This window comes from Perna viridis, chromosome 13 (genome assembly GCF_037379345.1).
Source record: "Perna viridis isolate PV_CMFRI_1.1 ecotype Kerala chromosome 13, ASM3737934v1, whole genome shotgun sequence".
NCBI classification, from domain to species: Eukaryota; Metazoa; Mollusca; class Bivalvia; order Mytilida; family Mytilidae; genus Perna; species Perna viridis.
The window spans coordinates 17,751,493-17,895,671 of record NC_142457.1 but is presented as its reverse complement, the minus strand read 5'-3'; the positions used below and the strand labels follow the sequence as shown (position 1 = coordinate 17,895,671).

The following is a 144,179-nucleotide window of genomic DNA, read 5'->3' as shown; positions in this document are numbered from 1 at the left end:
TTCCTTGATTTCTTTCTAATAAAAGTCTACCCGTAATGTGAACATAAATTACAAATAGAAATCTCTTGAAACCTTGTCTGTCTCATAACCGGAACGGGACAAAATAGCAGACACTTTTTGTCCCGATGCAGGATCAATACACCGTATGCAGTATTCTAAACTTTTTTGCCGGAATTATTGGGATCGCCTTTCTTATCTTAAATTAAAGGTTGTTAAAATTAAAGGTACATACACGTGCTAAATTACATTATTTACACATAAAATAGCAATCTAATATGATTTTATCAACAGAAATAACATATTTTGATCTCTTTTTTTCAGAATGAACATTATCTAGTCTACTCGTGTAAACATTCATTTAAAAGCAAATGACCTTATGCGATTGATTCAATTGCAAATTAGGTATCTCCATTACAAGGAAATCGACTTTTGTACCGAACAGGTATTTCTAGAACCTCTAAGCTACCTATATCTTAATTTCTCCTACAGTATTTCGCTAATGTCTCGTAATGTCCGTCAGAAAAATAAACATGATCTGAAATGAGATGGTTATCCTTTTATAATCAATTTGAAGGCAACAAATGGTCAAATTGGAATTTCAGGAGGTAGACCCAGGGTTTGAGACATTAGTATTGTAATCAAGGGAACCAAGGCTCTAGCGATAATAAAAAAAATATAATTCAGGGACAAAGACCAGATATGGGAACCGACATACACAACACACAACAAAGAACATGAAGTAACTAAAATAATACACATAAAGTAACAAAAGCAAATGAGCAATTCCACTAAGAACTGGGAGTGTGGACAAGGTGAACCGGTAGGGTAAGCGTCCTCTGCTTTTCTAGAAACACCCGCCGCGTTGATCATAAAATGTCTTGTCTGTATCATATTCATTTTAACCAAAGCCTACGAAGCTTTCATTTGAAACGGAATGAAATCAGTCCAAGTTACTTTGGTGCTTATGTGAGATTGATGTTAAAATGCTGAATACAAACTTTCCAATGATTGTAAGAGTTATACTCCTTACCGTAGGTCAACCTCCTCCGTTTTTCAATTATCACTTACGTCTTCCTTCCCAATTCCATCATATCTCCACATGCCGATCCCGAAACAAGTCATAAGCAAATAAATCTATAATGAGGTCATTTATTGCTTCATACAAATGTTGTCAATCATCGTTAAAAGGTCTCCTACCTTTAAAACTAAGTAAAGCCCTTGAAAAGTGCAATTCTCAATATGACACTATTTACCATTACCGTCTCCTATTCTTCATTTTTTTGTGAAATACCCACGGAAAATACCATTGATTTTATTTTGTCTCATTATAATTGAAAAGCATCTTTTTTTTAGTTCCTTGAAATAAAATAACTATTGTTTCCAATGTAATTAATTATAACTTTAAGGAAAATAACTGTTTTTAAAAACCAATTTATTTTCAAACACAATGCATTTATAAAAAATTTGGTTTAATGAAATCAGATTCTTCTGAACTTGTAGCTTTTTAAGTACAAGATTAAAGGTACATATGATTAACTAAGAATGTCAAATTTTCTACTTCAAAAAGTATCTTTTTAGTTTTGTAAGGATCTAATGCCGTATTCAACCTTTAAATAAAATGAAATGGCTTATGTTGAATTTATGCCAGTCCCATCTGGATCCTGTACACTAATGCATTAAGAAAATAATTGCAGACTGAAATTGAAAACACTTCAAAAGACATCAGTAGGTTTCATGGAGCTAATTTACATAGTTTAACGGAACGTTGCGTAACATTTCCAGCTCTAAAATCAATCTACGGTTCAGAAACGTAAGTGCTAAATTGAATGGGTTTTCTAAGACATTTTGCTTTAGTATAAGCAAAATATAAATAAAATTTAACGATTATACTTTAAATGGAACAGTCGTCTAAACACAATATGCATAATATTACAAAAATACTATTGTAACCAAACAGTCCTTTAAATACCAGTCTATGTAAAATTTAAACACTGCCTATAGTAGAGATGATTCATTATATGGAAAACCCAGCGAACACGGGATGATTTTTGGTCTACACATACTACATATGTGTATGGCAGAATCCAGACAAATCGGACGATTCAAACTTTATTATATTCCAAATTATTATTTACAAAACTCTTGTCAAAACAAACTTAAGGTTTATTATATTTTTGTAATGACAGAGTTTGGAATAGCCTGGCAATTCTTCTTTGAAAGATACCTTAATTACTTTAGAACTGTTTTTGGTAAAGGAACCTACTAGATATGATCGTTTTACCATTATCTACTAGATATGATTGGTTGATTGAACATGTGATTATTAAAGTACACATTTGCTGTTTAGTGTGCTCGTGTTATATACTGTAAGAGTGTAAAGACAATTCTTGAATTTTGTAATTTGATCTGCCTTTGAGAGGAAACCATACATTAAAGAGGTCGACCTAGGGTATGGAGCATAATTCTTACAAATCATTGGAGCGTTTTGATTCAGCATTTGATATCAATCTCGTGTAAGCATTAAAGTAACCTGGAATTACCTCATTGATAAAAAAATAATTAAACCAAGAACAATTAATCTTGCAAACTACCAATGTTATACACAGTTATGTATATGTATTCTTATCTCAAAAGCCCATCATAGGAAGGATAAACTGAGAGCGTCTGTAAATCTTTCAGAGTATGAAATGAAAGAAATATAGTTAGTTGCAAGAATCACCTCTTGTCTGTTTTGTTTAAGAATCAGGTAATGGGTTGTACATCATTTGTATCAATTTGTCTTTTTTTCCATCAAGTATACAATTAATTCATCAAGAAAACTGCTGAAAAGCTACTGAAGTTATCCTTAAGCATCTCTGATGTAGATATTTTTGACGGCTTCAATTGGATGAAAGTGCAGAAAAAGTTAGCAAACCAATTTTCTAAAACAATCGTTTCAACTTAGTTTGACCGTTTCGTTTCTTAAACAGACGAACTTAACAAACACGTTAATGCAATTATGCATGTGATGAGGTGAAACTACTTGGATAATGCAACAAAATCTTACAATCTTTTTCGCCGTTTTTTTTTTTTTTTTTCTTAAAGCGCCACATATTTTACCGGTTTTCCCTTATTCGTAGATATAGAAATACAATATATATAATATAATGTATAAAGAAGGAAATACCACGACTGGTACGTTGTTTTTTTTTCTTCGATCGTCGATTGTTTCCAAGAATAAACTGTTGAGAGAAATTCCTATCACAGCAAAGCTAATGTAGATGGCATAATGAATGAAAATTTGAAATAAGAGAGAAACATGTATCAAATCTACATCGATCAGTGCAACTTGATCATGTCATATTATTATCATTGTTATAATATATCAGGAAGTTTATTTTTTATCCATCGTAATTATTCATTATCATTGATAATAAAATATGCCTAAACATAAAGCTCTCAAAATAAAAGTTACACATGAACAAAACAAATAGATCCCTTTAAAATCCTAGTCAATTAGTAAATGTTAAACAAATATGGTTAGTATTTATGGGGAAATCTGTCCATTCTATAGTATATGGGGGTTGGAAATTACGGGTTTGGCGATGATGAAGGGGAATAGGGGATTTTGAATAGTAATAATGGAGAAATATATTTAATCTTACTATTCTAAACAAGTTATATTTGATTCAATTAAAGACAATGGTTCGAATATTGGAAAATTTAAAAATACAAAATTGAAATAGATAATCGTACAATTTAGTAGAAACATGTATTAGAGAATTGCACATTGTTTATGGTGTAAACGGAAGGCTATTCAAATCAATAGCTGAGCTGATGCATAAGTCTACGAGACTAAAATCCTGTTAATTTGCGTTAGTCTCATGATTAATAGCGGACAAATCGACTTAATCTGATCTCAACTACAAAAACAATAAAGCATTAAACAGCCCTCGCTGACATTAAAAGAAAAGCCATGTTTCAATATGCCGGAAATAGTAAACGGTAAAGGAAGCAGGGAGTTTAGTGGCTATTAAACTTGTTTTAACTCACCTTTCATTTTGAAATGCATGTACTGAGTCACAATTATAGCAGGAGTTTCTGATTTCAGATTTTACCATAATATTGCCCTTTGTTTTACGGACTCTCCGTTTATACTATTTCTTTTGCCTATTTTATCAGTTTGATAATCTTGTTATTACCTTTCATTTTCCGTTTACTGTTCTAACAATAAATGTATGTATAATTACCACTGGTTACTATAGATACGCAATTAATTGCGATTCTTCTTATCAGAATACACTCAATTCGCATTACACTCCTATCGATTTCAAATGGATGAAACAAAAACCAAATAATACTAGAACTTCCATAGCTTAAAGGGTAAGAAGAAATAGTCAGTTCAAGTATTAAGTTCATGCAACATTAATTTTCCCATATGGCACGTTATCGAATTAATTTTATATTTTCATTCAACAGAAAGATGGGCCTTGAAAATATAGGCCGAGTTATCACGAGAACCACTTTAGCGGAAATCAAAAGAATGTTATCATGGTACGAAGACTATGGAGGGAAAACAGACTAACATAACGAAGAACATAAAATAACCAAAATAATACATACAAAGAAATAGGAATAAATTGGTAACTCAGGCACCACTATAAACTGGAAGTATGAATAAAGTGCAACGGCAGGGTAAACGTCATATTCCTTTCTTGAAACAGCCGCCGATCTGTGCATTAAAAGACTGAAAGATTGAAGGAAAAACTATATCACGTTGAACAAATCGGTTCTCATGGTGCAGATGGATACATCGCATAACGATCCACGAGTTCATGATGACGACCATGAAACTTTTGTATATAGTGATTACTTCAATGTTAAAGTAACTTAGCCCTTAATACTATTTATGTTCGATTTTGCTACTGGCACTCATAATACCATGCGCTCATCGAGACAGTCCACATTATATTTTCAGTTTTAAAATCGAATGTAATTTATGTTCTGTTTATCAGTAATCTAATAATTGCAATTTTGAAAATTTAAATGTAATTTCAGCAATATTCTTGTAGTGCAACTACAAACTGTTTGGCGTGAGACGTCATTGTTATTTAAAACTTTTAAGTTGACGTAACCACTACTCTAAATGATTTGACGGATATTTTTGAATATCTTGAATATGCGCAAGAGATAGATAAAATGTGTGTCAACAAAATCAAAGGAAAAAAGTTCAGGTTATCAAAAGGAGGTTCAAAAAATGTGTTTACAGACAGAAAAATAATTATTATTCATGACTGTACAATATTCAACACAGTTTTGTAAAGGAAATACATATTTTCATTTATGAGAACTTATTGAAATACACTGAAAATGAACATTTCAAGGGTAGATTACTCTTTCAAAGACCTTTCAGACTCTATCGAAAAATTTTCTTCGCAAGTCATATGATGCAGAGATCAATAAATGGTCTTGTCAAATTGAGAAGGCATCCTTCAGTGATATTTTATTGTCAGATCGGTGGTTTTTTGACATGCATGTTTCTGAATTTTCCTATTTTGGTTGATTCTTACAAACACTTACACTTAAAGGACATTTTATTTGTACGTTCATGTTTGTGGCAATGAAAGACAATTTTCAGAACTGCTGATGTTGTGTGTATATACTGACGAAAACAAATGATTTAAATGCAACTACTAATAGTTTATTAATTAATGTCAATTACATACATGTATCTTACAGTCGATTATTCTGCAGATCGTAAAAAAAAAACAAGAATCACTGAACATTATACTTCTTTAAATCATTTCAAATAAGTTTTATGTATTTTGTATTTAATTTCATGTTTCATTTATAGCGGTGGCGGATATAATATGTGGGACATGTAATAATTTTATTCAATTGAATGTCCCCCACAAGAAAAAAACAAGGATAAAAATAAACAGAATAAAACAACTAAAATGAATTACATAGAACAAACAAAAGCAAACTGGTTTGTTCTAAATTACATCAATATAATATTTATGTTAAAGTTCATACTCCGTTTTCATGATGATATTCAAAATGCTTCAAGACGTAAATATCTCTGATCTATTAAAGAATTATAGAATTTTTTTTTCACTATTACGATTATGCTGACGGTCACTAACTGAACATAATGTTTCAAAATAGTTCTGACTAAGAATGAAACTGCATTGTTAGATACAATCCGCAATTTTTGTTGCACGGATCGGTTCAGGTACTGTACCTTTGTGTTATATATCACTTATGTATTGAAATTTTGATTAAAACAAGTCCACAAATAAATTCAAACACCGTTTATGGTAGATCCTGACAAAAATATTTATTTTGTAAATGATGTTCATTCAGACAACATATATTTTATTTTCATGAACCATTTTTTTTCCATTTTATGTAAGAATATATGTTCATTGGAGAAAGCCATACGTTCATCTCCAACTAATATCAAGCAAATCAACTCGAACCAAAACGACAACTCTTGTTAAGTGCGTAGGTAATGTACAATTTGTATATTTTTATCTCTGAAGTACAACAGAATGATAATCTAAACCTTGTTATGTGGTCCGTAACAGTTTCTGAATAAAAATGTAATAGTGATTTTTTTTAGGATTTTGGTCTGGATGAATTACTTCCTGCCTGATTTTTATCTAGACTAGTACTTTATATCTGCAAAGGGTAATGAGGAAAACATGACTTGCAGCATGTTTAAATAACACGATAAATAAGACACAAAAAGAATTATCGTGATAAACATAGTAATTTCAATCATTTATTGGATTTGCTTATTTTTTTTTTCATTTTTTTAGAAAACACTGAACGTTTTAAATGGAAATGACACTCGTTTACGATTGAGTTAAAATAAACAAATTCAAAACAGACACATAAATTACAGCTTTAAAGACCTGACTTATTTATAACGGTAATGTCTTTTTTGTAATCATGTTTTCAACCTAGAGGAGTTAAGGTAAAATAATGGGTATTCTGTCTCCAATAAAGAAAAATCTGTGGTAAGATAAATCTGTAATCGGTCATTGGATTCTTTATTTACACAATAAATGTTGTAAACTGATCCTTTGTTGACATACATGTCAATTTTTCTCTGTTTGTTTCTATTGTTAGTCTGTTGTCAGTTTCCAGTTACTAGTGTGCAATCTGCTTGAAGGCTGTTTCAAAGATACTTTCTGTTGTTTTTGAAAGTTGTTAGTCTGTTATTAGTCCGTTGTCTGTTATAAGTCTGTGATGAGTATGGATGTATGTTTTCTGTTATTTGATGTTGATCTGTTTTACCATTTTCCTTCTTGTTAGCATGTTCAGATGCTGCAAATTTACAAAAGAAATTAAACAATATAATTTACCTCATAATTGATTGCTGTTTGTTTCTAGTCTTTTTTCCGTTACAATTCTGTCGTAAGTTTTGTTTAAAACGGTTGGTCTGTTTTACTATGATTTACAAACTTTCCAGAAAAAAATGATAAAGAAAAATCATTTCAAAGAAATATTTGGCTTGCTTTTCTTATTCTCCTGAATACCATAATTGTTTTACGGAAGAAGCCATTTAACTAAAATTATTTTATTCAAAGCAAAGAACATGCGATATTTAAAGAGTAATTAATTACAGCAATAGTTGTATTGCATGTACATGAATAGGAAGTGATTACATATGTAAATCGTTGTAGAACTTATTCATGCTATGTTTACATTTTACTAATTCGTACTTGTTCTATTTAAAAATCAATCTCCCATGCATATATTTTTTGTCAAATTTTTAGCTTTGAAACTTCTCCCATACTCGTTACTGTACGTTACCATTGTGTTTGGTTTAGGAAAAGAACACCGGGGATAGCTTTGCAGATTAAGACACAGTAGTGTTAATGTAATGCATTTATTTTTACTCCTAATAGCTGAGCCACTCAGCAAATTAAATGAGACATATTTGATCAAGAAACAGCGTCAAAATTTGCGTAGAAGATTGTGCGAACAAAAAAATAAAATCAATGGTTGACATGTTAAAAGAAGTATCGATTTCTATCGTATCATAACTAAGAAAAATAAAACCAAAAGAAAAATAACCCATAAAAAACAAAAGCCAATTCAAAACACAAACAGACTTTTTGTCATTCAAGCACATCCACAAGGACTGGAAAGCGTACTGTCTTTAAAAAATACCGTAGGCGTATTGCTAAAATTATTGCTATGAAATATTGAATACGAAAGAAATAAGACAAAATAAATGAGTATAGCCTCCGATTGTTGATTTTGACACACTATTTTGGTTTAAAAAAGATTAGGGCAGCAGATCAAAATACCGGTATCCATATAACTATATACTGTTGTACCACATTAATATATTGTGATTATAATTTGCTTAAAGTATGTCACAAAATTTCAATATTGTTAAAGTCAGCAAAGTATTTTTTTACTTCACCGCAGTGTCATCAGGTGTTTTGATGAAATCGTTGACTCAACTCTGCAGATTCAAAATTTATAAGTAGTCCTGCTCCAGATTTTATTTCATCGTTTTCTCTCTTATTTCGTTGCTACATATAATTGCATTTTTTTCATCTATATGTGTTTTTTTTGTTTCGTTATTAATTGTGTTTTTGTTTGTTCTATTGCAGCTATGAATACAAATGCATTAAAGGAGATTGACCTTGGGTAAGGGAAACAACTCTTGAAATCAGTTATATGTTTGTATCATATTCAATTTCACCAAAGTCTATCAAGCTTTCATTTGAAACAGACTGAAATCAATCCAAGTTACTTTGATGCTTACATGAGATAGATGTAAAATGATGAATACAAACGTTGTAATGATTTTTAAGAGGTATGTCCCTTAGCCTAAGTGTACCTCCTAAAAGGTAGATTACTTTGCATAATTGTTACTTTATAGTATTTTTAATGAATTTTGTTTCAACATTATGCAATGAACCCTGTCGTGCTATTTGTCTGGCAAATAATTACAATGCTCAACTATATTTATTTCGAGAAAGTACTGCTATGCCTTGAGAAAATACTTACTGACCATGCCCAGAAAATAGAAATAAAATGTATTTTGTACTATTCATAATTCATAATTAATCGTCATGACTAGTAAATAATCTTTGGCGACTAGGTTATTAATTTACCTCAACTGGTAATCCGTCTATTATAACGAACAATGTTTCACCTATGAACAACTGTTGTACCTAGTGTAGCACATTAAGTCACTTTTAGTTATACTGCGTATTTTCATACCTTCGGCATTATTTGTCGAGTCAAGGAGAGTTCAACAATTTATGATATCAATTGAACATATTTTCCAAAAAGACTTCATGCTGAATCTCATTAATTTCTTTTAAATATTTGTTCTTCAAATAGTAAAATTCGATGTTACATTATTTAAAGGCGAATCAATTTATTTCTAATTCTCTAAAGCTATAGGAGTCGTTTGTGAAGTGGAATGAATGAGGTATTACGTTAATATCACAATAGTGCGGGAGGATTATGGAATTACCAACAAGAAATACGACAATGCAAATCTTATATAGGTAATGCGATTTTCAGTATAATCTACACTTTTTCACGAGCGTGTAAACAAAAATCGATATCCAAAAACAAATATCAATATGTACAAGAAATGCAATTTACTTAAATTAAAACAAGTGAAAATACCAAGCCATTTTTAATTAGAAATTGGAAATTTTGAAGTGATGTATGGTGCAAATTTGAATTTCACAGCAGTAGAAAGATATACACGGTTTAAGATCTTTATAACAACATCATCATTATTCCATCGTTGTCTTAAATTATTTAATTAAATATTTTCATTAATGTTGTTAGCATTATCATATCATATACAAACCGTTCCCTTGTGTTATTCGGATAGTAAGTTATCATTCACAAAATGGGTTTTTAATTAAAATTATAATTTAGAGTCATTGAAAGTTCAACGCAGCAGGTGGATGATTGCCTATACCATGATACCATTGCATGTTAAATGCGATCGTATTTCAAAATTACATTTTGATGAAAGAACAAGAATAAACAAGAGAATCAAGAAAACACTCCAGGGACAAAACAAAAAAAACAGTGAAAACAGGAACACACAACAAAGAGCATAACATAACCAAAATAATACGTGCAGGAAAACAAAAACAAAAAGTAGGTGAAACATGATATGAAACATAGTGTAATTTGACTATTTGCACCATCAGAATCAAGGGAAACAAGCACGATTTTCCATATCATGATGGACATTGAAATACACTGAAAATGAACATTTCAAAGGTAGATAATCTGTAAAAAAACCTTATTTTTCAAAGATTCTTTTGAAAAATTTCCGAGCAAATCCAACGATACAGGGATCAAATGATGGTCTTTTCAATTAGAGAAAGCAACCTTGAGTGATATTTTATTGAAAGATCGGTGGGGTTTTGACATGCATGCTTTTGATTTTTCCTATTTTGCCTAATTCTTACAAACATTTATACTTCAAAGATTTTGAAATCCTTTAAAAACTGTGTTGTTCTTAAATTGACCAACGAACATCCTTAAGTCCAGTAACATTTTATTGTCAGATTGGTTCTTTTTTTTAAATTGACGAAATGTGCAAAACATATTTCATATCAGAAATATTATTTCTAAATGATGATAATAAAATAGAATAACAAGAACACATTTAAATAAAAACTAGAATGGTGGATTGAAAATTGCTATTGGTTTTAACACCGGGATAATAATTTGACCGTGAACAAAATGTTTTAAACGATTATTACATATTGCAAAATTTGAACGTTCTCCATGAATGAACTACCAATAATAAATGAAAGGTAACAGAATCAGAACTAAATGAACCAAGGGGAGATCATTTGCACATTATTATGATTATTATATGTTTAATCGTCAAATGTACATATCTACTACATACAAAACTTAATTATAAGCTTGGAATCTCATTTGCAACATTTGTGCTTGGATCACCAAATATTATGACCACTTAGAATATACATCTACATCTTGAAAAATGTTAACGTCCCAACTTCACACTAAGTATTCACACGACATACTCACTTTATGAACATGATTAACGTTAAAGATTCGCATGACAGTTACTACATTCGGAATGCACACATATTTAATAATATATTTATTGTAACAAGATCAATTTATACTTCAATCAACACTATTGTAAGTTCAAATGATTAAAACGTTCTTACCTTGTTACCTTGTTGACCTCCCCAAACTTACTTTAAACCTTTTCCTACAAACAACTCATAATTGACTCACTCGTATTACTAATACGTTTGTGTTAAACTATTCTAACTATATTAATACTGAAGTTGAGCTTGATTCAGTAATAAATGATAATGCATATATCATTTCGACAATTATGAGGCTCCTATTTCAGTGTTTATTTCAGGCTCTGTAAAAATCAGGCAGTGGATAAGACATGATATGAAAAACCCACCTTTTTGTAACATCAGAATCAACGAAAAAGACAAGAATTTCCAAATCATTTGTGGTAGAATTCAGTTATATTTTTTTATAATTTAAGTTTAAATTGGAAAGCACTGACAGTGAATATTTCAAGGCAGATAACTATGCAAAATACATCATTTTAAACAGTTCGTAGAATTCTGAACACATCCAGTGATGCAGAGAGCAACTAGTAGTCTTTGCAGAAAGAGGAATGGTCCTTGAGCGAAATAATATGGTCATATCGGTGGGTTTTTTATATTGATGTTTCTGAATTTTCCCATTTTGCCTGATTCTTGCAAAAAATTATACTTAAACAGCAATGCATATACGGATATAATATTCAATGGTAAGGATGATTCATGGTACAGATTAAGTAGCGGTCTTTGTAAGAATCATGCAAAATCTGATGTGATACATCCCAAAAAAGGCATTTGAAATCTACAGTGCATTCTACATAATTTGCATCTCCTAAGAAAAACTGAATGCTACTTTCTGTTTACTATTCAAACAAAATATCAAAACTAAAAATATGTAGGCTTTTTACCTATGAATCACATTTTGCATGTTTCGTAGTTGGGGTGCTACCTAACTATCTGAGCGACCGGTATTTATTTCTAGATTGATTTAATATCTATCAATCAATGTACATAAACCGTTATTCCAACAGCGAAACTTGTGAGGAATAGTATATTTTAACATCCAATCAGACCTTAAACTTCCAAATGCAAATTTCTATCGACTTATGGCGTGGTTTGAAAACAGTTGTTTAAAACCTTTCACAACTTTTTTTTTAGGACTTCTTATTTGTTTTTTTTATTTTTTTATGTACCAACATTATCCTATCACCAAAATATACGTATGTTTCTCATAAAATGGTTCAAATCTTTAGAGTTGCTTTTTTGCTGGTTAAGACAAATAAAGCCTTTCCTCCTTTGGTTTCAAAATAACAGCTGTGTACGGCAAAAAAAAAATCATTGAAGCGTTCGAGTATATCTATACAACAATAATATTTATACTTCGTAAGTCTTGTGCGATAGACTACTTAGTGTGTTTCGGGGTAGAATAAGAAATACAAGGTATTGTATGCAACATATATTCGCGTGTTCAAATCTGGTATGTGTAATTTGGAACTTAAAACAAAGTCTACTAATAGATTGTCTTGTATTTAAAATTTAAGGACGATGGACGAAAACAAACTTTTGTATTTACAAAGAAAAATTATGAACTATACAAATTATAATAATAAAAATAACAGAGATACTTATTTTATTATTAAAACATTTATTGTAAAAATCTAAAGTTTTGCAGACTTAATTGCATGCGTTTCTTCTTAAGTTCTGTTGTACCGAAGCCAGTTAAATTTATTTGAACACGTACACTCTTTAGACCACGATTCAAATATAAGTACTTATCAAATCAATTAGTATTGTTTTATTCAACATAAATATAACTACTGCCTTCATACATAGGAATAGCCTTTTTTTAAGGTTAAAACATTGTAGACATTGTCTGCATCATTATAGATTTAACCGATATTTACAGTACGAATAATCCAAATCTTTTGGTATTAGTTCAGGGTGCGTCATATAATTACATGTAAACAAAATTTTTTTTTTTTTTCGGAAGGTACTTTTAATACCATTGTGACTTAAAAACCCCTCTTTCACCTCTTATTAATGAATGAGGTGTGTACATTTTTTTTTAAATTGCCTTTTCACCTTTATTGTGTGACCTTTAATAACAAAGTAAGCCTAAAATTGAATAAATCTTAAGGTCTTCATTATCCTTTCTGAAAATCCAATTCATTTGCTTTAATCGCCCCTTTTGAAATATGGGTATTTACTTGATTAAAATGTTACTCTATTTGTCCTTTAATCAACCCAATAAAGACTTACAGAAAAATTGAACGATTTTAAGCGTAGACAAAATAACATAGACTATTTCTCATTTTGCCTTAATTTCCGTTTGATTTAAGTAAGTAGCTGTCTTTGTAAGAATCATGCAAAATCTGAAAAATGTGATACACCCCAAAAAATGCTACATATTTTTATTTTTGTAATTAAGTTGTTTTATGGGTCTATACTATGAAATGTGTAATTATTCATTAAAATCTGCCTGCTCTTAGGAGATAATCAACACTGAAAATCCTATAGATCCTATTGTATTTGAGTGTCATTTACAGAGTTATCTCCCTCATGTTCGAATTCTACAGTGCATTCTATATAATTTTATCTCCTATGAGCACGGGCTATATAAACATTTCTGTTTACTATAGCATTTTAACAAGATATCAAAAATAAAAATATGTAGGCTTTCCAACCAGGCATCACATTTTGCAGGATTCTTAAGCAGAGTGATACTTAAATCTAATCAGAACCCAAACCGCACAATATCGTCAAAAAAAGTAATAGTGTTGTATTATCAATGATTTGTTATTTGTGGCCTTCATAGATAAAGACAACACTGTACTGATTTCTGACAATTGTTTCCGGTTGCAATCAACATCTTGGTTTTTTTTTAATTATGTATGGCCATGGCCAAATTTGTAACAATGTGAATATGATACTTTCGTCATTTAATCGGAACTGCAAATATTTGTACATTTCGATGTGAAATTAGTAACTAAATATATATATATATATGGTACAGATGTGAAATTTGGTATATAACTGATGAAAATGAAATTACAAAAATGTTATCAATTCAACTGAAATTACCATTAAAAATGACGGTTACACTTATATGTACAAAAGAGTAGTTAACAACGAAACAAAAGAAAATGAGCAACTCCACTAAAAACTGGGAGCATATGCCAAGTGAACCGGAAGGGTAAGAAAAGTAACTGTTGAATACACTAACTGTGCGATTAAAAGATTTGTCAAGGCATAAACGTCAGTTATTTGCTCATTTTGAGGCAGGAAAAAATATCGAAACTAAAATTGAAAGCTTCGATTTATGCAAATAGTTTCATACTGTATATGTTTATTTAAAAAAAAATCAGTACTACTATGACTTTCTTCAAGCTCTCTTTAAACCACAGCCATGGTAAAAAAAAACATGGGAACTCCTTCTTAATCATTGCTTCTTACAGATTAAATCAAACAACATATTCTGTCTGAAAAAAGACATGATTTAATTTATTTTATACCGAGTTAATATATTTATGAATATTACATCTACAATGTAATAATCGACTTAAAAATCGACTTTTTTTCAACGAAGACGTTATTATCTAAATATTGTTCACGATGTTTGAAAATGTAATGCTGGCGAAATTTAATAAAAAAAATTAAAAGAATCCTAAGAAATTTATTTCTAACTGATTAAAGTCAAAATTTATATTTGTCCCTTCGTCAAAATCTCATTGAGTTTAGTATAATTTATATTGCGAACAGCGGGCCGATCAATTTTAATGGAGTAAAAAGCACGATGTTAGTTTATGGAAAATAAACTCTCTTGTCAAAATGGGACATAAACTATCAAATTAAATTATTTTTTTATATACTCCTCCAACACGAACAACGCAAATAAACACAAAATAAAGAAAAAAGAAATTTTTTGACTTTAATGACATAATTCATAGGCAGAATACGCATGTATTTATAAGATATTAAACTTTTTATTTTAAATACGGGTTCGCTAGCTTGAGTAAATAAAAGAAGTTCGTTTTATCGTCAACTTACTGCTCATCAAAGGCATTTCAAAATGTATGGGCAGTATTCAAATAGACCACCATTTGCGATATGGACTTAAATGATATTTGACTACTTTGTCCGACATCGTTATATTTTACATTTACTGAGTAGATCTATGTAACGTGTCACATGCTATTTTGTACACAAAGCTTGCTCGGCTTTTTCTTTTGATAACTGCTCGTTTGTGTCTAAGTCACTGCGGCGCTAAACGTTTTTACTTTTTGAATTTTTGCATAAATTGTAAATGTTATATTACTGTAATGATATATATCATTTTTAAAAACTATTTTATGCAAATTGTGAAATTACGGCTGTATTGATGATGTAACTTTAAAGACCATGTTTCATCTCTATCCTATTCAAATAGACACCGATGTATTTGATTCTTCGGTGTATAATTCTATATTTATAACCTTTACTAAGGTTTCTTGATGTTGGATAATTAGATTGTCTTTAATTTCATCTGATTCATTAAATAACTCTTCCACCAGAATGGCGACCTGATTTTAAGTTTATTTCTGTCATAAAAATATCCTCATCAAAATAATCACTTAACTCATATAGAGTACATATGTAGACAATAGTAAAACTGTAAAATTTGAAAAAGGCTAAATTAAATAATTGGAAAAGTTAACGGGATGTTTGTGCCGATAATGATTGATTTATTTCGAAATCGGTACAATTTCAGGCACAAAATATTACGTCAAAGAGACAAAAACCCACCAGGATGAAGAAATGTCAGCTAACACACACCAATGCCTCTTAAATGAACGAGAGGAAGCCCTCGAAGCATATTTTAAATGTTCAGTATGTTAAATGTGGTTCTGCAATTCTACGTTTACAAGGTAAGTGGGAAATTTATCCAATTCAAGAGCCGTGGTATATCTTCCAACGCAATTCATGTTTACGCAAATAACGTCTGGTGAATGATGATTTGTCTTCAGTTTGTTTGTATTACAAATAATAATGGATACTAGTGATTTGTCAATTAAAAACAAAGACTGGTGAGAGTAAGATCGAAAACTTCATTTGTAATTTAGTGAAAGAGTAATCAAGGGAACCAAGGTTATAGCGGTAATCAAAAGAATGTAATCCAGGGACAAAGACCAGACATGGAAAACAGATACACACAACAAAGAACACAAAGTAACTAAAATCATACATATAAAGTAACAAAAGTAAATGAGCAACTGGGACTCCACCAAAAACTTGGAGCATGGACCAAGCGTGAAAACGTTACAGGTACAGCCGATGAATAGAAGGAGAATACAAACCAAACATAAGTATAGGAAATATATATAACCCAATAAAAAATTATAGACAAGTAACATGAGAGAATAAAGCAAATACAATGTGTGTGTGTGTGTGTGTGTGTGTGTGTGTGTGTGTGTGTGTAACAGTGAGGAACACGTGCAAAAAAGATACAATAACTTTTTAAGTGTCATATTCTTTATTAAGTTAAATATTTTTCTCAGATTTTGAACTGACACTATTGTCTAAGTTTATGATAAGCCAGACATCCACACAATTATCATTGTCGGAAAACAACAGAAATATTACGATCTACAAAAAGTGTGATTCCTTCAACTTCTAATTTCAGACAACAAATGAGATTCAATTGGGTTTGCATATTTTACGACAAAAGGCAGATTGAAGACAACGCTATTTTGCTGAAGCATGTAAATTTTGTGTATAAGAAATTTAAAACATTTTTAGTCAATGAATGATTAAACAAAACGTGCACATGCTTATTTCAATACAGGGACGGACAGTTTCGAGCTTTACACAGTATTATAGGCGAGTACCTAAACAGGGATTTGGAGGTTTTTTATGCACCTAACTAAAGCATAGCTAAGAGAAGTATGTCATCATAAAATATTCAACGTAGAATTAATCTTAAATTATGAATGAGTAAGTAGTAAATTTTAACAAGAAAATGAGGAGTTTACTGACGAATACGACGAACTTTAATTTGTATAATTGTGTTTCATGATCACAATTTTGTGTTCTAAGTACCAAAAAGTTAATTTTTATTTAAGTGTTAAGTAAGTCTGTTGTTTTGTAATTTATGTATGCTTGTTCAATGTCGTTAACAGGTGAAATTGCTATAATGACGATAATAGATTTAGCACATTTATTTAAATATGTATTGGTAATGAGTCATTTAAATCTACTACCATACATAATTCGTATATGAAAAGCCCATTCAAATGGCGTATTTATCATTTTGAATATTCTACTGACATCTTCAAACGACATCTAGTAATTTAAAACGAAATATTACTAAGGAGCAACCTAATCTTGGATTTTTTTTTTTGGATTTTTTTTTTTTTTTTTTGGAAAAAATATGAATGAAAATTTTCCGGTCAATTATATTTACCGTGAATATTTGATGTTCAAAATTGCCTTACGAAGCATGTTAAAGTGTTCAGTTCCGTCGCCTTAGCGTTAAATTACAAGATTTGACCATCCCCATAAAGATAGTAATCACTCTTTAACAATTTCTTTGAAGTACGGTCTGTACATACCGGGTCAATACATCGATGGGACGAATCTCAAGACTGAAGATTTGGAAAGTACTTACATATCTAAATCCCATTAAATCTTGATTACTGTCACAGACAACAACGAAGTCGTAAACTAGGCGCTAAAATGGACATCGTAATCTGGCTGAATTGTGGTTTATGTGAATTTTACTGGGAACTAATAGACCAATAAATTATATAAAAGGATATATTAAATACCAATAGTGCGAACACAATTGCGATATCAACTCAGATGAGCACACAAATAGGATCTATAAATCCTGATGGTGATATCAAATCGCTCGGAAGGGAAATGAAAACGAAATATATTCTGTTAGTCACTAAATACCTTTGAAAGCATCTTTTTCCTACGCATCTTTTGTCATAGATTGACAGCATTAACGTATTTTTTTCTTAATAAGTGATGTTTGCTCTGGAATCGTTCACGGCAGGTCCAGCAATCAAATTCAAATTGTGAATACCTATCACATTTACCTACGAAATAAGAACCGTAGAATAGAAGGTTTCAATATTACAAATACTAACTGTAGTAAATTGTTATTACTATACAGATTCCAGTCTTTACATGTCCACTTTCGTTTCCCTGATTCCCCGTATAGTATCTTCTCCCTCCAGTAGAGTAAATGTTACATACATTACCTATGACAAATTCAGTTTCGTAAACAACAAATTCTAGTAGTATTTTCTATCAATGTTTGCAGTCATTTAAAGAAAATCACATTTTGAATGAAATCTCTATATCAGAAATCCTAAATACATATACCTCCTATGACATTGATTGAGCGGTTTTACGAATGCACGTACATGTTAGTAACGTTCACAGTTCCTTAAATAAACATAATCAAGGGTCAAACGTATGTTCTACTTATATTTATGTACTTTTTTAATTTGAAGCTGGTATACCATTGACAAAGAATAAATCAGCGCTTTTGGAAAAGAATTTACACTTCAACCAAAGTTATTCAAAATATTTACAATAACAAGCTAAAGTAATGTTCGATATATGGCTGGCGTTGACGCTTAATTGCAACTTTGCTACATTGAGTGATAAACCCCAATCATTTGCAATTTAGTATAGTTCACCGTAAACAACTTCGCAGATTTAAAATGAGTAGAGTTCATGCCTTATGATTCATTTCACATCCTGTTTAGCGGAGTCTATAATAATCCAGCGGTGTATTATGTAGTTATATATTTAATACATCAATGAAACAACCGAAAAGTCGACCAGTCATTTGTCAAATCTTATACAAATTTTGCCTGTTTCATAGACAGACAAGTAGTTAATATTTTGTGATGTTTCGAACTAATACGGAAAAGGTCGAACTTGGATTCAGCGCACAAAACCATCATTTGAAAGTTGATAGTTTAAAGCTTGCCTCTGTCAATAAACTGAAACTCCGACTGCTAATTTATAGTTAACTCGAATTGGAAATTAACCCTAAATAGACACATTAACAGCCTTTGAGAGGTATGAGAAGATTTGTGTTAATCAAGTATATATTAAGACAAGAGTTCATTGCTAGGCTACAGCTTAGAAGAGACAAATTGATATTACATATTTAATTCTGACAAACATAACCAGGTAGAAGGGTATTGAAGGATGTTTCTAGAAAAGCAGCGGACGCTTACCCTAACGGTGCACCTGGTCCATGCTCCCAGTTTTTAGTGGAGTCCGAGTTGTTCATTTGCTTTTGTTACTTTGTATGTATGATTTTTGTTACTTTATGTTCTTTGTTGTGTTTGTCTGTTTTCTATATCTGGTCTTTGTCCATGCTCCCAGTTTTTGGTGGAGTCCGAGTTGCTCGTTTGCTTTGTTGCTTTGTATATATTATTTTAGCTACTTTATGTTCTTTGTTGTGTATCTCTGTTTTCCATGTCTGGTCTTTGTCCCTGGATTTCATTCTTTTTATTACGGCTATAACCTTTGTTCCCTTGATTACTCAAACACAAACAACTCTTTGGAAGCGTTTTGTCTTTTCTCCTACTGCAGTTGTACTTCATATTTACGTATTTGGAATTTAAGACCGATGTACGGTTGTTGCAATTGTTGAGTGTTAGGCACAAGGAATTGCGTATAAAGTCAGGTGACACAGCATAGCGGATATTTTGTTTAGGATGCCGACTTTTTTAATTTTACTCTATGAAATGTAATAATTAATGTTTGCATTCTTTTTTTTTTAAGAATTACTTGAATGCAAATTATTTAAAAAAAAATATATATTTACTAAAAATTGTTGAGCTTTTATTTCTTTGATACCCGAAACCTCGGAAATATTGCCAAAATTATAATCTCGAAATAGTTTCCCGCTATACGGTGCATGGCGGTAAATGCATGCCCATAACCCCATTGTATTCATAGTTCATTACTTGAAAATATATAAGCTCCAAACAGCTTCTAACGCTCGTGGAATTCAGTCAAGACGCTGCAGCTAGCCCTCTCAGAAAATGAAAGAATCTTGTAAAGTCGGTAAAAGTTTGTATTTTTTACGCTACATATGATTTTAAGTCGCTGTCTTTGTAAGAATCATGCAAAATCTGAAAAATGTAATACATCCTTTTTATTTTTGTAATTAAGTTGTTTTATCGGTCTGTATTGTGAAATGTTTAAGTATTCATTCATATCTGCCTGCTATTAGGAGATAATCAACATTGAAAATCCAAAAGATTCTACTGTATTTGATTGTCATTTACAGAGTTATCTCCCTTAAATTTGAAATATACAGTGCATTTTATATAATGTTTATCTCCTATAAATATGGAATGTATGACAAACCACATGTTACTCTCTGTTTACTATGAAATTTTAAACAAAATATCAAGAATACAAATATGTAGGCTTTCCAACCATGAATCACATTTTGCATGATTCTTAGGTGGAGTCCTACTTAATTATGCAGGGGAATTTCGAAAGGGCTATCTGTAGCGGTTACATATAGTAAGCCCGGAACAGGGAAATATACAATTAAACTGTATATGCTGTATAAACTTTAAAAGTAATTTTGTACTTTTTGTACCCATTTCAGAGGCTTCTGTGGGTTTGACAAACCAGGAAAGTTGCTTCCAAACGAAAAGAGAATTTTCCATTCATTTGAATAATGGAGTGCATTAATCCACGAATTTAAGAATATATGAACTGACATTTTTCCCTAAACCAAGAAAATTAGTACTTTCATAGTATGCACACCAAAGACGTAAAAACGGGGCTCAATGGTCACAAATTAAAGCCACGTCCAAACTCACAAAAAATAATTCCAAAAGATGTCTGGTTTAGGCAAATTAATATTTAATCAGGATGTTTTATTTAGATGTTTATTGGAAACACGTTGATACAAATAAATGCACAATTTCATCGCTAGGTTAAGCATAAAAATGACTGTTTAGTCGTCGAACAATGTTATTTTTTTTGTTTATGCTGAAAAGTATTCGAGAGAGAAAAACGTAAGTGTAAACAAGGTCAAGTTAATATGTTATAATAACTGGCTAAATAAGCGAGTGTCATGAGCATTAACATTCTTGAATATCTCAGTTCATCCTTACTAGCAGCTTTAGATATTCATGTTTTTTAATTTAATGAGTCTTAAGGTAGTAGACCTGGGGTAAGTGGGGTAATCCAAATTGAAAGGAGTTTATTCACTAGAGCGTTTGAATGACTCTTGATATGAAAACTTCAAAGTGATACTAATGTTTAAGGAAAATAACTCCAAAAAAAAGGATACAACTTCTAGAACCATGATGCTAACCGTAGTAACTCTGCTCTTTTGCAGTATTGATTAAATGTTTCAAATAGGTATATTGAAAAATTTATTTTTCTAAGTTGGGAAAACGTTTGAAATGATTCCTTCTACTGCAAACCAAGATTGCCAGTTTTATATCTCCTTAACTTTTTAGAGTTAATAAATCTATTTTTCTATCATTCCTTATAAGACTTCAAGCTTCAATTTTCATTGTTGTTGCTTTTTTTCAGCATATGACTCTATCCAGCACTGAACTATGTTTAGCATATAAGTTTGTCCCTTCGTGCAGAAATATGAAAATTGCTGTTCCCGGCAATGCTCTTTCATCAATATAAATCATTATAATTTGATACTTAGTAACTTTATTCAATATCAACAACATTTTAGTTATCATGATTAATTTTGTTTTAAATATTTCAATGCCTTACCCTGCAATCATTAAAACATAAAACAAAACTACACGGTGACTTTTCTGAAATTTTGTTGATTGATTTGCATTATGAATAGTCCATATAATATCAGTTTTGTACGAAATTGTCTTATGAATTTTTTTGCAAAATAGAGGTTTTTATGTACGCTTATAGCTGAAAATTATCCCCTTCTTTTTGTTATGTTTTGTAAATTAAAATCCCAGTATCTCTTCTACAAAATAGATTGAATAAAATTTCATTTTAAATCTGATATATTATTCCTTTTAAAGTCAATTTGACCACATATTCAGTTATTCATTTGAATATATTGTCAAAATGACCCTGAAATACTAGGTATGGTTCAGTTTGGCCAATGATTCAGATTCCTAAACATAGTAATATTTTATTCTTCAAAATCTGCACGTTGAGATTTCTTAAAAGTTTGACAAATGATGCGCCACAGTAAGTGTAATATTATGTACAAATTTAATACGAATGAACACAAAACGAAAGCAACCTAAAGAAAGGCACATTAGGCTTTTGAACAGCCGAATAAGATGCATTTGTACTTCCAACTTTTCCCAAACTTTTTTTTTTAAAACATTGCATTCATTAAAGAAAAGAACGGAAAGAATTGAAGACGAGTATATAGTTTCAATGACAATAAAAAACAGTTAACTCGTTTCATTTCATAATCTTGCCTCAGAACTTCCTTTCCACGTGTGTCTCTACTAACTAAATCGTCACCGGTTTCGCTGATAAATATCGCTTCAAAAATTGTTTAAACTGCACACTCGCGTTACAATTCAGCTCACTTGATCGAAACCCTTATGACCACTTGCATCCCTCGTCGTGATGTCCTGATAGAACATAACAGTAACCGTCATTTTGCACGACATGTTTTACGCGTATGGAATCGTTTTCGGCCTACTTACACAATTTGTTTGTGTGTTTACAGTCCTTTCGAGCACAGATCTGTATTTCAATATCCCTCTTAAACCAATCATGAAAAGAACAGTAACCATAGCAAAGTGAAAATTCTATTCAACATTTATAACTGTATTGCCACATTGAATCAGCCGATTGAAAAACAAAAATCAGTCTATTTATATGTTCTGTAACTACATCTGCATACAAAATTAAATATGCCACCCCTTGTCTGATTTGTATATAGATCACATGTGTATTTTTTTTCGAACCATCTTATATTCTCTTTACGTCTGTATCCGTCGTTGTTGGTCGCAACCTTGCGTATTAGGTATTACTGTATTTAAAAAAAGCCTCAAGAATAATAGTAACTATTGTAAATTATAACAATGATAAGGTGCATTGATAAGGTGCATGGCAATACGATTATCAATCCGCCGATTTTTGAATTTGAAATTTATTTTGAAAATAACAACAAATAGTGGAGAAAACCTATATAATAGATAGGAAAATCGATTTGTTATCGTGAATAAGCAAAATATTATCACTCGTGCCAAGAACGCAGTAAGATTTAACTCGCGCGAACACTCGTTAAATCTATGTGTTCTTCGGCTCTCTCGATCATGTTTTGCTTATCCACATTTTTCAATTAATTATCCTATTATTATTCATTTAATAGCATACAACAAATGATTACTTGTTATTACATCTGTTTTAAACATGTTACTAGAAATACGTCTTTATAAAGGCAATCAATTTTGATTATTGACGTAAAGTTGTCGTAAAATAGCATACGACATACAGGGCTTATTCTGTATGTTCTGACAAATAATGAATTTATTCGTAAATGTAGTATCTTAATTGAAGTCTAAAATCCGCATGAACTATAACATTTGGCAAAGCAATAATGGCTAGATACGTATGGCAATTTTGTCGTACATAAATAAAGATACTTTTTTATCAACTGAGCTTTGAGTAATCAATGGAATCAAGATTCACCGGTGCACCTGGTCCATGCTCCCAGTTTTTAGTGGACTCCAAGTTGCTCAATTGCTTTTGTTATTTTTCATGTACTATTTTAGTTACTTTATGTTCTTTGTTGTGTTAGTCTGATTTCGTTTTTCTGGTCTTTGTCCCTGGATTACATTTTTTTGATTTCCGCAAGAATCTTGGTTCCCTCGATTATCCTAAACAAGACAATAAAGGGAAATTCGATGTCAGATAGCTCCGGGTACTCTGCGAGAATATGTATTGTGAAAATATTATGCTCGTGAAATCTTGTTTCACATAAATAATTACCATACTAAAATAGTTCGTAAATATGACTGCGGATGCATATAACAGTGTATAACTACACTTGTAAATGTAGTTATTCTGAGTCATTCATTTCAAAATCATCACGTTTATCGAAAATAACATAATAATAAAAATTAAACATGAATATATGCATTTTTATAAATGAATAAAGAAATAGAATCGTCTACAGTGCATAACATCTAAAGTTACGGTACTTGTATAAAAGTTAACTTCTCATTCTATTGTATATGGGGCTATAAATAGGGATCGATGATTTTGAAAAGTAAGAATGGGTCCATTATTTTTTTCTAGTATTATTGTATATTAAAAATATATAAAATATACTAACGATTAGCAATTAAAATATTAAAGGCTTTAAAGCTATAAGATAAAATTTTATGATGCAAAGAAATACAATAGGTATTCTACAAGTGATGACAATACATATATATGGGGAATGGGCAATTAGAGGTTGCTATATGGTGTAAACGGGAAGTTTGTACCATGTAAGACCAAGAACATTACAAAATTGTCAATTGATTTAAAATAAAGGTGCCGATTGTATGTCAATTCACTCTTCTCCGTTTTTATGGCTATACCTCGGCAAAGATTTAATCAATACCATCATCTGAAAAATAAAATAATTTGTTATTTATTTTCCGTTTTTTTGGACGCAGTCGGTATAGTTTTGCTTTTTTTCTGACTTTAAGAACGCTACTCTGTGGAAACGAAAGTTATCATATCGCAATTATATTTCCCGGTTGGCCAATAAATAAGTACATACATTGTAGTAGCGTTCGAAAATTCAAATTGCGCGCTTGAATGAAATATATAAACTTATAATTGTTATAATTGAACAGAACACAACTTTACTGCGTTGGCTATTTTTTACGGTAGTACTTATAAATAAAGTTACCATATCAATGTGAAGGGTATGTTATTAACAAGATTAATTACTGACTTCAAGCAAAGACTGCAAAAAATCATTTGCAACATCAAAGGATGTTTGAAGCGCCTTAATTAGGTAGCTCTCCAGCTAAGAATCATGCAAAAAAGTAAAGAATGGTCAGAAAGCCTACGTTTTTATTTTTTATGTTTTGTTTTAAAATGTTATAGTTAGCAACAATTAACATGTGCATGTGGCTTTACATAAAACCATTGTTCATAAGAGATAAAAATTATGTAGAAAGCACTGTAGAATTCAACAATTAAGGAAGAAACCCATATATATGACACTAAATTACAATAGAAACCATTGGGTTTTCAATGCGAATTAACTCCTCCTAAGGGCAGACAGATTTGCATGAATAACTATACATGTCATCATTAAGATCCATAAAGCACCATAATGACAAAAATAATAACGTATTTTTTTTTTTTGGGGGGGGGGAGGGGGTATATCACATTAAAAAAAATTGCCGAATTCTTACTGATATTTATTTTTTTCTTTCTGTCATCTTAGAAAATCATATAGACGTACGTACAAAAATTATTACTAATTAATTGATAATGTTTTTAATAATGTAAAAATGCAATTTTCAAATAAATTAAAAGAATATTTGATGAAAATATTTATATATTTAATCAACAAACATTAATTTTGAAAAAAATCAATATTTGGTATTATCATCCTTAACTATGTAAATTACAATTGAATAACAACAATATAAAAGCAGTGAAGAGAGGATTGTAATCACTGATAAATAAAGACTGAAAGAGTACGTGGTTAAGACATCATTTCACATTTTTTGGTATGAACTATACTTTTCGGTCTTTGTGTGTGTGTGTGTTTTTTTTTCTTTTTTTTTTCGTTGTGGATGTTAAACCAGTAGCTATTGCCATTTAATTTAGTGGGAGTCATTACACTTACCCCTTTTGTTTGTATGAGCATCGCTACAGCAATCAACTGTTTGTGTACAAAATTTATCGCAATAGCATCTACATCCTTTGTCGTCGAGAACAAAGCAGTAGTTTGATCCTGGGCACTTAGCGTTACCTTCTTCATCAAAACATTTTCCGTCGGAATCTAAAAACAATTAGGACTGGAACGTACATGAATATCATTTTTTTTTCAATGGCAGCCACTGAAACAGAGAAGCTTACGAACCAAAAGTTAATGCATTTTCTTTTATTACCAGATATGATTGAAATGTAATAATTACTTGGTTTGTCGTTTGTTTTAAATTGTTCGGTAAATTTAACGCAAATTAATACATCTCAACAGTGAAATATTTTGCCGGCGATATCAAACAGAAGCATGTATGGACAAATTTGAGAATTGTTGGTGAACTGAAGTTAAAAATTTCGTTTCCAGTCTCTCTCCATTTTTTTTCTTTCTTTCTTTTTTTTAATTTAGGACACATCTATTTATTGGTTTACATTGTCATATATTTTAGGCTTACAAATTAAAGTAGGTTTGTTTATGCCCTCAGTCTTTTGCAATTGCAGAAACCTACTAAAACGTCGGCTACCGATTATACAGTCTTTAACACCAATCGAACAAGTAACGCACAAACGCTATCGATTACTTGGATTTTGGAAACGTTTCGGCTTTGTTTGCATCCTCTTAAAACCACGTATATAGTTACATTTATTCTTTAATAAATCATTTAGTGATCTTTAATTATATACCAAATTATCGATAGCGAAAACAACTTACGTTCGCAAAAAGTTCTTTTATGAAACCTAGAACCTATAAACAAACAAAAAGATAATGCAAAGTAGTGTTCTTTAAAGCATGCGTAAATATAGTATTTAAAGAAAGACAGAACAACATAAGTTTGCAAAAGAAACAAAAATCAAACGGACCTCAATCTAGGATTACCAGATGACCTTTATGTAAAATGTAGATTCATTTTTAATAAAGGATTTAACAATGTTTTTATTTCAGAATGTATCCAAATGTAAAATCGGACCATTCACTCACAAAACAAATAAAAGTCCGAAGGATATTTATGTCAGGTTTGTGAATGAATGGTCCGAATTGAAGTTGCGAATGGCGGCATTTCAATATTCAAAGTATTTTTAGGGGCTGCTGATAACTATATTCTTTTAGAATTATTGTTTTGCTTATGTTTAGCTTCTGTTAAAACATCAAGCAAACGGTTTAGATTGAAAGTTTTAGAGATTACTGTTCGAGTAACGGAAAGTTATGGACGAGCAAACGGACGGACACACGGACGGCGGGGCTAATTGATAACTACATACTATAGTATCGATGCTATAAAAATTGAATTAGATTGTGAAACCCAATAAAAACAATTATTCATTATTTACTATAGTTACTATCACCTACCTCTCGGCGGGTGTTTCTACAAAAGCAGACAACGCTTACCCTACCGGTGCACCTGGTCCATGCTCCCAGTGTTTAGTGGAGTCCGAGTTGCTCGTTTGCTTTTGTTGCTTTGTATGTATGATTTTAGTTACTTTATTTTCTTTGTTGTGTATGTCTGTTTTCCAGGTCTGGTTTTCGTGCCTGGATTACATTCTTTTTTTGCTGCTGTAGCCTTGGTTCCCTTGATTACTCTTTCTATATTCATATTACCTTCTACGAGACAAACGGTTACCACTGTTAATGCAAAGAAAACTCCGAAAAGCATGATCCTAAAACAACACAAATATACGGATGTAAAACATTTAAAAACAGAACTGTGAACTTGTAAATAAAAAAAGCATTTGAATAGTTTGTGTCTTATTATGATGTTTTTCTCAGTCAGTGAATTATTCGAGACACTATAACCCAATTAAAATATTAAGTACCAGTCCATATAAAATTCAGACACTGCCAATGGTTAAGACTCATGGTGTAGGAAAACCCAACGAACAAATGATGCTTTTTCAGTCTATATATGCTATACTTTCACATAACGATAATCATTTCTGTATTCAGATCTGCGCTTTTTAGAAAATCATACATTTATCTACCCCTAAAATCAACGAAATGAAACCAAATCAAGAACGATTGCAAGTGCCAATTTCATGGACAATCTACATAATCGTGAAAGCGCAACTTCAACCAAATGAAAAACAAGGCTGGTTATGTGATAAGTAACTGTTCTTGAACAAAAATAAAACTGAATTCGATGGTTTTTGACATGCATGAATTCGTTTATCGTTATATAATTGAAATTTGACTCTTAATCGAAATAGCAATAATGATCAACAAGAGCAAAGATTCAAAAATTCAGAATCATCCTTTTTGTTGTCAACCATTCCTAATATAATACTTACCTTAGAGGTATATAGATATATACATAAATATAACCTAGCTTGCAACTCGTATTAATGTATTGAATGATTAAAAAAAATTGTTTGCTTTTATAAATTGTTAGGTTTAGATATTATCGTATTTTTTCAATTTTTATGTACTTTTCCCTAAATTATACTGGTTATAACTGTCCTGTAATTTAAAACCACTTATTTTAAGGTCTAATTATTTTTAATCGAAAGTAAAGTGCAAAATCGTGACGAATAACAAATGGAAAGAAAAACAAGGACATAATATGTTACAGGGTTAGTTTTTGTTTTGTTTTAATTTGTTTCTGTTTTTTGGGGTTTTTTTTTCTTTTATTATATTTTTTTTTGTTGTTGCTTTTTTTTTTATCTTTTCTTTTTCTTTTTTTTTTTTTTTTTTTTTTGCTTCTGATATAAATCAGAAGCGGTGGTTTAAAATTTCTCCAACAAAATACAACTCTATTATGCATCAATCCAAACAACACAAATATACGATTGTTGAACACTTAAAACACATGTGAACTATGGTAAAACAAAAAGAGAATTAAACTCATTTGTATCTTCTGTTTTTAACTAACTCACTAAATGGAATATATGAGAATCTGTCTAAACTGAAAAAAATGGGTTCGGCGTAGAATATATATATATATATATATATATATATATATATATGTATATGTATATGTAAAGGAGGTGAGGTAGACCTAGGTTAAGGGACATAACTCTTGAAGTCAGTGATATGTCTGTATCATATACAATTTTTCCAAAGTCTATCAAGCTATCATTTGAAACAGAATGGAATTAGTCACTTAGTTACTTAGATGTTTACATGAGATTGTTGTAAAATGCAGAATACAAACGTTCGGATGTTTTTGTAAGAGTTGTATCCGGACCCTTGATCTACCTCCTTAAAACTGATTGGTTAAGGGTGGCACCACTGTTCTTTCCTATTACGATTTTATTCAGACAAAAATGGACAAATATGGAAGAGCAATGATATTAGAATCATAACTCAGCTGTAGATAACAAAGGTTTTAAAAGTTGAAAAAGCCTTTGGTGATTGATATCACAGACTATAAAGGGCATCTGCGACCATTCACCAAATTATTTTATCAGAAAATTACTTTCGTCAAATGAAAATTGTGATAAGAAGTATATGTTGTGTACATGTACCTATCACATGTTTTCTAATGTCCTCATTTCTCTATTTGACTAAATTACCATTGCTGCTTTAACTGGATAATTGAACTTCAATAAAAGGCAAATTAGAATAATTGCAGTTTATATACGGTTAAAAATTGGTCACGACTACTGCATACAAAGGAAACGGCAAATAAACGAATTGAAAACCTCTAATTAGGGTCATATAGATTCATCTGTTAAATTACTTACAATTTAACGATCGGTGGTTTCATGGCAGCATATCTCCATTTTTCCAAAAGTACTGTGTTAAATACCTATATATTTCTAACCGGGAGCTGATTTTCTGTTTGTGTTTTCTATTATTTTTGTTTTTGTTTTTGTTTTGTCTTTTTTTACTCAGACTCTGCGTGTGGTACTATTGCAAACAAAGACAGTTTGATAGATAAAACGGAATTGTATAAAAACCAAACGGTTCTCGATCTACCTCTTGAAAAAAGGCAATAGTGGTATGATCAATGTTAAATTTAGGACAAAAGTCATGTCTCAGGCTTTTGTATTGCACTAGACTTCTAACAAATAGGCTTCTGGAACAGGGTTATGTTACTACCAGATTGAAGACATCACTGACAGAAGTTTCATGGTCGTCATCATGAACTCGATGATCGCTACGGAATATTCATATGCGCAATGAAAATTTATTTGTTCAACGTGTCATAGTTTTTCTTTCCTCTTTTGTCTACCACGGACTTGACTTTTTATGAACAACTCGGCGGGTATTTCTAGAAAAGCAGACAACACTTACCCTACCGGCGCAACTAGTCCATGCTCTCAGTTTTTAGTGGAATCCGAGTTGCTCATTTGCTTTTGTTAGTTTGTATGTATGACTTTAGTTACTTTATGTTCTTTGTTGTGTATGTCTGTTTTCCATGTCTGATCTTCGTCCCTGCATTTCATTCTTTTGATTACCGCTATAACCTCGGTTCCCTTGATTACTCTTAAAGTGTAGTGGGAAAGCCACAATGCCTTTTAGTAATGGAATATACTGGAAATCAATTACCGTAATTAATTGTAAGTTCTATAGACCTAGCCTAACCCACCATTTGCACTGGAAATGCCTCTACCAAGTGAGGACCATTTGTTTCCATATCTCCAGTTTTCGCCTCGATATATATAATTCGTAATATTTAATTTTCTTACTTCAGCTATTCCTTCTTACTACGCTTCCAGTAGCACTCCACCTAAAAATCATGTTACATGTGATTATTAAGAAACTTTAAGATATGTAGCACTTTTGGGATTGTATATCATATTACAGAATTGATATGGTTTAGACTGCTACTTAAGTGTAAGTGTTTGTAAGAATCAGGCAAAATTGGAAAAATCAGAAACATGCATATCAAAATATGTAATATCACTCAAGGATACTTTCTTTGTTTGAAAATACCATTATTTGATCTCTGAGTCACTGGCTTTTCGCAGAAATTATTCAATAGAATTTAGTTATCTGGCCTCGAAATGTTCATATTCATTACATTTCAATGAAATTGTTACTCAATGGTTCAGCATGATATAGACAATCTTATATGATTTCCTTTTTTTCATACCATGTTTTACTGACTGCCTGATTCCTACAGGAACTGACTGACACTTACGTTTTTGCCTATCAGTTTAGTAATTTTGTAATCACTACAGAAAGTCATCCTTCAACGCAAGTTTCCTATACAACTCTGTAAAATTATATTAAGAATTATTGCAATATATAATATAATTCATCTTCCCTAATTACTTTTTACATTCGTGTCTTATTTTATTTAGGTTATACAAGGTTTTCGATTAAATTATCCTATGATAAACTGATTCAATAATTTTCAATTTTGCCACTTTGCATTGGATTGTTCAATGGTGTACCTTATACAGTGCACAATGTATACAGACAAAAAGCTCACAGAAATTTTTTTTTCTCCCTGGTAAGAGAATTTCTTTTTTAAATGTTAAAAGCAGGGGACGTTTACCCTACCGATACTCCTGGTCCATGCTCCCAGTTTAACATGTTAACAAAAGTTAATTCTTGATAACGATAATAAGCGTAGTGCTTCAAAATGAGATGTGCACTAGTAAAAAGGACATGATGAAGAATATTCTCTGATCAAATTCTACAGATATTAGATAGATGACTTATATTTGTATGTTCATTTCTTTATTAATCGGACTATTTCCAAACCAGTAAACAATATTTAGTACAGCACCAAATGAACTATATTTCAATTTAATGAAATGTCATACTGTTGGAAATTGAAATGCAAAATCGTCATATGATTTATATATATTGGCCGGTTGTGAAAACGACTGAGAACTGCAAGTCCCATACAGCGTCTTACGTTCGAAAGTTACTTTAGACGCTGCAGCCACCCCTCTCAGAGAATACAAGAATCTTGCAAATTCGGGAAAAAGCGACACATTTTACATGACGTCATCCGATTGTCAAACGATTGTTTGATTAGAATAATGCCAGAGAATTTCGAAAGGCATGTCTGCAGCGGTTGGTAAGACAAGAATTGAACATCTGCCGATACGTGAAGTTTGTTAGGACTGTTGATAAAAGATTGATGTTATGAATGGATGACTGTAAATAGGAAGTGGGTAGATCCACATTGTAAGGAAAGAATGGAATTTGCATACTAAATTAACTGTAATATTATATGAAAAAGTGCTTGGTAGTAAACGAGAATTGTTATTATTAGTATAAACCTCGATAATTGGTTGTTACAGACAGTATTCAACTCACTACGCATTAATTGTGTTTGTAGGTGTTTTTTATGAATAGTTAGTATATTTCCTTTCGAATAACACATTTGCCTAACCATCTATATAATGGCTCTAAGTAAAATTTATTCAGTCGAATGTAGCAACAAGATAATGGACAAATAGATATATTCGTGTCTTATTCTATTTTGAATTCAACAAGGCTTTCAGACTTATTTCATTATACATGATGTTGATTGAATTGCCTTTCATTTTGTGGATGCGCACGTGGTTACTGCCTTTTACCTAACGATAAGCAAAACAGCATTTTTTATGTACTAGTCCATCTAATATTCAAGTTCTGCAAACAGTACAGTTGATTCTTTGTGCACATCAAAATCCACTTAATGATTGATGCGTATGTTGTTATTAACATACGCCTTATCTTGTGTCTGTATATCTACAGAAAACTCTACATTTATCTTCCCTAAAGTCAGCAAATTCCAAATTTCAAAAACCATTTATCAAAGTTATTTAGTTATTTAGTTTTTAATGCACGAATCACACCGTGACCGATTTGGTATGAGGGACTGCTACATAAATTATGTTATATCACATATCTACTTGAATAAAACAAAATTCCAGCTAATTCGCCTCTTTATGTACTCTTTTACATCTCTATTGTACTTTTGTATATGTGTTTGACTTTTGCATTTGGGAGTTAAAGGTGACCAACAAATTACAGAAAATTTCTTGTTCTATTAACCTATTTGATGCAGTTACCTTATCAGCTATATTATATTCAATTTATACAAATGCGTATACAAAACATATCCTGTAAGACAGTTAGGAGAAGCAATTTTTTGTAATAATAATATGTTTTAACAATTCTAAAAAAAACCCTAATTAATGTGCAGGTCACTGCAAATCATAAATATCAATATTTTCCCGACAGATGATGTTTAATTATGGCAAGGTAACAGATGGAGCTTACCACCTTTCATTGTAAAAATGTGATGGCAACAATGATATTCAAGGCTCAAGTGGGGGCATTTGTGTTCAGAACAAAGACCAAGGACCTGCTAACCGTCACTTGGTAATGTCACAAAAACTCTCTGGTAGTTATCTAAATCGACATTGGAGGATCCGCACTTTAGCTTTATCATATTTTTGTCAAAACCGTCAACGCAAGTGATGGATAGGAGAGGTTGGCTCCATTCTAATAATGAATTTCTCATTTGGTATAAGCAACCGCAATGTACTTCTGTGCTTAATTTTACTTTCAATGTAGCAAAGGATAAACAAAGAATTGGAGTTCTATCGACGGTATTTGCCTTATCAGCTTGTTATTCCCTTGTTTGAATATTTAAAAACCTTCCACAGGTTCTTCATACTCTCAGACCGAGACTTCATAAAAAGATTGAAAGATGTCTCGAAAGCTTTTACGGTTTTCGTCCATTTTGTAATTATTTTTATTACAAGGCAAATTGTTCAGTGACATCAGTCTATCTGCAATGTTTTGCCGCCGAAAACATTCACAACCTTGAATAATTCTAAATCATTAAGGTTATTTTCTGATGATAAGAAGCAACTGATCAAAGATTGTACTGCTGTTTGTTCTGAGTTCACCTCTTTGTAAATTTCCTGGACAGTTATTATTGATTCCAGATGATCATTGATTTGTTTCCTTGGTTTTTCTGTATCATCTGTGGTGCATTGTAACAGTGATATCTCAGCCTAGCTCAAGAACTTCGAGAGATTGCGGTTGTTCGAGCCATCAGAGTTCGAGCGAGTAAAGTTCGACCGTATACCCACAGTAAGTCAGTGATTATTGGACTATTTGATTCCGTTCACTATACCCATGTACCAAAAGTACCTTCCTTCAGTATAATAGTGCTATCAGTTACAGTGAGTAAATATTATATTGTCGACATACGAACAAAAAGGAGATTACGTATCTCAAAAACATAAATTAAAGAGATATACAAAAATAGAAGGAGGGGAGTTGTCCTTAGAAAATGACAGAAAGATACAATAAATTTTCTTTTATACTTACGCAAGAAGAAAAACTCTATTGACAAAAAATATACGTTTAAACTTAATGAATCTTTATGTTAACACAGGCCTAGGTAACATTAAATTAAATTTGAATATATATTAAAGAACTGTGTACTAGTATGTAAGTAATGTAGAATACAATTATTTTGAGATTACAGGATTATTTCATTATGGCACAATTTGATGGTAAAGGAAAACTATTGACCATGTTCCCAGTTTTCAGTGGAGTCCGAGTTGCTCATTTGCTTTTGTTACTTTGTATGTATGATTTTAGTTACTTTATATTCTTTGTTGTGTATGTCTGTTTTCCATGTCTGCGTAGTACCGGAAGCTCTGGTATAACGTATCAGTTGTGATATGAACATTCCATACGCAGGTGCTGAATGGATGTTGCCACAGATGAAAGGAAACTTGACAATTCTGAAGAAATTGTCGTCACGTGTGTCGTAAGGTATGGTTAATAGTTTTCCTTTACCATCGACGTGTGGGTCAATATGAGGCTGACTTCACAGGTTCTGTAGTTTCCATTATCTCAAGTTCTTTGGGGTAGATGTGATGTATCAAATTCCCGAAATTAGGATTGTTTAAAGATAATACGTCATCTATATAGCGGAAACCGAGATTAAAGGATCTAACTAAAGGATTTTCTTTCTTTCGGATCAGATCAGCTATAAAGTCATCCTCATAAGAGTGAAGGAATATGTCAGCAAGTAAAGGAGCACAATTTGTTCCCATTGGAATGCCGACCGTTTGTTGAAAATCACGTCCACCACACTAGACGAATATGTTGTCGATTAAAAATTCCATCATTTTGTAAACATCTTTCTCTATATATTTTGAAGATGATTTGGAATTATTTCAAATTATGATGAATCTCTACCAAGAATTATATATTTGTATCTAGGTGTACCATTTTTATTGGAAGAAAACAACGATATATAATGTTTTTAAGTCAGGATTTTAACTCAGTATAGGGAATAGAAGTATACAGTGTTGAAAAATCATAGGTTTAAATGCTATTATATTCTGATAGTAGTCTTGAACTGATTGTCGCCAAAAGATCTTTCAAATTTTTCAGGATCCACATTGAATTAATACAACTACGGGAGTAACAAGTGTTGTGGTAGGACTGCAGACCCTCTTTGACAGCTGTCAGTTTAGAAGTTAAAAGTTTTGAAAGTGGTTTGGAGGAACATTTTGCAGATCCAGCTATGAAACGTTATTTGTATGGATTCTTGTGGAATTTAGGAATCCAGTACATAGACGGTAAATCACAATCATCGTCCTTAGTAGAGTGACCAAAAGGAGGTTGGCACAGATTGTTCTATTGTGTACAGCTTGTGAATGTTTTTAACAATCAGTTTCTTTTATATTGGGGTAACCTGTACCGTTCTGTCGTCTGAACAAGCTTGTATGAGTTTAGTTATGCAACACTGGTTCATTACAAATGCCTATTATAGGAAAATGAAGAAAGTATGAAGTTCTGAAAATTCCTCCGTAGATCATTATTGCCACATTGAATTTTAGAAACAAGCTCCTGCAATTAGCCGATACATTGAATACATCGATAATTAAAACAATTGGACTTGAAAAAGTACAATATATTATTCGTGCTTATCTAAAACCTAAGATACTATACATTAATGTATCCATCTACGCCATAGTTTTCATTTCCTCTTTCGTCTACCCCGAACTTGAGTTTTTATGAGCAACACGGTGGGTGTTTCTAGAAAAGCAAAGGACGCTTCCTCTACCGGTGCACCTGGTCCATGCTTTTAGTGGAGTCCGAATTGCTCATTTGCTTTTGTTACTTTGTGTGTATGATTTTTAGTTTTTAGTTACTTCATATTATTTGTTGTCTCTTTTCCATGTCTGATCTTTGTCCCTGGATTACATTCTTTTGATTACCGCTATAACCTTGAATCCCTTTATTACTCTTAATATACAGCACCATACACAATTTTGTTTGGACAATAGAGGGAACTTCCAGAAAAAATTACAATAACGGGTGATATAGAAGAAAATAAGAAATTCTGAAAAATTCCCTTTCCACAAATTTATAAAAAAAAATTTAAACTCCAAAAGAAAATCTAACTGCTGGAATAGTTCATATATGTTAGATACATCAGTATCTTAAATATGAATGCATAATGTATAAGTTATACTTTGTTGGTATTCTTTAAATGAATTGTTTGTTTGATACTGAGTTTTCTGGGGTAAGGGTTAATGTAATATCTTAACTTTTTGTAAAATGCCTAAAACGAAACTTATTGTGTTTGTTTGTTTTGTTTTGTATTGTTTTGTTTTGTTTTGTTAAATGTTTGTATTTGTTTGTTTTTGTTTTTGTTTTGTGTTGTTTTTTTTTCCTGTTTTGTTATGTAACAAAATTCAATTTTTGATTACGTCTGACAATGAAAATCGACACAACGCAACTAAAGAAGTATAAATTGCATTAGTAATAAACATAAAATACCAAATAAACAGTTTTTCACTGAAGCATAAATAATTCGGGGGTTTTGATATTGACAGATATGTCAATTTAAGCAATTTTTCAGTGGGTAGGTAGATATATATTTTTTCATTTTACTCCCAAACCCTAAGTGTTACCACAATTTTTGTTTTGGTACCCTTTGGTTGCTGCTTGATGATCCCTGCATATGTCATTTTTTTCGTTTTGAATGAGGTTGAAGTTTGGAAAATAATAAAAAACGATAATAATGGATGTTTGCCTCAACGAGTTATCAAAAATGGTCACAAAAAAACAATGATTCAGTTTATTTTTTCGCGACAAAATGTTTCATAAATGGGACGTATTAGGGTAACTGATCATATTTTGGTTTATGAGTTAGGATAATAAATGTATTAATTAAATGCGCTTGTCTTCATAATTGACCTGTTGTATGTCATATATCAGTGATAATGGTCCTTGAAAGAATGAAAAAGTCCTCGGCATTGCTTCAACCCATTAAAATCTTCCTTTGGCGAATTATTTAGACACTGGACATACATGCATAATTGTTCCATTACAGAAAAACACATTAATTAATACTATAAAAGTTTATGTGTTTACGATTTTAAAACAAACAGTGTATTATGACACTTTAAATTTGAGCCAATTCAACACAACGTTTGACATGCTTAAACAACCACCGACTTGAATTCTATTGCTACTATGAACTTGATCACGACAATTCATTTCAGCATTCGTGTATGAAAGGGTTAAAATCAAGAACAACCGTATATTAGTCAAATGCAAATAATTAATAAAACAAAATTGAAAACAAAACAAAAACAAAACGAAAACTAAAAGAAGATAGAGCTAAATATCTAACTTTTAACCTTAAACAACATAGAGACCTAATGAAGAGTATTTTTTTAACTTTTAAGCAAGTCAAAACAATTTAAAAATGTTTATTGACAAACACAGCTGTACTTAAGAACTAATAACACTTATTTGATATCAAGGGACTTTATCTGACCTTCATGTCAACCAATTCTAGACAAAAGATTATTAAACTAGACGAAATGTGCCTTCGGCAAACTGGAAATTGGTCTTCATAAATTGTATCTTTGTTTTCATTCGTTTAAACATGACGAACCCTAGTGACAACAAGACTGTTCTTTCCGTCATACTCTAACCCCATAGAGTTTTGACTAGACGATTTATCGTAAATACTGTCTTGAAACAATATTACAGTGTACAATAATGTCAAAAATCAAACTTTAAACATAATTGCATGATTGAAAGAGTAATCAAGGGAACCAATTTTATAGCGGTAATCAAAAGAATGTAATCCAGGGACAAAGACCAGACATGAAAAAACATGCATACACAACAAAGAACATAACGTAACTAAAATCATACATCCAAAGTAACAAAAGTAAAGCAGCAACTCGGACTCAACTAAAAACTGGGAGCATGGACCAGGTGCACCGATAGGGTAAGCGTCCTCTGCTTTTCTAGAAACACATTTCTTAACATTTCTTAAGTGTCGCATACACACACGTGTCTGCTAAATAGACGTTAAACTTCATATTATTTTTTCAGATTTTTTTTCTGGTTCTGATACGGTATGCATATATGAACTCAATTCATTATAAAAACAAACAAGTCTCTCATCCTTAAAACAAAAAAAATGGTTATGAGTTATTATATTATTGGAATTTATGCTATTAAAATTTTAAAGAATTGATTACGGAACAATAAAGGGGTTGAAACATACACTCCAAACCGGACCAAAAAATGAAAGGTTTGTTTTACGGGTAAGGGGAGGGCGTGGCCACCTTAAATGTGTTCCTTAAATTGAAAACCGTTATGGATAAATAAAATCTGATAGAGAAATCCAGGCAGGAATTTCAATAAAGAACTAAATATTAAAACTTTCCATGTGTCTGTGGCTACCGCACACGATAAGTTAACTAGTGTGAGACATGTCTAAACCGAACCACTTTCGGACTAAAAGTTTGGGGCAAGTGTCATACTTTCGCTCAATGATCGATAAAAAAATTGAAATAACTAACGATTTTTTTAGTTGACATCGTTTTCAATCCGTAAAATTTGCAACTCCGCTTTCTTAAAATTCCTTAACGTATTTTCATAATAAAACTTGTTTCCTTCATTGTCGACTTCATCGTCTAGTAATAACTAATTTGCATAATTTCTTTCCGATTTTCTTGGAAAAATCCCATAGACCAATAAGAACAACTTCCAAGTCTGGTATTGGGTATTATTACCTTTCAGGCAGGTGTTATTTCAACTTATTTTAACCTATTTTAACTTCTATACTCACAACTGTCAAAGAGGGTCTGCAGTCCTACCACAACACTTGCGGATCCTGAAAAATTCGAAAGATCTTTTTGGAGACAATCAGTTCAAGACTATTATCTGAATATAATGGCATTAAAACCTATGATTTTTCAACACTGTATACTTCTAGTCCCAGTCTCAGTTAAACCCCGACTTAAAAACATTATACATCGTTGTTTTTTTCCAAATAAAATGATACACCTAGATACAAATATACAGATTCCTCATACTTTGTAAGAAATAATTCCAAATCATCTTACAAATATACGGTGAAAGATGTTTACAAAATGTTGGAATTTGTAATCGACAACATATTTGTCCAATGTGGTGGATGTGTTTTTCAACGAACGGTCGGCATTCCAATGGGAACAAATTGTGATCTTTTACTTGCGGACCTATTCCTTCACTCTTATGAGGCTGACTTTATAGCTGATCTGATCCAAAAGAAAGAATATCGTTTGGCTAGATCCTTTAATCTCAGTTTCCGCTATAAAGCTGACGTATTATCTTTAAACAATCATAATTTCGGAGATTTGATACATCGCATCTACCCCAAAAAACTTGAGATAAAGGATACTACAGAGACTGTGAAGTCAGTCTCATATCTTGACCAACACTTAGAAATCGATGGTAAAGAAAAACTATTGACCAAACGTTACGACAAACGTGATGACTTTCCATTCAAAATTGTCAACTTTCCTTTCATCTATGGCAACATATCTTCAGCACCTGCGTATGGAGTATTCATATCATATCAACTCATACGTTATGCCAGAGCTTGCCGAAACTACGCAAACTGTTTGTATCGCGCTACACCTCTAACAAATAGGCTTCTGGAACACGGTTATGTTTGAATACAAGATTGAAGTCATCACTACAGAAGTTTTATGGTTGTCATCATGAACTCGTGGATCGTTATGGTGTATTCATCTGCATCATGAAAACTGATTTATTTAACGGGTCATAGTTTTCCTTTCCTCGTTTGTCTACTCCGGACTTGACTTTTTATGAGCAACTCGGCGGGTTTTTCTAGAAAAGCAGAGAACGCTTACCCTACCGGTGCACCTGGTCCATGCTCCCAGTTTTTAGTGGAGTCCGAGTTGCTCATTTGCTTTTGTTACTTTATATGTATAATTTTAGTTACTTTACGTTCTTTGTTGTGTATGTCTGTATTCCATTTCTTTGTCCCTGGATTGCATTATTTTGATTACCGCTCTAACCTTGGTTCCTTTGATTACTCTTTTAAAGAATTACTCTTATGTCACAACCAGTACATAAATCTTCCTCTTTATTCAAATTAATAGAGTATGGACGGAGCGTTAGTTACGTCATATATAGGTAAAATGAAAGGCCAGAACCATGAATGGCTAGCTAAGTCATATTCTGACGGAAGTGATTCGACACGAAAGCAGACAATTGAAAACGTCTAAGTATACGATTTTTTATTTATTTATTTATTTAATAATAATTTGGATATTACTGGCTGTTTAGATATGTATTAAGCTTTCCCAGGCGAAAGCCTCACACGTTCTCCTCGCCGAATAAAACTTCGTCCAAAGCAAAATGGCGTTTTCCGTAAACAGAGATTTAACGGGCGTCCACGTGTGTTTTAAAGAAATAGTGAGCCCGTTCATCATAGTCATAGCTTAAAATCATATTATTCCATAAACTCCATTGCAGTTTTGTAATGAGTTTTACTCATGCTTTGTGAAAATTTGCCCATTCTGTATAGCAGAGCTATATAATCTAGCTGAGCGATACGTAATCAATCAAGAAGTGGATATAGATTTGCAGATGAGATAGACTTTGGATACGAATAAAAAGACTGATATTGACATTGAAGGGGGGAAGCAGGAAAACTGTTTTACTAACCTATATCTGCATGTGCTGTTAAGTACTTCTCCGTCTAAGAATAAGGCAAAATATATCTAAGGTGTGGCGCATAAAGAAAAAATAAACAAATATTTTACTGCATTATCCAAGTATTTATAACTCATAATCTCAAGAAATTACTGTCAAAGTTTGTGTTTTCAAGATATTGATAAGTCAAATTTAATTGAAATGCAATGTGAACAAATGGCGGGAAAAGATATAAGCAGTCAAAAAATATCTACATCACCAATGCTTGAGGCAAAATTCAAATAGCTTAATAATTGTTTTCTAAATATGAATATGTTTGTGGCTAAAAGAGACCAAATTGAGAATTATGTTGTGCCACCCATTGCCTGTTTCTTACACAGAATGGTCCCTAAATGTATAGGCAATAGAACTGATAATTGAATACCATTACTAATTGTTTATGTACATGTATAAACATATATCGAATATAGAGCCTGTTTGATTCATCCTTTGAGCTGTACCTTACGCACAATCTTTATGGTTTCGGTTAATTGATATAACGTAACACAATATTAACTTGTGCAATATTAATCAAAGTAATTGAGTCCTTAATGTCAGTATGTAAAGATATTTGTGTTTATCTTTTAAAATTGGTTATACAATACATATATATTCTCCTTTTCTTTCGTGCTGTCTTGATCTTGAAATTTGTGTGAAAAAGCTGCATGTAGTTTCAATAAATGTTATGATTAAAGTCGTTTCGTACTAATAAGTTCTATTAAAATCCATTATTCATACAGTTATCAGACGATTTATGAACTAATGAATATATAAAACATTGGGTTATGAGGAATCAATCATCTCATTAGACATATTTATTTGATATTATTGCAATATCATCGTGCAGCTTTCAAAATTCCCGATTGGTCATTAGTTCTGGATATGGATTTGTGTGATCATATCAATGTAGATGCCCTACGAAATCCTGCAAGATTATTTGATTTTGATACCAAATATGATACAATCTGTACATGATTAAATATATCCTGTCTTTTAATTTACCAATTACTTGCGTCTTATGAAATTTAGAAGCGTCTTATATATTTTGATTCTTCTAGGAGAAAAGCTGTATAGTCAGTGATCTTAGGCTTAAACTGATTTTACAATAACAGATTCAATCGCTGTTCTTTCTTGTGTTTCACAGAAAAGAAATGTACGAAATTGTTATACAACAAAAATTAAACTATCGCACATTTTCAGATAAATCGCAAAATATAAATGCAGAATCAAGCTATATTTAGAAGAAATGTGCCTTCACTGGTCTAGTTTTAACAACAGACACAACACCTAGATATTGTACATGATGTATAGTGTATAAACATCCGATTCATGATGTATTGTGCGACGGGCAATGAAAATGGAAAATTTTTGAAGTGGGGATATTGGAGTTTCGGGCACAATTAGTTATTGGACAGGAAATATGAGAAATAGGCAAAAATTGGACAAATATTGATGATAAAATATTTTTACTTTTTATTTACCTAAAATATTGTATGAGATAAATAATGATAATCAAGTAATTTCCTAATGTGAATACTTCGTATTTATAACTTATTGATTGAGCGATGTTTAATATAAATAGGGAATGAGACAAAGCGAAAGGGCGTGGCAAATAGGGCAATGGAGTGTACATGTAGCAAATGGGACAATAGGGAATAGCGGGGAATGGGAAATTTACCGAATAGATGAGCTGTAGATGACAGAAAGGTGATCAAATATATACGTGCATTTAATAAATTCGAAATCACGCTGCGGAAAGGATCTTAATAAAGCGGACATAGAGTTACAGAATTGGACGCAAAATCCTTAACAGTACCACGTGATGAAAGGGACAACCTGTCACCATATAGATGGCGTAATAAGCTTACCATAATAATCAATTTCATTTCACATTATATAGACGATACTTTACCTTTAAATAAATTTAATTTCCATAATAATTTACATTTGATTTACAAAACAGAACTTAAAGGAATAACTGTTAAATAAATACACCTCAACCTAACATCGATGATAGTACCGCTTGAACTATGACAAACGTTTTTTTTTTTTTCAAAATGTAATTCCTCCTTTCACAGAAGGCAAAAAACAATATGCAAATATTTATAACGGTACTGAAATGAATTTGCCGTCTTTTTTAATTGGGATAATAAAGAGATTACTAGAGAAAAGTCAGTTCATAACAGCCTCATTGTTAAACAGTTTCACTTTTGTCGCCTATAGAAACATTAGTACTGTTCTACTTACATTACACACTTCACAGTTGATCAATCACTGTCGTGCCTTGTATATGGACTTTCTTTGTATAATGAGTTGAAAAATCACAGGTTTTAATGCTATTGTATTCTGATAATAATCTTAAATTGAGGGTCTCCAGAAGATCTATCGTAATTTTCAGGATCCACATTATATAATTACCACTACAAGTGTCATGGTAGGGCTGGAGAACATCTTGGACTGTCTTTTACAACCAAAATGATATTTCAAAATTTCTCAAGCAAGGATTAGAAGCATTTCTTAACATTTTGTTTCAGGACTATCCTCGTTCGTCAAGTGAAGTGCAATTCTACACAACTTTAAAAAAACAGATAAAAGATATTTTATACATATGATAAAAGCATCTGAAACGCGACTTAACATAATTATGTATGTTTTAGTGCTACCATGCTTTCTGCTTGTAAATAATGAGATCATTTTCAAACTAGCATACCGTTTCTATTGGTAAGACAATGAATTCAACTTTTAGACTTAAAACTTAAATTCTTTGGGATTTCTATGTTCAAGTGGTTTTAAATTAATTTCAATCTTATCAGAAAGTATGTGAGCAACTTTATAATCATCTTTTCAGATACCGATTTCACTTCCGTTTTGAGACATTGAAAACAAAGGGAAACAACCAAGTAACAGATAAGTGATAGTTTATGTCATGTAGAATAGGATCGAGCTGTAAATTGTATAGAAAAATGATATAAGCGACACTTCCGTAAAGACATTTGTACCTAAATGAATTTATAATGCATACTGAAAAATCTGTTCTAAGTTCAATTTGTTCATGTTTCAAAGACAAAAGATGCTTGCTCTCTGTCTCTCACTTATGTTGTCTGCCCAATCGGAAATACTATTTTCATAACCGGATCGTACAAAATCCGTGCTCCAATTTCTGATTATAGAACTAGAGCTTACGGATTGTGCATATGTGACGAGAACGGCCGAGTAGTACTGATTACATGATTTAGGGGTGATTTCCTGAAAAAGTCTACTAGTATATATTATATATATAAATGTTGTAATTTCAAACCCCTTCGACCCAGCATTGTTTTGTTTACGTAATAAAATATGTTAAACTTCAATGTCACAGGGCAATGATATTGTGAGGACAATTTTTTTTACACGCAACTTTTACTGTAAAAAACGGCAAAATTACTGAACGACACGGTTTTAAAACAAATGAATTTGAATGTACATGTATAATATGCAACAGTGGGTCCAAAGCTGTTAAATGTTTGTCTCTGTAAGAATCAGGCTGTGGGTGAAACACGGTAAAAAACACCATTTTGAAAGTTTAATTTGACTATTTGGAACATCAGGGATCAAGGAAAAAAGACAAGATTTTCAATATCATTTTTTTGTACATTTTGAGGGCAGATAATTCTGTCAAAATCTTATTTTTCCATCATATTTTGAAATTTTCTAGACAAGTTCAGTAGTGTAAAGATCAAATAATGGTAATTTCAAATGGAGAAAGCATTATTGAGTGAAATTATATTATCAAATCTGTGGGGTTTTGACATGCATGTTTCTGGTTCTTTTCAATTTTGCCTGATTCTTATAAATACTAACATTTCACGTACATTTTTATATGTGATTAGTACTTTATGCAAAAACATGACAGAGATGCACTTACAATGTAACCCGTGGTTATAGGATCAGTAATTAGAAAATCGATTTCACAGAAACCTACAAGGAACCACTGAAAAATAAGTCTGACACTTCTCCCTACATAATCACAATTCGTGATGAAAAGCTATTTCTGTGCCCTTTTGAGTTTGATTGGTTTTAAACTTCGCCAACGTTCGTCGTAATGAAAGGTTTGAAACCAGAAATAAGTAGGCATTAGTAAATCCTAGAAAGCCATACATTTTCGGTATGCATACATGTATATACGGAAAATTCCAAGTAGTAAACAACAATATTTTGTTTTGATTTGCTTTGATGTAGAAGTGCGAATGGTGGAGAGGCAATTTGTAACATAAAACGGGCAATTGGCAGATTTAGAGTGGGTTAAAATAACGTTCACCTTCCCTACTCCTTTTTTTTTTCATGCAACTTTTCCCTTGCCACCAATAAATCTAAATAATGGAGCAATGACGGAACAAAATATATAAAAATATTTTGTGAATGAAATCCTGATTTCCCTCCACATTAATCCCAATAAAATGTCGAGAGTTAGCCCGCACGATAATTGATTATTACGTTTATAAATATTATTTCAATGCACAATTTTTAATCAATACACTGCAACATAAAAAGGGGAAGTCCTAAAGTTCAGATAACAATGTTGCTTTATTCTTAACGTTTTTCATTATTTAACCACTTCGTGCATTTCTTGTCGCAGAACATGTAAGTCATGATGTGCAAATAAAGAATCATTCATAAGACTTCAAAATTAATAATTTGTATCTTATCTTTATGAAAAAAGCCAGGAGCATGCACCACAGAATAGAACGAATTTGGGTTCGCATATAAAGAAGACCAAAAGTAACTTCAAGCAAATTGATATCTTTTATAGTTCTGTTCTTGGCTTGTGTAAATCATTCGTGTATGATCGTTATGGTACCCGCAAATACATACAGTAAGGCTTATTACCATTATCAAACACTCACGTTCAAAGAAAATATCATTTCCCTTAAGCTTGTGCGAAGGTTCCTTTGAATAAATTAATGAAAGTGAAAGTGAAAAATGATAATTAACAAAACAATGAATATACAATTTTCACTGCAAATTAATTAACGTTGGTTCTATGAATTACAAGTCAGTTGTCTGTTCGTCTTCGCCTTCACTCTTGTTGTTCTTTTTTCGCACAATCTTGTCTTTAACCTTATCAAGAAAACTCTTCCGTTTGAAAGTGTATCTGTTCAATTCTGACATTTTTAGCCATATTGAATTGTCTCTCTTGACGTCATATCCTGCTTTCAAGAGTTTGCGCACCAAAACTGAAGACGGATTTTTGCAGCATCTGATAGCAATGTACAAGGACGATTGACCTAGTTTGTCAATGTTATTTAATTCACATTTGTGTTTGATAAGATATGTACAGCATTCCACTCGGCCTTCCTGTAGGCCAATCATTAGAGCCGATTTCCCAGTACAGTCTTTTGCATTTAGATCTGCCCCTGAAATATATGGAAGAAAACAGTGATTCATATTTTACAAATCGCATAACGCATCAATTTGCAAAAAAAAATCCATGTCCTTTGTTCAGTTGTTTTTGGACAGCAATATTGTACTTCTTAAGCAAAAACTGCAAGGATAAAACACATTGAAGAAAACAGAAAATTGAAAGATATCGTACAGCAAAAGAAAATAAAAACTGAAAACAATACAGTCGAAAGTAAAGGAATTATAACTTTTGGGGTATTTTTGTATTTTACGTGTGTCAGTTATGAACTTTTCACAGGGTCAATAATTAAATATTAACCCTGAAGAGTGATGTCGTATAACGATGAAGGCCGAGTTTGGTATCATCATACAGTGTATTTAGGCCATTAGTTATGCACTGAACAAGTCTTATGTTGTTACATGTGTAGTGCACATGAATTCGTCACTATTGAGGATTCATAACTTTCAAAAATCCATTTATAACATAGAATGACAATAGAGTTCATGTATGACTGTATGTAAGTAGCACTCCAGATAAGAATCATGCAAAATGTGATTCATGGCGGGAAAACCTGAATATTTTATTTTTTGTTATTTTGTTCAAACTGTTTTAGTAAACAGAAATTAATATGTGGCCTTTTATATAACCCTTGCTCTTAGGAGATAAAAATCATATAAAATGTACTTTAGAATTCATAAATAAGGGAGACAATTTTGTAAATGACTCTAAAATACAATAGAAATTGTTAGATTTTTAATGTGGATTATCTCTTGAGAGCAGACAGATTGGAATGAATATTACTTAAAATTGATTAGAAAAGGGGAATGAAGATCTGTTGTTTCAATATCTAAAAAGAATTATGTGCATGAATTTTATTATTTATAGAAAGTAAAACCTTTTTTTTTCTATTTTAAGGAGAAAAAGATTTTAAAGTCTCTTAGTTGAACATTAGTAGCGATTTTTAGCACGCGTAAGTTTTGAAAATTAAATTAAGAAGTGTTCGAAGTTGTTAATCAAATGGAGACTAGCACATCATACATTGTAATTTAATTTTGGTGGGTGTAGATATGTGATAATTCAAGATATATATATCTGATATAAAGATGTTTTGTGCGTTGGTTGGTTAAAACAATTTTATTGTATTTGTCATATATTGTAAAAGAGTAATCAAGGGAACCAAGATTATAGCGGTAATCAAAAGAGCGCAATCCAGGGGCAAAGAACAGACATGGGAAACAGACATACACAACAAAGAACATAAAGTAACTAAAATCTTATATATAAAGTAACAAAAGTAAATGAGCAACTCGGACTCTACTAAAAACTGGGAGCATGGACCAGGTGCACCGGTAGGGTAAGCGTCTTCAGGTCAGTAATTAAAAAAAAACCGACACATGCATTAAGCAACTGATATTTTATGAACTGAGAAGCATCTGATAAGTTCATACTATGAAAAAAACCGTTAAAAATCAGTTTCAATTCACAAATTTGTAGGATGCAACTATTTGATTTTCTGGGATGGGAAGCTATGGATTATTGTGGAAAAACATATTTTCGTTTTTTTTAAAGAAAAAAATTAAATTGTCCTTAAAAAAGTTGGTTTAACTTTGAATTGTATGTAACGCCAACTTAAGGAACTTGCTTACCAAAGCGTTCCAGTCTATACGTTTACAAACTCATTCTCAGAGTTAAGGCAGACATAAGCACTCTATTTGACCCTTAGTTCAGTTCAAGTTTTATACCACACATTGATGAAAAATGGAGGTTTATAAGTACCTGCGTCGTGGAGAACTTTCACAATATCAATATCATCGTACAATACAGCTCTCATCAACGGGGTTTGACCAAGAATATTTTTAGCATCAATTTCTGCCCCTGAAAATAAAAAAAATATTTACAATGTCTATCTTATGCGATATGAACAAAGCAGGTCACATTAACTTCCGATTTTCTATTTTTTGGCAATAAAACTATTAAATATTATTTTACTTCAAGTAACTTTGCTGAATTTAGATTGGTTCAATCTAAGGGTAATATAAGTCTATTCAATCAACTACCTCAGAGGGTTTTTTGTTTTTTGTTTGTTTTTTGTTTTTTTGTTTTTGTTTGTTTTTGTTTGTTTTTTTGTTTGTTTATTTTAATTTTTGGGGTTTTTTTTTTTTTGTTCTTTTGTTGTTTTTTTTTGTTGTTTTTGTTTAAATTTGTTTGTTTGTTTTGTGTGTGTGTGTCTATTATCCTCTCGTGGAGTGCTCAACTTGTTCCGGTAAATTTTAGGTACCAGTTTAATCTTAGCCAGTTATGCGTTTGAAGTAGCCGATACGACATCGACCAATTGATGTTATTCAACAGTGAGCAAGTGAGCAGTCATTTATTGTAGTAATGATGCCAAATTTACTATGAATCTGTACCCAAACGTTTCTAATTGTATAGTCAAATTAAAAAAAAATAATTCAGGTTGGACCAGGAAAAGAAAGTGTCCAAATGAGAGTTTATGTCATTATTGATATTTTCAAGTGCATAAACTGAATTCTTGATTTTGTTTTGTTCTTTTTGATTCCGCCCTTAAAATACTTACAGTAACAGTCAGATTAAAAAACTATTAACAAAAACAAACTAAAAAAAATAATATATCATCATATTGACATTGCTGTTTGTGAGCAGGAAAAAAGTCCAACACTGGTACTTTGAATAAAGGTCACAAAATAGGGTGTGATCATTTACATATATAAAACAATATGAATGAAGAAAACAAAGACGAAAGATGAACATGCACAACTGATTGTTGGTGTTTCATATGAAAAAAATAAATATGATAAAATATATAGTATAAGACAGTTTTGCTACCCATTGAAATTACCTTTGTCACCCTCGGCTACCCATAGGGATGACATATATCTAAGAGGGTAACACAGCAGTTTATTACCACGAGAAAACTGTTGTTATTCGTACATTCTATGGTATTAGTTACAAGTGTTTTAGTGACCTGTAATACGCTTTACATTGTACGGTGCCCGTAAAATTCATATCGGGAAAGGGTTCTCCGGACGCTATATTTGTAAACAAAGGGAACGGAACTTTCGTGGTAAAAAAAATGTGATATCGCTAATACTGGTAACTACCGGTATTAGATGTATATGACACATTTAAATTTAAAACTAGAATAAGCAATGCAATGCAGTGACTATAATAAGACTTTCAATTTTCAAAAGTGCTAACTTCTTACAAAAACTTCCGTTCGGGAGTCAAGGTAATAACTTGACTTAGCATGGCAAACAAACAAATTATCCTCACTTCCAGCTGTACAAGAGTTGAATTCATGGCGAATTTGCATAATATTGAGAAACAACAAGCAAGACACAAATAGCAGTGGCGGGTGCAGGGTTGGGGCGCATCATCCCCCCCTTAGTGTGTTTAACCATGAAAAACACTCAGAAAGAAGTATAATTCTTTGTAATCCAGCAAATTAGTTATTTAGTATGATTTCTTGATCCTCACCGATGATCCTGTCAAGAAATGTTTTTGGGGCTCCCCTTACCTAAAGCTCTGGATCCGCCACTGAATAGACTAATTCTCAAAGAACACTTAAGCTGAACGTTGATATCGCTGACTGTTTCCAACCATTAAGCATTTGTGATTTTAAACAAGAACGAAGCACAATGGTACAATGTACAATTCAGCACGTGCAAAAACAATTAAGACGATTTAGTGTATGTATTTATAACAAAAGCCACTAAATCACACAAGTATACAGCTCATTTACCAAAGTTTTCCTTCAAATAGATTGTCGACACTTATCATTTAAAGTGACATTTCTGAATGGTGTGAAAAACATTCTAAGTTTTTGCCATAGTTAGCATTTTTGTTTCTTTTGTAAAAACCAGTGCAGCGCATTTTGAGTTAAATGACACAATTTAGCCTTAAGGTTACTGTTCCCTGATTTGATGAAACAATGCTTGTTACATGATGTAGGCATCTAGCATTGTAAAAGTGATGGGCAGTGATTTTTTGTTGAATGGAATATTTTTTTCCCTCAAGCTAAAAAATTTACGGCGTACGAATTTGGGTTTATTTATTTGAAATTTTATGGATATTAAATCTTTTTTTCTGATTTTTTTTTTTTTGTCTTTCTTTTTTTTTTCTTTTTTTTTGTATTTCTTTTTTTCTTTCTAAACAATACAATACTCCATATTTGCTAATATTATTGTTGCTGCGTGACAGATCCACACATAAGCAGCACCCGGTCATTACTACATGTGGGTCATAATTATGTCTCTTTTCGTATGCGATTTGATTTTTGTGGGGGCTAGGTTCAAATTTGAAATAAAAAGGCAGGACATTGATGTGCAGTTAAAAACATACAGTATGAACAATATGGAAAAACAAAAAAGGCAGGATGAAATTGGGAGAAAAAAAATGAGTATCTGGTTTTAAAAAAATATCCAGAACAGACCAGAGTAAAAAAATCCACAATGGTTGTTACCTCGTTATGTTTAAAGTGACTGGTTATCTTCATAAATGCAGACAGATTTTCAACTATCTGTTCTTAAACGTCCCAATTCTGACTACCAGATTTACATTGTAATTCTAGGTTAAGTTCCTAACTGATACCATATAAATAGTCAAGTTCGTTTCCCGAAAATGTGTCAAATAGAATCGATTAATTACCAATTGGAAATTAATTGCACTTTTGTGACAATATCCAACGACAGGACTGTTCCAATAGCTGTCTAATTAAAACAACATGTTTTATTATGTCAGTCAACATGGCTTGTCAATTTCAATACGTAGCTTTCAGTGTTAATACTAAATCGTCTTGACGTTCCAATTTCCGGTTCGACGCAATTTTGAAAGGATTGTTGCCATTTATCTACCTAATGCGGTATCTGTCCACCATTGCTTCTCTTATTTTGCCAGTGTTAATGGTTTTGTGTCGGAAAAGCTATTTAGTCTTCAAACAAAGCCTTAAATCTGAGTCTGCATCGTGTTTGTATGCAACTAAGACACATGGTAATTATCTAAGATGCGTTTAATAAATTGTTATCGCGAATTGAATTTGGATAGCCAGATTTATGCGCGGAATCCAGTGGACAAGACAACATTATTGAGCAAAGACATGACGTCAAATACAGTTCCTTATATTTATGAAACAAATGCATGTTATAATTTCCCTCGGTATCAGTTTTGAAAAAAAAAACATATGGTGTAACGGATGATTAAAAAGGAGCGATATATTACCAAGGAGTGTATATTAGAAAGTCCCTTATGTTAATAGGGTATGTAAGTCTCGTTCTGGTTTCATTGTCTTTACCGGAATTTACGACGTAGAACGTATTGAAAACCGAGGACCGATCTACATTTTATTGTTTACTCCCGGGTACTCGAAACGCGGTATAACAATGCAAAATCTTCTATTTTATGTTTTTCGTAATACTTTTATCATGTAGAAATAGAAATTTATTATTTTTATCGGTATTTTTTATACTAAAAGATGTTTTGCCCTCAACACTTAACTCAACGCTCTCTAAATGACAAGTCTCTGTGCCTTTTAATGGTAGACGAGGACCCAATCTCGTGAAATCACGGGGTCACATGACGAGACTTACATATCCTATTATACAGACATGTACAGACTCAGATATTTTATCAAAAGACAACCGTTTAGTACTACTATATTAAGAACACTACAAAACACGGGAGACTTCGTTCTAACTAAGTATCTTTTGTTGTTTCCCACTGTTTAAGTATAGTTGTTGCTTGTTTTTATTTCGAAATCAAATCTCTCTACTTGCTCTTTATTAGGCACCAATCATTTTTATCCTGACTAAGAGGATGTGATGTGTAAGAATTTTTTTTTCGAGGTAGCGCAGAAGTTTTTTGTTTACATTCTGCAGCAACCGAAAACAATATTTTTATTTGAAAGTCTGTCTTGTTAACTGATAGGAAAAAAAATAGAATCCTTATTTATTTGTGAATGGAAAAATATTTTTTTCCCAAAATTGAAACATTTTTTTTTCAAAAGGATACAACCCACCCAAACTTGTATTCCACAGACCCCTCTTTCGTATACCATATTGTATACCCATTGGGAACCACTACATTAATACGCGGAATGCATAAATCACATTGTTTTCTCAATTTTAAATTAAGAATGTCACATTTACACCCTTAGGCAGTCATTTTTCCTATTTGATCGATAGTTACATGCATTTCGTTTAGTTCAAAATTTCATATCTGCACCATTTGATAGTCATTTTTCTCATTTGGGTCGATATGTTGTTCAATCTACAATTTTCTCTTTGACCTTGTAAAAAATATACGAAACTAACTGCTTAAGAATAACTAACTGACAATGCAAAACATTTGTTAATATTAGATTTCCTTTTAATACCTTGTTTTTTTTTACAGAATTCTTCAATCTATTGGTTGACAGCAACTCCCGCTAATGTCTTCCTTATCATCGAAAGCTGTCAATTTAATTGTTACTAAAACATGTTCATGTCAATAAATTACCTGACAACGAAGTCATACAGTTGTCAAAAACATAGTTTTTTGTTCGGTGATTATATTGTATGAATAACAATGACTTTCAGCTGCAGTTTTTCTAATCATAGTAGCAGATCAAGATTTTGAAAGGGGTGTATGTAGGCAATTATTTGCTCATTTATTCCCCAAATTTAACACGAATTTAACCCCAAAATAATCAATAAAAGGGGGTCCGTGATTCAGAAAGTAAACGTCACTGGTATTCAAATTGAACGACCTAACATTCACGATAACGTATTGTATTTAAATATTGTCCCATGTACAAATCAGGCATGCAGATGTTATATGGTTGAATTATCCCACCAATTCGTGTTCCAATGTATTGATAAAGTCAGGAAGAACAGGATTTTTTCTCTTTCAAAATTGGATGACTCAGTCTGAGACTATAATTATGTTCAAAATTCCAAAACAATTCAACTAAATTATGAACTGATCAAAGAGTTAGTTTCCTTTATTTCAAATGTTGTAGGTTTTTATGTAATTTACATAATTCTTACCAATAAAATAAATTACAAAACACATTAAGTGTTTAATAAACATGAGTTTGTAATCTTAAGTCGATGAAAAATATCTGAAAATTAAGAGTAATCAAAATAACCAAGATTCTAGAGGAAATCAAAAGAATGTAATCCAGGGACAAAGACCAGACATGGAAAACAGACAAACACCACACAGAAGATAAAATAACCAAAATAATACATACAAAATAACAAAAGTAAATGAGCAACTCGGACTCCACTAAAAACCTAAATACTGAGAGCATGGACCATGTGCACCGGTAGGAAAGGCGTCCTCTGCTTTTCTAGAAACACACACCGAGTGTCACAAACTGCCTTGTTCTTCCATATACGCCTTCTCGTGTGAATATACATGTACATATATCATAAAACCAACATAAATATTATCGAAGCAAAAATGTCAGCAATCATTGGCAAGAACAAGTTTCATTTAGCATGCTGAATAAAATCAAATCAAAATACTGAAATAATGAGTCAACCAAAGACCTGCATTTTTATTTTACCACCAAACACTTATATGCATGTCTATAGTTAAGCATATAAATGCATATTGGTGTATACATTGTGTGTTTTGAACGGAATTTTGTCTCCTATGTATAATATCTCTCATTTATCCTGTCACGTTGCTAACACAGCAACTATTTAATATTTGTATTGCACAAAATCAGGACCAATCAATGGTGCAGGCACACCATCTCGATGGTTTCGTAGTTTTGTGTTTGTCATAGGTGAAGGGGTCGTAAATTAAGCTCCGATCCCTGGCAAAGTGATACCAAAGACAAGACAGTTGGGAGCAGTTGCTTCTCCGTCAAGGGCACGGCATATTGAGATATGCATGTAGTGTAAATCTGAATAATTGATCCAAATGGGATGACATGCTTACAAAATATACAAATGTATCTGCGAGGCGTTGCTCCTGTGACTGTCACTTGTGATATATACATGTAAATCTACATATACAATGCATCATATTAAGTAGCTGTCTTTGTAAGAATCATGCAAATCTGAAAAATGCGATATTCCCCCAAAAAAGGCTACATATTTTTATTTTTGTAATTAAGTTGTTTTATGTGTCTATACTATGGAATGTGTAAATATTCATTCAAATCTGCCTGCTCTTAGGAGATAATCCTCTTTGAAAATCCAGTAGATTCCATTGTATTTGAGTGCCATTGACAGAGTTATCTCCCTTAATGTTTAAATCTACAGTGCATTCTATATAATTTTTATCTCCGAAGAGCACGGGTTATATGAAAAACCACATGTTAATTTCTGTTTACTATGACATTTCAAACAAAATATCAAAAATAAAAATATGTAGGCTTTTTTACCCATGAATCACATTTTGCATGATCCTTAGCTGGAGGGCTACTTAAAAGTACGACTCAGTTTGTCGGACAGATGAACAATATAGTAAGATTGTTTGAATGATCAAGCAGTATGAAATATCTGCCATAGGATGGATTGTTTATTAAAGTATCACCATCAATATCAGTATAAAAATACATATATTATAATGTATTCTTACAAGACCTTTGACCCCGCACAGCCGTAAAACCAAAATCAACCAATCAGAAAAAAATGTAAGCGTTAAAAAAAGAAACTGATACAAATAATCATAATTAATTGCATAAAATACAAAAAAAAATGTATTTTAAGTGAACAATGAGTTTAAGGAAAAACCAATAATTGTAAAAAAAAAATGTTTATTATCCTACCTGAAAGCAAAAGGTGGATTCATAATTGCACACATGTACATGACCTTCAAATCATATTCCCAGTGTATATAGGTCAGTAAATGATACTCTAAATAGAGTAAATAGAATTCAATATTTGTGAGTATTAAGTGTACATGTAAGAGAAATCAAGGGAACCAAGGTTATAGCGGTAATCAAAAGAATGTAATTCAGGGACAAAGACTAGACATGGAAAACAGATATACTCAACAAAGAACATAAAGTAACTAAACTCAGACATACAAAGTAACAAAAACAAATGAGCAACTCGGACTCCACTAAATACTGGGAGCATGGACGAAGTGCAACGGTAGGGTAAGCGTCCTCTGCTTTTCTAGAAACACCCGCCGAGTTGCTCATCAAAAGTCAAGTCCGGGGTAGACAAAACTATGACCCATTGAATTAATCAGTTTTCATGGTGCAGATGGATACACCATAAAGATCCACGAGTTCATGATGGCGACCATAAAACTTCTGTACTGATGACTTCAATCTTGTAGCAACATAACCATGTTCCAGAAGCCTATTTGTTAGAGTTCTAGCGCGATACACAAAGTCTGCGTAGTTTCGACAAGCTCTGGCATACGTATGAGTTGTGATATGAACACTCCATACGCAGTAGTCTGTTTAAAAATCAGGTAGTGGATGAAACATGGTATGAAAAAAAAAGAATTTTGAAGGTCAATATTGACTAAGGCAGCAACCATTTGATTTTCTTTGGGGGTTGGATGGCGGTAGGGGCGCTATGGATTGTTTTGGAAAAAAAGGTTTGTTTATGGTAAATGCGGAAAAAAAAAATAAGTTGCCTTGTCATTGGAGAGAGAAAAAAAACATTTGTTTTTTTTAAAAATAACAATTAACAAATAAATTGTTGCTTTATTTAAAATATGAAAAAAATGTAGTGCGATGACAAAAACAATTGTTTTCAATAGATGGTGGAAGAAATTATTTGTTCTTGGTCCTTGAAACAATTACAAGTTATTTTTGCAAAAGGTAAAAAAAATTGACCCAGAAAAAAGTCAATAGACAAGATTTTCCATATTATTTTGGATAACTGAGTTATAATTTCATTGAAATGCACTGAAAATGAATATTTCAAGGTAGATAATTATGTCAAAAACCTCATTTTTCTGACATTCTATTGAAAAAAAATTCTGAGAAAATCAAATGATGCAGGTGCTAGAGATCAAATAATGGTCTTTTCAAATAACGGAAGCAACCTTGTGTGAAACTATTTTGTACGATCGTTGGGTTTTTGATATGCAAATTTCTGATTTTACCCATTTTGCCTGATTCTTACAAATTTTAAAACTTGCACTTAAAAACAGAAATACTGACCATAATCAAGTAGCAACTCCACTATGTCAGCGTTGAGTTTCTCGACTGCCGCATGCAATGGCGTGAGGTTATAATTGTCAGTCAAATTGATATTGGAACCAATTTCAAGAAGACGCTTCGCCTCGTGTTGATCGCCATCCTTTACGGCTAGAAATAGTGGTGTCCTTCCTTTTGCATCCCTCTTGTTTAACAGATCTTCTGGATTTGTTGGGACGGACGACACCGTTACTGAACGTTTACGGGGACGAAGTAACGGTGAAGTTGAAGTAAGACTCCATGACGACGGGGAGTGTGTAAGACCCGATTCGGATGCCGAGGAAATCCTCCGATTTAGTTCCGTTTTAGTTCCTGTTTTATTCTGCATCTCAGTCATGTTTAAAATAATTTACTATGTCCTCTAGTATCTTATTTTTCTGCTCTGTTCTGTTCTGCTGTTTTTATTTTAACCAGATAAAGAACTATACTCAATGATAGATCACAATTCTGAAATTAGAAATACAGATCCCTGTTATTTTTTTTCGAATGATAGTGTGACTGTTGCTTTATCCACAATATTTCACACAATAGTCACTACCTTGCTATCAATGAATGAATTTCATTTATAACAGCCTCCAGTGCTTCACTGCACACTGTAAATGCATCCGATCACACATAAACAAATCATACTGAAAAGATGTACCTGTAAACTATCAAGACACAATTCCAGATTAAGTTACAGGTTCACGGTACTAAATATAGTCGTTGAATAAAACCAGAATATTCTAGTCAATTCATGGAATAATGTACACGGTAAAAGACTGCATGCAACTGTCGTGTATTTTCATAAGTCCGTACAATTATTTGTCAAAGGTGAACAATACACTTGTCTATGTAACACTATATATATTTGCCAAATATTTCTTTCAGTCATATGTTTTATGTCCATATCGCTCCAAGGCACGTATCCAATATTTTTTTTTTCGTCTACCTGTCGTTATATCTACATTGTGTGGATATACGTTTTTAATTAATTAATTTGTTGTTTGTCTTCCAAATACGTCAATTAATAAAGATAGTGGATAAACAACATAAAAAAGGGAAAAAATGATGTCACCGACTTGGAAAAAAATGGTAAACAACCCCTTTTTTAATGTACTTTTTCCGGATTTTACTAGCTTATTTTGAAAAATGTACATTGTACATGTTTGTGTACAAGGAGAGCAATTAATAAATGAACGATCATTTGTCTTTAATATACAGACAGATGAATGTCATTTAAAATATTGTCTTTGATTTATTTTTATTTGATTTTTGGTTTATTTATTGTTATTTATTGTTATTTATTTTATTTTACATTTGTAACAAAATTACACTTACACCGAAAGCTTTATGATAAAGCAAGTATATGTATGTTGTCAGTTTAAACTTTACAAAATTAATGTGGATTTATGTAATGTTTGGTTACATCCGTACCTACATGTAGCTTGGCCTGACAAAGCTAATTTTTCATTTAAGCATATTGCCATTAACATACCTTGCAATAAAAATGACACGATAATTTGTAAAGTTTTGCGTATGGTGTCCGGCAAGGTTGTCCATTTTATGATGATTAATTTTATTTCAGCTCGTGTCGAGATTACATTTACATGTGCAATCTCGAATAAGTTCACACACATTAAATATAGGAAGAGACAGGTATTCCCAATTGAAATTAGAAAATAGATTGTGTAATTACACGTAATGCAACAGGGGAATTGAAGACGAAAAACATTTGTAGCCAGATGTCCACTTTTGAAATATTCATAGAACTCCTCACTTCTATATAATTATATGAAAATAATGATTTAAATTTTAATAAAAATGCAGAAATTATATTGCAATGGATAATTCCATCACAAGTTTTATCATTACAATTGTTATAAAACTAATTAATCATAGTCTTTATTTGAAGAAAAAAAATATTGGAGTTACCCTCCCCCTTTTATACCTTATTGTGTATTACATTGTCTAGTCATTGTAATTCATCGATTATTAAGTTCAAGCACAAAACAAAGCCGTCGTTGCTATTTTTAGACCACAGGGACAAGTCACCACTTTCTACATATATCTCAAAAACTATAAAAGATGCAGACTTTATTGAACAATTAACAGGACCGTCCGTCTATACAGGCTAGAAACCACTAATTCCACTTCCCATAGGCTTCTATGCTAATTTCACAATATTAAATGGCTTTTCTTGACTTTACCTTAATTTTAACCTGCAGAGGACTATATACCAGCATGATTCTACATATATCAGCTCACAATCCTCAGTACCCGTGCAGGTCCGGGTGTTAAAAGAATAGGCCTGCAGCAGCGCTAGGCTTGTCGTAAAAGGCGACTAAATAGTGATCAGAACCATAGCCGGGGGCTAGGACGCTCTGCCCACAGAGCAACTGGGATGTGTGCCCCAGGTGGTGGGATGGGGTACCCCTGGCGTGTTACATGCTGGGGTTGTCAGGCAATAATACGGAAAACCTGACCGCAAACCATAGTGGTGCACCATGTTGGGAAAGATGCCACGTTCCTCGCACGTTAAAGAACCCTACTGTGGTATTCTCCCGGAGTAGGTACCATAGGACTCCGCCGCAGGAGGCTAAATTGCCCGACCCTACCCACCTCTCACTATTTCCAGTGGCAATCAAAATTTGTCGACCCTATTGTCCTTGTGTCCCATCCATTTTTCATTTCATCATTATCTCATGTTTATTTTATCATCAATTTCATGTTCATCGTCTGAATATAGCTGAAATATTGCTGCTCGGACATTAAACCCCAACAAACCAACCACAATCCTCAGAATGGCTTGTGAGGTTAGCAGACTTGCAGTGCAGTACTGGTCACCGGAAGTGAAGGGTCTATAAATAGCATGGGAAATCCCCTTTTCACAAGATAGAGGTATATTTAGAAATGATTATGGAGATTAGGGTTCACATCACAAGAAGCAAAATGCACCTATAAAATGTACAGAAATGTTTTTCCTTTCAGAAACTGTTTATTTTTTTTTTAAATAAGATGAGAACTTTTTTCACAGCACTATGAGGAACAGGGGTAATTTCTGCGTAGGGCTATTTTTGGTTACGTTCCAAATGCTCATTGGTTGAATTGGTGGTCTGTAACCTACAGCTGAAGAATTCTACAAGAGTCTAAATTGGGTCCAAGTTGTTGAGACACTATGGATTTCTTATTAGCTACATGTACAATAATTAATCGTTATAACAAGACCTACGAAGTTCGCCATTGGTCCAAGTTGTACGACGCCGCCTTGTTAGAGCTACTGCCCTTCAAAAAGCGAAAAATTAGGTTTGTTGCAGTTTTAAGCCAGAATTCTGAAAACTATAATAGACATAAAAAAGTTTCAATTAATTAAATGATTCTTATAAAGCCTACTTAAGGTTTCTATATTGGGTCAAAGTTGTCAGATAACCCCTTATCACAGTTATTGCCATACAAAGGCGAAAATTAACCAGGTGAAGGATTCAGGCTCATATGAATCTTTTGTTAGGATATGTTATTTCTTATTTTCAAGCAAAAACTGAAACATTTTTAGTGTCAGTCCCTGTAAGAAACAGGCAGTAGGTGAAATATGGTACATGCATGAAAAAACAAATCATTTCGATTGTGTAATTTGACTACTTGCATCATCAGAATCAAGGATAACAGACACGATTTTCAATGTCATGCTAGACCATTGAGTTACAATTTTATTGAAATGCACTGAAAATGAACATTTCAAGGGCAGATGACTCTGTCAAAAACCTAATCTTTTTAAGATTCTATTGAAAATTTTTTGACCAAATCCAATGATGCAGGGATCAAATAATGGTCTTTTCAAATAGAGAATGCATCCATGACTGATATTTTATTGTCAGATCGATGGGGTTTTGACATGCATGTTTCTGATTTTTCCTATTTTTCCTGATTTTTACAAACATATACATGTACACTTAAAGTTATTATGGGTTGGATTCTTGCAGATCTCCGGTTTCGGAAAAGCATTGACTCGTATAGACATCATCTGAGTCTGTACAAATTACAAAAAAACGCGCCATCATTTTGCTCTGTATTTGACTTATTTGACTGAAAGCATTTTTTTTTCTAAATACATGTAAGTAGAAAACAAAATATAATATCAAAGTCAACAAGCAAACCGAATATATATATTTCCAGATCAATTAGTATTCGTGAAGACAATTAGTTGATCAGTCTTTTATACTTTTTCATAAGGAAATAATGAATACGAACAATACAGAGATACATTGTATATATACTGAATAGTACATGTCAAAATCTGTATCACGTGCTGTATCAACCCGAGACTCCTCTATCACCCCAAGGGCCATCAGCCAGCGGGGTGATATACATGTAGGTCAAGGGTTGATACAGCATGTGATAAAAGATTTGAACATGTCATATTCATTATATCGTATATTTTAACCATACTTCATATATAGTCTTTGAAGGGGTGCAATATAAGGTATGCGATATACATGTAGGTCTAGAGGTGTGATATAGGGTATGCGATATAGGTCTAGAGGTGCGATATAGGTCAAGAGGTGTAATATAGGGTATGCGATATAGGTCTAGAGGTGCGATATAGGTCAAGAGGTGTGATATAGGGTATGCGATATAGGTCTAGTGGTATGTTAAAGGGTACGCGATATAGGTAGATGATATATAGGGTTTAAACGAAAACTTATAGTGCATATACAAAAAGTTATATTTTAATCTAAATATATGATAAATATATAATGTTTAAATACGTATTACCAAACAATTCTCAATTTGTATAAGGAAAAAAAAATAAGTTGTATAATTTCTGAAAAAAAGTACCCAAGAAAATGGTACCAATCTGTATAAACGTCGAACATTGCAAAATCCAAAGTAAGTCAAAGGCGATTTAATGTGCAGGAAACACCACCGAACAACCGATGTTTTTCGGCTTACATGTACATGTGTCATATATCTTTACGTAGTAAAAGTACTTTCCATATACAAATCTACAATTTTAAGAAAACCATATATTCATCTTTCAATTAAATTAATCAGGCAAAGAACTGTAACTCCAGCAGAGTCTCTTTTCCATTCACAATCTAAAAAATGCAACCAACAACTGACAAATTGGGACTGGTTGTGGTCTGTAACAATCATTGCTTCTGAATAAGTTATAAAGTCGAATTTGGTAATGATTTTGACATGAATCGTCTCTGCCTGACTGTTATAAAAAGCAATTCTTACGTGGGAAACCGACTCTTTACGTAAGGCAGTAAAGTTTGTATGAAATTAGTCAAATAGGAAAACAAAGCAAGTTCAAATTTTAATATCTCCATTTTCACTTCCTCTTAGCTTGACAAAACACAGTCTGGTTGTGACATAAAACCACTGAAAGTGGTAAGACCATGACCAACCAATCCGTGTCCGTTATAGTTTGCCACTATGACATAGACTTGATCACCTTGATTCAGGTGAGAAGTCACACTTCCGGTCGCAGTTTCCCAGTTCGAGTCAGCATGGCCGTAGACACGAAGAATGTTGGCACCATTTTTCTTAACGTAAATGTCAGTTGTTCCAGTGATACCAACTGTTGCGTCAAAGACGTAAATACCAGAATAAGGCGCGACAAAGATTCCAGTACTGCCTTTGAACCCGTTTCCCTCGTTGGTGACTACTTGGTCAAATTTGAGCGTTTCGTGTAGAGTGATACCATATTGGTGATTTGACATTGCTGCCGTGAATGCTACACCCCGTTCATGGATACAGTCTGAAAGACATTTGGTACGGATTGTATTATGTAGTCTCTCTTTTTTTATAAAACAAAAGGGTTATAAGTAACTTGCACATAGAGGGAAGCAAGTGTAAATTACACAACGTGACAAAGTACTTTGAGTATATATGGATGTGCATATGTGCTTATGTGTTTCTTTCAACATAATGTATAATAACCAGACATGATTTTACGAGGTCTACAAACAAAGCGCCAATTGGAAAAATCGAAAATAAATAAACAATAAACAATAAAAAAAAAGATTCATAACGGTAAAATCCGGATTTGAAATAGCGGAATTCCGCTAAAAGGCGGAAACAATCATGACTGAATAATACATTGTACTGGAAGTGTAATTGAGAAAATCACAATTACATAAGACTATTTTTAAGTTCACAAACGATGTTGAAATGAAGCACTCTATGCGTATTTAGAACAGTATGACTAAGCATTTACTGGTTTACACTGAATATTTCGGTTAACCCATATCCTTTTTCAGCATAAAACTAATAAAGTTCAAGATCAAAAACATAGATTCAGAAGCTGAATCAAGTACGCTGTGGGTGATTGTACCTTTATGAAAGGTACACATAAGCAAATGATAAGGAATCTGAATGAAAATAACAAAGGAGGTGTTTTTATCAAAATTAAGAAATAAAATAACTGTGGAAAACAATTAAGAAAAGTCAAAATATAGTAGTACGGCGTATTAATGTATAGCATGTAGTGCTGTACAAGCCTTAGACCAAGACCTAGAATAATTATTTTTTCTCGTTTATTCCATCTGGAGAAGTTGTTTGTAATTGTTTTCATCCAAAAGCTTTCCCGAGACACTCTTTTACATTTTGACCAGTTTTTATTATGTTCTATGATCGTAACAACAATTTTGTGGAGATCCTCCTGGGTGTGTCCGGCAGATCTAAGATGGCGACTTAGAGGGAGGTGTGGTTTACATTGGTAGTCACTGCGATGACCATTCATGCCCCTGTTGAAAGGTTGTTCCGTTTGGCCAACGTACTGCATACCACATCGGCACGGGAGAAGGTATATGGAATTTTTGGTTTTGCAAGTCACGTCGCAAAAAATGGCAAATTCCTTTCCAGTGCAGTATCTTTTAAACGTTTTGGTGTGTAGTGTCTGGGTACAGGTCTTACATCTTTTATCTCCACATTGTCGACACTGGCCCGTTGAATTTGTTTGGGCTGAGATGAAATCTCTGCTCTTACTAGGGCATCTCTTAGACTCCTAGGTCTACTGAATGCCAGGACCGGCATGTTTTTGAATGTCTTCCCAATGCGAATGCAGTAGCTGCGAGAGTTTCCTAAAGGCTGGATGGTAAGTAAGCACAAAAGGAACCCTTTTGTTCTTTTTCTTAGGTTTGTACCGAAGGATATCATTAAACATATTTAGACGTTTATTCAATTTATTGTTATGTTTTGCATCGTTTTTACCGATTAACAATCCATCACCCCGTAAGAGTGATTGTTGACTTTTATTTAGACGATTAATATATAAAAGAATGTGCATACGCTATATATTGAAAAAAAATTGTGAATATAAATTTAATATAATTTGTATGTACAAACAAGGCAGTTGCGACATCCCATTACATACATGTACAGTGTAACTACATGTATTCATCATTTTATGACTATGACAAATGACAAAATCCTTCCTCAACTTTGGGGGGGGGTAAAAGTGAGGAAAGAAAATGCCATGTACGATACATGTACATTAACTTGTTAAGAAATAATACCTTCCAAATTATTCAGTCGATCGGTAAGTTTCTGGATTTGCGCATGTACATCGTCATCCGCCAGCATTCTTCTCAATAATCGCCCTGCGCAAAGGGGCAAAACAAGAACAAGAAACAATCCAAATTTCATCTCGCTACGATATTTACACAATTATTGTACTAATCATTCACGTACAATGTATATGTGATTTGAAATTACATGTAAATAAGATAAGAACAATCATGTACATGTGAACGAGGAGGACATCCTTGATTTTAAAGTCATGTTACCAGGAAACCCTTTTTAAACACCCATAAAAGCAACTGGAAGTATAATGGTGGATCAAGGATCAGGAGCATGGTGGTTGACCCCTTTTTTTGTTGGAAAAGTTGGTTAATTTGCCGTATTTTTTTTCAAAATTGAGTAATGTTATTGAAAGCCTGAATTAAGCCCCCCCCCCTCCCCCCCCCACCTCCTTAAGTTAAGATCGAGCTCATTAATCGGGTCAAATTTGGACTCTGGAACAATTATGAATTCATATACATGTTGTATAAGCATTCATAATGAATCGTTTTGCAAGTGTAATCTCAAATTTTGAAATAGTCAATGAATAAATTGAAGATATAGCGACCAACTCAAAAATACCTTGAAACAATAAAACTGGACGTACTGTAGTCTAGTTTTACACATGCTTTAAAGAATGATAAATTTTAAATCGCACAAATGACGTGTTTATTTATTTAATGACGCACAGGACGGACAAGTGTTAGAACTACTATCACCGAGTCTTGTATGATGAATTGACTCTAGGACGAATTCATATACTTAGTATATATAAAGGTCTGAAAAATTCCCAACGATGTTAGAATTGTCAAATTTGCATGCAAATTTTTGGTTGTTCCCTCCGCGGGACTCGAACTCGTACCGCTGTGACATCTATGGCAACGCCGTCTGCACAAGGTCCAGCGCCCTAGACCACTCGGCCAGCTAGGCTATAAAAATATACATCGTGTACTAAGTTACAGCCCTAGATTAATCCTACGAGGAGGAATGACCCGGCCAGCGAAAGCTATATTTTTATAGTTCGAGTCCCGCGGAGGGAACGACAAAAATTTGCTTCGCAAACTTGACAGTTCTAACATCGTTGGGAATTTTTCAGACCCTTCTTTAAGTTTACGTTATCTTCCCTGTATCAATTTGATCCGATGGAACAGTGTAGAGAATAGAGTCGTCACATTCTGAGACGTTGTGTAATATTGATTTGTTGTGACATGCATCATTAATTTGATCCTCTATCCTACATAATAACACCTAGATGAACTGTCCCGTACTACCATACATCGTGTACTAAGTTACAGCCCTAGATTAATCCTAATAAAGCTATATTTTTATCTGGCCGAGTGGTCTAGGGCGCTGGACTAAGTGCAGGCGGTGTTGCCATAGATAACACAGCGGTACGAGTTCGAGTCCCGCGGAGGGAACGACAAAAATTGCGAGAATCGGTATAAAAGGAATTCAGATTATGACATGTTAAATGAAAATATGATAAATTGCCACATTCATTATTTAGCAGATTATGATAGTTTTTTGTCGTTGTTTTTTTATATGAAAAAAGGGGGAGGCGTAAGCCTATTACGCCCTCACCTAGACTCGCCCCTTGACTAGTTAGATTCAGATCACTTGATTCTGATGCTTGGCATTACTGTTACATGTATGTACGTGTACATGTGAAAACAAAAATTTAATAGTCTAAGACAGGATTAAATTATTTCAAAGGTATACAGCTAAGATTTTTTTCTGTTATTTTGTCAAAGTACTGTGCTAATCAATTTCCTTGATTTCCTTTAAAGGCAAAAGTTTTTTTTTCGTTTTGTGACCTTTTTGAATTGTCAAATATCTTAATTCAATTCAGTTGACAGTTACGCCAACAAATCACGCCAAATCTAAAATGCATGTGTTTGATCAGGGATACATATATGTTCGTGTATTACTTATTTTTCCAGTATTGAAAGAACGACAACTCAAAATGTTTTCAAATTGTATTGATATCTGATACACTATTTTGCATTAACCAGGATACCAGAGTAATAATAATTCGTTCCTCACGTTACTCTCAAATATAATTGCGCGTTAGAGTCGCTAATGATATGACCAGTTCACACTTGTTAATAACAAAGATACATGTACCTGTAGTCTTTTTTTTCTTTTTTTATTCTTTCGTCATTTGCAAAATTTTCTTTGACATGCTCTCCCCTATTTATCTTTCAAGATATCATTCCCAAATTTGGACCATCGATAGAACTCATTAGGGACTTTTATAAGGTAACCATGTGAAGAATTTCATCATCCATTGTAGAAGTAATTGCCCTTTTATTGGCGTTTTTTTTCAACATGGTCCCCCGAACTCATTTTTCAGGATATCATAACCATATTTAGTGAACATGTAGATGTCATCACGTTCAGTTAGGAAATGACCCTGCTAAGGATTTCATTATCATCTTTAAGAGTTATGTCCCTTTAACACAATTTCTTTCAATCTCTCATATCTTGAAAACCATAATAGATAAAATAAATCTGGAAACGGTTTCATGTACATAAGCAGACGACCAAATTAATAAACATGAATTTGTATTTTGTTATCACACCATACGGGAGTTATTTCCCTTGAAATATCATACTAAAGTTTTAAAAATTTATATTTCAAGAACCGCAAGTTGTAGAGAAATGGGACCTTCATCAATGATCTTTGGGCCATGTGACCTTTCATTTACATCCAAGGTCAAAGGTCACAGAGTGCTAGTTTTTTCTATTCCAAAATTTAGATTGACACAGCCCAGTTTCGTCATCTCTCAAGATATCATTACCTAATTTGGACCATCGATAGATCTAATTTAGGATTTTTACAGATTAACCCCACGGAGAATTTCATTATCTGTTGTAGAATTCATCTCCCCTTTATTAGCGTTTAATCAACATGGTCAACACGGTCCCCCGAACTCATTTTTCAGGATATTATTATCATATTTGGTGAACATGTAGATGTCATCATGTTCAATTAGACAATGACCCTGCAAAGGATTTTATTATCATCTTTAAGAGTTATGTGTCCTCTACAAAAATTTCTTTTAATCGCTCATATCTTGAAAACCACAATAGAAGTAGAAGACGTATTGAATAAATATAAACATGTATTTTATTATTAAACCATACAGGAGTTATATCCCTTGAAATGTCATACTTCAGTTTTTCAAATTTATATTTCGAGAACCGGAAGTTTTAGAAACATGGGACCTTCTTCAATGATCTTTGGTCTATGTGACCTTTCATTTGCATCCAAGGTCAAAGGTCATAGAGTGTTAGAAATCCTTCTCACTGCAAACTACAGGCCTTGATATTAACAAAACGATAAGAGATAAGTGCATACATACAGCGTATGAAATGACCTCGATAAGCCTTACATGTTGAGACCAAGTTTACACCTGTCAGACGATCTGTTCAAAAGTTTTGAGAATTTTAATGTTTTGCACAATCCGGTTTGTGACCTTGACATAATTGTATGACCTTGTTAGTTTTATCAAGGTCAAGTAATTCTAAGATATATGGTGGTAGTTTCATATCTCTACGACTTCCGGTTCTAGAGTTTGTTATTGCATCATATTTAAATATTCATTGTGCTCAAAATGAGCTCTGCAATTGCCCAAATATGTTCTGTAAATTATCATACTGTTTTCTGATTTAAGATATCTTGTCTCGTTTTGGATCTATTGAAATTTTAGTTTTTCAGAGGGAAGGTATGTATTTTAAAATCCACAATAGACACACAAAATATCAGTACACAGAAAAAAAGATCTGCGCAAGTACTGTTTGACACAATACCGAAGACCAATATAAAAAGACACGATACAACAACAACTTAAAATTTTCGTATTTTCCAATAGTTTTATATATTTCACCTATAGCTATTTATAGATTTGATATTGCATCATTTTTTCAACTTCGTCAAAGGGGGTCATGTGATATATCATTTTGAAGATCTAAATGAGTATATTTACAAAATCAGAGTTTCAACCCCGATAAGTAGTACATGTTCGAAGAGTAGGGTCATTAAGCGCAAAAAAATTAAAGTTCTTAGAAGGTAATGTTGTTGCATATCAAATGAAGATCTTGAAGCGTACAACCGAAATATCGACGGTTTGTCCCCCCGAAATGAGATGGATGCGGTCAATGAGAGCAAAATTTAACTTTTTTTATATAGTTAGGTTTTCGCATATCAAATTAAAGGTCATAACGTGTACATTTCAAATATCAATTTTTTGATACAGAAAAAGTACCCATTTGGGGTTAATAAGTACAAAATGCTAAAGTTCAACTAAAGTAGGGGTTGTTGCATATCTAATGAAAGATCGTCAAGTTTCCATAACAAAAATAATGTTGAAAACATTGACAATTATATTTGATTAGGTTACCATCTGCAAAAAAAACAAGAAGGTAGCATGTCATGTATCAAACCAAATGTCTTTACGTGTAAATTACAAAAAGATAGTTTTCAATGGAAAGACTTTTCAATTGTTTAAAAAATGTTGCATTTTAACAGATCATATACCAGATGTACGTGGTTGTCTAGAAATAAGCTTTTTATCGGTCTAATAATTTAGTGATTTACAAAAAAGGCAATTCTCGGCATTATGCAAACCTGCATTGTACTACATATATGTACGTGTATCTACATGTTTCGTTCCACTCCTCTGATACAGTGAGCTTAGAAAATCTATCCCTGGCATCTACATGTAAGAAGGTGTCTTCCGTGTATTAAAGAGTAAAAAAAACACCACAAACTTTCAATTAGTACACCGACTACTACGAGTTACAGCTCAGTAATTTTAAAATAATTTTAAATACTGTCGAAAAGAAATATAATAAGCGAGCCAAGGTCGCTCTTAAATGTATATAAATTCGTCTAAAAATTTATCATTATTGACCAATTGAGAAAGTTAATATCGTCAAAGAAATATGCATCATCTCTATATACTGAAGCTTTGGAATGTGGTCAAAACACTTGCTACACACTTGCTTTCAAAGACCCAGATGTAATTTAATCGGATCTCCTCGGACATAAAAAAAAAACCTGCTTCCGGTTATTCTAAAGAAGGCATTCTTTGCCGGTCTCGGAACTGTTTGACCGATAAAATTACAAATATTTGGGATATCTTTGCCGGCTCCCACAGATGAAATTACCCTAAATCAAGTTCAGATAAAAATGGTGAACTAAAAGGAATCTATTTTATTTAAAAAGGAACCTATTAAATGCTTTGCTCACACATAAGGCAAATGCTTTCCTCATACATGTATTAATTTCATGCACCCCGATTCAAAGCGCAATCCGGCTGAACCATGAATCCACTGAAAGTCGTGAGGCCATGACCGACAAGACCCTGCTGACTGTAACTCGCAACAGCGGCGTAGACGTCATCGTTTTGGTTTAAATGTGTGGTTACACTTCCGGTCGCAGTCTCCCAATTTGATGACGAATGGCCGTATACACGTAAAAGAACGGCGCCATTTTTCAAGATATTTACATCTGTTGCTGAGTTTCCAGTGATTCCAATAGTGACGTCGAACACATACACACCTGCAAATGGTGCACGAAAAACGCCCGTTTTGGCATTAAACCCATTTCCTTCGTTGGTCACAAGTTTGTCGAATTTTAGTACTTCGTGAAGGGAAATATTTAGTTGATGGTTCAACATGGCTCCAGTAAACGCTACACCACGTTGTTGAATACAGTCTATACATAAAGAAATGCGTGTACTTTCAAAAGCTGCATTACTTACACACGTACAATCTGTACATGTACCAGAACACAAGTATAGGCTATAGATTTGTCGGTTCGTTTTTGCTTACTATCTTGTGATACATGTTATATGCAGAAGCAAAGACAGTTACTATGGTGCATGGATAGGATAAGTTTTTGTATATTTTGACGTTTTACATTTAGTTTTTTGTGTTTTTTCTTTTCTTTTTTTTCTTTTTTTCTTTTTTTCTTTTTTTTTTTTTTTTTTTTTTTTTTTTTTGCACATTTACTAGTTGTCTCCGTTGTAACTTTATATACATTTTACATAATGCTTTCATAATCTGATTTGCGATTCTGAAAGAACAGAAATAAAAATGGAGTGCAGTTATTCTGTATATACAAGTACAATTTATATGCAGTGACTGAATGGAGCCAACAGGAGGTCTTATTTTAATAATAATTTTAATCGTACAGAATGTATCTAAAACGGCAAAGGGAGGTAAATATCGGATTGATTCAATGCACTGCAAATAACTGACAACAAAAACATGCATGTTTATCTAATTACATACACATGTATGATCATAAATATATACATGGTTATATATAAACATTTAGAAAAATGAACTTTTCAACCACAGAACAATAGACACATGTATTTCAATGCACACGTACTTTCAAGGTTACCCAAACGCTCAGACAACTTCTGGATCTGCAGCGCCATGTCACTCTCAAGAAGCACCCTTCTCTGAGCTCCTGTTACGTAGTGTAGCACCACTATCACAAAAATGGAGAAAATGTTGGCATTCATCTTTGAAATCTAGCGTATAGTACACACAAAATCATGTGTCTATGTACATGGACAGTGTGTAACCATGTCTTATCTTGATATTTGTCTACTACATGTACATGTATGCATAAGACCATAGAAGTCGACGGCTTTAAGTTAATTATCAAATTCTTGTAGGAGAAGAGCAAACATTTTAACGTCGGGGGATTAAATTTGAATGAAGTATCAACAATCAACAGACATGTTGAAATAAAAAAAAATGAAAATTGTGGCTATAAACCATAGTATTAAATGGTTGTCCCATAACGTCAATACTTTAAGGTTAATCTAAGATCAGTACTTTAGAGTTCTAGAATGTACGAATTTGTTGTGTGTTTTTTCTAGGAAGTGTGGAAAGGGTGGATTGTTGAGAAGGCAATGAAACTCCAAGAATCAGTGACAGTCTGCTTAAACGTACAATTATGGGTATGGGGAAATAAGCAACAAAATGTAACCATAAATTTGTACATTATGACATTTACGTTTTACCTAAGTATCCTAATATTTTAATATTTATCAATTACCCAAATATTCATATGAACAGTGTCACATACTTTAAATAGATATAAATTTATTTCGTCAGTGTCCACAACTTTCCTAAATATACGACAAAATAAGACATACGTGTACAGGGATCAAGATAAGCCTCAGTTTTATCTCTTAGACTATTTACAAATGGTTAAAATCAATTTATCGAACTAATATTTTACCTAGTAAGCTACGTGTTTGCGCTGATCTGTGTTGAAATAAGTAAGCCGTACAAATAGAGGTTTGTTGGCAATAGCTATTAGGTTTAATTTGATACGACATGCTTTCAATTAGTCATACATGTACAATGAGATTATGACAGTGACACATGTATATACCTATTCCTAAGTACAACCAATCCGGATCATGATTGAACTGTCGTTTCAAGTTACCAATTTCATACGCAGAGGGTATATCCCCTTTTTCAAAGCCACCTATATCGCTACATTCATTACATAACCCGCTTCTTTTTATAATGAATCCAAACTAGTATGGTACAAATGAAATAGCTCCAGCGGATTAGTAATGAGAAGTGCCCAAGCCTTGTGAATTTGTTCACATCCTGTGTAGCTAGCGGAGGGCTACAATAAGTACCCATTAAACTGGTTAGACTGGTTCTCGATCGCAATATTCAGTATGTTACACATATACAGATATAGCGACCGGATCTAGTGAGAGTTTATTGCTAGTAGCAAATACCTGGAACGTAGACCTGGGAACCAGGATATGAACTGGTCTTCTGAGGAGATTTCTACTTCTAGTATTTAAACCGTATAATTGCCATATAAATAGAAACAATTCAAATTGTCACCGGTACAACATCAATCATCAAATTATGCCACTATGGCACTGACTACTTTTCTCCCGAGGGAGGTGGGGCTGGGCTTTGGTGTTGGCTCGGAATTTTTTGTACGTCGTAGAGACTTTTCATGGAGAAAAACTGAGAAGTTCTGATTGATATAACATGCCAGGGATTGCTATTTTTGCCTTTAGTTAATTTTAACCATTTTCTATAACCCCAAAGGTCAAATTACATGTATTCATTATAAGGTGATTAAATACAAATAGTTTGGCCAATAACCAAATCCGGTGTCTTCCTCGAATGCCAACATTCACTGAAAAATACATCCAATTCTCTCAATGGAATACCTCAAATTTCTGAAAGATGACTAAATACAATAAAGTATATTTAGTGGGTGGTGAAATGTACATGTAACTGATAATACATTTGTAACAAATACAAAATGTACGGTAATAATTAACTTTTGATCGGTTTAAATAGGCGTTCAATGGAGCTGGTGAAAACTTCAGAACGTTCTCGAGGCCAAGACAAATTTACATGTACATGCAACTGCCTTTCGGATTTTCCAATTGTGTATAAAATCGTTTTATATGATTTATTGAGCGGTGGATAGGGTCTGTGTACGTAACATTTCTTTTAAAGCTACATGTACATGTGTTAACTGTGCTGACTGGTACTATTTGTAATAGCGACTGGTTATAGTACCTGTACAAACCTAAGGGCACCCAGTTTCGCTTCTTGTATTTTGTAGAATATATCTTGTATTTAGTCCACGTTTACACCCACGGTACCAATCTATTGATCGGAGGCGATGATACTGGCAACCAATTGGAACTACTTTGCCAGAATTCTAGTCATACGTGAATCAAATTGTTAGATATCACTGGAAATAAAGATCTATAACTCTGTCAAGAATTATAGCGGGAAGCGAGGAGATAAGAAAAAGACAGTGATAACAAAATTCAACCAGTCTAATTGTAACTTTAGAATAGAATCGGAAAAATTTGCTTTTTGATTCATTCTGATTTATTTAGAATTTTGAAACTTCCTATTCCGAATTCTTAATATACTTTATAATATGTCCGGTTAAGACAAGTGTCCGATTTACGCAGGTGCAAATCACATTTAAATTGATATTAATGGATTTCAAAAAGTGTCTGGTTTAGACAGTTTCAGTTTCAGTTTCTTCAGGGTTCGGTTTACTTAGATTTCACTGTAGTAATACGTTCAATGTGTAGGTATTTATTAATTTCGAACGTCAGACGCTGTTTCGGAGCTTGAGAAAAATCTGTAAAAACCGAACTCATGTTGGACTTTGGTTCGGTTTCGACGATTGTTCGGTTAACCAATTCAAATTGATAAAATGGGATTTTAAAAAGAGTATTTAGTTTAAGCAGGTTTTGGGGAATAATAAGGATTCGGTTTACACAGATTGAACTGTTGTACTTATTTCACATGAAGTATAAGGTTAGGTCGGTCCAGTTGTACTCATGGCACATGTTTCAACATATCCTTACAGTAAAAAACTCTTTCTCTAAAAAATCTTATTTATGCATTTTTTTTCTAGTTAGGAAGACGCTTGATTTAAGAGGGTTTAAATTTCGTAAAACTTGAAAGATTATGAAAAATCCAATTAATATTTTGTCCAAAAAAATCGTTTTTCCTGTAGTTCGATTAAAAAAGGTTTCACTGTAATAATAACACAAGTTATCAAAGAGAAGATTTAAATATTTTGAATTTGAAGGGGAACTCATGAGTTCGGGTCGAGTTCTTAGAAAGATATAAAACAAGGGAATGTTTACATGTGTTTATAAATCTCCTTTTTTACTTTTAATGTAGATTTATTGAATTTACTTTTCTCTGCGGGATGTTATAATCAATTCAACGTTTAAGTTTTGATAGATAAAATGTGATATACTGTCTACTTGTACATGTACATGTACTAATAGATAAACTTTGCGCTTTTGTGTCTCTATTGAATTATTGCTAGTGATTTCATAGTATGGGGTAAGAAAAGATACTTTATTCAAAATAATTGATATACATGTACATGTACTAAATACATGTAGTAAGTATTTTCAAGAACTACAGTAACGGACGCGATTTTTGTTCAATTTGAGGTCTTCCATGCAGAGAATTGGGTGTACACGTATTTTGAGTGAATGTTAGGGTTTGTTTGTTTGTTTGTTGTTTCAGTTCATATTTGACCTCATATAAAATGGAGTGTTGTTAAGGCCTTATATAACTAATATCAAACTCCATCGCAGATTTTATGTTGGTCATTAATTTGTATTTTTGTCATTTTATTACTTTTTAGTTTGAATTCGAAGAATTGTCTTCGTTATGTTAGGGAGCAACCATTTGATTTTTATGTGGGGACACCATGATAAAATTTTCTATCCTGCCTCTTTAAGAGCCTGCCTTTTTATTTTGACATGAAAAAATAGGGTAATAATAGGTATGCCCGTTTATTATTTTTCTTACGGCCTATCTTGGCTTTTTAGTTCTTGAAAATGTCAATCCTGCAAATTTATTTCAAATACGATCTTAGCTCCCACCCACCCCCACCCCCGTTTCCCCCAACAAAATCATATTGGAGTATTTGTGTCTTTGATTTTTTTTTCAGTATAACTTTTTTTGTTGTTTTACTCTAGCCTGTCCTGGGTTTACACAGTCATTAATTCTGGATGTTTTTTATCCATACATAACCGTTTATTTTATATTTCAAATTTGATCCCTCATAAAAAGTTAAATGATTGCTCCCTCTGCACAAAATTATTTCCCATGATTTTTTTACTTGAATTGTGCAAATTATTTCGTCATTTGAAAATCGGCTGAGTTAAGCCTCACAAAAATTATATTAGAACTTTTCAAAAGAATTTATGATATTATGCGAATTTCGTGTGAAAAATTAAATTAATTTCACGTGAAGTTTACGTGAATTTTGTGTGACGATCGATTACCACGGATTTCACGTGAACATTATATCATGCATCTGTTCTACTTACATGTACATGTACATGAATTATACAAATGCTTGCCCGTAGCTAGTGTTTCAGATACATGTACATTGTAACCATGCACTGACCCAAATGCATCGGAAGTACATATATGAAGGTCAAAAGTAGTCTAGTCGAAGTATTTTTCTTCATTGTTGCAATACGTTAGCATTCACATTTACATGCACATGTACGATCAATTTTTTTAAACATGAAAACGGAAAATTCGGTAGAAAATCTTTGGTCATTTCTATTTTCGTGTGTGTGATTGGATTGTTTTCACGGACAGAAAATAAAATAGTAATCATAGAAAAATACAAAATGATAATGATATAACGAGAACAGGTATATGGTGTGTATGTCGAAGAGACAACAATCCAACAGGGATGAAAATGTTAGCCCAAGACCATCCGTTGGCCTTCAATGAACGACGAGGTAATCCTCATACCACAAGGCTGGCTGCAGCTGGCCCCAAAACAGCATTATACACAGGTATAGTGAAAGAGTTGCCCCTATATACTCAAGTAAAATGGAAAAAAAGTAAAGGTGAAAACGAAACAAGACATACAGAAGTCAGAAATCCCTGACTTGGGACAGGCGCAAAAAATGCGACTGGCTTAAAGTAATACACAACAGTTATTTTTTTTTAATACAGACAAACGTGATACCTACAATGTTAACTTGTGTACACAGTAGCACATGTACATGTATAAATCGATAAAAATCAACGCCTTTATGTTTGTTTTGAATGAACGCATGTCAATTGATTTCACAATATGCATTTTTTCCATGAAAATAGACTATTAGGCAGATTTTTCTAAAATGAAAAAAAAAAAAAACAGATCAGGAATTTATGAAAAAATAAAAAGAATAGGATATTTAATTGTTTACATGTTTATTTCGAAAACAAAAATCGGCGCTTTGAAGTACATTGTACACGTATATTTTCTAAAAATCAAAAAGGCAGAATAAAAAGTCATCTTAGCCCTCACATAATCCCCCATAGAAATTAAAATGTATTGCTTGAATAATACCTCACTTGGTAAATTACAGTTATGAGAACAAACGGCGATATATTTTTGACAATTACATCATCGTGGTTTACGTCAGACTGCCTCCTGCGGGCTAATCTGATATGAACCGCGAAAAACAAATGCCATACACAAGTATAACTAGAGGATTAGCTGATCTGTAATATAAGAGTTCAAGTTTAGGTGGGTATGGGTTCGTTGAATAAATTAACTGACCTTTACATGCATGTACGGATACAAACATGTACATGTACATGTATGATACCCGTATAAGTACAAAACAAGCAAACTCCCTTAACACCAATGTAGTATAATGTGTTTAAATTTCATTTTTCAGAATCAAGGATTTTAAGCTAGCTAAGAAACTTGCCCTTGTCAAGGACATATCCGACGACTCGAGGGTTCATCAACTCAACCGAGTAGGTTGCTTGGTTTTCTTCATTATTGTCGCTGTGACAGTCAGCACAAAACAATATGTCGGAAACCCGATACAGTGCTGGTGTCCTGCTCAATTCACAAAATATCAAGTTGCTTACGTCAACGCTTATTGTTGGGTGCGGAACACTTATAAAGTGGACTTCAATTCTACGATATCTTCCGAAAGGCAATTCCGAATGGAAAATGAAATACCTTACTACCAATGGACGCCATTAATTTTACTTCTTCAGGCATGCTTATTTTATGCCCCGAGGGCATTTTGGAAAGCAACAAGTGGATTTTCGGCCTTGAATATTAAGAAATTTCTCGTTATGGCTAACAAGGCAACAATGGAATCGGGAGAAAAGCGAGAAGAAGTAGTAAAAAATACGGCCAACTATTTTGAAAAATATCTAAAAATCCGAAACATTGAAACCACAAGATATCGCCGTATGCAACATACAAAAGAGAGGCTTTCATCTGCGGGGGCTCACAAGGGCAACTACTTAGTTGCAGTATACTTAATAACATCACTGCTGTACTTCGTTTCGTCCGTTAGCCAGATATTTATCGTGGACGTACTTCTTGGGGTGAATTTTACATCGCTTGGGCCGAACATACTTCAACGGGCTACAAAAGGTTTATCTTTACTAGACAGCGTACGTTTCCCTGTTGTAACCTTTTGCGATTTCGAAATTCGACAATTGATGAACATACAGACGTGGACAGCGCAGTGCTCCCTGCCCATCAATCTATACAGCGAAAAAGTTTTCATTATGAACTGGTTCTTGCTTGTTGTCATGTCTATTGTCAACGCCATCTACTTCCTGTACAACACCATTTCAACATGTCTTCCTTATCGTGCAGAGGCATACGTGCAAAAATTTCTATACATCGATAATGGTGTTCTCATTGGAAGAAACCAGAAGACTCCCGAACACATGGTAGATTCTGAAAAATATTTTGTGCACGACTATCTCCGTCGTGATGGAGTGTTTTTGCTATGGTTGCTTAGCAACAAAACAAACCAGGTTGTTGCCGGTGAAGTAATTGACGAAGTTTGGAAGAATTATCTTAAAACGTTATCAAAAGATGATTCTTCGGAAACTAATATCTTGTAGTAATTGAGTAGTATTAACACGGTTAGGAAGATGCTTAATTTTGTTATGGTTCTTTTTTGTAGCAATGAAAACGTTAAAAATCGATTCTTTAAGAGTGGAGTATTGACAAATACTAAACCATTTAACGTTCGTTCATACATGCAAACATGGACATGATTTTAGGCACAAAATAAACAAATTCAATTTTAGTGAATACAAAGGCCCTCTAAATTGAACGAACGAATTGCTATATGAATTGAAAAAATAGAAAAGTCATCTGTTAAACGAATGTGCAGCAAGTAAAGCACATTCAGAACAAATTTTAGTGAATAAACGAATATTGAACGAACCCAAATGTTCTATAAACACCTTTTTATTGTCACCCGCTTTTTTTAAAGCGGGGGAATATAGAATTCGACTTTCCGTCCGAAATTGGTCCCCGGGTTACAACTTGTCATAGACTTCCATCAAAGACTTACATAAAATGTATGAGATAAGAAAGACATATTTAGATTTTAAAGTCAGTAGGTCAAAGGTCCGGATCACAAGTGCATGTATTTAATGAAATATAATTTTTTTGGCCGAAAATTGGTTTCCATAGCATTAGTTATGAAGGCCTTCATAGACTTGCATCAAACTTATACATGTACATGTACATGTACATGCTCGTGCGGTAAGGAAGATACCTATTTAATTTAGGACAGTAGGTCACGTGATTTTTACTTGAATCGATCAAATAAAATTCGGATGAATAGAACTATCATGTGAACTCAAATGAAATTCATGTTAAATGACTTTTACGCGAAAATTAAGTTGATTTCATAACCAAATAAATAAACAAATCCAAAACAATTTCAGAAGAGTAGTATCAATCTGCCAGGACTTGCCATGAACTGTTCCCGGTAGAAACTCTTCAGCATGACGTCAAACAGAATTGTTCTATATAGAGCAGTTCCTGACAGACAGTGTCAAGACTCATGACGGATTATGACAGAGTTTATCCTATTCGGACAGTTTAGAACTGTTCTGCCACAGCAAACCCTGACATACTTGAAGAGAGGTTTGAAGTGATTGTCACTGTATACACATGGCTAAAGTTTGTTTGATCGAATGAAGATCAAGTGATTTCAAAAATAGGTAGGAATTATTATAATTTTCCCCCGTGATATTATACCTACATCTTCTTGTTACTAAGTTATATGACTTGTGCTTTTGTACATTTACGTGTTCATTTACATGTACATGTACATGTATTATGATATAAATATTAACCAAAAGAAAAAAAGATTCGTGTATTTATCTAATTGCATTTTAAGGAAATTGTACTTTCTATTTCCATTTAAAGGGGTGGCATGGTATAATGAAATTTGAAGAAAAAAAGATCCATATTTTTATAAAACAAAAAGACTGATCACGCATTATGAAAAAAAAATAAATGGACAGGATATCTTACTGTGTATATTTCTGAAACAAAAATCGGCGCTTTTTGCGGAAGGAAAAGGGCAGGTCGTATGTATATTGCACATGTTTATTTTCTTAAAATTAGAAGGCCAGGATAAAAGTCACAACATCCTTCATAAAAAATGCATGGCTTGAAATATACATGAGTTGATAAATTACAGTTACGAGAACAAATGGTGTTATGTATTTGATAATGACATCATCGGGATTTACATCGAACTCGCTCTGGCGGGCTAACCTGACATGAACCACTAAAAAGTCACCATCAAAGACAGAATGCCATACACATGTGTATAATCAGAGGAGGATTGGTTTACATGTATACATTGTCAAGTGTGTGCAAGTTCAAGTATGGGTGTATGGGTTCATTGGACAGATTTACTGACCTTAACATGCATGCACGAGGACTAACATGTATGATACCCGTACAAGTACAAAATAAGCCAAAATCCTAAAAACCATGCAATGAAATACAAATGATTTTGAATTTAATGTTTGGTGTTGTGTTTTTTTTCAGAATCAAAGATTTAAATCTCGCCAGGAAACTTGCCCTTGACTCCCGACTACCATGACCCCTGAACCCATGATAGGTTTACTTATACGAGAGTCTTTTTTCCAAGGATTAATGGTCCACTTGAGTAAAGCTAGAAGTTTTAAATAAAGCGTCAATAAACATACTTAAAAACTCCAGACCTAAGTCAATTCGTATTTCCATAAACAGACGAAGTATGTGAACACGGACTACATGTACATGTATGATAATTTATGTTTATTTTTTTAAATAATCAAAAGATAAAAATTACAATACTCCAGTTTATATATTAGCTGTACCTTTGTGGAAGCGACAATAATGAGATGGGAGAGGTAACATGAACCACAACTGTTGGCACATTTCCGGTAAATTTTGAGAAATAAAAACAATGTAAAAGAATGAATATGGTGAATACAGTTGTATTTCAAAGAGACAACAACCCCACAAGGAAGAAAAAATGTCAGCTCTAGGCCACCCATTGGTCTTCAATAAATGACGAGGAAACCCTCACACCACAAGGTAGGCTTTATCTGGCCCAAAGACTACATTATACATGTAAACACAGGTACAGCGAAAGAGATGCCCCTATTTACTCCAGCAACACAAAAGTAACTGAAAAATAAAACGAAACAGTACATATAGAGAGCAGAAAAATCTGACTTGTTCAGCATTTTTTAAAAGCAAAGGAGTAGGAATATTGGTTGTTACATTTTTTTTATTATGCATAAAATACAGGTAAGTATACAAAATGTACAAATTAAATCTCATTTAGGGCAAACTGGAAGGAACTGTTACTCCACAAAGGTAAAGGTAATGCAGTGCACATAGTAAAAGATAAATTAAAAATAGAAGATAGAAACATCCTGTTTGATAAATTAAATATTGACATATTTGTATGTCGGTATTTAAAGAGGGGCTTTTTGCATAGGGTTTATAAAGGTTGTAGTCATACGTGTGCGGATGAAAGTAGTTCTATCCACCAGGTGGCGCTAAAAAATTCAGTTTCATATCACTAGAAATAAAGAACATTTATAATTCTGTTAAGAATTTAGGCGCAAAGGGAGGGGCTGAGAAAAAAAAATAAGGTATAATATTAAACGAGTTCAACTATGATTTTAGAATCGAATCGGTCAAATTCCGGACAGATTTAAAAATCGATCCCCTCTGCAAAAAGAAGAACAAGATAGAATCATTTACATGTATCACTTCCCACCCTCTACAAAGAGATGCATGTATTTATTTCCTTTGTCTCCATATATAACAAGTATACACGATTACGTGTAATAAAAGGACCCCTCCCACTTCCACAATGTGCATGACTGTATGTGTAAGGAAGAGAAAGGGCCGATAACTCTGGATGAAGAGAGACCCTCATAATTAAGGTAGTAATTTTCTCTAATGGAAAGCGATTCGTAATTATCATAAAAATGTTATTTATTCAATGATGTTTATTTCTAAATTAACAGCTTGTGAAGATAAACACTATCAATCGTAACAAAACAAACAACGATGCGACCATTACACAAGATAGTCATGGAATTTCAGGGGCGTAGCTGCCTATACGCAAATACGCAGTTGCGTACCTTCGGAAAAAGTAACAAAAATAAAAACACACATTTTAAAGATGAAATAAAGGTTTTATGCAATGACAAATCCTTTTTAATACATAATGATACTCCAATATACACCACAAAGTAATTCGCGATATCAAAACCATTAACTTCGGAAATTTTGTACTTTTCCGTATACATACGGCTCTGAAAAACTGGCTCCAAAATCGTTAAAATTCAGGAGTTTCCCTCAGGGCTTTGCCTTGCCGGACTCAATGGGGGCCTTGAGTGACACCCCTCTCCCCCCCCCCAAGACCCCTCGCCGTAATTTTGCGTACAACTAAAACAGGCCTAGCTACGCCCCTGAATTTGTGTAAAGGTCTGGGTCAAGGGAGATAATGTTTGTTCTATACATGACTTGTACACTATTTAATATTATCTGCTTTGTATTTGTTATAACTTTTTATAAAGAATTCGCATAGTATAGACAGACTTGTTTGTTCATTTGTTAAATTTCAAATAAATGGTTAAGATGTTCATGTACTAGTATCAAATATGCAATTTAGGGTTATTGAAAACATACTTCTATATATTCGGACGGACGACCCCCGTACTTGAGGCAAGCAACCAACCAACCACGAGACCATCAAGGCATTTTACTAAAAATATTATGTGAAAAATCGAAAATTATTATTATATAGATTGAGGAAACACGAGTCTCACATGGGCCGTTTGATTGGAAATAAAAATATCATCTTCTTCTATTCAGAGGTCAATCTAACAACCCATCTATAATGCTACATTTGAGTATATCAATGAAAAAAAAACAATTATTGTCCATGTTTCTTGTAAATTAATACATAATGTACTCAATTTCAGATTCATAGCTTTTAAAATGAAAGAAGGGGCGGGATTTTTTTTTCTGGAATGATATATTAATTTTTCCCAGCCATACGTAATACTGAATTAGTGGAATAAAATGATCGACTAAGTATTTTATAGGAGGATGAAGTTTTCGTATCTTTTCCTAAATTACATCGAAAAATGGTGCAAGCAGTTAGAGTTATTCCGCTTTGATTGATCCCAATACTTTTAATATAAATATGTACTTTTCTACTTTAATTAACAATAAAACGTCTAAAATTAGGGGGGTCACTTTTTTATCATTATAATTATAAGGAAAATATAATTATTTTTTTCACTAGGGATATTTGACAAAAATACAAGCGTAGTAACATTTGTGCTATATTTTTAAAGGTTAATTTGATAAATTCTGGTTTTTACAGTAAGTTTACATTGTGAAATATCACCCGCTTATTGATAATATTGCATTATAAATTATTCGTAAAACAGAACGACGTCATTGATTCAGTAATTAATCAGATTTTGCCAAAATACCCTAAAAAATAAAGAAAAAATTACTGTTAGTTAGAAGCCCTTATTTGGAAATGTTTCGTTCTTACTGATACTTGAAGATTTCATCCGTGTAGGTATTTGCGCCATAGTGTGGTTGCTATTTCCGACGCCACAACTTCGTTCACTTTGTTTCCAATCAGCCAGAAAAGAAACACCCCGTCCCTCTTTAGATATGTGTGAATGAAATCGTTTCGTTTTTCCCAAGTATTGTCAGGATCGTTTATTTCACCCATCTCTTGAAAACTGTTCTTTTCAAGATATTTCTTTATACAATTTTCGCCTCGGTATGGTAAAATAGTGAAAACGAGGCTGTACAGGAAGTAGACAGCATTCACAGCCGTCATGATAAATAAAATTGTCCAATCCAGAAGAAAATATATCTCATTGAAGCGATTTACAGGCAGAGAGCATTGCACTGTCCATTTTTGGACGTTCGTTATTTGTCTAATATCAAAATCACAAAAAGTGACAGTTGGGAAACGCTGATTATCCGACAACGTTCCTCCATGTAGCATACGGGAAATGTAGTCAAATCCCATATTTATAAAATCCACATCTAAGAATAAATCGACAAGTAAAAATTGCCAAAAAGAAGAAGCAAGGTATAAAAAGGCAGTCAACAGAAATATAAACACTAGATAATTTCCCCGATGCAATCCAGCCATAACAAGTTTCTCCTTGACTCGACCAACTGTGCGATATCTACTCTGAACACAGTTCTGCAACCGGAAGTATTTTTCTAAGTATATAGCTATGTTCTCTATTGTTTCAGATCCTTTGTCTCCGGCGTTAAATGTAGCCTCTTCGGCCATGCGCAGAAGCTTCATTAAATTCAGGGATGAGTAGCTACCAAAAGCCTGCCAAAACACTCGAGGAAAGTAAAAGGCTATTGCTTGCATTAAAAAAATCAACTGTGCCCATGGATAATACTGAATCTCTCTGTCTGTTTCGAAATACCCTTTTGTAGGTAAACTCTCGTTGAGGTTCACGATATAAGTGTTCCGAACCCAGCAGTAGCTTTCGATATAGTCAACTTGGTCGTCGGTAAATTGAGCGGGGCACCAACACTGAATGACCGAAGACTTAATTATATTCCTGGAGAAACAATGTATTAAGATAATGACAAAAAAAGACACACATCCAAGTCTGTTTAATAGGAATATCTTCGGGTCATCAGAAATTCCCAGTTTGAATATCAGTTTATCATTTTCTGCATCGTACTTCAGTATTCTGAAAAAAAATCTAATAATTTAAAAAAAAAGAAACACACATTTTACTTTATACCGGGACGGGTGAAAATGAGGGAAGCGAACGGAGATGTCTAATTGGTGAGACTATGAAAAGGTTGGTTCCTTTTATGCATTCCAACTTCTATCGAATACTCAGCATTGGTTGAAATGCATACATTGTACATGTATTACTATGCAACTTAATACGGTAACACATTGTCTACGTTAAAATTTAGTTAACTCGTGAAAATGTATATAAAAATCATGATATCGTATTAACGTACATTATGAGTGTATCGTACTTTGTACATGTATATTACGAAATGAGTCATGGTTTTAACTTTTGTTTTAAAATAACGATTTCTTATGTACACACAGTTGTATATTCTCAAAAAAAAATATATTAAATATCTCCATAACCATAACAGTCATTTAACATTTATTTTATCGGACTTTGTATATTATGAAATGAGTCATGGTTTCCGTTTTGTTTTTTGTTTTTTTGTCAATTTTCCTAATTCCTCACAGAAAATTCACCATTCCCTATAGGAAAAATCCTATTCCCCATAGAACCCAATTGCAGTTTTCGTTGACACGTCATTTATATTATCAACTTGAATTACATGTATGTATTTTTAAGATATCAGTTTTTACTGATTTCCCATTCCCCCCAAATTCCAAGCCCAATAATGAAATCCCCATACGACATTTTCATTTCCGTATATCCCATATTCCAAAAAATGATAAGTGTACTCCATACTACAAGTACTGTATTGTACTTACCCGCCCATTCTAGACAAACACTCTGAAAGAAAAACAAAATCATATTTTTTCAGATGTTGTTTAAAATTTGTTGTAACGCCTCTCAAATACTAGACGTGTAGACCAAAGATTTAGAAGTCGAAATGTGTCTATACAAGTATGAAACGAAAACAAAATCTGAAATGCTCACATGATTATTATTTTTAATCTACATGTATATCAGATAATTGCATTTTCATATTTAAATTGCTATATTAAGACCTCATGCAACAAAATGTTCACTTCTTGAAAACGTATCTAAATATACACAAATGTAGAATCCCAGCAAAAAACATATTCATGTTGCTCGTCCTCGTATTTTAAATATTCTACAGAATTAATGCCATTGTGATAAATACACTTACAAGCAATCGTCCTTTCTGTGATGAATGGGGACGGTAATTTGTGTTGTACTTTAAAGATGTACATGTGAATAAAAAATGGTGTACTTAAGTTCTGACAATTTAAAAAATAAGATTGCTAATGATCAATGATGTTGCATCACCAGCATCATCATCCATTAATCAAGGAAAATGGATATTAAACATGAATGTACAATAAATCATTTCATTTCATTTCAGAAGAAACACGCTTTCTGATTGGTTTAAAAAAATGTTCATCATCTCATAGACCTAATTCTGTAATGTGACTGTGAGGTCATCAATATTTAAATGTTAAACTATCAGGAAGTCTGTATTTATATTTATTGATTTATTTATTATTATTGTTTTTAAAATTTTTTATTTATTTATTTATTTATTTATTATTATTATTTTTTTATTTTTTGGGGTTTTTTGGTTTATTTGATATCTTTAATGTCCGTGGTGCATACTCGAAAATATTCAGTGTGCACCACGTGATTGAGGTTATTTCTTCATAGACCGAAAAAAAATATACTAGTCATTCCTAAAATAAACGCTTATACTCTAGAGAATTATACAATAAAACTTTAATTACATAAAAACATATAATAATTAAGTATTAGTTTTTTTGTAAGAATCAGGCAAAATGGGAAAAATCAGAAACATATATGTCAAAATCCCACCGATCTGAAAATATAATTTCATTCAACTTGAAGGATGATTTCTCTTTCTGAAAAGGCCATGATAGTTTGATCCCTGCATCACTAGATTTGCTCAGAAATTCATCAATAAATGTTAGAAAATTGAGGTTTTTGACAGAGTTATCTCCCCTGAAATGATCGTTTTCAGTGCTTTTCAATGAAATTAAATCTTAGTTTAGCAAAATGATATGGAAAATCCTGTCCTTTTCCCTGATTTTGATAGCACAAAAAGTCAAAATTACTCTTTCAAAACCGCGGGATTTTTTCATACCATGTTTCAACCACTGCCAGATTCTTACAAAAACTGGCACTTTACAAATGAACTAACTGAAGTACTTTCGTTCTGATTGTTTTAAAAATAAGACCAATAATTCATATCGTACTGTGACACAAAAAATATTAAAATTTCTAGGTTACTTGTAGTAATTAGAAGAGGCTGTATTGGGATGTTGAATTAATACATTATAAAGAAAAACGTGGCCTACCTTTTGAATGAGTTAACTATATAGAGATATTTTAACGGAAAACCCGCCAAAATTTATATTTAACATTTTATCTTATCTGCGAATACTTGAAACAATCGATTGCCGGAAACCTAGCACATTTGTACCGGTGCATGCAAGAAGCGGGCACACAGCGATCTATATATCTTGAGAGATAATATACACCCGAAACATAATGCCTGCAACCTTTGTATTGCTAAAATACATAGTGTACATTCATCGTGAGTTGAAACGGTCTTGAAACTACATATGTAAGCGATGTTGCACGTAAGTAAAAAGCGTAGTGAAGAGGTTGACTGTTCTAGACTGATTTAGAGGAATGCCGAGAAATGTGATTGTTTTGTACATGTGTATGTTACGTACACACAAATACATACACATGTGTACGAACTAGTGCATTTCAATTCAACGCTTACCTTATTTGTTCAACTCCATGATGCCTGCTCCCCCTTTTTAATGGAATCTGGGTGGCCCATTTACTGTTGCTTCTTTATGCGTGCTATTTTGGGTTATTATATGTTCTTTATTGTATTTGTCTATTGTCTCGTTTAGTTGTTGACCTAGTATTATGATCTTCTTATCTTAATTACACTTCGAATCCTGGTTCTGTTTTAGTTAATTTGTGTACACCTTATATTTATAGTATATCTGCCAGCCTACCTTCCAAGAGAAGTGACGAGGGTTGGCCAAACAAAATGGCAAATAATGTCCTAGCACCCCCTTTTTCTGAGGAACCCCGATTGGCATCTTTCCTTTTCAAAGTGTCTGAATCTGCACACGAAGAGTCACTTTAAATATAAATGTTTTGTACATGTGTATGTTACGTACACACATATACATGCACATGTACGAACTAGTTCATTTCAATTCAACGCTTACCTTATTTGTTCAACTCCATGATGCCTGCTCCCACTTTTTAAGGGAGTCTGGGTGGCCCATTTACTGTTGCTTCCTTATGCGTGCTATTTTGGGTTATTTTATGTTCTTTATTGTATTTGTCTATTGTCTTGTTTAGTTGTTGACCTAGTATTATGATCTTCTTATCTTAATTACACTTCGAATCCTGGTTCTGTTTTAGTTAATTTGTGTACACCTTATATTTATAGTATATCTGCCTGCCTACCTTCCAAGAGAAGTGGCGAGGTTTGGCATCCCTCCATTTTATTGAAAAAAAATGTCGTTTCCAAACATTGACCAAACAAAATGGCAAATAATGTCCTAGCACCCCCTTTTTCTGAAGAACCCCGATTGGCATCTTTCCTTTTCAAGGTGTCTGAATCTGCACACGAAGAGTCACTTTAAATATAAATGTTTCCTAGGGTAAATATTTTTAAGCACACATGTGTCACGTTTGACTGCACATAGCAGCGCATTGCAACAGGTGTGTAATACGCACGTTTCACGCCAGACATGGGATCTGTTTTAAAATATTTATATTTTTTTTGTAAATTACAGACCACATCAAATAAAGTGGGTGCTCGATCGCTTCATTTATGAAACTGGTAAACATATTCGTACAATTTATACATGTATCTAGACAGAGAAGTATCCGAGGTTTTTCTTCAGTTCTAATACTATTTATGAATTGTCTTTTTTTAAGTTTCACGTGTTACATTTTGGTTCTAAATTTACATTGCAGTAATATATTATTATGTACATGTACATGAACAGATCTGTATACATAAATGATCGTTTACTGGATGTCTTAACATTGATAACATTGTAGCTGCCTGAACCTTGTACGGGTTTGTCTTGAAGGGTAAATAAATTATGTTTGATAAAATGATATTTATATCAAATCCATAACCTTTAAAAATATCTTAAACGGAATTATTTGGCCTTACAGTTACATGAAAGATGTATGTAATACAATGTATTTATAAGGCGCACGGGAAGGGGATCGGACTATAATTGTTTGCTCATATTTGCCAAAATTTTTCACGAACGTCATAAAATTCCCAACAAAAAGGGATTCAAATCGCAAACCCTCTGGGTACACCACAGTGAACGATCGTGTACATTTTGTACACTTTTCGTAGGATATAAGACCCGGCCTTCCAATTAATATTGTCGGGTCTATATTGTAAATTGTATTGATTGATTGATAATTGGGGTTTAACGCCCGAGCAGCAATATTTCAGCTATATTCAGGCGTGAACATGAAATGGATGATAAAATGAACATGAAATGATGATGAAATGAAAAAAGGGATGGGACACAGGGATAATGGGATCGATAAATTTTGACTGCCACTGGAAAAAGGGAGGGATAGGAAGGGTTGGGCAATTTAGCATCCTGTGGCGGAGGCCAAAGGTTCCTACTCCTTTCGAATACCACAGCAGGGTTCTTTAACGTGCAAGGAACGTGCCATCTTTCCCAACACGGTGCACCACTATGGTTTGCGGTCAGGTTTTCCGTTTTATAGCCTGACAACCCCAGCATGTAACACGCCAGGGGTAACCCATTCCACCACCTGGGGCACACATCCCAGTTGCTCTGTGGGCAGAGCGCCTAGCCTCGGTTAGGTTTCTGAGCACTATTTAGTCGCCTTTTACGACAAGCTTTGCGCTGCTGCAGGCCTATTCTTTTAACACCCGGACCTGCACGGGGCTTGTTCATTGTGGAAAGGGTTTGGGTAAATGAATAAAAGATCATATTAGTCCCTTAAAACTTAAGTTATCATGATAACAATTAAAGTTTCGTTTCGGCTATTTTTGATTCCGTAAATTAATGAAATTATCCAAAATGGCTACAGCATTCTTTTAAAACTGTACCTTATTTAAAACTTGATGTAATTTTTCAAAATTTATTTTTAAATTGCAGATACTCACTGTTTAAATAAAAGTTATTAGAAGCTTTTGTTTAGTATAACCAAGTGTGTCTAAGGCGATTTCAGTATTTGTTAGGATGCTACACTTCTGGTGGCACCAAGTTTGAAAAAAAGCTTAACCAGTCAACCTCTATCAATACTTTGTTAGTCCTACGTTTGCAATTAACGAAAAGTTTGCAATCATTAACACGTTAGTCCTGTTAAAAATTAATTGTATATCTGCATCATACAATGAATTTCACTAAAATTTTAGAAAATTAAGGTTTTCATATTCATCTACACTGTATCCTCCCCTTATGTGTTCATTTCACTGACATTACAGCTCATTGTACCCAACTTATATGGAAGTTCTTATCTTTACTCCTTCATTCTGATGATACAAATAGTGCCATTACACTGTCAAGGTGATGGGTTATGTCATATATCGAGAATGGTGAATACATGTATATCAACCCAACAGGATTTAAAAAAAGTCAGCTCAAGGCTACCCGTGGGTCTTCAATGAATGACGAGGAAACATTCACACCAGAGGACAGGCTGTAGATGGTCCCAAAACAAAGTTATACATAGGTACAGCGAAATACAAAATTATGTAGTTTCCCCCATAAACTCAAACACATACATGTAGAAGTGAACTTGAAAGTGAAAATAAAACAATACATTGTACATGAACAGAGGCCAGAAATTCGTAACTTGGTGCAGGCACAAGAAATGAGGCGGGGTTAAAGTATTTAAGGTTAATCAAAACCCACAACCTAAAAATCAGTTAAAACAAGTCTAAATCCCTTGTTAAAACAGAAATAAAGAAACTGATTATACGTTACACAATTGCACTAAGAAAGGACTACTAGCAGTTAACTGACATACCAACTCCAGACCAGTTTTAACCTACAAAAAGTTTTGCCCTCATCGTATGTAGTATCATTCCCAATTCTTTTCATGCGTAATTGAGAACTACAGTACATCATAAATTATACAATAAGGACAAAACCCGTGCAATGTCGATAACTGTTTTTTTTTAATTTAATACATTTGTAGTGTGTCAGTTTCTATTTAAAATCCCAAGAAGCGAATCAATATTAATACCATCTACCCCTAATAAACATTTCACGGATATTATAAAACTGTGAGCAATATTCACTGAATACATATGTATGTGGGTACATGCATACATATGCATATGTACCCACATTCTCCCATTTGATAACATGCACTTTTAGACCTTCAAATCGATTTGGATGGAACGTGTACAATGGGAATAATATATGGCTTTTTTTGCATGCTATAAATTTTCTGTAAAAATTTCATTCAACTCCAAATATACTCTTGTGGCTTTATAAGAGTTAACAGAAAGAATTTACAAAAATTAAAAAAGGCAAAACAAATACTATATTAATTGGTAGTTCTTGATAATTATTTGTTTGAATTGGAGGGTAAGTTAAGTCTACAAGTTAGTGAAAAGTAGATAAACTGCTGTTTAAAGATGACGCCCTTAAAGTGACGTTTTTTGTTCGCGGAATGTAGTCTGGTGAAGGTAACGGATAAGAGACATGTAGCCCTTTGCGAATTAAAGATAGAAGGAAAGACGGACATCCCTGTCACCGTATACCCCCTTTCAAAATAGGTTGGGGTATAACAAAAACAAAAACTAAAACAAAATCTAGTAGTTGTTTATGTCCATAGTATTCATTTTCATCAATGTTCATATTGCTTAATACACTAAGATGTACAATGTATGTTCTTGCAACATGCTATATTTAGAGTTTTTATCAGAAATTGGGCATGATATAGTTTTTACAGGTAGATACTCAATTCTGTATAAAGTCGAACAACTTGATAATAAAGACTTGTGATATCAATACATGTACAATGTCTTAGATAAAAGAAATTAATGTTTTATGAAACTTTAAGTTTGTGACTTTATAGGGGTTTACAGAAAGGATTTATAACAATTCAAAAAAGCCGAAACAAACACTATAATTGGTAGTTCTTTCCAATTATTTGTTTAGAATGGGAGGGTAAGTTGAGCCTACAATTTAGTAAAAAGTAGATTAAATGCGGTATGTAGATGACTTTATTAAATTGATATTTTTCTTGTGAAACGCATGTTGTACATGTTTTACTAAAAACACTGCAGGGTTTTCAATAATTTGCCGAATGTTTTTTTTTCATGATGCGCTGATTTTACGATTTTTTTTCAAAATGAACATGAAACACAGACAGCTTTAAGTAGCATGTATACTTTGTATACTTTACGGTACGTTGAGGCATACATGTATTTATTGAATACCATTTTCTGAAACTAAGCCAAGATTGTTAGCTTCTAAAAGCTTCCATCTGATTATTCTAGTAATCTTTCCTACGGATGTTAAAGTTTCTTTTGACATTGACAAGACCTTAAAACTAATGGTAAAATGAAGGCAGGGTATCGGGTAAAAATTCCATTTTTTGTTGTTTTTGTTTTGTTTTTGTTTTTTGTTTTTTTTTGTTTTTTGTTTTTTGTTTTTTGTTTTTGTTTTTGTTTTTTTTGTTTTGTTTTGATGAATTCTGACTACGAAATCGCCAATATTTATCGAAAGAACCCAAGAAGTATAAATTGTGATAATAGATAATTCTAAACAGAAAATATCACAAAAGCATTTATTTTACTGAAGCATAAATACTCTTGGGGTTTAGACATTGAAAAATATGTCAATTTAAGCGATTTTTCAGTGGTTTGGGGTACATTTTTTTTTTCATTTTACATCAGGACCCTAAGTGTTATCGCAGCATTTTTGGTACCATAGTACGTTAAGACATTGGGCTACACGATGATACCTTAATTTGTTTAGTTTGTTTACACATGCTGTCCAAGGAAGTCTTAGACTCTCAAACAATTGAGTCACAAAAATCTTGGCTTTTTGACCCAGTGGGATAAAATATAGGCTTATAAATGTACTTAAAAAAAATCCGAGAATATTCCTTGGCGACAAATTGTTTCGGTAATGGGAGGTATGAAGGTACCTAAAAATCGCCATAAAGTTGACAAGTGGGGAATGCACGGTGGAACCGCCCAGCCCATGGACTACGTGGGTTATTATGTTTTTCTTCAGCTTTCAGAAAGGATGAGTCGACTTGTTCCGACAATTATATCGACAAGTCAACATATGTATCAGGAAGTGTCATCAAAAGTATTTCAACGACGGCAGTAGTAAGAGGATAAGCCGACTTATGATTATAGGAACAAGTCGGCTTATCCTCTCACTACTGCCGTCGTTGAAATACTTTTGATTACAACCTGAAATACAACCTGATTTCACGACGACAGTAGTGAGAAACTATTGTATCTCGACACGTGTTAAGTCGACATAAAATATCGTTAAGTCGACTTTTCGAGATTTTTAAGTTGACTTGTCGTGATAGTCGAAATATTGACATAATTATCTTGACAGCTCAACTTGTCGATGACAGAAATAAGCCTCTGTATCTAAGATATCAAAATCGAAAAAGTCTTATTAACTTCATCAAGCCATTATCGTCTATCATTTCTTTAGCACTTCTCTCTCATTTTTAGAATACTGAAGTACGATCCTGGAGCACATAAACTGATTATCAAGATAGGAATATCTGATGACCCTAAGATATTTCTGCTAAACAGACTAGGATGTACGGTTTTCTTTGTTTATATTTTACTCGATAATGTGATACCATTTCCTGTTATTCAATGCTGGTGTCCAGCCCAATTTACCAGTGTTCAAGTCAAATACATAGAAAACTACTGTTGGATTCGGAACACATACATCGTGACCTTTAACGAAAGCCTTCCTACAACTGACCATTACGCAACAGATAGGGAGATTCCGTATTACCAATGGACGCAGTTAATTTTTCTTTTTCAAGCAGCGGCCTTTTATTTTCCTCGAATATTTTGGTTGGCGTTCAGTGGCTACTCATCCGTGAACTTAATGAAGCTCTTGCGCATGGTTGAAGAGGCTACTTTCTATGGCGGAGATGTGAGATCGGAAGCAATAGAGAAAACTGCTCTGTACTTGGAAAAATACTTCAGGTTGCAAAATTGCGTTCAAAGTAGATATAGTTCAGTTGGTCGTGTAAAAGAAGAATTGGAGAGTGTTGGTTTACATCGGGGAAATTATTTAGTATTTATATTTCTGTTTACCAGCTTGCTATACTTTGCTTCATCATGTGGGCAATTTTTATTGGTTGATTTATTCTTGGATGTTGATTTCATGAATATGGGATTTGATTACTTTCCCCGGATGATAAATGGAGGATCGATGTCGGATGACCAGCGTTTCCCGGCTGTTACTTTTTGTGACTTTGATATTAGACAAATGACAAATGTTCAATCCTGGACCGTTCAATGTTCTCTGCCCTTCAATCGCTTCAATGAAGTCTGTTTTCTTCTAGATTGGACAATTTTGTTTATCATGACTGTTGTAAACGCCATCTACTTTCTTTATAGTATCGTTTTCACTATTTTTCCTTACCGAGGCGAAAATTGTGTCGAAAAATACCTTGAATCTGCAAAGTTTCAGAATGTTCATGAAATTGGCAGTCCTGACAATACATCTGAAAAACGGAAAGATTTTATTCACACATACTTAAAACGAGACGGTGTTTTTATTTTTTGGCTGATTGGAAATAAGGTAAACGAAGTTATAGCATCGGAAATAGCAAACAGCCTCTATCAAAAATATCTGATTGGATAAACATATATATTACAAATGGTTTAACAGTCTCCTTTGTTCATTGGTTATTATGATCACGTGATGAAAAGAATATTCCATGTGGCTTTTTTTAAATATATTGACGCTATATATATATTTATAATTATGTAAATTGACGCTCTACTTCTAAATTTAGATCCGGATATAAACCGTTCTGTTCCTTCCGTAATTACTCTCAGCTAATCATGGCGGAAGCGTCACAGACGAAGCAGAATACCCAAATCCATATCCAAAATACATTATCTACATAATAAACTGAGGAGTTTCACTCAGCCAATACGTTTTATATGGTCCTGTTAAATTACACTGACCTCGGACTACGTCCTCGGTGAATATAATCTAAACAGGTTCATATATAACGTATTAACTTCGTTCAATGTCCTTAATTGATAAAAACGCGAGGTCATTCCGAATGGCTTATTTTTGCCTTGGTACAAACTGGTATACATATTTTAGACACTGCTTTTTGCATGAATATTTATCGGTTTATTCATCGAATGCCAACAACTTTTGATCTACGGACAATTTACAGGTAAAATGTTGTTGGCATTCGAGGAAAAGCTACAAGTAGTTATCACAACAAAGTGCATGCATATCTAAACAGTAATACTAATTAAACAGATAGGTAAATTACAGGTAGCTAAATCTAGTTTGTTACAAATTATATTTTGCTGTTACTAGAATGAAACTTTTTGAAGTACTGCACCTCAACGTTAAATTGTAAATAATCAGGAATTCCAGTACGTAAAATTTCTACAAAATGAACTCTTGGACTTAAATGGACTTTATTGTAATATTTCTATTGTCATGTGTGCTGCAATATCCTCCCATATTACTTGATAGAATTTCTTGAAACTTTGTATTTCGTGTTAAAAAAAAAACTATGTTTTATTTCATTCAGTTATTCAAGATATTTTTCTGGTCATGATATTAATACCCTTGTTTATCGGTGTTTATTATGTTCGCAACTCATCAGAGTTCTGGTTACCCTACTTCATTGATTTTCTTGAAACTTTGTAGTGTTGTAGAAGACACAATGTATTTTCATACTGTGCTCTTAATCATGCTCACCCAGTTTCCAGCTTATTGGAAATTATCAAATTTCCTTAATTATATCTTATTATCTTTAAAGTTTAATGAATTGGTCTATCGTAAATTTCATTTCAATAAAAATATTTATAATATCTTTTGTTTTAAATTATAATAATAGCATTTCAATATTTCTAACATATAATTTGCTAATTTTCCTTTCTATTCATAAAATATATGGGTCAATATGTTAATTTACAGATTCGAAAGTGTGTGTATTGTTACAAATGTACAAAATCATATAAATGGTGTGTGACTATGTGTAGAATACATGACTGTACATGTAATTTCATATAAAAAGAATATAAATAAAATTATAAATCAATATCGCACCAAATTAAGGTTTTTTATGTTGTTTGCTTTAACTAGAAGTCTATTATAAAAGTCAGAAAGGATGTGATTCATGTAAAAAAACACACCAAATTTTCTGTTAATGTGTTCAATTTAGAAGCAGTAATCAAGGGAACCAATGTTATAGCGGTAATCAGAAGAATGTGATCAAAGGGACAAAGACTAGACATGGAAAACCGACATACACAACAGAGAACATAAGGTAACTAAAACCATACGTACAAAGTAACAAAAGCAAATGAGCAACTCGGACTGCACTAACAACTGGGAGCATGAACCAGGTGCACCGGTACGGTAAACGTCCTCTGCTTTTCTAGAAACATCCGTCAAGTTGCTCGAGTCCGGGGTAGACAAACGAGGAAAGGAAAACTATGACACATTGAACAAATCAGTTTTCATGGCGCAGATAGATACACCGTAAATGAAACAGATAAATGTACAAAATATGTAACTAGTTTTAGTCTATCGTTTTATCGCTGCGCTTAAGGGATAAGAGTAATCAAGGGAACCAAGGTTATAGCGGTAATCAAAAGAATGTAATGCAGGGACAAAGACCAGACACGGAAAACAGACATACACAACAAAGAACATAAAGTAACTAAAATCATACATACAAAGTAACAAAAGTAAATGCGGAACTCGGACTCCACTAAAAACTGGGAGCATGGACAAGGTGCACCGGCAGGGCAAGCGTCCCTGCTTTTCTAGAAACATCCGCCGAGTTGCTCATAAAAAGTCAAGTCCGGGGTAGACAAACGAGGAAAGGTAAACTATGACCCGTTGAATAAATCAGTTTTCATGGTGCTGATGGATACATCATAACGATCCACGAGTTCATGACGACAACCATAAAACTTCTGTAGTGATGACTTCAATCTTGTAGCAACATAACCCTGTTCCAGAAGCGTATTTGTTAGAGTTCTAGCGCGATACAAAAAGTCTGCGTAGTTTCGGCAAGCTCCGGCATAACGTATGAGTTGTGATATGAATACTCCATACGCAGGAGCCGAAGGAATGTTGCCACTGATGAAAGGAAAGTTTACAATTCTGAATGAAAAGTCATCACGTTTGTCGTAAAGTTTGGTCAATAGTTTTCCCTTACCATCGATGTCTAATTGTAGGTCAAGATATGAGGCTGACTTCACAGTGTCTGTAGTATCCTTTATCTCAAGTTCTTTTGGGTAGATGCGATGTGTCAAATGCCCGAAATTAGGATTGTTTAAAGATAATACGTCATCTATATAGCGGAAACTGAGATTGAAGGATCTAGCCAAACGATAAAAAAATGATATATAATAGATTGTGTATTTTGCATGGGTCATAGTATTTCAGTTTCGTGATTTGAATGGGAGATTACTGCATGGATTTCTAAGAAAAGAATAGATATCACGTAAACAAATATAGCATATGTAGACAGAAAAAAGAGAAGTTCTTGGGTGTTTTCTCTGAGCCAAATCATGATGACCTCTCCCACCCCTCTCTTTCATTTTGGAAACGCCTGTAACAATTCAGGACATGCATTGCGGGGTTTCCAACTTTTTTATACTTTTTTGTACGACTGCAATTTTTGAAGCCGTATTGTAAGGATGTTGTCGTCATCGTTGTCGTCGTTGTCGTTGTCGTCGTTTTAAACTTTTTTGGTTTCCGTGCGATATGCGATAACTTTAGTTGTAAAGAACCAAATGTCATGAAATTTTGATACATCCATTTGTTACAAGCTGCTAAAGGAAGATTGCTATTGAAATTGGGGTCACTGGTCTCTGCCGTCACACAAAAAGGAGCATGAAATGGCTAAATTAGATGTTTATTTAAAATTGATATATTTCTCTGTTGATTTTAACGATTACTAAATTATTTCACCGCAAAAAATGCGGTTGTATCGTGCTGTCGTCGTCCGTATAGACATTTCATGCCCGTTCAATGACTTGAGTATTAATTTTTTAAGATATCACAAGATTTCAATCCATAGAAGTAAGTTTTGGATATGATTTTGCGCTTGTCTTTAAGGGATCGGGACAAAAAAGGGGCCAGAACCAGGCATCTTCACGACGTTTCGACAATAATTTAAATAAATGTTTATGGATCTATTAAGAAATTGGCACTTTAGGAAGAAGGGGGTCTAACAAGCGGCCTTAAACGCATTTGCATGATGTGCCGCGGATAATAACTTGATAAATTGTGAATGGACATTTAAAAATTTGTAGCACAAAGTGTCATTTTACGAAAGGAAGCATGGCATTGATTTTGGGGCTATGGCTCAATCGGTTTAGAAAAAAAAACAAACATTTTCACGACGTTTGAACAATAGAACTTGAAAAAAAAATGTTAATAGATATATTTTCTGGTTATACTTCAAGATAACCCCGTAATTTACCACAAAAGGATTGATTTTGTAGTTTTTTTAAAAGTAATATCTACAGTATATATGTATCTTTGTTATTACATGTACTAAGAAATTCAAAGTCAATAACCAGAAATGTAAAATGAACTAACAGTCACTGTGGGTAATATCTCTCAATGTGAATTGGAGTTATCCTTGTTCTTTGAATTGTCATTATCTGGCTCTCCTTACTTTTTTATTGTGGGAATGTCTATGAATACATGTGTTGTATACCACAATGGTTAGACTTGGATTAGTTTTGGGAGTAAAGACATGAACATTTCAGAAATTAGGGGTTAAAAAGGGGGCCTCAAAAATGCATTTTCCTGATGTCCAGACAATAACTTGACTATCAGTGAATGAATATTTTTGACGTAATACAATGTGCAATAAAACTGAAGGAATTCAGAATTAATTTTGGGGGTTAAGAACTTTGAAGGAAATAAGGGGGGACAAAAGGGGCCTAAAAAGCATTTTATTTATGTCCGTATAATAACTTGAATACTACATTTAGCTACAAGGTGCAATAAGACAATATATATATATATAATAAAATATTAGGATTTATTTTTTGTGTTGTGACTTGAGCCAAAGAAGAATATGGGGCCACTGAGGAACCAGAAACTAGTTTTTTTTTCTAATTTTTGGATAATAATAACTTGAGTGAAAGAAAACAGATCGCTTTGGAAATGTACCTCAAGGTACCATATGCCCACAGGAAGGTTGATTCTTGCAGGTTTTGACTGGAACCATAAGGTCCAAAAAGTGACAGCACTTTCGATTCTGGTCAAGTTGTCCCATCGTAATCAAAATTAAAAACTGTGCCATGTTTGAATGATGTGTCCTTACTTGCCCCCAACTTTCAGGGTTCGACCTCTGCGGTCGTACATGGCTGCGCCATGCGGAACATTTTATACCGCTGATATAACAATTTGTTGTACGGAATTTCCTTTCGCCTTTTGCCTAAATATTATCTGATAAGTAATTTTGTTTTTACCCTTCATACATGAAGGTTCATATACAATATAGTATCTCAGTTATATATTGGTCGATACTCAATTATGCATGCATTAAAATGCTTTATTGTTTACATTGTATGTTTTAAAATAACTAATATGAATCTAGCTATGCCTTTATGATTAACAATATCATTACACTAATTGGCTACTGTGAATTAGTCTAGTCATCATCGAAGAGAAACACAAACACAAATATGTACATATAAGGGAACTACCATTTGATTTTTATTGGGGTTTGGAGGGGGGGTAGATCAAATTTGAGATAACAAAGGAAGGATTTAAATTTTCAAGAAAAAAAGTCAGGACAGCCCATAAGAATTAAATAGAAAGGCAGGATTGATTATTGTCCTAATCTTTTTTTTTATATATTTTAAAAGAAAAGCGGGACCTATTCATTAAATGTTTTCTCAAAATAAAATGGCAGGATCGTAAATTAAAATATTTTAGCGACACAGTCGGCATAGTTTCGTTTTTTACCCTTTGACCTTAAAGACTTTCTTCCATGGAATAGCAAGTCACCTGATCAAAATTCTGTTTCCAGATTGGCCAAATACTGATAACTTAGTGTGGTTCGAAAAAGAAAAAAAAAAGAAAAATTGAAATTGCGTGCATTGCATTATTTCCTGATGAAAATTATAAGTAAAACGAACAAATTTTACTGCGTCGGCTATCTTTTTTGAAAGACAGTACTTGTTATCATAGCCCCCCTTTTCCCCCTAAAATCAAATGGTTGATCAAAATACGTGGTAGTTATACAGGTATCAGGATGGATTCAGTACATTGGGAACATGATATACATGATTGTACGTGTACGTGTACAAATACATATGATTGATACTGGGACAAAGACTGTAAAAAAAAAACAAACAAACAAACAAACAAACAAACGAACAAACAAGCATTTGTTCACTTTTTTTAGTGTCAGTGATTCGAGGTAAATGTATAAAAATATCAAAAGGGAGATAATTCACTCCCCCATCATTTGCTATAACTTTGAACTTGTTTTTTTTTTCCATCCTCTAACATTTTTAAGACACAGAAACTGACAATTCGTCTCAACAGACTATAAACTATAATGTATGTGCCCATAATGTCAGATCGGTGTGTATGTGTGTGTGTGTTTATATTTTTTTATTTTTTTATTCTTAAAGAGACAAATCCATATAAAATTCAGACACTGCCATAGGTAGGAGTTTTGGGGCCAGCTACAGCCTGCACTGTGGTGTGAAAGTTTCCGCGTCGTCCATTGAAGACCCTTGGATGGCCTTGAGCTGACATTTGTCATCCTAGTAGGGTTGTTGTGTCTTTGAAATAATCACCATATCCATTCTCGTTATAACCTACATGTATTATGAACGTTTTAATACAATACCATCAATTTTGAAATTCATGTAGTTAAAAGACTGAGGATAAAAAAATCACAAATTCAAAATGAAAACTTGTAAAATAATTTTAATTCAATCAAAGTCTTACCAAATAAATCGATATAAGGAAAATAAAATGTTAACTTGATAGTTGATATTTTAAACGTAATGTTGCAAAAAAAATCCCTTTGTAACGTTTTTTTTTTTTTTTTTTTAAATAAGGGTCAAGTCAAGAATATATTGATACATTCAATTTGAAATCGTTATATTGCGAAATTACCTTTTTAATTTTTTTTTAAATGATGTTACAGGACATTAAATACATAAATAACGGTAATAATGATTTGTTGTATTGCTTAATTCCCTTTTCAATATTACACGGATGGGTGGTCATTCCTATTGATCTATTTATTATATTGAACAGAACTAGTAAGTATAAAAGGAGATTTAAATGCGGTGATAGTTTATTTTGGTATAACTAAGGTACACATTTCAATATCTTTGGCTTTGTGTTACATGTAGCCAATACCCCTAAGATAGCAATGGCGAACGGTAAGAACACTTTTGTTGAGTGTTTTAAGATAGAAATGCTAAAAGTAAAGCTGATGGAAACCATTCAGTCAGTATTATATGTTAATAAATATGTAATTTCATATTGACCCTAATATAGGTTTGAGGTCTGTCATATTGGTCGAGACGGTCGTAATGGCCTCGAGGCATCGCCGAGGACCAATACGGCTGTCGAGGCCAATATAATCGACCAAAACCTATAACAAGGCCAATATGAAATTACATATTTATTGGCAATTTTATTAGCCAATTCAACTAGATGATTTGTAGAACAGTTGTTTTTATGTCTTAGCAAAAACCATGTAGGTTAATTTGCATTAATCAGTCTTAAGTATCCTTTTTGTATAAAATGGAAGACTTTTGTGTGTTTCTGCAGCTTATATTCCTGGTGATCAATATTCCTGAAATAACACAATTCTGAAAGCACTTTTTAGATAAACAAATGTGCAAATGAAGTTATATGCACTTTTGTTTTAGACATTACAATAGGCTTGCCAGGTGTAATAAATTATTGGTGTTCGTATCATAATTATGTTGGATTCCTTTTTTTTTTTTTTTTTGGTTTTCTATGTGCACATCCTTTGATTCTAGTTTATGTTACATGATGTATGTTTTCATATTTGGTCTGTTTAAGCTCCTTAGAGCTTGTGATTGTGTTCGATTAACATGCCAAATCAAAATAAAGTTTTCTTACCTTATTCTAACTTTCTTATTTGTTTGGTTAATTATATGCATGTTAAAGTACATACTCATAAATAATCCAGCAGGATAATGAAGTGAGAATATCTTATTCGAAATGGCGGTTTCAAACGACCGGAAGTTATGATGCCGTATTGGCCCTGATTTGATCCGTATTGACCCCGTATAGATGCTCGGTTTGAATTCATATCAAATGGTCAGTTTTTGACAAATTTTAACGTATTTTAGGTAGTTGGTTAATAATCACATGTACAAGTAGTACCGAATACATCCGTTACCATTGTGAACTGTTTTCATTACTGATGTAAGGTGAGGGTCAAGAGTTTGGAATCTCCTTTCTTTGGGAGAAATTTGGTTATTTTTGTACAAAATGAAACCGAAATGACCACATACTAGTGTTGATTAACCCGTTTTTGAATTTCTGGATCCGACCCTATTTAGTAACCATTCCACAAAGTCATGTAGGATAATTAATAAATAGGGTTAGAATTTTCAAACAAAAAAAAAACGAGTTTCTCTATTAACCACAAGGCGCATCACAATGTTATTCGAATTTTTGCCGAAAACAGAAAAAAAGAATTTTAAGTGAAGGATCACAAGATCGATCTGCTGGTCCAATTAACATTCATGTACATCACTTGTTGTATACCATTTTCTCCCATTCTAAGCCGGTATTTAAATATGCACAGACTTTTTAACCACCGTACGGTTATTGTATTTCTGCGAGAGTTTTCCCGCCATTTTACAGTTCCAAGTTTTCTGCAGATTTCATAGGAGAAACAGATTCTCTAATGCTCTTGGGAATTACAAGATTTCTCCACTCTCTATTAGATTTAGGTTAACCCACGAGCTGGGTTGAAATCTAAAATTTAACTATTTCCAATGTAGTAATCTAGTAATCCCCTCGAATCTATAAATAACCATTGTTGCCTACAAGTACATATTTTTTAAATGTATCTGTATCCTTGGGACTGTTCAATATTCATCGAAGTACTAGGCCGATGAAGTTTATATTTCCTCTTCAAAATATTTATCTACCCAACAGATCCATCACCGAAAAATCTACAGGCCAAGTTACAACTGTCAAAGCAGAAAAATCTATTTGTCCAACTGTATTCTTCATATGATTCTTTGAATATCTGAACTGTACCTAAAGTATATGGAAAAGCAGCTGTGTTAGGCTTCTTACCTTCAGATGTACTGTGGCCCTTTTCACAAAAACTCGTAAGAGTAAAATTAGTCGTATTTTGTGATGCCACAATACTTTTATTTACTATGACGTCATAACTTACGACTAATTATACACTTACGATTTTTTTTGTGAAAAGGACCACTGAACTTGAATAATTTTCTTTTCGTATAATTTTTGTTGATGTGGTTTCTTTTTTTTCAATTCAAAAGGATCATGCCCAGCCTTAAGAGGATATAAAAGAAAAAAATATGCGCTTAGTATACAATTGCACCGGCCAAGTGATTTGATAAAATATTGAACAGTCCAATATGTACGCATATCTACTACATGCATTCAGTCTATGGTTTTTACTGGAACATATCAAATGATGAATACATAGTACTAAAAGTATTGATATACATGTATGATGGTTTTAGGAGAATACGTGTTGTAAGAGGGTGTTGAAAGGGGGCGAGGGGGTCATTTGTTCATTTAAGTACAGCATATCGAATTTTGCAATATACATGTACATTTGTATATCATAATTATGATTGGAATGTTATTAATTAGATTTATGACAAATTTTACAAGAAATTCATCAAATTATCCAAAATAGGGAAGTACTAAATAAGATTGACTGTACACTGAGGACCACCAATGTTGATTTTTCGTTCTTCTTGTTCTTGTCATACACTTTCTCACTTCGATTTCTGCTTCTTCTACGAATCTGGTGTTCTCCTGTAGGCTATCCTCTGTTCGGTATAGCTTTTCCTGGATTGTTGTTGATAATGGCCATGATCTATTGTCTCAACTCCTGATGGTTCTCGCTTGTCTGTAAAAAGTGGGTTGTCTCCTGTTCTGCTTCACCACAGGAACACATTGGAGGTGATACAGCTTTCACCACTCTGTTTGGATGCTGATTTTGACACTTACCTTTTTAAACTGAAGGGGGCTGGGATCGAACGTTTGACAAGGATTTGTTTTCGCCGAAACGCAATTTGAACATCAACCGAAATCAATATTTTTATTTGATCTGCCCTGTTAAGAATATATTTAATGGAAGATTAAAAGCTACGGTGGTACATTTAGGACGAACAATATTTTAAATTTCCCGTAAATTAGTCGAGCGCACGACATAATACTAGTAAGTGGAAAATGTAAAATAGTATGTGTTCTAAATGTACCACCGTAAAAAAACACTTTTTTTCTCAAAATTTGAAACTTTTAAATTCCCCCCTAAAGATCCCCGCTAATAAAATGGTCGGTGCCTTATTTTGTTGCGTCTTATCTTCAGTATGAATATGACAGTCAGTGGTAACTGTTCTGTTGGGGTTTACAGAACAGCTTCAAGTGTAAGTATTTGTAAGAATCGGCCAAAACGGGAAAAATCTGAAACATGCATGTCAAAACCCCACTGATCTGACTGTACAGTTTCACTCAAGGATGTTTTTTCTATTTGAAAAGAACATCATTTGATCTCTGAATCACTTCATTTGCTCAGAATTTTTTCAATGGATTGGTAGAAAAATGGGGTGTTTTTGACAAATAACTAAGTGCACTTGTCATGCAAACTTAATCTACTTGTCAGATAGTTAAGTTTCCTTGTCAGGTAACTAAGTAAACTTTTCAGACAATTTAATTGACTTGTCAGAAGGCTAAATGACAACTGAATGGCATCAATTGTCCTACCACTCCGAATTCGTTTCTTTTATTCGGTATTTTTGTATGTACATGTACTTAAGTACAAGTGACAAGTAGTGGCATATACGTTTTAATGCTATCATAGAAATGCAAGAAATATTTCATTTTTTCAACATTGTCTGCCAAAATCATGAAACGTGTAATGAGTTTACATTGTATTAAAGAAACGAGCTTCTGTAATAAGCACCGGACTGATATACATTTAGGCTAGCAACTTCCGGTGTTAAAGTGTGATAAATAATCAATACAAGCAACAAATTTTGAAACAAATGCATGTGCTCTGAACCGGTTCAACTGTAATATATGTATATGCCACAAGTTCTGAAAAGCGTCTGACTTCCGAAACTCACTCAAGACACTCGCTGCAGACTTCCCACTTATGAAAATTCAAGAATCTGGCAAAATCAGGAAAAATAAATGATTTCCCACTACGTTTTCCGTTAGACTAGAATTATTTCTTAAGATTAAGAATGGTCTTTTTGTAGCGGTAAGTAAGGGAAGGAGACAGGGAGGTTGTGAGTGCTAGTATAAAAAAAAAATTCTGTCTGTATTGTCAACATTCTCACAACCAATTTAACATATTGTTGTTTTTTTTTTTTTTGTTTTTTTTTTTACTATCACTTTACTTTCAATTTTACTTTCGCTTTTAGATAAGAAGAAAGAAACGTTGTCGAAGTTTTGGTGTGTAGCATATTTGTATTGCACATATGCCGTTGTCTTTCTCATCATAGCTGTGATTTCTGTGGTATACCAAAGTGAAATTAGATCTTATGATGTCGTTACCGCAGTGGATTCTGGGAAATGGTATCAGCTATATATTGGCGCCTTTATTATTTTCGCTGTGGTAAGTGTGAAGAATTTGTACAATGAATCATTGCCTTTGTGTAAACAACTCGGTGGGTGTTTCTAGTAAAGCAGAGCGCGCTTCTCCTACTGGTTCATCTTGTCCTTGTCAAATGTTTTAAGTAGTCTCCGGGTTGCAAATTCACTTTTGTTTTGAACGTGTTATTTTCTTTATTACATATGTCATGTTTTCTTGCCTTGTCGTTATCCTTCATTTTTTTTAAAGCTGAAGTTAGTTATGATTTTTCGTGGATTTTGTTTTGTATTGAATACTAATTGGAAACTAAAAGTTTTAGAGCGTAGAAATCCAAACAAAATATACCAGCTTCCTTTGAAGGATACATATTAGTCAATCGGAACACCTCAGCCTTTCTAGTAAAACCGAAGAAAAATCTCGAAGTCACCAGTAGGAAGAATCTGTATGGAATTTTGACCGATCGGATTCTAAAATTATAGTTTCATTGGTTGAAATTTTTACCATTACTTTTTTCTCAAGCTACTCGCTTCGAGCTAAAAATTTTAACCGAGTTATTGTGCTATATTTCTAGTGATATCTAACCAAATTTTAAGCTCCACCTGGTGAATAGAACTAATTTTAGTCGAGTATAACTACAATTCCGGCAAATTTTTCAAGAAGCAATTCCTCGTTCTGCATCCGACGCTGTCTTGTTGTGGAGCTGAAAAAGCCGAGTAGTTAGGGACCGGTCAAAATTTATCGCCACATAAGACCGGTGCAACAAAAAATAGCCTAAATAAAAGTTGCAACCATATGGCAATCTGATTTTGGAAAAAAATGATGTCCTATTTGAACTTGGTAAGAAAAAAGTTAGTGTACTATCATGGTTTTCTTATAAATTTTGTATTTGAAAATATTATATAAACACATACAGTGTATTAAAGACCTTACAAATGAGGTATTGATATAAAACTATTTCTATTTTAATACATATACAGTGGCGGATCCAAGGGGGGCCCCCCTTGCAAAATTGCAATTTTTAAAAAGTGTTGAAAAATTGTTCAAGATACCCTCAGAATGCAGGATTTGAGGTTTAATATTTCAAAAATTTTTTGGGCAACCCCCTCTAGCAAATTCGGAACACTTCGTGATCGTCACCGGTGATCCTGACAAAAAAAGAAATTTTTGACCCCCCCCCTTTACCTAAAACTCTGGATCCACCATTTATATACATGTAGCTATTCCAGTTACAATGAATTATGTTAGATAGTCGTATTTTCTACCGCGTTTATATGTTGTAGACTTTTTTTTGTTACAATAGTTCGTTTTTTGAAAGTTAATAACAAAACAATTAGTTCAAAGTATTTGTTAAAAAAATGTCCTATGGATATTATGAGTAAAAAAAGTGGTGTCCCAAAAAAAGCATTAAATCATTAAATTAAAAAAAAATGTCTGTCCTACTGCTATTTGCACTTGTCCGATGTGGCGATAAATTTTGACCGGTCCCTAGTTCTGCTTTCTTGGATGTGAAAGTTTTAACCAAGCATAGGCACTGCTCATTGAAGTTCAAAAGAACAATATCAATTCTGAGCACGCGTTGAAACAGCATATTGACCCATACCTCTGCAACAAAAGAAAATAAGCCCCGAAACAGTGTCTGACGTTCGAATCTCACTTTAGACTCTGCAGTAGCCCTCTCAGAAAATGCAAGGATCTTGCAAAGTAAGGAAAGGGTGAATGAATTTACTAGAAATTATCCGATTGTCATACGACGTTTAATATGAAAAGTGTCCTAGAATTTCGAAAGGCCTATCTGCAGCTGTTAGTTAGAAACGGATGAGCATCCGCCTCTCCGTGGAAATTGGGCAAAAAAGATAACCTAGGGCAGATTCAGAGCTTTTATGAAAGGCAGGATCCACAACACAAGAGATCTTTATTTCATGAATAACTATTTATGGAATGGAAGCTGGAACCTATTCTCGCGAATTTACAGGATAGTATATGGCAAGACTTAGAACATGTAAAAATCCTTTATATAATTATCAGCTTGTCTTATTTATTTGTAGCTATGCATTACAAGCGTTAGTCACTGCTGTTGTTATGATGAGAATGAAAAGTCACAAGACCAGATAAACAAGAAGGTAAGATTACGCTATTTCCATAGTTCAGACGTTGATCTCTAAAAGATGTTACTAAAAGAGGTAAGTGGAAAACGGAACGACAACTATAATAATAGCCTTTTATCCTACATTCTCTACGTTTTCCGTTTCTGTATTTTGGCGACACCTGTTGATATATAAGATAAATAGCACACTTTATACTTAGAATGGGAGGAGTTCAACACAATGCTTCAAATCAAATCAAATTAGCTTTATTTTAAGTCGGCAAGTTCATAACAAACACACAACATAAGGTCTTAGGAGCTTTTAAAACCGAGAAAAGGTACATAAATAACTATACAGTGAATTTGAGTTAGAATTGGATTTCATAAAATTTGACTAAAAGCTGCAGAAACACAAAAAAAAAATCTTCCTTTTTACACAAAAAGGATATTTAAGACTGATTGTATGCAAATAAACCTACATGTTCTTGGAAAAAACACGTAAACAACTGTTCTACAAATTATCTGTTTGAGTTTGGTCAATAAAATTGTTAATAAATATGTAATTTCATGTTGGCCCTATTGGCTTTGACAGCCGTATTGGCCCTCGGAGATGTCTCGGGACCAGAACGACCGCCTCGACCAATATGACATACCTCAAACCTATAACAGGGCCAATATGAAATTACATATTTATCAACATGATATACAGGTGGAGCCTAATCATGTAATATATTTTTAAAGTTTCTATTGTCATTACTCTGAGACGTCTTACATGTAAAGAATGCATCTTGACCTTTGCCAAAAGAGCATCATACTCTTATGAGTCATATTCAAAATAGACATACAGCTGTACCGTAAAGCTCTTTTTTGTATTTTTCTATTTTCCTTGAATTAGTCAATAAACAAAAGTGTCAAGAAAATTTGACAATATGAATGTGTGAAAAATAGTTAATCTACATAATTTACATAGGTTTCTGCTGATTCTTTCTAAAATATTAAATTTTTGTACAGCTTTCATTGTCAATATGATTGTCAATATCTACACCTAACTAAATGTTTTACAATATCTTCACAATATATTAATATAACCAATATAGCTGAATATAGCTGAAATATTGAGCTCGGGCGTTAAATCCCAGTAATAAATTAATCAATCGCATCCCTTTTTTTCATATCATCATCATTTTTTCCTGTTCGTTCATCGTCTGAATATCGCTGAAAAATTGCTGCTCGGGCTTTAAATTCCACTCAATCAATCAGTCAATCAATCAATCCTTTGTCAATAAAGTTAAAAAAAAAGTAAAAATGCTTCTGTACCGTTCTAACTGCATTACTTCATTATACTCACACACTTTTATCTAGTTTTTGATCTGTTTTTTATGATTATTTCTTTTGTATTTAAATACTTAGCTATTAATACGGACCAAATATAGCTCGTTATAAACAGATGCTTGGGAAACATGTACACGTACATTGTAAGATGTTACATGTATGAGTTACACGCGTGATAAAAGAGTAATCAAGGGAACCAAGGTTGTAGCGGTAATAAAAGAAAATGTAACCAAGGGACTAAGACCAGACATGGAAAACAGACATACACAACAAAGAACATCAAGTAACTAAAATCAGACATACAAAGTAACAAAAGCAAATGAGCAACTCGGACTCCACTAAAAACTGGGACCATGGACCAGGTGCACCGGTAGGGTAAGCGTCCTCTGCTTTTCTAGAAACACCCGCCGAGTTGCTCACGGACATTGTTATATAAAGCTTGAAACAACTAACACACAATAAACGAGCATGCTTGATTTATACTTCGCAGGGTAAGACTTATGATAAAACACAATAATTTTGTTTGTGGAAGTATAATTATATTAGGCGTGCTCAAGACGAATTGTACTCGACATGATTGTTTTTTTTATTTTTCAGCTGCCTTGCTTGAGATGGGTATTGGTACTTTTCTTCTTTGGAATTGTAGCTGCCTCTATTTTCGCTTTCTCGTATGTAAACAAGTTTAACTCCCTTTCTCGCTGTCCAGATAACAGTACTGAAATAGAAATAAGGCGACAAAATGGCGATAAAGAAGTCGACAAATGTGTTACATATACCCAGTATTTAATCTCAGTATTTTTCGTAGTTAGTTTTGTTTTATTGCTTGTAACATTTGTAAGTGAAGCTTGTGATCGAATTCCCGGAAAGGATGAGTTAGGAAAAGAGTCGCCCAAGAAACCTGCTCCAAAAATCAATCCTGTAAAACAAAACGAAAACAAGAATTCAAGTAGTCCAAAACCAAAACCAGCAGAGAAGTCAAATGTGCCGAAGCAGGATAAAAAAATGAACACAAGAGCAATGTTAGATCCGGAAATTAGCAAAGATAGTCGAAAGAAGGAAGGAAAGCATAAAAAAGAAAAGAAAAAGAAAAACAAAGATGAAAATAAGGGCGCAGGTTTCAGCACACTGAATCCATTGAACACGGAGCTACAGCAAAACAATGTTTTACTTTTAACACAGAACGAGAAACTGAAGCAAGAAATTGAACTTCTTAATCTTAAGATCTCGCATTATCAAAATCAACCAAGCACAGGGATAACAACTATGTACCACGTGGAATCTGAAATGGACACCCGACCCCCTCTAACGATACCACTTCCTCCCACGTATAGACCCCTTTGTAATACACAGGAGTCTACCCTCCCACCGGTGGCTCCACCCCCACACAGTAAAAGTATGGATCAGAATGTTTAGAATTGGAGTTTTTATTTATGTTTTCTATATTTTTTTTTTGGGGGGGAGGGTTAATAAAAAAAATTATTGGTAAAAAAAAAGGATGGATAGGACATAACTGCGCACATTACATGTACAAAAATGTTCTTGTATAACATTAATAAGGAACAAAATGTAAACTTCTTTTTTTTATTTGCATAGCAACCATTGTGTCAGTACAATATATGTGCTAAAGACAATAAATTAAAAAGAAATAGATTTCTGAAGTCTTATTCTGGAGAAAATTATTTGTTCTCACCCGATTTTTTTCTATTGTTTTCTTTACGTTCTAATCAATTCATGAAGGGCGTGCTATGAATAAATCTAAATATACTGCTAACATATTATATTTTAAGTTTCTGTGTAAGAATCAGACAATGGTGGCACATCGTATTTCTCGATTTGGTCATTTTTCCTCAAATACATTCAATACATCTATAATACAACTGAAAAAAAATTATTTAAATTTATCCTGAAGCATCTGTGACATACATATTTTTTGACTGCTTATATAAGGAAAAAAAATGCGGGAAAATTTTCACGCCATTTTAATATTCCATAGTGTATTTCAACTAAATTTGACCTATCAATATCTTACAAAGGCAAATTTTACAAACACTTTGATCGTTATTTCCGGATGTTAGCGGGTATAAATTCTTGGTTAATGCAATAAAATCTTTGCTTTTTTTTCTTTCATGTGCCACACCTTATATAAATTTTGCCCGATTCTTAGACGGAAAAGTATTTAATTTTGGTTATTGCTGATTTGCGGAATCTGTCAAGTGGATATATTTGCGAGTATCAATTTTTGCGGTTTTAAAACATGCTAAGCCTTATATATGTTAAAAATAGAAATTCCGTTTTTCTGTCCATCGCGAATATAGCGAAAATCAATACACCCCGAAAATGTTAATTTACTTTTACAATAACTATACTGAGAACGAGCTTCTCAACTGAAAACAATATGCAAGCAGTTGAGTATGAATGTTTTGCTCCCATGTACTTGCCAAGTTTTTGTATTTCATATAAAACAAATCTTAAAAACTCAGGGTCTTCGAAATAACAGAAAATTGCGGCTAATTCTTGGTAAATTGACCACTAATCTTTATTTTGAAAGTGGGTTAACAAAGAGTTGACTTATCTGTTTGCATCTACCCCCCCCCCCCACACACACACACACCCCATAGGCCGGACGCACTCAAAATTAGGGGTTAACAAAGGGTATTGTTTTAACTGAATCAAAATAAAGAGAGATAATGTTTAAAAAAGAGTTATACATGTATGTATGCATATGTATGAGGAATGGTACGTCACGTGACAAGGTACAAATGTATCGCATGGATGAGATACTCCACATTCAGTCGTATACATGCATCCTCACAAGTCAAGGTTTCGGGTCTACCTGCGCTCCCTCAAACTCAAAACCCCCAAAAATATGAGAAAAAAGCAGGGTTATATTAAAACACAAGGTTATTGTTGTAAATGGTTAGTATTGAACTCATTGATTTATTTTTTTTTAAACTCACCATTCTGATAACGAAGGACATTTAATCAACACACAACAAAATGCGTGATATATCGTATTGTGAAGTGTGAAATATTCATGTTCGATCTCAGTTTAAATGGAGCACTTAGATGAATTAACACAAAACTACCCAACATGCTGCATAATTGAATTACAAACTACTACACTCCTTGAGACGTTTAGGTTTCCCGCACGCATGATACCGAAACGCACGCTAAACGGGGGTCATGCTACCCTTTTGTTAAAAGTGATTTATATCAGAAAATAACTTCCATGCAAGCGAACCTCTTTCACGGGTTGCAGTAATTCGGTTTTGTAATGTAAATTAAAGCATGGACTGTAAAATCATTGGTGACAGTTACACGCATAGACCTGTAATTAATTATAACTCCCTGTTACATGTACGGTTTTAATTCGCTAGTAAAATTATAAAAACCTTATATAAATTAAAAGAAAAAAAACTCATTCACTAGTAAGCAGATCCTTTCAGTAAATATAATTATATACAAGGACTTTTATAATAGCCTATCAAAATCCTTTGGTTGTTGTATTCAAAAAAGAAGTATTAAAATGATATAATTGGATTAATGTGGATAATTTCATGCAAACTTTTGGTGAAAATGAGGAAATATTATACTATGACACACCCCTTTTTTTCTAGACCCCCACCCCTTTTAGAACCCACTTTTAAAATCTCGGTTAAGTTTACGTACGACACTACACAGGCCAGGTGACGAATAGAATCGCCCTGAGGTAATTTTAAAAAAAATTAATTGTTTTATGGCTCAGACAGAACAGGTGACTCAACAGGTGACAGGATTTACCTGTCCAATATTGCAGTAGAAGATGTTCGTTCCCTTACAGTTCTGATCATCCGTGTGTATATAGTGTACAAAAGTGCGTTCCTGTTATATACAAGAAGCTTTTACAGATGAGATGATGACAAAGGTATACTAGTATATTCCAACATTACAGTAAAAATCCTTAATTGTATAATTTCAAAATCGCCTACATACATGTAGGGAAACTGAAGCTCTAAAGTCTGTCATACGTCTGGTTATAGCTACAATTTATATGATATGCATTAAACTGTATTGTACATACGTGTAATAAGATTCACCCATTCAACTTTTCGAAACACTGTACGGTAGAATCTGTCCAATATTGCAGTAGAAGATGTTCGTTCCCTTACAATTCTGATCATCCGTGTGTATATAGTGTACAAAAGTGCGTTCCTGTTATATACAAGAAGCTTTTACAGATGAGATGATGACAAATGTATACTAGTATATTCCAACATTACAGTAAAAATCCTTAATTGTATAATTTCAAAATCGCCTACATACATGTAGGGAAACTGAAGCTCTAAAGTCTGTCATACCTCTGGTTATAGCTACAATTTATATGATATGCATTAAACTGTATTGTACATACGTGTAATAAGATTCACCCATTCAACTTTTCGAAACACTGTACGGTAGAATCTGTCCAATATTGCAGTAGAAGATGTTCGTTCCCTTACAGTTCTGATCATCCGTGTGTATATAGTGTACAAAAGTGCGTTCCTGTTATATACAAGAAGCTTTTACAGATGAGATGATGACAAAGGTATACTAGTATATTCCAACATTACAGTAAAAATCCTTAATTGTATAATTTCAAAATCGCCTACATACATGTAGGGAAACTGAAGCTCTAAAGTCTGTCATACGTCTGGTTATAGCTACAATTTATATGATATGCATTAAACTGTATTGTACATACGTGTAATAAGATTCACCCATTCAACTTTTCGAAACACTGTACGGTAGAATCTGTCCAATATTGCAGTAGAAGATGTTCGTTCCCTTACAATTCTGATCATCCGTGTGTATATAGTGTACAAAAGTGCGTTCCTGTTATATACAAGAAGCTTTTACAGATGAGATGATGACAAATGTATACTAGTATATTCCAACATTACAGTAAAAATCCTTAATTGTATAATTTCAAAATCGCCTACATACATGTAGGGAAACTGAAGCTCTAAAGTCTGTCATACCTCTGGTTATAGCTACAATTTATATGATATGCATTAAACTGTATTGTACATACGTGTAATAAGATTCACCCATTCAACTTTTCGAAACACTGTACGGTAGAATCTGTCCAATATTGCAGTAGAAGATGTTCGTTCCCTTACAGTTCTGATCATCCGTGTGTATATAGTGTACAAAAGTGCGTTCCTGTTATATACAAGAAGCTTTTACAGATGAGATGATGACAAAGGTATACTAGTATATTCCAACAATACAGTAAAAATCCTTAATTGTATAATTTCAAAATCGCCTACATACATGTAGGGAAACTGAAGCTCTAAAGTCTGTCATACGTCTGGTTATAGCTACAATTTATATGATATGCATTAAACTGTATCGTACATACGTGTAATAAGATTCACCCATTCAACTTTTCGAAACACTGTACGGTAGAATCTGTCCAATATTGCAGTAGAAGATGTTCGTTCCCTTACAATTCTGATCATCCGTGTGTATATAGTGTACAAAAGTGCGTTCCTGTTATATACAAGAAGCTTTTACAGATGAGATGATGACAAATGTATACTAGTATATTCCAACATTACAGTAAAAATCCTTAATTGTATAATTTCAAAATCGCCTACATACATGTAGGGAAACTGAAGCTCTAAAGTCTGTCATACCTCTGGTTATAGCTACAATTTATATGATATGCATTAAACTGTATTGTACATACGTGTAATAAGATTCACCCATTCAACTTTTCGAAACACTGTACGGTAGAATCTGTCCAATATTGCAGTAGAAGATGTTCGTTCCCTTACAGTTCTGATCATCCGTGTGTATATAGTGTACAAAAGTGCGTTCCTGTTATATACAAGAAGCTTTTACAGATGAGATGATGACAAAGTAATACTAGTATATTCCAACATTACAGTAAAAATCCTTAATTGTATAATTTCAAAATCGCCTACATACATGTAGGGAAACTGAAGCTCTAAAGTCTGTCATACGTCTGGTTATAGCTACAATTTATATGATATGCATTAAACTGTATTGTACATACGTGTAATAAGATTCACCCATTCTACTTTTCGAAACACTATACGGTGGAATCTATATGTACAATCTATACCTGGTGTACACTGAACATACTATTTTGTACAGTTCATATTGGTTACCAAGTGTCTACACGTTGAAGTTCAATGAAAGTGTACATTGCGCGTTTTCGATTCAACGTTTGCGCCAACTGGATAAAAAACTAGTTTAATTGTCCCAACATATTTCCCCGTGGTTGAATTGCGCTTAAAAAGGCTGGCACTAATTGTATCAGTCTACCTGTAAAAGGCAGTGATATCAAATATTTCATAAAAAATATGAAAATAAAATAGAAGTTAGGAATATATATATCCAAAAAATGCCAAAAAGATGTAATCTACACCTAAATAGATTTACCTTGTATTGGATCTAGTATTGAAAAATCTTTTAAATGGACATTAACTCCGCCCGGATAACTTGCCGGTCCCAAGTCTGGATGTCCCTATCATATGTAAAATCAATTTCAATTCTTCCCATGCGCGGTTGAGCCACGGTGCTTCACACGTCATACAATAAGGACACAACCAATGTCATGCCAAAAACTGTTTTAAAATATAGGAGAGTTCTTCGTGATGTCATCACTTACCTGTGATTTGGATTTGGTTGGCAAAAAATCCCTTGATTGGCATGGGGCATCAAATTTATATCATCATAACGTTTTCGTTTTTTAAGGTAATTGAAAAATTCTTTTGGTTCTCTACACTGCCAATAAAACTCTTTTTATCCACGGAATTTTAAAATAAATATTCAGTAATTAGACTATGTGAGCATAAAAAATTTAAAATAATTTTTAATGATAATAAAGGTTTACATATAAATATCATTTCAAATTTATTTTTTAAGTAAAAGAGTAATAAATTTACACATAAAATATGAATTATTTTACCTAAATGAAACATTTTACAGAACCAAAATTGGATATAGAATAACAAAGTTATAAAGTTTTGAAAATTGGGATTCTAATCATGAATTTGCTAATTGTTTATTTCGTTGTTTATTTGCCAACCAATTTGACACTTAATGATATGAAAATTAGTGAATATGACATCACTAATGAAATTGGCGAACACTCCTATAGTGGTCCAATTTCTATTTAAAGACTCCATGAGCGAATCAATGAAATACCAAAAAAATGTCATCCTTAAAGATCTGACAAGAATATCATAACATTATATCCCTTACGAATAAGCCTATTCAACGGTTTAGTTTACTTATTGGACGAGTATCGAGATTTCCGTGCTATGTGTAGAATATTACCGTAAAACAAAGGGTGAGAAACAAACATGAATATTTTTCCATAACAAATGAATGGTTATTAACAAAGTTATCGAAGTGATAAACTCTATATAAGAGTCAAAATGAAAAGTCTGCATAAAATTTAAATGGTATCAAAGTACAACCGGAAAGTTTGCAACCATTGCAATGGTCATCGTCACTCGGTACAGGCATTTCCTTTGGACATTGAGAATTAAACCAGGTTTTATGGCGGCTGTCCTTGGTCCCCTTATAAATTGATTTTTTAATGTGACATTTGTGCATAAGAAATAATCAAGCAAATAGTTGCTTCACATATTTTCGATAAAAGTGAATAGAATATATCATTTTCATAATTTTCTTGGGAAAATTTAGGGTCCTATGTCAGTTCCTATTTTGTAAATATCTTGATCTGCCACACGAAACACGTGCGAAGCCATATTACGGGATGTATTTATTACCTAGATTATAAGTGCCCCCAGCTAAACCGACCACTTCCTGTATATTGTACTTAATTAACAGTAAATCGGAATATCGAGCTGTTAATACCTGTAGTAATTTCTCGTAATAAACGAAAATTTGAGTTTTACGTATAATTTTGACTGCAGATTATGATTTTTTAAATTCATTGTAAAGATCAATTCAAATCAATATCTGTATAAGTTAAGTAAGGCAATCATGCTTACCAGTACAATGTTACAACAAACAACAGTACATATCCCAGTATTCTAACACCTGAACAGAAGTTAATATACGTTACAAATGCAAATACACAATCATAATTAAAGTAATTAAGTTAAGACTGTAAATACATGGACCAGGAACCTACATAAATTACGCATCACCTTGAAATTTCCAGTGATTTTGAAATATATGCATGTACTATATTTTGAAAGAGGAGAGGCTTCTAAAATAATAAGGCTAGACATACTGGCGTCACAACTCGATACAAAATGAAATTCATCCTCGACACTTTTCATTGTGCACAAAGCACACTATCTATTTGACATCTCTATACCATAGTAACCCCCAGTTTCAACAAACAAGGAATGTGATGATTATCTTAGTTTACATCTAGTAAGGCATTTTTTTGTAATAAGTCCGTTTTGTTAAATATCTTTGCAGACTTGGTACAAATTCAACAACAAATTTGTACAAATAACACTTAGGAGAACCCTGAAAGGTTCCGTTTAGATCAAATGTTAAGTACCAGTCAACATAAAATTCAGACACTGCTAATGGAAAAGTGATTCATGTTGGATAAAAAGTAATTCACAGTGAAGAAAACCTACCAAACAAACGATGTTTCTGTGCAAATTTCATTTACAATCTACATTTTTGTACATACTTTTTCTCTATTTAGCGCAACAAACATATAAAAAACTAAGATTATGTGATCAGTAACTGTTTCTAAACAAGAAATAAAATTAAATTGGGTTGGTTTTTGACGTGCTGTCTGATTTTTAGAAAGCCTGATAAAAAAGTACTTACGATTAAAATACTAGGAGTGTGAAATGTGATGCACGATAGAACGTTTCCATGTGTTGTTACCTTTTGGTCCGTGGTCAAATCATAACTTGTCACATTACACCATAATTCGTTTCTTTCCCCTGTATTTCCAAACTCATTGAGAAACTCTTCGCATGAGAATAAGCACGCGAGAATAAGGATTTTCACTGCTTTCAAAATCTTGGATGCAATTAATATTTTAAACTCGTTCTTTCCAAAATAGAAACAGGTTAGTATCATTCATTCCCGAGTTTACTAAACGGAAATAAACGCGAGTTGAAGGATCACTCAGTCATAACCATTTTACTGCTACAAGTGGGGCTGCATTACTGGACAACAACAGCACGTTTCACTTCCAGATAACGTTTACTAAAACCATGTAAACATGATGGCTTTTTAAAGGGTATGGTCTGGATTAGACCCCCCCCTTTTTTGTTGGATTTTTTTTTTCAATATTTTGCCATTTTTTGGGCAAATGTGGCAGAGTCAAACTTTATAGTTTGCATATTTTAAGCAATGATTTTATTTATGTACTGCAATGGTAATTCTTCTACAATTGATGGAATAAATATCGAGTGAAAAATGTGACTAAAACAGTATAAGCAATGACCAGTTTTGAATGCTGGAATAATACATTTTGTATATGTTCCATAAGTTTATCTGTGCACGCAGTAAGACAAACTAGATAGAGGTAGGTACTGTCTCACATAAGGTACAGTACAAATGTGTTTTTTTTTTGTTAAAATGTAGATATGGATAGTTATGGGTACAAATGTAACATGTTTATGTTGTTAATCTTCTGTTTTAACAATTCAGAAAGGCTTTAAATTTGAAATTAACAATATAGATATGATCATTTGAAACCATAATAGATTCAGTGCTTTTAGACCCAAATGTAGTACAGAGTTTTGATTTTAGCATTTTAAATATAAAAATACTAGTTTAGTTTTTCAACCTGTCCATCACACACTGAAGATTGGATGCAAGTTTTCATTAGTGGGAATTGGGGTGTAAGATTTCTTGTGTTTGAAGAGAAATTGTGTTACGATTTGAAAATTGTATATATATGGCATATAAGTTGTACTGATTTCATTTTTTCTTCTCATAGAATTTCATCAGTGGACTTAGTACTGTCATATTTTAAAAAATTGGAAATTTTTTTTGGCACCACTTTTTGCTCTTATTTCTGAACATTGATTAAAAAAAATTGGTGACAGAATTTTGGAAGCCAGTGCAGCCCCTGTTTCAGTTACATGTTTATAACTCCATTTGACTGTCTATATACAGAATCTGAAAGTTATCTAATTTCGAATTAATGCATAATAAGTATAATTTTGTTTTGAAGGTGCTCTATGTTGCTCAAGAGAGATTAGAGGATGCATGAAAGGATTCTTAGTAATGACTCGTAAAAGGTGAGTGACATATAAAGAACTTAATTAAATTAAGAAAATTAAGTATTAAACCAACTATGTCTGAGGCAAGATAAACAAGCTCTAGCTAGATGTTAAGTTCTGGAAAAAATCACTATTACTTGCTATCAGGAGATATCTCTTTTTGTATACAGATGCTTTTGTTATATGATTAAGCCAAAAACAGATATCTTTATTGTGTGAATATTCAATTGCAAATAGAGTTTGTCAAGTCCTATTCTAAAATTATAGTTGAACTGGACCATTATTTTTTAAGCTCTTATCTTTGCACCACTAACATACCTTGTGTTTCAAAGGTAATCAAGGGAACCAATGTAATAGCGGCAACCAAAGGAATGTAAATCAGAGACAAAGAACAGACATGGAAAACAGACATACACAACAAAGAACATAAAGTAACTAAAATCATACACACAAAGTAACAAAAGCAAATGAGCAACTCAGATTACACTAAACTTGTTACATTTTTTGAAAGTTCAACGACAACTTTCTCCACAATCTCTTAATTAATTTTGATTAAACTTACCCCCAGCATGTTGGACTTAACATTGAGTGTTACTTATGTGCATTACAAGATAACTGCTTTAAGGATGCTTGCAATGAAAATTAATTCAACTAAATTCAAAGGTACCATATGTATTATCATGCAGATTTGTTTTTCACCATTTCAGGGACCAGCCACCTGCTTGCCTCTATGGTGAATGACTAATTCAGTATATGCAAACTTGATAGCTTATCATATCAGGTATACACTGTTCTCCAGAATTTTTGTACTCCTGCTTTTTGAGACGGGACATATTATGGCATACTGGTGTCCGTCCATCTGTTCTTCATACTTTGCACAATAAATTAAAAGTGCTGCCACGAACTTATATAGAAAGCACTTTATCTGTGTGTCTGTTTGTCTGCATTTATTTCAGCTGTTGATATTAGAAATGAACATATATCAAGTAAGAAAAAATAAGATCACTTTGATTACAAATAAAATGGTATTGTAAAATATTTTATATATTTTGTTTGCATAAAGATTTTTACTTGTTTTATTCTACAGAGACAAGAAATGAAGCATGTTTCATGGGTTGAAGCTGACCAAGAAGAAAAAGAAGTGCCAAAAAGCTGATTATGGACCTGAATTAGGACTTCCATTAGAATTTTTATAATTTATTTAAATACTAAGATAAAAGTACTGCTCATACAGCATTCTAAGTTTATATTCTTATACAGCATATTTATAGTCAGAGTGTCTTTGAATATTTTTTTCTATTTTGTTGTTTTACATTTGTGGTTGATAAGTGAATTTTCATAGTGATTTCATTTCAAAGCTATAAAAGATTAAAAACTTCAAAAACATCCCAAAACAATACAAAAAACCTCTCTCTTTTAGTCATTCAGCTTTTTTATTTATACTGCACAGAAGAAAAATGCACTAAGTGAATATGTAAGGCATACACTCTCTATGACTATCATTGTATTTTAACACAAGATATCCCATGGGAGAAAAAAAATCCCATGGGAGAAATTAAAATCCCATGGGAGAAAAAAAATCCCATGGGACACCAAAAAATCCCATGAATTTTAAATTGTAACTACAAATTTATTTTAGTAAATATTGTAAAACCAAATGCATTTTATTAAATCCCATGCAAATCTGCATCCAATGATTACTCACATGACATGGTAGGTTGAAGAAAAAGCGGCGCAAGATTTGCAATTCAGTGTTTTGCAAATTTAAATTGTCTTGTGTTTGAAGCGAAAACAATAAGCGGCAAATAATAGCGTGGAACAGGGAGTTTAGTCCCCGCCTGGAACCTATTTCTTTACATACATCATCGGGAAATCATGGTATTTCAGCTCTTCAATTGTGAGATAATAGGGAACATTTCAAAATATCCATAGAAACAAGATGGCGGATAAACAATACATTCAATGCAAAATTCTCGTAGGAAAAATATATTTTGAATTTTTTCAATCTCGGAGGTAAGAACGAAAAACAATTGTAAGGGAATCGTAGTACAGAACGACATGAATAAAATGGCAAGTTTTTGAAAGGAACCGTCGAGTAATTACAAAAATAAACGCAAAAAACCGCAAACAATCTGAGGTGACTTGGACTATAAACATCGAATGGTTCATCATGGGTCTAAGAATAAAGCAGTTGTAGTCAACTATCGACATTTTGAATATAATATAATGAATGATTGATTTTTTTTTCGGATAAATGCATAGCAATAAACAGGTTCGAGGTCAACTATTTTTAATCGGATCGTTGTTAATACAAACCAAATTAAATTCGAAGTAAAAGTTGTTTATTGGGTTTGTTTATTGGCATAAATAACAAAGAATCAAATTTGACTTATTAGAAATACCAATTAAATGGACCTAACTATTTGCATTTAAACCTAAGTGGGTTATGCCAATGGGACTATTTTACTGTGGTAGTGTAAAATAATTGCAGATGCTAACAGGTTTTACAAATCTAAAGACACTAGCGACTGGTATATCAATTCTGATTTTTGATCTAAATTGATAAAAATAATTTTTTAATACTTTAAGTTCAATTGAATTTCTAATATTTAAAACATTTTTAATATCAGAAAATCATTTTGTAAATACAAAAAAAAATGTGACTGATTTTGCAATATTGCAAAATGATTTGTTAATATTAGAAATTCATTTTTTTCATATTACAAATTCAATTTTTGATACTGCAAAATGTGTGATATGTTATAATATTAGTACATCAGAATTTGTTATATTAGAAAAAATATTTTTTTAAATTACAAAATGAATTTCTATAAGCAAAAAATATTTTTTTTAAATTACAAAATAAATTTCTATAAGCAAAAAATATTTTCTTTTTTTAAAAGAATGATTTTGAAATGTTTAAAAATTATAATTTCTAATACTACAAAATATTGCTTTTTGTCTACTTTGGCGTGCCATACAAATAACTAATATTAGAGTTCATGGACAAATGAAAAAAATTACAACGTTAACATACAATTAATATACAAATAAAAACAGCTTAATTTTATCATACAAAACTATTCCTCTCATGTGTTAAAAGTAACCAAACAAACCTAACGAAGGAAAAAAATCACACTCGATGGTTACTTCATGAATTAAATCAAAGTATCCATGTACTCAATCAATTTAAATCAATAGTTGCAAATTTTATATTATGCGTCTAAAAATATTAAATAGACTACTTGATTAGTTAGACTGTTACAGTGAACGACTGATTGCATAGAAATAAACAGGTACTGATAAGAGATTAGAGGTTTAATTAATTTTGATTGGATCGTTGTAAATACAAATGTACAATCCTAATTCATGAACTTATTAAATTCGAAGTAAAAGTTGTTTATTGGGTTTGTTTATTGGCATAAATAACAAAGAATTAAATTTGACTTATTAGAACTACCAATTAAATGGACCTAACTATTTGCATTTAAATCTAAATGGGTTATGCCAATGGGACTATTTTACTGTGGTAGTGTAAGATAATTGCAGATGCCATCAGGCTTTACATATATAAAGGCTCTGGCGACTGCTATGTCAATTCTGATCTTCGATCTAAATTGATGAAAACACAGTAATAAATATCCTAAAAAATAACCAGACTTTATTTAAGAGTAGTCATATTAATAGTCACCTAATCCAAGCTCTTACTAATTAAGAATCCTCTGTTCTTAATAAAACTTTGATCTCATTATTTAACTATTATTTTTTACCTGTATAACATGAGATTTTAAAAAGTAGTATAAATGGGACTGAACCGATACATGTACAAGGTATGACAACTGGCAAGTGCCCCCTATAGTTGCCCAACATTAAGTTCCCATCATCGAAAGTATCATCAATGTTATAGTTTTTGTGACTGTAGAGATTATCAAGTGAATTTGAAAAAAAGTTTGGGGCAAACCCGAAAATGGAAATGGATTGGTCATACTTTAAGGAAGAACAATAAAAACACTACAAAGCAAGCTTTAGATTGGAATCCCCAAGGGCAAAGAAAAAGAGGAAGACCAAAGAACACCTGGAGGAGGGGTTTGAACTCTGAACTGAAGAGAGTAGGACTAACGTCGAAGAATTGTAACACCATCGCCCAAAACCGAAGCGAATGGAGAGAAACTGTAGTCGCCCTATGTCCACCCATGGACGAAATGGAATAAATCAATCAATCAGTCTGTTATTTTCTTATTATGGCCCAAATCTTGTACCGTAACGAATGAATAATATTTTTTTTTCAGAAAAGGATACGTCTAATTCCGGGACCCCTCCTTTTGGATCCGTCGATGGACTGCATGAATCATACTCTAACGCATTGACGGTACATTGTATATGTTTGAAACTCACATGTCTATTTGTACATTAACAAGTGTGGACACAGACTGGTATTGGAGGAGGGGCAAGTATGACTGTCATTGCCTGAAGAGTGAATTCGTTTTGTTTCGAATGAGTTTGCATTGGCTAGAAAACTAATTGTTGTGGTATTTAACAGCAGTTAATGCCTGGGTAGCTTAGGCACTTTAAAACTTCTTTCGAAGGGGGTACCGCTGAATATCCAATTTTCGCAACTAAAATATTCTATGAAAGTTAAAACTTTCATTAAATTTGAAATTCATTGAGTAGGAGGAGTAAAATTAAGATGTGGAATCTCCTCTCTCTAATGGAAGGAAGGAAGGATGGACACCTTTATCACTATAAACCTCAACTAAAATTGCAGAGTAAAATAATTGAGAATTTTCCTCTGCTGTACCTAGAGGATATGTAGGGTGCTTGTTTTTCAGAGTTGAAGCTCTACATGTATTTCTCAGAAACTAAGGTTTGTATTTATATACTATGAGACAAGTCAAGATATTATTCATGTACATTACACTGCTTTTTTCTTTCGAGGGTGTATTTGCATGTGTTGAACTTTGCTATATCATGTTAAAGAATTGACCATTTTGCTTAATGTAGATTTGTTACGCCAAATCTGGACTCTCAAGATTTTATGTACATTTTTAATGTAGGTTTATATACGTTTGTTCTCCCCTTCCCAGTTCCCCTAACTTCACAGTTATATTTAGATAGACATGCATAAGTCACATAACTTATGCATGATGTCATGGAATTTTTTAGGCTGAGGCAGTTGGACCCCAAACAAATTTCAGTGTTTAGAAATCAGTTGTGGCTTCTGCCGCGCTCCCCCCAGATATCTAGTCCACAGCTTCCAAACGTCAATAGGTGTGCCTGCCGGGCTCCCCCTAGGTACTAAGATAAGGTTGTAGGCGTGTCTGCTGGGCTCCCCTCAGACACTAAGATTTAGGATGTAGACGCGCCGGCCCCCCCCCCACTCCTTGGTACTAAGATAGGTAGGCGTGTCTGCTGGGCTCCCCCAGAAACTAAGATTTAGGATGTAGGCGTGCCTGCCGGGCTCCCCCAGGTACTAAAATGGGTAGGCGTGTCTGCTGGGCTCCCCCCAGAAACTAAGATTTAGGATGTAAGTGTGCCTGCTGGGCTCCCCCCAGGTACTTAAGATTTGACAAAATTTATACAGTATCTGCTGGGCTCTCCCCAGATTCAATGTACTTTTGTTTTCTTTCATTTTTGAGTTCACTTGTATTTTCATTTTTACATCTTTCATGTATCCCCCCCCCAGATACTTATTTCTATAATAAGTTTGTTTTCTACGAGTAGCCCCCAGATTGCCAAATTATGTTTTATGTTTTTTTGTTATTGAATATTGTGTTTATGTAAATATTGTGTACTGATGTTTTACTTAGTTTAAATGGAGTCTGTCTAGTAATATTTCTACAAATATTTTGAAAGTAGTACATGATATATAATTAAAAATATAATTTGGTTTTTATGGCTAAATTAAGTTCAAAATGTACTTCTATTTAATTTTACATTACTACATATATATATAGAGAGAGAGACGATACGTCCGGGGGGTTAAATTTCGTCCATATTTTAAAAACAACGTTGCTTTTGTCTACCTCGGACTTCTGTTACATGCAACAAAAATATTTTTTTCTTACTTATGTACTTATGAGCCGAGTTGCTCATAAAAAAATCAAGTCCGGGTAAACGAAAGAGGAAAGGAAAACTATGACACGTTGAACAAATCAGTTTCCGATGTAATTTATATTCAGTTTCTTTGTGTCTGTTGTACATGTAACAAGGGACTCAGACCTATAAGCTTTTTGAACTGATTTTTATAAGTGTGCTTAATTGCGTAATATTCGATACACTATGGCCAGATTTTAAAAGGTGCTTGTGATTATGTCAAAGTACTTTTTTGCGCCTGTCCGAAGTCAGAAATTTCTGGCCTGTGTATTTTTTGGTTCGTTTTCACCTTTAGTTTATTTTTTATGTTACTTGAGAATATACGGGCAATTCTTTTACTGTACCTGTGTGTACTGATGTCGTCGGGGCGAGCTTCAATCTGCCGTGTGGTATAAGAGGATTTTCTCGTCGTTTATTAAAGACAATTGGGTGGCCTTGGGTTTACATTTTCATTACCAGCTAGGTATATACCATCATATATATTGCAAATTTCGATATATGCTGTACACGTGTTTCAAGGAATAACATCTTATCAGCAACATTAGAAACAAATGATTATATAGGAAGAACTAAATTCACAGCCAAAATTATCGATCCATCACCGACAGCTTTCCTGCTAATTAAAAACAAAAACAAAAAATTGCTTCCAGGATTGACAAGAAATAAAAAAATACACAGATCTGTATAAGGTTTATGTCAAAATGATTGAGGTTTTGTCGTTGTTATCCAGACTAACTTGAAGATCATTAGCTGAAACAAAAAAATGATAATTTGACCTGAATAAAATGCATTTATCAAGAAACTGAAAGCACTGGACAGTGTACGGTTACATGCAAGAAAACAGCATAACGCACATTTAAATTTATTTTAATACATGTCTCTCAATATAAACATGTATCTGTAGAGCTACATAAAATACATACGCAAACACATAATGTACATGTATGAATGTATAATATAGATAAGTACAAAAATGTAATTGCAATGCAGCACAGGCACGTGACAATAATTTTCATTTTATAAGGAAAAGAACATGCACACATATAAATGTAGTTTGCTTCGTGGAAAAAAACCCAACCGAACTAACGATGTTTTTTTTTACGGTTTTGTTATATGAATTACCTTCTGTCTGATTTTTATAAAGACTACTACTCAATAACCTGGTTTGGGTCAGATTAATGGATCTGATCCGAAAGAAAGAATATCGTTTAGCTAGACCCTTTAATCTCAGTTTCCGCTATATAGATGACGTATTATCTTTAAACAATCCTAATTTCGGGGATTTGACACATCGTATCTACCCCAAAGAACTTGAGATAAAGGATACTACAGACACTATAAAGTCAGCCTCATATCTTGACATACACTTAGAAATCGATGGCAAAGGAAAACTAATGACCAAACTTTACGACAAACGTGATGACTTTTCATTAAGAATTGTCAACTTTCCTTTCATCTGTGGCAACATCCCTTCAGCACCTGCGTATGGAGTGTTCATGTCACAACTCATATGTTATGCCAGAACTTGCCTAAACTACGCAGACGTTTTGTATCGCGCTAGAACTCTAACAAATAGGTTCAGGAACAGAGTAATGTTGCTACAAGATTGAAGTCATCACTACAGAAGTTTTATTGACATCATCATGAACTCGTTGGATTGTTATGGTGTATCCATCTGCACCATGAAAACTGATTTATTCAACGGGTCATAGTTTTCCTTTCCTCGTTTGTCTACCCCAAACTTGACTTTTTATGAGCAGCTCGGCGGGTGTTTCTAGAAAAGCAGAGGACGCTTACCCTACCGGTGCACCTGGTCCATGCTCCCAGTTTTTAGTGGAGTCCGAGTTGCTGATTTCTTTTGTTACTTTGTATGTATGATTTTAGTTACTTTATGTTCTTTGTTATGTATGTCCGTTTCCATGTCTGGTCTTTGTCCCTGGATTATATTCTTTTGATTACCGCTATAACCTTGGTTTCCTTGATTACTCTTAACTGTGTTATAAACCGCAATTCGTGCTTCATAAGGGGGCTTCCATTTAATTTTTAGGGGGAGTTGCCTTTTTATTTTGAGAAAATCTAGGTCCTGCTCTTTTTTCTGTGGCGCAAAGCGGCGACAATTGTTTTTTTTTTTTTTGTTTGTTTTTTGTTGTTGTTTTTTTTTTGTTAATATGACTAAAAAGTATTAAGACAATAATTGAACCTGTCTTTATTTTCCTTATGGCCTATCCTGGCTTTTTTATCTTTAAAATTTCAATCCTGCCTTTTTATTTCAAATTTGGTCCTAGCCTCCCCATAAGTATCAAATAGTAGTTCTCCAAGTATCAACTGTCGTAACCAAGCGTCGAATTCACAAAAAGTTGTAAGAGTAAAGATGATCGTAAGTAATGACGTCACAATCTAAAATAGCATTGTGGCGTCATAATTTACGATTAATTTCACAGTAACGACTTTTTGTGAATTGTTATTGCGTACATTTGTATAACCTTTCCAAAAAAAGAAACACTAAAACACGCTTTGGCTGATTTATTATTTTTTTTTTTTGGTGAAACAGTTTATGACTGGAGCATTCAGAGAAGGTATCAAAAGTAATTTTAACATGAACTGATTTTATTTTTGCCGTAAACGAAGTCCTTTAATGGGCATTACAAACTGGTTCTATGGACCAGTAGAAATTATATGCTACCGCATTCTGTATCAATTTTGACAAATTTTGACCATCATCAATTAATGAATGTCTTGTTAAAAAGTAATTTTTCATGGACAAGTAAGCAGGCCTGTTAACGGAACCAAGACTTCGTACGTTACACAATGTACCGGTTCCATGGGTCACAAGAAATCACATTTTTTTATCGCTTCCAGGTTATACCGGTTCCTGTAGCTCATGTATCCAAAATTGTCTATTATCAAGTTAGGAATTCAGGGTTGTTTTTAATTATACCAAACGCCCCGCAAACGCACGATAAACGACACACGTACATTGTACGCTAAAACGAGCAATGTGAACTTTTCAGGGAGTGTTAAAGTACACCAATACCTTAAATGGTGTGATTAAAGCATTGCTATAAGAATATATTTTGAGTTATTAGCACATTAATTGTAGTGTGGAAATAGTTGAGGCATCAAATTTTATAATCGAATTTACGAATAAGAGGTTTTTGTTGATAAGGTAGTAGTTTTCATTGAACAAATGACTATTTCGTTTGTTTTTGAATGGTAGCTATGGGCCTATTTTCAGGAATTCACATGTTCACGTGCGAAATTATTTCACTTGATTTTCACACGAATTTCACATAATTTTCATCCGAATTGAACAAATAAACTTCGTGACAGAGTTCACGTGAAATTCGGTTGAATCGACCCTTCACATGAAATTCTCGTGAATTGTTCACATGCAATTTGTGTTAAATGATGTTCACGTGAAAAAAAAACGTTTATTTAATGTGAAGTTCACGTGGATTTCATGTGAAGCTCGATTGACATGAATTTCACGTGAAAGATATTTGCGTGCGTAGAAGCCATAATTTCAGTTGTATCTTACCATTCTACTTTTTGATCTGCCAAGAAAAATTCTGCATTGCATCCATCACAATAGTTGGCCCTGTAGACATAAAGCACAATTTAGTTATGTAATGAAGGGAACAATGTCAATGACACAGCGAGCGAAGTAGAAAAATAAACTACGTTCGTCTCTATCTTTTTATTTGTTTGTTTGTTTGTTTTTGTTTCGTTTCGCAAAGGATTCGAAATGTTTAGTTTTCATTTAACATTCATTATCAGTCAAAAACAAGGAACACTTTCACATATATTTGTAGATGAAATTAGCAATATATTTTATGACGATCGAATCGGAGTTAACGTTTAAGTAGCTGTCTTTGTAAGAATCATGCAAAATCTGAAAAATGTGATACACCCTAAAAAAGGCTACATATTTTTATTTTTGTAATTAAGTTGTTTTATGGGTCTATACTATGAAATGTGTTCAAATTCATTCAAATCTGCCTGCTCTTAGGAGATAATCAACATTAAAAATCCAATAGATTCTATTGTATTTGGGTGTCATTTACAGAGTCATCTCCCTTAATTTTGAAATTTACAGTGCATTCTATATAAATTTTACCTCCTAAGAACACAGGTTATATGAAAATCTTAATGTTAATTTCTGTTTACTATGGCAATTCAAACAAAATATCAAAAATAAAACTATGTAGGCATTTTAACCATGAATCACATTTTGCATGATTCTTAGCTGGAGTGCTACTTAATTTGTGTGAATCTAGCCTGGTGATGTCAAGGTCAGCAAACCTGAAATCTAAAATAAATCTTGTAAATTCGAGAGAATTTCATGTGAAGCTCAATTTATAGTATTTCGTTTTGTGTCAATTGAATTTACTAAGTAATGGAAACCCCAGCTAAAATGAAATATACATGTACATCATACAAATTAAATATTATTATTATTATTATTATTATTATGAGAGCACTGTATTGTATTTTGAGATTTGGAGTTCTTGACCCTCTAATAAAAAATTGCGATGACAAATACATTCGTACAGTTACAAATCTTCATTCTTATTCAAATGCCGAATTAATCTGTGAAAACCGCGAATAAAATGTTAACAATAACGTTTGCGCATGCTTAACAGAAATGAAAACCTTCAATTCTGAAATTGACGATCTTAATATCGTATACATGTATACAAGTTTAGCTTAGAAATGTACATGTAAAAGTAATAGTGACAAAAAAGTAGTCTTATATTTATATTTATTTACCTGCAAACTGCTATTGGGTTCTTTGGGCAATCGTATATTAAACATGGGTCTACACCACACTTGTTAGAATTCTCTAAACACACATCTTTATTGTTGTTTGAACAGTTTGCTACAACTGAAAGGGAACAAAAAACAATATACAGTGCATGTATGACTATAAGAACTTAATGCTGGTCTAATTTATTGTAAACAAGGAGGTAAAAGGAGACTTATTGCGCTCTTGTATTTCCCTTTTGGACTGAGAGGTTGTCCTCTTTCCTATAATATTCAACAGCCTGCCTTCCGTATTGGACTACAACTGTTTATGTTTCTATAATACCGATACCGTGTATATACATATAAGAATATTAATGGCTTGCTAAAACATTATTGTACATAAACACATACCACATGAGTTCTTAAGCCAAACCAATGGTATCATTTACAAATTTGTTCAGTGAATTCATTAATGTTATAATCGTTCTAAATTACAGCAGCTTTTAAATAAATTTTTGACTATAAGCCACTTGGAAAACTCCAGTCTTTTCTTATATTGTTTTAGATGGGAGATGCATACATGTAAAATTACTGTTTAGGCGCGTGATTCGGTAAACATTGTTGAATGCCTCAATGAATCTAAGTCGCATTTTCTCTGCACGAACTATGATTTCTTAGGTTATCATTTTTATCAATTTGGATCGAAGATCAGAATTGATATAGCATTCGCCAGAGTCTATAGATTTGTAAAGCCTGTTAGCATCTGCAACTCTTACACCGCCGCAAGACAATAGTGCCGTTGACCTACCCCGTTAAGGTTCAGATGCAATCACTGAGGTACCCGTTGCCATTATTTCTAAAATATCAGAATTAATTTTATGTTATTTACGCCAATAATCAAACCAATACACAACTTTTACTCCGAACTAAATATGTTGATTAATTTGGTTTGAATTAACTACGATCCAATTAAAAATAGTTGACCTCTAACATTTCACCAGTACCTGTTCTTCATTTCTATGCATTTATCCGATGTTGGACGCATAATAAGCTATTTTATCTTAAGCTGGGGAGGAAATCATCAATTCTAGAAAGGACGATATAAAGAAGAGAACCATTCGAAAGTTCATGTGCGGTTCTATCCAAACATTTTCAAAAAAAGGGGGTACAGTGATGCCGATGAAGGAAGGGATTACAGGCTATTATTTGCTAATTCTTGGCCAAATTTATAAACAAAATGATGACCCAATCACCGAAACAAACCTGATGTATCCGTCACTGTTTCGTGCTCTGCAGAACAGCGGCTTTTATAGAAAAATGAAACCATACTTTGCATTAGACCATTATACCGAAATGTTATCGTTCTATGAAGACATTCCAATACCATAAATATCCCCCTGAACGAAAGGGAAAAACGAAAGAAAGAAAAAAAAAAAAAAAAACAGAAGAAAAAAAACGCCGAATCAAACAAACTAAACTGACTGCTGGGTTGAAAGCAAATTGTGTACCTATCTGAATCTTAAAAGATTTTAGCATGATTATCGACCCGATCGTGAATTCAGAAGGAATAGACAAATAATTATAAAACTTTGCTTAGACGGTGGCATAAATTTTATAATGCAGTTTTCCATGAATGGTGCCAGTCTGTTGTCTATTATAATTAATATGTGTAATAATCTATATAAGTATCTATGTAACAGTTTGTAACACTTGGGTTATAGCTTATCGACTGAGATGTAACTGCAGCTAGATGAGAGTTGATAACGGTAGGACTTATTTCAACAACTGTGGCTCAAGTTTGAATGATTTGATAGACTGTTTCGACCTAGAGTTCGCTAAATTAAATTACGACATGAAAATTTAAAAACTTAAAAAAGCAAACTAGTGGTTTGTAGTTCAATTATGCAGGATGTCAGTGAGTTTTGTGTTCAAGCATGTAAATCAACAACAAACCTGAATATAACACAAACTGGCGCAGTGCTACATGTACGATGCCATATGAGTTAGATCAATTGGTGGTCATTCGTAATACGAATGGTAAATTTTAATCAAATTCTTGAATTTTAGTAATTTACAACACTAGTCTTATGTTTCGATACGTTTGAAATCGGTCTCGGTTCTTTTCTTTTATCTTTCCATATTTTTGCAAATTGACGATTATTTGAGGCGTAAAAATTCAAACATTCGATATAAATTAATTCAGTACATGAGTATTTTGATTTCAATACAATGCCAAACACCTATTTACACAAAATCTTAATTCATAATTTATTTCACGGTCAAAAGTGATATGCATGTACTATTTACCGTTATGTAGTCCATAATATGATGCAGGTGTAACTTGTAAGAGGACTAAGTTGAATATATATTTGCATTTTTAAGAATAATTATGCCTTATACAGTTTTACATTGGCTAAGATTTATTTTCCTTCATAACTTGAAAAATAAATTGAGTTCTGAGCGTTTTGTTAAATGTTCGAAACTACATGCAGACTAAGCACGGTTTTTACTCCATATTGCTGTTTGCCGGCCGAAATTTAACTGCACATACTTATGCTATCTGTTTAGGTTACCAGGTTACATGCAACTTTCTGTCAGACTGAAATCAGGCTCTCAGTGTTTCTAAGATCAAAGGTTAAATTGGTATTAAATATCAGTATGAGAAGTTCGTCTTCTATTATCATTACTAATTAAATTCCAGGGCACAAGACAACATTTCTAGATTATTTAACTTCCGTCAATGAGCACATTTGAGCAAGCATGTTTGTTTCGTTAGAGTCTTATTCTGAAATATACATGAAACCACCATACATTGTACATGTAAATAATGGTTAATTGAAACAATCCAAAACTTTAAAGGTTACTCCGTTCAATTACATGTACATGCACTACATGTCCAACTACTGTATTGCATGCTAAAAACTACATGTACAATAACGTGATGACGGAAAATGCTTTTCACCTGCACAAAAATAAGACGCGCGAGAAACATACCTAAAATAGCTAAAAGACAGAGTACCACGACCGCCTTCATGATTCCAAATTGTTATAGTGTAAAAATGACTACTATGTACTTCGAACTGATATAACCACGTGTGCCTTATCAAGACTGAACTGGATTAGTGACCTGTTTACATATGTACATGGTCATTGCCTTAGTTCGTTATTGGGGGTTCCTGGTGTTGTTCATGTAAGCTTTCAGAATGCATTAACAGATAGGAATTTTTTTCTACACCCGTATAGGGCGTCCTATTGTCTACCACTGTCTGTCTGTCTGTCTGTGCGTCCATACGTCTTACACGTATGATTTTGTTTATTTTAAACGCTGTAACAGTTGGTTGTAATGCTTCATTTAAAATGGAACAGTTTACATTGAACTTCACTACATTTTGCGTTGACTTTATTGATACAGTAGAAGATAATATATAAATTTAGTTTAAACATATTTATTCAGAAAAATACACATATCATACAATATAAAACAATTTATATATCTGACAGGATCTGGAAACAAACACAAAGGCTTTTACAAGTCCATCTCCTGCAATATTGACAAAAATATAAAAACGAAGATCGCATGCTCTTAATAGCGTACAGTTATTAAATGGGTTGGATGCAATAGACCAGAATATTTGTCCTGAGGTACTGAGAATGATCAAGTGTTCTGTTGCACGAGGCCAACGGTTATATTTATGACAATTTAAGGTTAGAATGATTCCCGACCCAATTTTTATCGTAGTTCTTAACAATTCTAGAATTCTTCATGGCGATACAACAATCTTGTTTGCGCATGTATTTGGGAAAAAATTGGGTCAACAACATGCGCAAACAAGAGTTTGACGGGGCGGACGGACGAACGAACGGACAGACGGACGTTCAATTTTTAAAAAAAAAGTCTGTATTCATGTACATTTCATAACCGATTTGCTGATTTGGCGTACAATTTTGTCAATAGCACATAACTATAAAACAAAGAAATTTAAAGTCACAAGTACATATAAAAACCTACAATTAACCAAACAGATCATTTTGATTTAAAGATCTGTCCAACGAAATTTCGTTTGTGACAGGCGCACTAACTATGCAAGAGCCTTTCAAAATATTACACGTGGAACTCTAAGAAAACTCATTACCACGTGTTTTATTCTTCAAGTATATAAAACACAATCTATATCATAATCCAAAGTTAATGACCAAACGATCTCATTGTTGTCGTTTTGTGACAACTTGTAGCCTCAAGGCAGTGCACGGCAATTAACCGCATGCCACGTTGAAGGAAACATAAGGAGGGACTTGTACATTGTAACCTTGATTCGTGTTCTCGATACTTTAAAGTATAATTTTGACGTTTATTCACATATTGACATTTTTAATCTGTGCAATCTGATCAAAATGAAGGCAGCTTTGTTGATTTTGGTATTGTTTGTCAATGTTTTCGCCGATGAAAATGTTAAGGAAATGGACCAGGCTGCAGGCGACGAGACAAAGTCTGAAGACAAGCCTGATATGAAAATTGAAGTAGTACACAAACCCAATGAGTGCAATGATGAAGCTAGGAAGACACAAAGATTGGATATACTTAGTATGAAATATATTGGAAAGCTTGAAGACGGCACTCAGTTCGAATCAACGTAAGTTTATTAAGAGCTATTGGCTTTGTTGGCTTAGTGAAATATAAATAGTATTTTGCTGGACATGTATGTACATGTATCGAAGCGGTTGATACACGAGGTCCATGAGCTGGACCTCCTTCTTGGAAATTTTTTATACGTTTGCAAACTGTGGGCTAAAAATGCCAACAAATAAGAACCTTTTTTTAAAACCATCTTTTCATTATAACTGGATCTGCCCTTGTATCGATACTTGTACTGTCTAAAGTTTATTTCATTAGCATTTTGGGGTTTTTAATGTTGATAAGGAAGAACGGGATAATTAACGAATATCAAATACGAATCCACTTTAAGATGGCCTATGCATTTGTTATCAATACATTTCTAAAAGGGCTACACTAGCGCACATTTCATTTGCCTTTTGTGTTTGTACATGTATGCAAGTATAACAAATTATTGTGTTTTGGTACTGCTTATATACATGTACAATGTATAAAATGTATATGTATCATGCCAATGAAAATGCTATTTTACTGAATATGTTTTTAGTATTTACTCCTGCTTAGGCATACATGTGTAATGTACGATTATGCCCGTCTAGAACTGATTAAAATTATGCACAAAATAATCCTCGTTCCATGGTTGCTTTTCAATATTGATCGGTTTCTATACAAGGATTGATTGATTGATTGTTGGGGTTTAACGTCCGAGCAGCAATATTTCAGCTATATTCAGGCGATAAACATGAAATGGATGATACAATGAACATAAAATGATGATGAAACAAGGGATAGGACACAAGAATAATAGGGTCGACAAAGTTTGATTGCCACCAGAAAAAGGGGGATGGGTAGGGTCGGGCAATTTAGCCTCCCGTGGCGGAGCACAAAGGTTCTTACTCCTATCGAATACCACAGCAGGGTTCTTTAACGTGTGATGAACGTGGCATCTTTCCCAACACGGTGTACCACTATGGTTTGCGGTCAGGTATTCCGTATTATAGGCTGACAACCCCAGCATGTAACACGCCAGGGGTACCCCATTCCACCACCTGGGGCACACAACCCAGTTGCTCCGTGTGCTGAGCGCCTAGTTACCGGCTGCAGGCCTATTCTTTTGACACCCGGACCTTTTATGTGATCAATTTATGTGATCAGTAACTGTTTCTGAACAAGAAATAAGACTGAATGCCGTTGGTTTTTGACATGCATGAATCACCTACTGCCTGATTTTTTATGAAGACTGCTACTTAATAAATATTATACACCTTATACGTTAAAAAATATTTAATCTCTAATTGTTTGTTTTGCTTTACTCTGTGGACTGTAAAATGCTATGAAATTTTTATGTTAATTTTATTGTGTTCACCTGTTACCTTAATCTGTCATAGCGTTTAACTTAAACCATTTGTCGATAGATGTATTAACATGGAAATAAGAAATAATATTACATGATTATCTAGGTTCTTTATGGCGCCATTTTCTATAATACACATGAGTAAATTTACACAATAACAGTCTATTTAAAATAATACATTCCAAGATACAAAATGTAATTGTTACCAACACTAGTCTATGTTCAGCGTTTGTGTTCAATCAACTAGGGTGTATCAGAGATTTTCAAAAAGGGTTTTCAAGAGAAAATGAATTTCAGTCTATAAAGCGCATTTCTTCTTTTTTGACCAAATTTTACACAAAAAATCAAACATTTAAGAAAAGGCGATACTGTTTTAACCATCGACCCCCTTCACTGCTCATATTGTTGGATGTTCACCATGGTAATGCATGTCATTTTAACCATCGCCGCCCCCCATTTCACTGCTCATATTGTTGGATATTCTCCATGGTAATGCATGTCATTCTAACCATCGGACCCCTTCACTGCTCATGTTGTCGATGTTGTTCATGTTGATCATGTCATTTTAACCATCGGACCCTCTCACTTCTCATATTGTTGATGTTCTTTGTAATGGATGTCGTTTTAACCATTGGACCCCTTCTCTGCTCATATTGTCGATGTTCTTCATGGTAATGCGTATCATTTTAACCAATGGCCCCCTTCATCGCTCATACTGTTGGATATTCTTCATAGTAATGCATGTCATTTACATTGTCGTGAACTCAGGGGTACATCTGACGCCTGCTACCTGGTACATGCACCCCTTGGGTCCAGGCCGGGAATACTAGTTTAAGAGACCGATCTAAATTATATACGTTTATGTGTATGTCGAAATACCTGTATATGACCATTAGAGTGCTCTTTTTGTACATGTACAACCAATCCGTTGTCCATCAAATAATAAAAATACATGTAGTAAATCAATCAATTAAAGGAATTAAAATGGGGACATCTTTTTTTGCTCAATTGATTGATTGATTGTTGGGGTTTAACGTCCGAGCAGCAATATTTTCTTTTTCTTTTTTTTTTTTGTTCAAAGTGAAAATCTTAGCGACTTTTAAAATTAATACGCATTTTGTAATGACTACATGTACATGTACGCCATTTATATACCCATTCATCTCAAGAACGTAATTTACTTTAGTACATTAAATTTTATTTGACCAATACATTTCGAGACAAGTACATGTATTTATTTGGCCAAGAAATGTATTTACCATAAAAAATTAAGAACATTGTAATAATAATTGTATTTTACTCTAACCATATATTATTGTTACGTGTAAGTCTACATTTTAACACTTGAAAAACAAGACAAAGTACATTCATTGTATATACAAAATGAATAAATTTGATATATTTTAAGTTTGATTGATGGTCAAGGTATCGTGAAGTATCACAGTTAGTTTTAAAGTACATGTCTATGTAAAAATCAGGCAAAATGGAAAAAAAAAATCTGACTTCAATTTAATGAAATATCAACTCATTTCAAGAACAAAAATATTGAAAATCTTACCTCTGTTTCTTGATTCTGATGGTAGAAATAATAAAATCAAATAATCAAAGTTCTAGATTATTTCATACCGTATTTCACCCTGTTCCTTTTGTTAAAGATTGACACTCAAATCTTACAAAATGAAGCAAATACAAGTAGTCTTTTTGTCAACTTTCTAATCAAACTTTAACCTTTCAAAAGGTCATATACATGCACGAGAGTTGTATACTGTATATTATGTATCTGAGGTATGAAAATTATGAAATTAGTCAAAACATTTTTGTTGAATATTATTGAAAAAAAAATTCCCGCCATTTTTGTTAAAGTACAAATTACTAAGTATATGAAAGCTTAACATTTAACCTCTTCCATTACCTTTCATGGGACATTCTCAGTACATTTGTAGCGAGGAACACTATTACGATAATTGACTAGAATTTTACCTTTTACCTGATTCTTAAGTAAACATGTTCTTCAGTTGTAGTTAAAGAATGAATAATGGTTGTAATACACGTACATTCTAATGTATGTGTATACAATGTAAGACTAGTATATAAATACGTGATTATATTTTAATATATCTAAAAAAGTAAATTTCATATTAAAAGGATTTGAAAAGAAAAAAAATAGTTGCGGATCTAGGGGAAAGGGTCTGGGTGCCCCCTTTTTGAAAAACTGCGTATGCAAAATTTGGGCAATTATGGTCAAATAATTACTGGTACTCCTTTCAAAATCACTAGACTTAGCCTGAGAAAGACATTTTCTGATAAATGTACAGTCCGTATTCAACTTTAAACGTACTAATCATCTGCAATGTAGGCACTTTATAAAGTCAAAAAATAAACAGAACAAAAATTGAGCTATTTTTTATCCATCGCAAGTGGGTTCTAGACGTATTATTATTATTAAAAAAAATTATCATTTCATGTTTCAGTAAATCAATCTTCCCTTTAGAAGCGGATCGTATTTATAAAGAAAAAAATGGTGGGGGTGTTAAATCCGATACCTGCTTTTATAAAAGTAGGGGTTCAGACAGTCAATCATTAGCTCATTTTTGCCAAAAATTTGGCACAAATGAACAATACTTATAAATAAAATAGTGGAGGTTCCGAGGTTCCGACCCCGAAACCTCCGAAATCGTCACAGTCTTTAAGGCTTATAGAAAAAGAAAATTTAAATGCATCATTATATCTATTTTCAGGTACGAGCACAAGCAGGAGTTTACTTTCCAGCTCGGAGTGGGGCAAGTCATTGCCGGATGGGAGCGAGGACTTTTGGACATGTGCGTCGGTGAGAAGAGAAAACTTACTGTGCCACCACATCTGGCCTATGGAGATATTGGAGCAGGTGTGTACTTTACACGAAACTTGTAAAACACACTTCGAATGTATTTATTGAAATCATGAAAAAATATCTACTTTTCGGTATTTTTGTGCGTTTCTTTATTTTTAATCACGAATAAGGTGAACCGTTGATGGAATATAAAAAAAAGAACTAATTGTGATACTCGATATTTCAAATGTGTGTCGATTTCACAGTAAATTTCCAAATCACATGCCAATACTGAATTTTACATTGTAGGCCTTATCATACAATTAAGGTCAACCATAAAATTTCATGTACATTGTATAAATGTAAACTTTTAAGACGTAAAAGTTAACATGCAAATATCCTGATAGGATCCAGAATTATTTTTGAAAAGGAGGGTCCAGGCTTACGTTTGCCCATTTTCCCCACACTTGCCAAGAAATGAACACATATTTCCACAGGTAATGGAAGGATTCCGACATTCAGTACCCTATGGATCAACCACTGAATTTTCCTTCGAAAAAATAATGAAAAAAGTCGATTTCGCAGTGATTTGAAAAGGCAGGACCCATGAGCCATGGACCTGTTAGAGTTAAAGCTGGCTATTACAGTTACAGGGTTATTTTTTAATGTTAAAAGATTGCCCTTTTAAATCTTGAAAATACATGTATGTAAACATGCTGAAAAAAACCAATTTGAAAAAAAATCTTTCACTTTCGCTGATTTCGTCATAGATACTGGTATACAGATTACCAAGATTAAATGCATCATTGATTTTTCTGTAGGTGACAAGATTCCACCAAAAGCAACTCTCATCTTTGATGTCGAATTGGCAAAGATTGACGACGGACCAAAACCCAAAAATGTCTTCAAAGATATTGATGCTAATGGTGATGGACAACTCTCCCAGGAAGAGGTACTGCCTTTACATGAAAATTTCTTGATTTTTTTTTAAATGACTGTACTTAGTATGGGTGATATCACGACCAACGGGAATATCCGAGAGTTCATTTAACACTGGCTGTGCGTCTGCGTTATAAGTTCAAACACTCACTTCCTATAATCATATACTGCAGTTTCTTTAATATATTTACATCACTTTGGACAGACGATTTTGAGGAAGTCGTGTTTCAGAGCATCTACAAACAGTCTCTAACTGACGCTCCGTATCTATTATACTAGGTAGATAAGAAGGTGGAGGGGTGGTAATCCTAATTTCACAACGGTGATCTGTATTGAAGAGCTAAAATGTTTTGTTCTGAAAAATATTAACTTGGATGTACTTTGTATTTCCAGTAAAATCTGCTTTTATAAAGGTCGTGATTAGACCAGAAGAGTTGACATTCTAAAGCACTTGACCAACATTCTATAAAGTCAGCAGGCGCGTAGCTGCCGTTAGGCAAAAAAGCTTTTGCCTGCACTTAATTTTGCCATTTTTTTTCCTTTGAGATAAAATACATCCAGGAGAGGCATAAATGATGCTCTAAAACGCTTTCTCCGCGGAGCTTCGGGGAGGGCCTGAACCTGGCCCCAGACCCCCTGCCGTAATTTTGCCTACACGTCAATTTGGCCTCAGCTACGCGCCTGGTCAGAATAGGAAAAGTCATTTTAAAGACATCAAAACATATTCATTATCATTTCACACACTATTTACATATACGTTAATTTTATGTAACGTGGGATGTTGGTCAAACTGGACATGTATACACTCCCGGAGCACCTGGTGTCACTCCCGTTCTTTAAATGGTTCGTATTACAAGTCCTTTTGTTTTACTCATTCACTGAAAAAAATACAAGAAAAAATAAAAAGAATTATTCTATATTTAATCTATAACTTAAAAAGGCAGATTTTCAAATCAAAATATTGATTTCGGTTGCTGCTGAAACAGACGTAAAAAATGCACTTGCGCGAAAAAAATGTTTATTCAACAAGAAACTTCAAGCCTTAGGGATAAAAAATAGTCGGTGCCTTCGGCCGTGCACTTGGATTTTGATGTATTTAAATGGCCCTTACATGTATATTTGTTTATAATTCGATCGATTTTTGTGGACATTTAATATTTTATTCTCCTTTTCAGGTTTCAAATTTCCTAGTTAAAAATTCCCAAGAGGCGGGAGAACACATAGATGCTGATTCAGAAGAACACAAAAAAATGATGAAAAATATTTTTGAACACGAAGACAAGGACAAAGACGGTTTTATATCAATGGAGGAATTCAGTGGACCAAAGCACGATGAATTATAATTCTTATCAATTTTAGCCGTTAATAAATTACAACGTGACCAAGTTAGCCATAGGTTTTACAAAATTTAGTTTAGATACATTGTGTAGGTTTTCGTCATTGCATGTAGTTCAGCTGGTGTTATACGCAGACGTGTACTTGCAATTTAGAATCATACATGCAATTGAACGGGTAGTATTTTTACTTTCAACGACAGTAGTTACACTACAGCAGAATCAACCATGCATTTTCAACTTCGGGGAAAGATGGCTTTTCAAAATATATTATAGATATAGATTCGGATAGGGTGCACTGTGATATTGGGATTTTTTTTCACGAAATCTTGCTTTTTAACAAATATCATAGTGTATTGATATTATAGATATGTTTGGAAAGCTCCTCCTACCTTCGTACGTGTTATGTCCATGTTTTGAAGATTGCCTTAATTTAATAGTCAAAAGAGCCATGAAAAACCCACGGCTGACTCCCATAATGAAATTTCATGTAATTTTTTGTTTGAATAAATCAATGTGTGTGACTTTGTACATCACATGTATGTACATTATATGTATGAGTGTTATGATTTATTTTTAAAGTACATGTATGAATGATTCCATAGTGCCATATATGAACGACTTGTATTAGTAATTGTCAATTTGTAAAATGATAAATAAAAGTGAATTATTTAACAAACTTTGAATTTTTATTTACAAAACTGAAGTCATGGTTTAGAATCTGATTCAGTCAATCTTCTACGCAGAAAGTTAATTGGCTATCATCTCTGCCACTCTCAGTACTTGGTCCCGATCCTACTTTTGATCAGTTCAATTCAACGATAAGAGAATCGCGGATTTGTACATGAAATAGTGCTGCGGACAGGTATAAAAATGTGCTTTAGTTTTCGAATTTAATGGCCCTAGAGGGTAAACGGCTATATCACATGTCAATGGAAAGATAAATTAACTTAGTTTTTTAATATCGTATTTTTCAAATTGAAAAGCGGTCAAGTTTTCTGCTTTTTTTAATTAATTAGAGGAGTGGTCGAAGATCAATCGACCCCAATACACTTTCATAAGTAATTTAAGTAAAAACGTTTATTGTAGGTATTGGGAAACAAGTAACATGTAAAGATCACACGCATAAAATTTTAAAAAAATGTAAAAAAAAACTTTTTTAGGCAAAAGTTGACTATTTAATCACGGAACAAAATTGCCCCTAAAAATGATTACATTTTAGTGCATTTTCAATGATTAAGAGATAGTAAGACAGCTTAGAATATTGGGGTCGATTGATCTTTGACCCCTCTAATTAATGCAAAATAACAGAAAACTTTACCACCTTTTACTTGTAAAAGAATGATATTTAAATACTATTTCCATTTCCATTGACATATAATATAGCCGTATACCGTCTAGGCCCATTAAAGTTCCAAACAATCCTTAGCTGTCCGCAGCACTATAATGAGTACACTAAGTGCTCATTTCCCATAATGCATAGCAATGTCTATATTGGTGTAATACCTCTAATAAAAGTCTTATTATTGTCTATGTTAAGTTAAGCAATTTTCAAGTTCACTATCTTTTTTAAAGAAAATAAACTATAACAGATTTATCATAGAGGGGACCCTTTAAAGACTTTCTCATAAAAAAATGCACCATACCTTTATTGGTTTCTAGGAAAGAACGGTGAAGTGAAAGTACAAATGTAGATAAGTACTAAAATACTACTTTTGTTTTGGAAATTTGACAAAAAAATGGGCTAAATATCAAGACTAATAAAAATATTCTCTACATCAATGTTAAAACTGTTGTATTCAGTGTGTTCATAGAGGTATACCTTTAAGGTAGCGGAATGATGTATAGTAAATCAGGAAGCGGTTATAAGTCTGCGAAGTAGATTGAGGATCAGCAGTATTCAGCGATACTTAAATTCATAGTCCCAAAATGGAAGGAAGACAAATTATATAAATTTAAGGTAGAACGATGATGCATGTAATTGCATGGAATACATCCGATGGATACCTGAAATCTTGAGGTTGCGGTGTCAAATTTCATAGACTATCATGAATTCACTTTAGAACATGATTAGAATGTAGACTATTTTTTTTCGTTGGGTTATACAGGAAGCGGATGTTGACATTCCAATACAACTCACAGTATACATAAATTAGCAAATCAGACTTAGCTATATCATGTACATATGGTTTTAACTAATCACAAAAAAAAACAAGAAAGACAACCAAGTTTTATTTTTATTGTCGCACTTTTGTATGTTGAGTTGATTCTTTAAATAAAAAAAAATTCCAAAAAGAAAAAAATATAAAAAGCCATGCTTGTAAACGCACATGTCCATCATCAATCATTTTGTTCGTTTGTGACAAAGTATTATTTTTTGTTACAGTACTATGTGTACCTTGCTAAAATTTATCAGAACTTCAACCGCATATCAATCACTTAGTCTATCTTTTTGCAATTTGTGATTTATGATGCCACAAAATTGTTTCTATTCATTTGTCATTGTTTTTCCACCAGGCAAATCTTTATAATCAAAATTTGATAACTGTGTAAACAAAACAAAGAAGAAAGAACTGAGAAAAAATGCCTGTTTAAATCGTCCTGTTTTCCCCAATGATTGAATATATGTTTTTTAACTGTATTTGATGTATTTAATCAACAAACAGTCTTATAAAAATTACTTTGTTATAGATGGTAGAATGTAAGGAGTCTGTTTAGTGCCTGTTCTCGCATGTGTTAAAATTTTGAGTTATCTTCCTTTTGCCGTAATGCCCCTTTTAGCATTAAATTCGATGTCCATCATTCATTCATACAAAAAGACATTACACACAGGAAGACACATGAAGAATTAATTGCTCCATCGCAACCATAGATCCGTAGTTAAAATAATAGCAAGCACAGCGAAGCGGTGTGAGCTCTACGATTATTACATGTACATGTACTATCTACATTTGCCTTAAGGTTCCTCAATATACTAACGAAAAAAAGTCATGTCCCGGATGTAACAAAAAGTGACTGTCCTTACGGAGAAAATTCATCGCTTCCTTAACCCAAACAAATAAAAATACATAGGTTAAGATTACGTTTCAGTAAAAATGAATTCATTTTTCCTGATAGTTTTCGAGTCTTTTTCTATTTTTTTCTACTTATTAAAAGAAGTGAATATGATTTTGTTTCTAAAAAGTACGGGAAACACGTGGATGTACGTACGTGTACACCTATCTCCGCTGTTCCATTGTCGCCGTTGTCAATAACCTAACCCGCCTTAGAAAAAAAATAAAACTCCGATTATATTATCTAAATCGTAGCATAGCTTTTCAAAGATATGAAAGGCAATCATTTTCTTGTTTGGAATTTGCAGGTGTCGCCTGAATTTTGTTTACGTGACATGATACATAAATAATCCCACCGTACGTGGAGAACTGTAATATTTCCGATATATGTACAGATTGATCTGAACGGCCAAAACTGAAATGGATGTTGCTAGAGATGCGCTTAAAGGATAATAAAAATATAAAGTATGCGAAGTGCTATAAAGTTATTGACCATTTTGAGAGTGAGGGGAAAGGAGATACATGTATAGGGTTGGAATTTTTGGAAAAAAATTTAAGTTATTCATTAACTGGAAAGAAAAACTCCTCAAGTAATTAACACGACAGATTTTCAAATAGAAATATTGATTTCCCTTGCTGCTTAAATATAAATAAAAATATTGCACTTGCGAAGCAAAAATTTCATCCGGGTCGACCCCGCCTCTTTGTAATGTTCTTTATTATTTTTACGAGTCTCGCACAGACGGTACAGTGCATGTATGGTAAAGCTCACGGCGCTTGCTGATTTAGGCAATGCCTATACCCCATATTAATAATAATAAAAACAAACAAACAAACAAATA

General features: G+C 33.1%; 8 protein-coding genes and 4 long non-coding RNA genes across 15 annotated transcripts; 6 read left to right on the top strand and 6 right to left on the bottom strand.

The window, feature by feature from the left end:
- Window positions 1-24,199: 24,199 nt before the first annotated feature.
- LOC148599807 (uncharacterized) lies at window positions 24,200-28,428 on the bottom strand. Its single transcript, XR_015918154.1, has 5 exons — window positions 28,296-28,428; window positions 27,610-27,668; window positions 26,725-26,757; window positions 25,936-26,091; window positions 24,200-24,693 (listed from the first exon to the last, which is right to left on the bottom strand). It is a non-coding gene; the product is annotated as an uncharacterized LOC148599807 (long non-coding RNA).
- Window positions 28,429-45,262: 16,834 nt separating this feature from the next.
- On the bottom strand, window positions 45,263-57,379 carry LOC148599806 (uncharacterized). Of its 2 annotated transcripts, XM_088559175.1 has the most exons (4): window positions 57,037-57,379; window positions 56,463-56,945; window positions 48,104-48,202; window positions 45,263-46,340 (listed from the first exon to the last, which is right to left on the bottom strand). In XM_088559175.1, the coding sequence occupies exons 2-4, from the start codon at window positions 56,833-56,835 to the stop codon at window positions 45,973-45,975; spliced, it is 840 nt and encodes a 279-aa protein (XP_088415301.1). In that variant the 5' UTR covers window positions 56,836-56,945; window positions 57,037-57,379; the 3' UTR covers window positions 45,263-45,972. The 2 variants fall into 2 exon arrangements, with proteins under 2 accessions (XP_088415301.1, XP_088415300.1); XM_088559174.1 differs by having other exon boundaries at window positions 56,463-57,379.
- Window positions 57,380-61,785: 4,406 nt separating this feature from the next.
- On the bottom strand, window positions 61,786-64,192 carry LOC148599805 (complement C1q-like protein 3). Its single transcript, XM_088557772.1, has 2 exons — window positions 64,001-64,192; window positions 61,786-62,241 (listed from the first exon to the last, which is right to left on the bottom strand). Exons 1-2 carry the CDS (start codon window positions 64,128-64,130, stop codon window positions 61,823-61,825), a joined length of 549 nt encoding a protein of 182 aa, XP_088413898.1. The 5' UTR covers window positions 64,131-64,192; the 3' UTR covers window positions 61,786-61,822.
- Window positions 64,193-69,246: 5,054 nt separating this feature from the next.
- On the bottom strand, window positions 69,247-71,425 carry LOC148599804 (complement C1q-like protein 4). Of its 2 annotated transcripts, none has more exons than XM_088559158.1 (3): window positions 71,311-71,425; window positions 70,447-70,548; window positions 69,247-69,765 (listed from the first exon to the last, which is right to left on the bottom strand). In XM_088559158.1, the coding sequence occupies exons 1-3, from the start codon at window positions 71,408-71,410 to the stop codon at window positions 69,335-69,337; spliced, it is 633 nt and encodes a 210-aa protein (XP_088415284.1). In that variant the 5' UTR covers window positions 71,411-71,425; the 3' UTR covers window positions 69,247-69,334. The 2 variants fall into 2 exon arrangements, with proteins under 2 accessions (XP_088415284.1, XP_088415285.1); XM_088559159.1 differs by lacking the exon at window positions 71,311-71,425 and adding an exon at window positions 71,155-71,173.
- A 2,277-nt stretch (window positions 71,426-73,702) lies between these two features.
- LOC148599803 (innexin eat-5-like) lies at window positions 73,703-77,867 on the top strand. Its single transcript, XM_088557550.1, has 2 exons — window positions 73,703-73,937; window positions 76,298-77,867. Exons 1-2 carry the CDS (start codon window positions 73,933-73,935, stop codon window positions 77,496-77,498), a joined length of 1,206 nt encoding a protein of 401 aa, XP_088413676.1. The 5' UTR covers window positions 73,703-73,932; the 3' UTR covers window positions 77,499-77,867.
- A 2,300-nt stretch (window positions 77,868-80,167) lies between these two features.
- On the bottom strand, window positions 80,168-86,057 carry LOC148599802 (innexin unc-7-like). 2 transcript variants are annotated; one of them, XM_088557552.1, is made up of 3 exons: window positions 86,015-86,057; window positions 84,449-84,470; window positions 80,168-83,666 (listed from the first exon to the last, which is right to left on the bottom strand). In XM_088557552.1, exons 2-3 carry the CDS (start codon window positions 84,454-84,456, stop codon window positions 82,499-82,501), a joined length of 1,176 nt encoding a protein of 391 aa, XP_088413678.1. In that variant the 5' UTR covers window positions 84,457-84,470; window positions 86,015-86,057; the 3' UTR covers window positions 80,168-82,498. The 2 variants fall into 2 exon arrangements, with proteins under 2 accessions (XP_088413678.1, XP_088413677.1); XM_088557551.1 differs by lacking the exon at window positions 86,015-86,057 and adding an exon at window positions 84,832-84,956.
- Window positions 86,058-90,693: 4,636 nt separating this feature from the next.
- On the top strand, window positions 90,694-95,003 carry LOC148599801 (innexin unc-9-like). Its single transcript, XM_088558960.1, has 2 exons — window positions 90,694-90,880; window positions 92,416-95,003. Exons 1-2 carry the CDS (start codon window positions 90,873-90,875, stop codon window positions 93,569-93,571), a joined length of 1,164 nt encoding a protein of 387 aa, XP_088415086.1. The 5' UTR covers window positions 90,694-90,872; the 3' UTR covers window positions 93,572-95,003.
- A 5,077-nt stretch (window positions 95,004-100,080) lies between these two features.
- Window positions 100,081-109,791, top strand: LOC148599800 (uncharacterized). The gene is made up of 4 exons (XM_088558527.1): window positions 100,081-100,344; window positions 104,584-104,777; window positions 106,799-106,873; window positions 108,766-109,791. The coding sequence occupies exons 1-4, from the start codon at window positions 100,335-100,337 to the stop codon at window positions 109,579-109,581; spliced, it is 1,095 nt and encodes a 364-aa protein (XP_088414653.1). The 5' UTR covers window positions 100,081-100,334; the 3' UTR covers window positions 109,582-109,791.
- Window positions 109,792-111,721: 1,930 nt separating this feature from the next.
- On the top strand, window positions 111,722-114,348 carry LOC148599799 (uncharacterized). The gene is made up of 7 exons (XR_015917978.1): window positions 111,722-112,072; window positions 112,298-112,402; window positions 112,628-112,732; window positions 112,958-113,062; window positions 113,288-113,392; window positions 113,618-113,722; window positions 113,948-114,348. It is a non-coding gene; the product is annotated as an uncharacterized LOC148599799 (long non-coding RNA).
- Window positions 114,349-116,991: 2,643 nt separating this feature from the next.
- LOC148599798 (uncharacterized) lies at window positions 116,992-119,631 on the top strand. Its single transcript, XR_015917977.1, has 4 exons — window positions 116,992-117,232; window positions 118,349-118,415; window positions 119,105-119,178; window positions 119,485-119,631. It is a non-coding gene; the product is annotated as an uncharacterized LOC148599798 (long non-coding RNA).
- Window positions 119,632-125,169: 5,538 nt separating this feature from the next.
- On the bottom strand, window positions 125,170-132,346 carry LOC148599797 (uncharacterized). Its single transcript, XR_015917842.1, has 4 exons — window positions 132,231-132,346; window positions 129,261-129,375; window positions 128,029-128,088; window positions 125,170-125,240 (listed from the first exon to the last, which is right to left on the bottom strand). It is a non-coding gene; the product is annotated as an uncharacterized LOC148599797 (long non-coding RNA).
- A 1,072-nt stretch (window positions 132,347-133,418) lies between these two features.
- Window positions 133,419-140,963, top strand: LOC148599796 (peptidyl-prolyl cis-trans isomerase FKBP2-like). Its single transcript, XM_088559043.1, has 4 exons — window positions 133,419-133,867; window positions 137,941-138,086; window positions 138,833-138,963; window positions 140,126-140,963. Exons 1-4 carry the CDS (start codon window positions 133,629-133,631, stop codon window positions 140,291-140,293), a joined length of 684 nt encoding a protein of 227 aa, XP_088415169.1. The 5' UTR covers window positions 133,419-133,628; the 3' UTR covers window positions 140,294-140,963.
- Window positions 140,964-144,179: the final 3,216 nt, after the last annotated feature.

Bases quoted from the DNA above. Each gene is read 5' to 3' on its own strand.
- LOC148599804 (XM_088559158.1), bottom strand. From the start codon at position 71,410: ATGTCGTATCAAATTAAACCTAATAGCTATTGCCAACAAACCTCTATT. The intron at 70,549-71,310 runs GTAAAATATTAG...TTTTTGTGATAG, and splicing joins GCAAACACGTAGCTTACTAG to TGGTGCTACACTACGTAACA. The intron at 69,766-70,446 runs GTACGTGTGCAT...CTTTATGTATAG, and splicing joins GCGTTTGGGTAACCTTGAAA to ACTGTATTCAACAACGTGGT.
- LOC148599800 (XM_088558527.1), top strand. The intron at 104,778-106,798 runs GTAAGTGTGAAG...ATTTATTTGTAG, and splicing joins CCTTTATTATTTTCGCTGTG to CTATGCATTACAAGCGTTAG. The intron at 106,874-108,765 runs GTAAGATTACGC...TTTATTTTTCAG, and splicing joins AAGACCAGATAAACAAGAAG to CTGCCTTGCTTGAGATGGGT.
- LOC148599806 (XM_088559174.1), bottom strand. From the start codon at position 56,835: ATGACTGAGATGCAGAATAAAACAGGAACTAAAACGGAACTAAATCGG. The intron at 48,203-56,462 runs GTCAGTATTTCT...TTTTATTTTCAG, and splicing joins GGAGTTGCTACTTGATTATG to GGGCAGAAATTGATGCTAAA. The intron at 46,341-48,103 runs GTACTTATAAAC...CATATATTTCAG, and splicing joins GAAAGTTCTCCACGACGCAG to GGGCAGATCTAAATGCAAAA.
- LOC148599805 (XM_088557772.1), bottom strand. From the start codon at position 64,130: ATGAAATTTGGATTGTTTCTTGTTCTTGTTTTGCCCCTTTGCGCAGGG. The intron at 62,242-64,000 runs GTATTATTTCTT...AATGTCTTTCAG, and splicing joins TCGACTGAATAATTTGGAAG to ACTGTATCCATGAACGGGGT.
- LOC148599796 (XM_088559043.1), top strand. From the start codon at position 133,629: ATGAAGGCAGCTTTGTTGATTTTGGTATTGTTTGTCAATGTTTTCGCC. The intron at 133,868-137,940 runs GTAAGTTTATTA...ATCTATTTTCAG, and splicing joins GGCACTCAGTTCGAATCAAC to GTACGAGCACAAGCAGGAGT. The intron at 138,087-138,832 runs GTGTGTACTTTA...ATTTTTCTGTAG, and splicing joins CTATGGAGATATTGGAGCAG to GTGACAAGATTCCACCAAAA.